The following is a 144,179-nucleotide window of genomic DNA, read 5'->3' as shown; positions in this document are numbered from 1 at the left end:
CGAAATGGACCGGAAAGTTCCAAGCCTCTTTACAAGGGCGTTATCATTAAAAAAAAGAAAGCAAAGTTAATGTTGAGCCACAGAAGGAGATATCACATGGATCAGAACAACTGCATCCTCCTCCTCCCATTCCAGGTTCCTCTCCAGCCTTAAAACGGGCATTTTGCGGGCAGCAGGACTTTCAGCTCTTAGCTCATGCTGCAAAGATTAGTATCTATACGCCTGACTATGCTGTCCTCTTCTACAGCTCATTTCAATTCTTTACTTTGCCTATTGAATGAGACCCTTTAGGACTGCGTTCATTCACGGTGTAGTCACTGCTCTCTTTTATGTAAGCTGCAAGCAATTAATTCCTGTTGGAATTAAGGACTGAGGCTCGTCCATTGCTACTTGCTGGGTCCAGTTACTTGCCTCACTGGTAGTCACACCCTCCTGTCTTTGACCGCACACCAATTCTGAAGTACACACGGTTATCATCCTTAATGTTGTAATCCTGTCACATGAAGCGCATGCCCTAGTTATAAGTGAGAGGTTCTGTTATTAGTTGGGGAAATGGTGGTGCATTATTATTAAGCATATAAAAGAATTGGGGTCCACCCATGTGGATGGAAGGAAAATTAAGTTTGTGCCTGTGTTCTCTGGGTTTTGTGACTAAACCAATGTTAAGAAAGACTGTCTCCATATTCCTCCTTTACTCAGGGAATGATTATCAGATTGTACAATGATTCCAGAGAATGAACGTCGAGCTGTAGTGGCTGTAAGCTGAATAAGCATTCTTTGTATCTATTTCTGACAGAAGTATTGCTCCAGGAAATCTCTGGTGAAAAATGGCTGAATTTTCAAGCTTTGATTGCAACTGTTTTTTGGGTAATTTGAACCGTATAAAAGCAGCGGAAAATGAGGTGGAAATGTGAACTCGAGTTACCTCGTTTTCCAAGAGGAAGAAGCGCACCGCTTTCAATTCGGCAGCACCAGGAAACAATAAGATTAGGAGTCAATTATTTTTGGAGCTGGTTTGGACACTGAGGAGGGACTAACTCTTCTATGGCAATTGGTGGATAGGTTTTATATTGAAGGTGATTTGTTAGAAGTCTACGTAGCGTGGTCAACGTTTGATAAATTTGCGATGACAGACCATCAATCCATGGAAGAGTATATTCTGGAGTTTAATAGGTGTTATGAGAGATTGACAAAGTTTGCCCTGGATGTTTCGAGTCTGTGTTTCTATTTAAGTTAGAAGATTGTACCCAAATTTCACATATTTCTAGCACAGACGGGGTTTCCATTTCATGGAGGAGACTCTTTTAGAACAAATGACTACTTTCCTAACAAAAAGGCGGGAATTCATTCATTTCCGACCATTTTCAGTTCAATTGCAGATATTTCTGCATTGATTAAAAGTATGGAGGCCTCCATGATTGCTGAATTTCGGGATCGACTGAACACAGGTGCTGGCATCAGTGCAACTACAGAGTTGCTAATAGGCAGACTGAAGATGGTTGCACTTTTAGCCAATTTTGGAATTCTGAGCAAAGGTGGGCCTGGAGTGGCAGTGGAGACGCTTTAACCCTATAAATTCATGGGGAATGATCAACAGTTGTTTGTTGTGACTCCCAATATATTGTCCAAAGCACAACAATCGAGTCTTTTAGGCAACGTGTGAAATGGAGAAGACCGACGTTGAGTATGATGATGACTGGCCTGAGAATTTGTATTGGTTGATGGAAGCTTGAGACAGAGATGAGCAGTTTGGTAGATGTGCGGTGCTGCAGGGCGATACCTGATTCTGCCTCGCATATTCATATGTTTTGCGGTGTAGAGACAGAATCACAGAATTGTTACAGTGCAAGAATTAAGCCAATCGGCTCGTCGTGTCTGCAGCGGCTCTGTGAATGAGCATCTTATCTAATGCCATTCTCCTGCCTTCTCCTCGTAACAGTGAAATTGTTTATTTTCGAAGAAAGCACCCAATTCCCTCTTGAATGCCTCGATTGAACCTGCCTCCTCCACACCTTCAGGCAGTGCATTCCAGACCCATCCACTCATTGGTTAAAAAAGTTATTTCCTCATATTACTTTTGTTTTGTTTTACCAATTATCATAAATCTGTGGTCTCTTTTTTTTTTCCTTCCACCAATGGGAACACTTTATCCCTAACCTCCCTCTCCAGTCTCCTCAGGGTTTTGGATACTTCTATCAAAGCTCCTCCCAGCTTCTTTTATCCAAAGAAAAGTGTTTCAATTTCTCCTACCTCTCTTCGTAACTAATGAACCCTACACCTTATTCCCGTAAACCTCTACTGCTCTCTCTCTCTCCAATGACCTAAATCCTTCCTAAAATGTGAGGCGCAGAACTGACTGCAGAACTCTAGTTGAGGTCTAACTAGAGCTCAACATAACCTCATAGCTTTTGTACTCTATGTTCTTATTAATAATGGCGAAGAAACTTTATACTTTATTAACTGCCCTCTCAACCTGTCCTGCCACGTTTAACTATATTTACACATACACACCTATATCCCTCTGCTCCAGAATCTCCCTTGCACTTGTATGCTTTACTTTATATGCTCTTTTTACCAAAATGTACCGGCTCACATTTCTCTACTTTGAATTCTTCTGCCACTTATACACCGATTCCAACAACTTGTATATATCCTTTTGCAGCTCTAAACTGTACTCCACACAGTGTACAATGCTTTCAAGTTTTGCATCGTCCGATAATTTTGAAATTGTTCCCCGTACACCAAGGTGTAGATCATTAATATTTTTCAGGCGAAAGCAAGGATGCCATGCGGACGTCTGGGGAATTCCAACACAAGCCATCCTCCAGCCTGAAAAACATGCATAAACCATTACTATCTGCTTCCTGTCACTCAGCCAATTTTGTAAACATGTTGCTACTGTCCCAATTATTCCATTAGCTACATTTTTTCTCACATGACTGTTGTGTGGCACTGTATCAAATGCGTTTGGGAGTCCATGTACATCAACAGCTTTGCCTTTATCGACCCTGTCTGTTATTTAAAAAAAAACTTCAGTAAGTTAGTTCAATATGATTTCCCCTTCAGAAGTCTATGCTGGTTTCCTTAATTAACTCGCATTTGTCCACCTCTATTAATTCTGTCGCTAATTGTACTTTCTAGAAGTTTCTGATCAGCGAATTTAAACTGACAAATCTGTAGCTTAATCCCTTGACGCTTCTTTGAACAAGGGTGCATTGTTTGCAACTTTCCAGTCATCTAGGACGACCCTTGAATCTATATAAGACTGAAACATTATTGCCAGTGCCCCTACAATTTTTACTCTCCTTCCCTCAGTGTCCTTAGATGCACCTCAAACTGTCACTGTGCCTTGACGACTTTCAGTGCAGCTAACTTATCCAATACTTCCTCCTTATCAATTTTAAGCCTTTTAGTGACTTTATTCCCTCCTGTTTCACTATGGCCCAGCCAGCATATTCTTCCTTCGTAAAAACAGGTACAAAGCATTCATTTATTATCTCAGATGCCCTCTCCTCCCCGCAACCCTTGGCCCCCGCGTGTAAATCCTCTTTCTGGTCCCTAATCAGCCCTGCTCTCCTTCTACAGAGGAACAAGTTATGATGGATCAGGGGTGAGTTGTCGTTAGAAAATGTTGTCAAAAACGTGTCAGGGCGTCCGCGCAGTTTGGGATGTGTAACAGCAACTTAAATTCACTGCAGTGGACATTGGAGGTTTTGGGATCTTAGCTGTTTACTAAACTGGCGCTTCTTATTGCAGTTCCTGCCGTGCAGCGGAGTTAAGGCCAACACAGAGAGGTTTTACTCCACTGTTGTAACATGTTAATGATTGTTCTACCCCTTACCCTGAGTGGAAAGCGCGCTGCAATAGGAAGAAACAATTCTAATCCCCGTGGGAAATCAGCAAACATGAAACTCATGACACAAAGTGGGACAATGTTTTCTGATATTATTTAAATAAAACAACATATTGTCCTGGCAGCAGAAAGGGCACATTCAAACCTGGAATACTGGCGAAAATTTAACTATGGTCAGAATAGGAAGAATTGGTTTCATTTTGCATTTTTTTTATCAGTATCAGAATAATTGTCCAACAAGATTTCACTACCTTCTTCAGCTCTTCCCTGAATTTAGTTTGTGTAGCTGCATAAATAAACGTGTTTGTGCAGGAACTCAAATACATGAGTATGTGTCCGGTTTGAGTGGCGATGTATGCAGGAGCTGCATAATCGGGTCGTACATGAATGACGATACCACTGACTAACGAACAAACGACTGTTGTCAGCCACAATAATATAAAAGTACCCGATACAGTGAACAGTAATATAATCGATTTCCTTCGGTTTTGTATTTCTGGATCACTCTGATTCTCGCTGCTGTGACCCCGGAGCTCCTTACGGGCTCGACTGGCTATTAAAATCCGTCTGACTGTCAAACAATTCAACAGTAATATCAAAGTGAAAGGAAACCAAGTCAATAAAATACTTTGTAGCCAAGTGAATGTTACACCAAAAGGAGATGTATAAAATTCCAGGCTGGGTTGGAAACCCCAGGGAACATTGTTAATTATTCGCTTAGGTTCAAATGCAAACCAAAAGGGGATGTTCTGTAAACATGAGAGGACAGAGATTGCTGTTAGAACTGTAGCCGCAGTTCTCATTGTGCAATACCTTATCTTAAACTTGTGACTACAGATAGATACAAATCGGTCAAATGTGAAGGAGACTGTAAACCAAACCGATAAATACAGATTGACGTTATTTGCGTACATTATGAACTTGCAAATGGGTGTATAGGACAGGATTATATGTGGAAAATGCTTACTCAGGATTTTATGCACGAGAACATTGTTGAGCATGACCAGTAAATCGGTGGTTGCCATGGACACCATATAGAAAGAAATACATTTTGAAAGGCCGCAATTTCCTCTGGAGAGAATCACGATTGTCATCACGTTCGCTGTGGGAAAAAGGGAGAGAAAATAGTTAACAAGGACACTCACAAACATTCCACAGAATATTACAGGAAATAGTACTGTGCATTTCTGCCTAGCGTTATATGCACGTATCCGATTTATAATACTGGATAGTGTTCAAGAAATTCCTAAAATAAATAAACGAATATGCACTGTATTGTGCTTATTTTCAAAAGCAGTATTTTTGAGACGGCCCCTAGCTGAAGCAGAGACCGGAACCAGGTTTCTGGCGGTGGGATCTACAAATTGGACACCAGACTCCTGTGAAATGAACCTGTGCATGTAATTGGTAAGGAAATGGAAACTAATTAGGAAGTATAAACAAATTGGGAGATAGGATTTCAGTCTGTGGTCAAAACAATCAGGAGTCTAAAAAATCAATTTCTTTTCAGCAGAAGCGATGCAGGCCCAAGGGCTCTCGCTGAATATGTGAATGGGAGCAATCTTAAAAGACTGAAACCTGAGAAAATCTGTGAGCCAACCAGGCAAGCTGAAGAGCTTGGAGTTATTTTTTTTAACCAGGGCTGATCATACTGTGTACCAGGGAGCCATTGAATGGTGGGGTAACAGTGCCTCTGGGAAAACTCCGCCATCAGGAGTGTTGTGACCCGAGTGAAAGATGCTACACAGAAGTAGGCCTTGTTGATGATTATCATATCCGTGGAGCTTGGATGGAGTAAAGTGGCTGTTGGAGGCCACTTGAGAATCAGACCCTGCTGGAAGAAGAGTAGTTGAGCACTGCTGGAGCAAGGTGGAGTTGTGAGAGACATTGGGACTGAACACAGAGCCAAATATGTGCTGAGGACTAGCCGAGAACTCCGTCAGACTTACCATTGTTGTATCAGCTACTTCAACTATAATAAACGCTTTCTACTGAATACAATTATCAATTAATTATATATGTTTGTCTATGGTTTGATGTTTTACAGTAAATGTTAAAAGAAGTGAAATCTTGTCCATTGTTTCCTTCCATCGGAGTCCTTTGAGAAGTTCGGTTCCATCAGGTAATTGATCCTCAAGTGGACTGTAACACTATGTACAGGGACTGGGACTCTGCCGTCCACCCGGTAACTTTCAGTCTGATGTTATCATGGTGCTGAGAGAAGGGTCACTCGAATTCAGTCTAGAGGATGGTAACGGAGAGTCGCCCCAAGCTGCTCCTACTCCCACCGACACTTATGCATTGATGCTTCAACTGGAGCTAATGTTGACTTCGGTTAATAGTGTAAAACTGGCAAAATCTGATCAACCGTCCGTCATACATATCCCCCGATTCCCTTCCAAAGACCATCGCCACTGGCATTGGATTGAGGCTCAATTTACATTTAAACTGTACAGTGCAAGTCACCCGTGAGTGCCTCACAGAGACAGTCCAGTTACCGATAAAAAGTTTCGTAAAGGGAAAATAGGATATTTCTATAACTTGTTGTATTTAAACGGCCAAATAATAAACAGATTTCCTGACATATAACCTACCTGTCATCGGGCCGTTCCCGTGTGATGCACCGAGTGAATTTGATAAATTGCCACTGAGGCTCCATGTTACACTAAATAGAATTTTACAACCGGCTCCTCCTGATTATTTGGAGATGGGAATCTCGGGAAGAACATCAGATGCCAGCGGTGTTCAATATAATTTCCAATCCATTACAGGAAGCATTAACTTCAAATAAAATATTCAGCTGAAGAAAATTAACTATCCAATTTAATTCAATACATTGCTCTTTGCCTTTTTCTAATCACTCTGAAGGACCCGGTCATGAAGTAAACAGGAACCAATGGATCCCCAAAGATTCTTTGCGAGGGAGGAATGAGGAGCAGCTTCCTCAAAATATCTTCCCGTCCCCTGAATGGAGGACGCTGCAGTACTTGGAATTATCACTGTAATGGCGACAATGGGCAACATGACATATGAGATTGTTAACATGGACACTAAGCAACACATTCTTTAATAATCTATGAACTGTTGGAGTGGCGGCAATTCAAACCCCCTCTCCTTCAGGGTGAGGAGGAAAATTAAACTCCAGGTGCCCACAATCTGCCGAGCAGAACCACGGCTCACGGGACCTGTGAACAGCTATATTTCCCGTTGATATTCAGCAATTCATCCCGGTAGAAATACGACTCGGCAGTGAGACATTCCCACAATCAGCCACATAATCACTAGCAGTGAAATACTCAGCAGTTACCAGGCAAAAATGACTTACCGGGAATACCAAAGGCTGCGAGAATTGGGTAGTAAATTTTCGTTACTTGTAGAATCGTTGGCCGGATCATTTTGCAGAAGAATGCGATAGGTCACTCAGTTTTCTGAATTGCGTTAAAGATCCGTAAATGTTTCCCCATTTATAGGCCAATTCGTGTCGCGGTGAGGAAATCAGCTTACACAATAATTCGTGTTAGTTATAGTCACTTAACAAACAAGTGGTTAAATTATCTCTTCAGAGACCCCGGTCGGCCAATGGGGAAATTGACTAGCTCAGTTCCAGAAACTTCGTTATTTAAATTAATGACCGGAAAGCAACCCCAGGCGGAATGTGTTCTGCGTATGCCCCTCTTGAATGTGGAAAGGGATAGCCCTCTGTACAGTGTTGGATTCCTGGGGCTTCATATTATTCTTTTGCGATCTTGACTCATCCATTGCAGAATGTAAACGTGTTATAGACTGTAATTCATAAACTTAAACTTCCTGTCTTCTGTGGGGAAACCTCGTGATGACTCGGCGTATTATTACTGACGATGATATTGCTCTGACATTAAGAATACTGGAGATCTCCGTATATTTATGCTATTGTTATCAGTCAGCTACTAGTCATTATAAACTCTAACATTAATAGAGGGAAACATAGTGGAAAATAATCCGTGCTGATTTTAATCTATCATTATCAATGCAAACTCTACTCAAACATAGGGATGCTTTGCTCCAACATTATTAGTAGGGAAATACAAGCAGAAAATGCTGGGAATGTTCAGCAGATCCTGCAGCATCAGTGGAGAGTCAATCAGAGTTAATGTTTCAGGTAATGGTCAGCATTGACTTCTTCCATTTCAGGTTTCCAGCATCGCCGTATTTTGTTTTTGGATTATTGTTTTTGATCTTATTCCAGAATTTTCACGGTGACTCTATTCTAGTGTTGATGGTGATATTGGCATTACATCACTGGTGTTAACCCAATTGTCGGGTTACAGGACAGGCTCCTACTCAACTCCTACTCGTGATTCCCTTTCACTGACATTACTATTGGTGAGGTCACAGTAACTTTTCTTACGGTGAATTTAATGTTACTGAGGAAGCCCCAGCACGAGCATTAATAGTTGTGTCCGTGCAGAGAATCATTACAATATTTCGAGCTGTAACCCTACTTCAACGTTATCTTTGAGGCCCCGACGCTAAGTTATTCCTGATTAAATCACTCAAACATTGCTGGAGGTGCTCCAGTGCCTCCAAGTCTTTTTCTTGTTTTGTTTTATTTCCTTCCTAAACCAGATCGCCCGATTATAAGGTAAAATTCCGCATTGCCGTAATTAATGCAGTTACATTTTAATCAATACTCTGGGTAAAATGGGAAAGCCCCTATTATATGAAAGCGATGCTTCTCGTAATCCTCTATTTCACATTTGGAGTATTTCTAATGCTTTGGTTAAGTATCATCACTCACGTACTCTTGGGCATAACTAAAACAGGAATAAGGAAAATTCTCAGATACATTTAGCTTGTAACTGGGCTTGGAGAATGAAAGGGTGGCGTAACATGTCACTGAAAAAATGTTGATAGATCAGAGCAATATATTATTCGCTCAAATTTAATGCAAGAGGAAATTTTTTATCCTTGAATATGTACAGTTGATATTGACGTTTACACCGTACACACAAAGCGGAGTCACAAAATGAAACGGCACGTCAACCTATGGAGAATATCACTGCTTCCAATTGGCGAGACACCGATTGTGTTCACACCAATCGACAGCGAAGAAAACAGTAATAATTCACTTATGCACAATGGATTTACGAACGACAATATTCGCTTTCAAGAGATGGGCTAAATGTAGCTATTAAACTAAGAGCAGATGCAAGGGACAGCTGCACCTATCTGCCAATAGCAATCAGTTATCCAATATTTAGCGGGTAGGAGAACAAAATCCACCTGTTTCTCAATCAAGCAGCAATCACTTAACATGTGTTTAGTTTGTTGTGAAGCAGCCATTTGTGGCATGTGACAGCGCTTAATTCAAGGACTCTGCTCTCTACATCTTGCAACCAGGTGAAAAGGTTCCTTGTGTTTAAGAAACGAGCGGTCACTAATTCTTTCATTTAACTGTTGTTTCTTCATTCCACCTGCTATAAATCAAAGCCATTGTGAGTGGCGACTGTCATCCGAATTTAAGTTGTGTTTGCAGCACTTGTTAGCGGCTTTACAGGATCGGAGGCGACGCTTGTATCAATTTCTGCTTCAATATCATTTTCATTGTCAACCCTGCAGTGACGCATGGAGCTCGTAAATAGAAAGCCCGTCTTACACAATTATCATTTCCCGCAAAACAGGCCACAGCAAAGTAAGAAAATTGGTATTTCACTCCTCCCAGGGTTTGTTCTGTAAACCGACCAAGAAAAGAGAGGGGGATGGTGGGGTGCGGTGTGGCGGGGGAGCGGGAGAATTTTTCATCCCTCAGAAACATACAGGAAAAGACTGGCCGCAGCTGTCCTTACAGATTAAAACAACAGAGAATCCTGGGAATACTCGGCGGGTCTGGCAGCTTCTGTGAAGAGAGGCAACAAAGTTAACGGTTTCAGGTCGATGACTTGGTCAGAACTGACTGATTTATTTCGTGTTTGTGGGTAATGTGCCGCAAGTTTGATTGTCCAAAAATCACGCTGAGGAATTATTACCATCGCGATCAGGTTTCTAGGTTGCTGGGGGCGGGTGACAGGGGTACGTGGGGAAGGTGGTGGGGCGGGGAACTTCTAGTCATGTCTAAAATTGTGTGGATCTATAAAGCAAATTATTCCCTATTGGCTGTGCATAAATAATCTGAAGTAAATGTTTTGGATGCACTTTATACATCAAATGTGTGCTAATCCCTCGGAGTTCGCCTGTCTTCCATTGTCCTGATTCTTATGTGTGGTGCAATAAGTTAGTTTTTCCCCAGGTATTGTGTAGTTTGGGTAGCAGTGCATTAAAGCAAGGTTACCCATAGAGTTATAGAATGGTCATAGCACAGAAGGAGGCCATTCAGCACATTGTCTCCCTGCCGGTTCTCTGCAACAGCAACTGAGCCAATCCCACTCCTCCGCCTTTTCGATGTAGCCCTGAAAATATTGTGTTTTCAGATAATTATCTACTGCAATTGAATCTGCCTCCACCACACACTCAGCCAGTAGCTTCCAGATCCAAACCACTTGTTGCATAAAGAAATTTATCCTCATGTCGCCTCTGGTAATTATTAAAATCAGTTTAGGTTTCTCGACCTCCCGCCGATGGGAGCAACTTCACCATTTTCACTCTCTAGATCCCTCATCATTTTGAGCACATCTAAAAAATCTTCCCTCAAACTTCTCTTCTCCAAGAAGAACAGCCCCAGCTTCACCCAATCTCTCCACATATCTGAAGTCTCCCATCCTCGGAATCATTCTCGTAAATCTTTTCTGAACCCTTTGCAAAACCTTCGTTTAAGTTGAACCAGTATTTTATGAAGGTTCACAACTTAGTTCCTTTGGTACTCTATGCCCTGATTAATAAAACCCAGGATTCGGGGCCCAGAGCTGCTTTCTCAAACTGCCCTGACAGCTTCAATGATTTATGCAAATACACACCCAGGTCCTTCTGCTCCTGCATCCATTTAGAATTACGCCCTTCAGTTTAAGTCACCCCTCCTCGTTCATTTGACCAAAATGTATCACTTCACACTCCTGAACATTAAAGTTCACCTGCCCCGAGTCTTCCCATTCCACCAGCCTATCCATATCCTCTTGAAGTCCATCATTATCTCCACAAAGTTCACAATACTTCCAAGTCAAGCATCATCCTCAAATTCTGAAACTCTGCCCTGCACACCCAGGCCTAGGTTGTTGACATCAATCAAAAAATGCAGTAGCCCAGCTACATCCCGCCACCACGGCACAGCACCCGCAGCACACCCGCACCTACCACCCCCCCGCCCCTCCCACTCCCCGCCCCTCCCACTCCCCGCACCTCCCACTCCCCGCACCTCACACTCCCCGCCCCTCCCACCTCCCCCGCCCCGCCCACTCCCCGCACCTCCCACTCCCCGCCCCTCCCACCCCGCCCCTCCCACCCCCCGCCCCGCCCACTCCCCGCACCTCCCACTCCCCACCCCTCCCACCCCGCCCCTCCCACTCCCCGCCCCTCCCACTCCCGCCCCACCCACTCCCCGGCCCTCCCACTCCCCGCCCCTCCCACCCTTAGCACCTCCCACTCCCCGCCCCTCCCACCCCTATCCCCTCCCACTCCCGCCCCTCCCACTCCCCGCCCCCCACCCACCAGCGCCTCCCACCCCCCCGCCCCTCCCACCCCCAGCCCCTCCCACTCCTCGCCACTCTCACCCCTCGCCCTCCGCCACCACAGTCAGAAGTAAATAACATTTTCTGTAATTCATGCTTTAATAATCCTGAATTCAAACATTGAGCTGTGGCATAACGAAATTCTAGCTATTCTAAAGACTAACGGTTCACAACACCACATGGTTCGAAATGAACTGTTTCAGGGAACTGATGGTGTTCACTAAAAAGCATAGTTTTATTGAAATTTCGGTGCTCAAATGATTAACACAGAGGGAAAGCACGTAAGAGTCGATTTAGAAATGATATGGCCAACTCGTTTGATTAGAGCTCTTGCACCTCAAAATCTCCCATTTCATCACTGCATTTGTATCAGTCATAGTGTTATTAATAACTACATCAAGCCGCGTGTATATAGCACCTCTAAAATAACTGATAAGAAGGACTTGTGAACTCAGCCAGAAATACCAGTTTCAAGTGCCACTCCTGGGTGTGGTGACCAATAATTATTTTTATTCATTTACAGGATATTGTCTGCGCTGGATCGGCCAGCATTAATTGCCCATCCTTAATTGCCCTTGATAAGCTGGTGGTGAGCTGCTTTCTTGAACCACCGCAGTCCTTGTGGTGTAGATACACCATCAGTGCTGTTAGGAATAGAGTTCCAGGAGTTTGACCCAGCGACAGTGAAGGAAGGGCGATATATTTCCAAGTCAGGATGGTGAGCGGCTTGGAGGGGAACATCCAGGTAGAGCTGTTCTCATGTATCTGCTGCATTTGTCCTCCTAGATGGTAGCGGTCCTTTGTTTGGACGGTGGTGGTTAAGGAGCATTTGTGAATTCCTGCATTACATCTTATAGATGGTACCCACTGCAGCTACTCTGCTTCGATAGTGCAGTGTATTAATATTTGTGGATGGGGTTCCAATCAAGCGGGCTACTTTGTATTGGATAGTGCAAATCTTATTGAGTGTTATTGGAGCTGCACTCATCCAGGAAAGCGGAGAGTATTTCATCACACCCCTGGCATAAGCATTGTTGATGTGGGCAGGCTTTGGGGAGAAAGGAAGTGAGTTACTCGCCGCAGGATTCCTAGCCTCTGACCTGCTCTCGTAGCCACAGTAATTGTATGGCTAGTCCAATTCGGTTTCTGTTCGTTATTAATTCCCAGGATGCTGGTAGAGGGAAATTCATTATCGTTTTGCCATTAAACGCCAAGGTGCAATGGTTAGATTCTCTCTTGCTGCAGATGGTCATTGCCTGGCACTTGTGTGGCGCGACTACTACTTGCCACTTGTTAGCTCAAGCCTGGAAATTGCCCAGGTCTTGCTGCATTTGGATATGGGCTGCTTCAATGTCTGAGGAGTCACGAATAGTGCTGAACATTGTGCAATCATCAGCAAACATCCACTTCTGACGTCCTGATTGAAGGAAAGCCATTGATGAAGCAGCTGAAGATAGTTGGGCCGACAACACTGCCCTGAGGAATGTCTGCAGTGATGCCCTGGAACTGAAATGGTTGACCTCCAACAACCATAACCATCTTCATTTGTGCGAGGTATGACTCCAATCAGCAGAGTTTTCCCCCTGGTTCCCATTGACTCCAATTTTGCAAGGGATCCTTTATGCCACACTCGGTCAAATGCTGCCTTGATATAAAGGGCAGTCATTCCCACCTCACCCAGGGAACATCTGCTGGCTGTGGTGCTGGAGCTTTTTGAGGAAGGCCTTGGGATTTTTATGATTCTCAGAATTTAGAACGTTATTCCCAATGAGCTTTCTTGCTTTAATAGGGTTAACATCACAATTTCCCACAACAAACACCATATGGAATTTGTTACCCATTCACAAAATCCAACTTTATGGGTTTGGAGATTTCCTCACCAATTTCGTCAACTTAATTTCTCGCCAAAAGAAACACAATCTTCAAAACGTTGAAGGTTCAGTGCAGACAGCTGTGTAACAACAGTTGTCACATCTCAAGACTCGAGAATGGAGAGAGTAGGTGATGTAAATTAGAATTTTTTTTGAAATGAAGCCAAAGGGAGTCTGCCGGTCTTCCTGTGAGGGAAACGCACTGTAGAGGGTGGATTAGAAAACAAGGAAATGCAAGGAAAAAATGGTTGTAGTGCCTCATGAAGATTGTCAAGGCATCTATGGGAAGCATGTGTGGTCGAGCTGGATATTTCAATCAGTGAAACATAAAAGGTTTAATCTGCGGGTCTGTGGTTGGATGCCCGGACTAGATGCTGCCTTTTGACTTCATATGTTCCCCCTCCACCCCCCACCCCCCCCACCCCCACCCCCCCCCCCCCACACCACCCCTGCGGCCCCCCCCCCCCCCCACACCACCCCTGCGCCCCCCCCCCCCCCCCCCCACACCACCCCAGCGCCCCCCACCCCCCGCCGTGAAGCTACTGGGAGGAAAAAGGAAAGGGATGCTGAACTTTTCAAGAGCGCAGAAGAGACAGATGTTTCTTCATTTGCAAATCCACACAGCCTTCTAGAAATTATTGTAGATTCGATCAACTTCTAAGAATTTTTTCTAGATTTCCAGCTGCCCTAAATGTGAAAAGAGCATCTTGATTTTTCTCTTGTTTTGCCGAGACACCATCGCTGTGAATCAGTGGCAAAAGTAGGACCTGATTCCACCCCACGCCACCGTCGGGGAAAGCAGTTTCTCTCCTTTTAACCTAACTTGTGGTTTAAACGGAATGGAAACTTCGATCAGATCACCCTTCATTCTTCTTTTCTCAAGAGAAAGTAAACAGGAAGAAGCCCTGAAAAGGAAAAAAAAAAATATGTGGGACAAGGTGGCCGATTGACAATAGGTGAATTTCTCCTTCAGAGAGCCAGCACAGACAGGATGGAACAAACGGTTTGTGCTGTATCCATTCTATGATTAAATCTTTCTATAATTATCAAACCTGAACTCCTGAAGTAACCGACTGAACTCCGAAATCCCACTGGTGAATCAGCACTGTTTCCACTCCAAGGCCAACATACACCTGGTTGTTCCTCTGAGTAGTGCCTGTAAGAACATGAGAAACAGGAGCAGGTGTATCATGGATTTCACGGCTTCTCAACAAATTCCCGATCTTTCTGGCTGATCTTCTGCCCCAACTGCACCTTCCTGAGAATTCTCAATTTCCCCTGTCGTACAGCGCCATCCCAGATAAAGAATTCCTGATGAATTTCAAGCCAAAGAAGAGGTGAACAATGATGTCTACTGCACAATAATAGGCTACAATTCAAAACATTGTATGAGAAAACTTGTTTGCAAGTTGTTTTGCCTCCTTTAGTTGCATGAATTTTATTCTAATTGCAGCAGCAAATTTAGGACAGTTGTCTGATTATCGATTGTAATGAGTGTTAACTCGGATATGACAGCCTGAAAATTGTGCTCTTCAAATGATTTTTTTGTGTACATGTGCACTGACGGTTTGTGAGCCCTGTACCTGGAGGCTTCAATCCTTTTGCTTTTCTACAGCCCCTTGTTTCTCACCACATAGAAAAGACTCTCATTGCTCAATTGGTCCATGAAAGATATGTTCCTTGTGTGTTCTCCATACCCTTACTGACTGGCTCTGAATCTACTGTCCATTGTATTCCCATTCCATCTCCTGTGTTCCGAATACACACACACACAGCCTGAGGAAGCAGATTCTTTCGATCCATTGTATCGATTCCACAAGCACTTTTCTTGGTACTTTCCCAAATCTAAACTGCCGAATGAATACGAAAATACAAAATGATAGTCGAATATAAATGGATTGTCTTTGTGTTTCTGTCAACAAAATCTGTATTTCCTGTTGTTGATTGGGTGACAGCAAGTTCTCAATGTACAAATATTTGTAATTAACATTGTGATGTTTGAAAATTGATTTTGTGTTTCTTGGTGTGCCGGTTCTGAATTAATATGTGTGTAACTGTGTTATCTCTCAATGCACTTGTGTGTACCTGCGTTGTGTGTAAGTATATTTAGGAGTGATTGGGAAAAGAAAAGAAACAGGCAGAAAAAACATATTTCCGCATCAAACCAGATTCAGACCGAATGAGGAAAATACAGATCTCTGTAACCAGCAGAATGATAAAGTACACTTATATTCAGCACAAGAAGTCAAAATCACACCAAAGAGGGACACTTTCTGAGCTTTGTTTTGGGCAGAGATCAGTGTGGTTTATTGATTACCAAGTTATGTAGTTGTGGCCAAGTGGTTAACGCGATGAACTAGAAATCCATTCGGGTATCTTTGCGCAGATACGAATCCTGCCCACTGCACAGCTTATTTTCCTTGCTCAGTTTCAAAATTTGACCAAGTTCCTTTTACATGAATCATACCTTACGTGGGATGATACCCGAAACCTTTCAACAACAGAAGTCGGTTTCCTTATTCTTATTCATCTGCGTGTATTCACGAAATTCCTGTCATGATTACAGCAAATATCAGCTAAATTAACGACACCCACCTTTTCGTCCCTCTCTCACACTGTCTAAATGACTTTATGTCTAATTATATGTGTCCTACTGTGTGCGCGGGCATGTTTGTGTCTCCATTTGTACTGTACCTTTGTGCGTTGTTTTGTTTATTGCTCCTGCCTTGTTCTTGTTTATTGAGATTTTGTAAGACACTCGCCTTCAAAAGCCTTTCCAATTTCCTTCTAAAATTATTCACGAAAATATCTTCTACCACCTTTTCAGGTGGGACGTTGCAGATCCCACCGACTGAGTGGAAATGTCTCTGCTAACATCCTCTGTATATCTTTTGGTCAATGACTTTGTATCCACGGCCCTTATGTATTGACCTACAAGCAGAGGGACTGTTTTCCTGTTTACTCTCCCCAAACCTCAAGTGATCTGGAAAACCACCATTAGGTGATTTTGTAATCTTCCATGTCCGAAGTGCAACAGCCCGAATTTCCCCAGCAACACCTCATGACTGAACTATTTCATCCTTGAAAACCTCCCTGCGAGCGTCCTCTGCCCCCTTTCACATGCCTTACTGAAGGTCGGTGACCATCCTTAACCACAGGGCTCCTTACTAATGTCGAACTGTAGTTGCTAACATTCTAGCGTGATCCCGATGCTTGAATAGACTATTTCTCGATGTATAAACCCAAATAACCAATATGCATTTCGAACTACATTGCAAACTTTGTGGTTTGGAGACAAATGTCCCTCTGCCCATCCACAATTTACAAAAATCTCGCACTTCCAGTGTAGCGACTTTCCATAATAGTCTTCCCAAAGTTCATAATTTCATTGCTTACACACTCGTATTGAAATTTGTATACTTTTTAAATGTGTTAATATTATATGTACGTCTTACCTTCTGAACTCCTTTCTGGGCGGGTCTTTATTTCCCTGGAAGCCTTTCTCTTCGCCACTTTCAACTAATGAAGCGATAGAATTGCGACGCGTATCTCTGTCCTTCATTCTCTACCCCATACTCTTTGAATGTCTGTCCGTTTGTCTCTGTTTCCCTCTCCTTGACCTCTCTATTTAATAAAAAAAAGCTTCCAATCGGATGGATGAATAGGCACAGGACCATTCTCATATCCCGTGATCTCCTCAGTATTCAATAATCGATGGATCTCAGTTTTGAATATATTGAGCTCTCCCAATCCTCTAGGGTAGGGAGCTTCAAAGGTTCACAAACATTTGAATGAAGAAATCTCTGCTCATCACTAATTATACTAAACTCCAAAGAGAATAACCTCATTTTACTCAGTCTCACCTCTGAATCCAGGAATGAATCTAGGGATCAAGCTATAATTTTAACATGTGTAGTTCGACCTTTAGAAAATGCTGGCTTTATTCAGCAGGTCAGGCAGCACCTTTGGCTTTCCGACCTGAAAGATTAAAATTGTTTTTCTCCAAGGAAGCTGTCATGTTTGCAGAGTATAACAGGAATTTTCTATTTTTACTTCAGGTTTCCAATATCTGCAGTTGCTACGAACATAGGAAAGAGGAGCAGAAGTTGGCCAATTGGCTCCTGGAGGCGGCTCCTCCATTCACCAAGATCATGGTTGATTTGTTTGTATTTCTAGTTCCACATTCCCATTCCCAAAACCTTTGAATCCCTTGCTTCACAATAATCTATCTATCTCTGTCTTTAAAATATTAAATGACACCGTCTCCACTGCTTTCTGAGGCAGGGAGGTCCAACATCGCATAACCGTCTGACAGAGAAAGAAATCCTCATTTCTGCCCTACAAGGAACACAACTAATGTTGAGAGAGTACACCCTAGTCTTGGGCTCACCCACAAGAGGAAACATTCTTTCCACGTCCTCAAGGTCAGTTAGGATTTTATATACTTCAATCAAGACACCCCTCACTCTTCTAAACTACAATGGAGACAAACCCAGCCTGTCCAAACTATCCTCATAAGAGTACCCGCTCATTCCAGGTATCAATGTAGTGAACCCCTTCTGAACAACCCACAACTCACTTACATCACACCTTTAGTAAACTGCAACACAGTATTAGAGATGTGGCGTCATCAATGCCCTATAGAATTGAAGGATAGCGTCCTTACTTTGGTGATTCATTCCTCTAGTAATAAAGGATAGCATTATACTATGCTTCTGCATTACTTGCTGTACCTGCATGCTAACTTTTTTTCACTCATGAACTAGGACACCTAGAACCCCCTGCACCTTGGAACTCTGCAGTCGTTCTCTGTGTAATTAATGATTTTATTTAAATTCTCCGTGGCAAAGTGAACAACTTCACGTTTTCCAACATTATAATCCATCTGCCGGATTTTTGCCCATTCCCTCAACCTGTCTTTTTTCCATCTGTAATTACTTCGGTCTTCTTCACAACTTTCCTACCTATTGTTGTGCCATTCGCAAATTTAGCTTCCAGGCCTTCACTCCCCTCATCTAAGCCATTGATGTAAATTGTAAAAAGTTGAGGCCCCAGCATATATCCCTGCGGTAGCCCACTCGTCACATCCTGCCAATCAGACAAAGGCCCGTTTATACTTACACTCTGGTTCTGACAGACAGCCAGCCTCCTATCCATGCCAATGTGTTAGCCCCTATACCATGAGCATTTATTTCCTGAAATAACTTTTGATGTGGCACCTTCTCAAATGCCTTTTCTAAATACAAGTACAACACATCTACAGGTTCCCCTTCATTAAGAAAACATCTCCTTCAAAAAAACTCTAATAAATTGTTCAAACGTGACTTCCCTTACACAAAACCATGCTGAGCATGGCTTTTGCGAGAGTCTGGTGAACCACCGTTATATCATATCTACCAGAAGTATTTCTTCCTTCAGGGAGGGACTCCATACTAACATTTATTCATTTATTTCAAGTCCTCTACAGCAAAGGCTGCCCAGAGAAAGAGAAAGAGGCCGATGTCAACATCCTGGGACTCCCTCCCTCACAAGACTCTTAGTGTACCCACTCCACATGGATTGTTGCGGTTCAAGAAGGCAGCACGCGACCTGTTTCTCTTGGAGAATTAGGGATAGGCAATGAATGATGGCTTAGCCAACGACGCCCACGCCCCATCAATGAATTAACAATCACACCGGCCTTCAGTATAGAATGAGCAATATGATTGTGGTGATTTTTTCCATGCCTTCGGTGCCGGGTGTGTGTAATGAAGCAGCAAACGAGACAGTGGGATCTGATTTTTGCGCAAATTTCTGGAGAGGTGTTTAAGTCGTTAATAGCAGCAATGGACAATACCTTGGGTTTGACTGCCTCAAAACTGGGAGTTTAAGAGTATTTTTCGTACACATCTACAAGTACAGAATGAATTTTGTACTGGGAGACCAATTCCACTTTGCTTCTTTGCTCCATGGTTCCTAGTTTCTCATCGCTGAGAAAATATTACACCGATTTATCACCTGGTGCCTGCAATATCTGCTCTTTGTGTAACTCCCACATTCTTACTGACAGGCTCTGCTTCTAATGTTCACTATTCTTCCCTTTCGCCCCCCTGTGTCCTGTACACACAGTTCGAGGAGGGAATTATTTCCATTCATCCTATCGAAACCTGTAGCCATTTCAGTTGGTAGCCTTTCAAATAAAATGATACATGGAATACGGTTTTATTTTGATTATGTAAATGGGTTCTCTATGCATTTCTAGAAACAAAAACTGGCATCTTTATAGCTCTTTTAACACAGCTGCTGTGGCGTCTCCAGTTTGGGTTATATCCGCTTCGAGTTATGTCTATTTATGAATAATATTGTGATATTTGCAAACGGATTGTTGGTGTTTATTATTCGGGATATGTGTTTTGAGGGGTATTGCAACGTAAATAAATCCGAATGAAGTCAGATCAGGTGAATTAATGAACAGAAAATAGAGATACATCTCAGTAGAGCTGTAAACAGCTGAGTCATAAAATACATCATACAAAGTCAAAAGGATATCAAACTGAGCTCTGGTCTGTTCAATTATATTTGCAATGATCGCTGAAGGATCAGAACCATTTCCTGGTGAACTAGTACTTAGGTTCGGATGCTTTTGCCACCTCCACCCGTTCAGGAAAGTACATTTTACAGAAAAACTAAACTCTTAGATAATTCTTGTCGGTGAAGGCCAATTCCGTTCACACCATAAAGAGCCACTGCACGTGGAACCAAACGTTTGTCAAGTGAGAAAGGATCTTTCGCGTGTCATTAACATTCAAAATATTCACACGATGCAAACACTTAATTTTTGACTCACGGGTGATAGAAAGTCTTCAGGAAGACAGTAAAATTCAGAATTCCACAGATGAGCGCAGACCTGGGAGAGAAAAAACCGTCATCTCCTCTTAAAATGGAGACCGCTCATTTTTCAACTGTGCCCCCAATTCTAACCTCAACCCGATCAAATCCCCTCGGGATCACCTATGAGTCAATAAGATCACCTCGCTTTCTTCTAAACTCCAATGGGTGCAGGCCCAAACTGTCACCATAAGATAAACCCTTCATCCTAGGAATGAATTGAGTGAACTTTCTCTGAAATGCTTTTATGCATTTGTTATGATATGGCTGATGATATGTGCCAGTTGGGCCAAACACAGAAGGAAAACTTGGCCACTCTATGACAACGGTTTTGGCAATTTGTATGTATTACGAGAAGGCAATGAACTCAGAGGAATTGATTCCAATAACACCTTTAGATATTTGAAATTAAGTTAAAACATTCATTAACAAAAGGAAAAAAAGAAACAATAAACGCACAAAAGATTAAAGTTACACGGATAGTTAGTATTAACATTTCTCAAAATTCTTAATTAAACAATTTGCCAACTCCAGTCCCCCTATAAGGCAAGAGTCCAAGATAGGTTTGCAACTACAAAATCAACTGAGCACACGAACCACTGGACAGTGGATTCCCAAAGTCTTGTAACCCAACATTTTTGTTACTGGACACAGCAGACGTCTGCTAAAGCGGCTAGATGCTTTTCCCCAGGGACTGATTCACACGGTGCACCTTTCAATCTCCCACGGCTACACCCCCTATCCAGTCTTTCATCCGTCTTTATATATGTTTTTCTCTCTTTAATCTCTAAACTCCATTGTTCTACAGGTCGTTGGAAGTTTAATTTTCCCGGTATATAAAAATCTTTCATAAAGTCAATATGGCCTCTCTCCTTTTGGGAAAACTAAACATAATAACCTTGCCCTATTTAGCTTGTCAGTTGCAAACATCCTACTATTCATTTCAACCCCAACCACCTTTCCACTTAATTTAAAATGCAAATTTATTTCACACCCTACATGCTGCTCTCATCCATGTTTACTCATTAGCATTTCAAAGGTCTTTTTGCACCTAACATATTTTGATAAGTTCAACCTTACAGTCTATCTGACTCTAATTCAATTAATTCCGTCACGTAGGCAGAACCAACCACACACACAGATATAAGCCTACAATAATATTATGAAACATATTATCGTTTCATGAGGAATTCATACCTTTTTTGTCAAATAGGGAGACCTGAACTGTACACAGTATTCCAGATGTATTCTCACCAAGCTCCTGTACAGCTGCAGTAAAAGTTCACTACTTTTATATTCCATTCTTCCTCAATAAACGTCAACATTTCCTTTGTCTTCCTAACACTTGTTGAACCGGCATACAAACTTTTTTAGTGATTCATGTACTAGGGCACCACTATCCTTGTACAGATATGGTCAGTTGAAGAAACTCTTTCCGCTCGCTTGGAATCTGGGACTAAGGGCGACAGTTAAAAAAAAGATAGATTTCAACATTGAAATTAGGAAACAATCCCACACACCAAGGGCGCTGTAAGTTCATAGCTCCCTTCTGTACACGGTAACTGGTGGTTTTAATATAAATTTGTGATCGATAGCGTTTTATTGCAAAAAGTCATTAATGTGCAAAAGCGACTTGGTTCTCAATTGGCCAGGATATCTCTGAACAACCAAACAGAATCTAGTGACTAAATCGCCTCACCAAAAGCAAGGTCGGTGAAAAGCGGATCATCTTTCGGCTCAGCACTCTGCAGCCTCCTGAACTCAAAACTGAGTTCATCCATTTTAGATCATAATATTCGCCTCCATCTTGTTTACTATTTTTTTTTCCTTTGCCGACTTGGTTTGGCCCCGTTTATTTAATTATTCCTTCATGTTGTCTTCGGGCGGCTGCTATGCAGCCATTCATAACCTCACTTAGACAAATTGCATTTTACCCTGTACTATAAGGGGATTGGAGTACAAGCAGAAATAAGTCTTGCAAAAATAGCACAGGGCTTTGGTGACACCATAACTTTAATATTGTTTGCAGTTGTGGTCTCCGTATTTAAGGAAGGATACAATTTCATTGGAGGCGGCACAGCGAATGTTCACTGATAGGTCCCAGGGGTGAGGGGACTCTCCTGTGATGAGAGGCTGAGTAAAATGGGTCAGCATTCCGGCTCTCCCGCACGGTGGTTAAATATGTTACTATCCTGATCCACCAAAGCAGGCGGCCACCACGCTCCTGACTTACGTTCCATTGCCATCGCCCCTGACATGATGTTCAATCTCTCCTCACACCATAACTGTGCAGATGAGGCCATCCAGAGTAGCTGGCAGGGACGGCATAGTTTTATATGTAAAAGCCCGTTCAAGGAAACATTGGATTGTTCTATAAATTGAACATTTTCGGCAGTCAATAAAATAATGGAGTCACTTTCATAAGTCAACATAGATAATTCATTGCACTGTTCAGCACTAAAACCATCCCACAACGGCGCTTGTGCCATGTGAAGTCATGTTATAGGTTACCCCGGGGCCTCAGGATCAATAGATGGATGGCTTCATTTAGTTCCTAGTTTTATGTGGAGGGAGCGAATCGCGGGAGCAGCATCAGAAGTCATCAGTATCCTATATAATTTCCAAATCTTTATTGGAAAGATAGGAATTTTTTGAAAAGCCCTGCACAGGAATCGTACTCGCGTGCACAACCTGTGCACCATCCACGCCAAGCGAGTCACCATCTTTCCCAAAGACATCCAGTTGGCCGCCGCATCCGCGAGGAGCGAGTTTAAAACACGGCTTCAGTACCACGTGTAACAGGGGCTCTTTTCGGATCTACCAAATGTACAAAGGGAACAGCCGTGATCTGTCACTGCTGAGAGCAGCATTTCCCCGCCCGCTAAATGTCCTTTACAACTGAGTGATTTTAATAATACCCAGTGCTTTGCTGGGCCATGTCAGGGGGACAGTTAAGAGCTCTGTGTCTGGAGTCACATGTTGACCAATCCATGGTCATGATGACAGATCTGTAACCTGTGATCTGTGTCTGATTCCGGTAATGCGGCTGGTCTTTAATTAATGGAGTGTGGGTCTGATATCTGACCTAGAATTCAGAAGCAGCATCTCCCGCACCTGCCAGAACCTCACTTTCCCACAACAAACAGAACATTAAATTGTTTCCCCATTCGCAAATTCAATCCCTGTCCCTTTGTCCCTCTCACTGGAATTTCAGCAACGTAATATCTCACCGAAATAAATGCAATCGTCAAAGCTTTGAAAGCCTGGTGCAGATCAACGTTCTCATTTCGCACAGGGGAACAACAATGTTTACAGCAAAGCAGTGGGATACAATTCACAACTTTACATTGCAAAGCTCGGGTTAGAGTAGGCGTTGTGAATTAGTTGGTTAAAACGCCTGTTGAATTACACAAAAGATTCTGCGTTCAAATCTTAGAGGTTCCTTTATCCGTTTTGTCGATTCATGGCTTCAAATTAAACCAATGACGTTCAGGAACAGCATTGAGAATTAGCCCCGTATATAATGAAGCCGAATCGGACCATCGTTTCCTCTGGAGGTTCATGTTGAAGGATCATTTCGATATATTGCCGGCGATAACGGTGAGCGAGGATTGAATGATTTATGCAACTGCGGGTTAGGCGGGAAGGAGCGGGAGGGATAATTGTTGGAGTTTCCTCGATGAAGCCTTTGGGCTGACAGATCTACTTCCGTCCCTACACTTTGTGATTCGCTCAGTTTAGAACGTTACTCCGAATGAGCTTTGATGTTTTCCGTGCGATGGTATTGCACGTTCCCCCAACAAACACCGTATGAAATTGTTTATCCACCTGCGAAATCATCTCCGCGTCTTTTTTAGCTTCCCACTACAATTATACCTTCCAGGAATCAATGCAATATTCAAAACTTTAAAGCCCCAGTGTAGATACCTGGGTAACAACAGCTGTCACATCATACGCCACTGGTCAGGAGCGAGTAGTTGATGCCATTTAGAAGGTTTGTGCAATGAAGCCAAAGGGAGGCTTCCGGTCTGCCTGTGAAGGAAATGCGCTGCATCGGGTCAATCAACAAATAAGGAAATGCACAAAAAGTTTGACTTGACTCTTGTTAAACAATGAAGATGGATATCGGAAAAGGCGGAGTGAATCCTGGGTAGCTCAGTCGGTAGAGCATCTGAGGGTCCAGGGTTCAAGTTCCTGTCTGGGCGCTGCCGATTGGCAAAAGGTGCTCGCTCCCCGTGAAACGGCAAAAAACCAACAATGGTCGCTGAATTTTTCAAAGAGAGCTGAAGAAACGGAGACGTTTCCTTGATGTCCAAGAAAAGATCCATCCCTTCAAAATTGTGGCAGCCTCGGTCAATTTTAAGGATTGTTTCTGGATTTCCGGATACTCCAAGTGTGGAAAGTGCTCCTTGGCTTTCCTCTTGTTTGGCACTATCGCTGTAGACCTGTGGCAGGAATAAATGTTAAAATTCAGCCCGGTTCCTGCCGCCGGGGGAAACGGCTTCTCCGTGGTTAACCTAACAATTCATTTTAACAGGTTAGAAACCTCGATCAGATCACAAAGATAAAAGAAAAAATATTGCGGATGCGGGAAATCTGACACAAAAACAGAAAATGCTGGATCAGATCACACTTCATTCTTTCATAATCAAGAGAATAGAAAAAACTGAATCCCTGGAAATAAAAACAACGCGCAAAGAGCGGGGAGAAGGTGGGGGATTGATCGTGGGCCAGCACAGAAAGGATGGGCCAAATGACCTCCTCTTCTGCTGTACCCATTCTATGATTATTCCAATCTAGGATTATGAAACTTGACCTCCAAATGTAAACTACTGAACTCTGCAGTCCCACTGGTGAATCAACGCCACTTCCATTCCAAGGTCAATATATTCCTGGTGTTTCCTGTGTGTGGAGTCTGTAAGAAAATGACAACAGGGGCAGGTGTATCATGGATTTCCAGTATTCTCAAACATTCAAGAATTTCCTGATTGAATATCCGCCTCAAGTCCCCATTCCTGAAAATTCTCAGTTCACACTACCTTACAGCCACGTAACAGGTGAAGAATTTCCAATGATTTTGCAGCAAAATAGTGGAATACGCTTCAAAACATCGCTGCCTGGTGTTGTTTGGAATTTTTCGCCGTGGTTTAGCGGGTGCTATCATAGATCTAGTAATGGAGGCGATCCTGAGTTCGAATCTCAAAGGTGCTTTTACTTATTTCAAATTCATCAAGCAAAGCGCTGAGCATTTTCGAGTCGGTGGAAAGCCTTTGGAATGACGTGTGAATATAAAGCAGCGCAACAGGATCGACATTTCATCTGAAGCAAACGTGCACAGTTGTCCTTAAGTATCTCTCCCTCTTCAGTTCAACCGAATGAGCCAGTGGGTTTGGCGGGTTACGCGAATGAAAACTGCTTTTCGGTCAGTGCAGAAGTTTTGTAGGAAATCCTATTTTCTTTTCATCTTTGATCTGGATCCGCCGCACACACTTTCACAAAGAGAATCATTACGGATCAATCTTCGAAAACCTCGTGGGATTTGAGAATTAATTCTGGCAAAAAACTGAGGCTTTAAAGACATCTCGATCAACCACAATGCATTTCAATGAATTTTGTTCTCCGCTTCCATTCCACCTGGAAACTGTTATTGACATGAATCTCAGTGAAACAGAGGGTGACCGTGTGGTATCTGTCAACGTGTAGGTGACGCGGTTTGGTCCATTGCAGGACTCTCAACTGGGACTGACACAGGACCCCAGGGTAGGATTGCTGCAACGCTTGGGACACATTGACAGCTTTTTCTTTTATTGCTTTGTGGATGTGAGAATCGCTGGTAAGGCCATCATTAATTGTGGAGCCTCTTTCTCCAGTCAGTGTTAAATTGACCACTACCATTCAGGACTGGATATGACAGGATTACAGAGCTTAAACCTGACCCGTGGGGTTATGGGGTTAAATCGAAAGCGATTGTCTGTGAGACAGGAGACAAATTTCATGGCACAAAAACCAAAGGGCGCTGTCATTGTAATAAGATAAACAAGATTTGTAGAAGGCACTAGTTCAGCCTCAGCTCGTGTATCCCGCCTGATTCTGGGCGCTGCTGTTGAGGAAGGATGGGAAGATATGAAGGGTGTTGGAAAGAGGGCAGAAAAGGTTCACGAGAATGTTTCCTGAGATGGGGAACTTCAGTTATGAAGGTAGATTGGAAAATTAGGACTATTTTCCTGAGAGAAAAGAAGCCTGAGAGGAGACTTGATGGAGGGATTGAAAATCACGAGGGATCTGGACAGATTGGATGTGAAGAAAATGTTCCCGTTGGTGAAAGGATCAAGTTCCGGTTGGTGCAGATTTAAAGTAGCAGTTAAAAAAATGCAATAGTGGCACGAGACAAAAAAAACGATTCTTTCTCGCAGAAAGTGGTTAAGGTCTGGAATGCAGCGCCTGAGAGTATGGCGGAGGCAGGTTCAAGGGAAACATTCAAACGGGAGTTAGACTGTTATCTGGAAAGGAAGAACGTTCATGCGGGAAGAAGGTGGGGAATGGCACAAAGTGAATTACTCATTCGGAGAGACGGTGCAGACAAAATGGGTCGAATGACCCCCTCCTGCTCTGTAACATTTCTGAGTTTCTGTGATTTTGTGAGTATAATAAGGAAAGAAAAGATGTGCCCAGATGAGGTTGTGACTGGCCGCACAGCAACCGCCCGAATGTAACATGGCGAAGAAAGTTAGAAACGTGACAAACCAAACCGGCCAGGAGAAAAAAAATACACGCTGGAAACAACATGGAGGCAGATGCTAGGGTCTAAATTCGCTGAACTCAGTGTTGAGTACAGAAGGCTGCAGTTGGAAGATGAGGTGTTCTCCTTGGAAGTTTGCTGTTGTTGTCGCCATTTAGTCCCATTAGTTCCATTTAATGGAAGAAAGATGTGAATATAACAGGGTTTAAACCGGTGGAGTGCGGGAGTAGGTGGGGTGTACATAAGAGAATGTCAATGAGGATGGAGGGCAGGGGGAAAGGTTTCATGGTTACAAAAAATATATAATGGCTGTAGGAAAGAAAAGAAAAAGATGTGTCCATATGATATTGTGAATGGCCATTAGCAACGGTCCGAATGTAACTTGAAAGAATAAAGAAAGAAACGTGACCAAACAATGTTGAAACAGACGTTCTGATCTAAAATTTTTGAACTCAGTGTTGAGTCCAGAAGGTTCTATCCTACCCAATTGAGTGACCAGGGGCTGTACCTCGAGCTTTGCTCTTGTTGAGATCGTTTATTCGCTGGAGCATGTTCTGTTATTCTGAGATCCTGGTTGTTTGGTGACTACCTCTATATGTTCATTATTTTCTCATATTCCTTTAAAACCTCTTTTAAGGAAACTCTTTGAATCTCAGATTTAAAATAAAGCAATGGGTTAAACATTAATTTCCGTAATCAGAAGCTCCAGCGTCATTTGTGTGTAGAATTATTTTCTAATTCCCCTGTTAAAATCTCTGGCTTTAATTCTTTGACTGTGACCTGGGTCCTACATTCCCAGTCAGCGGCAGTAGTTTATGGGCCGATCTTATCCGTTCAACACTACAAACAAAAGCATCAAATCCCCCCCTGCAATCATGAGGAAGGACTTCGGTAAAGGGACAGTCAATGGATTAAATGTAGGGACTGAGCTGTTGTTTAGTGTCGGGAATTGCAGAGAGTTAGGAGGGAGTTCGACAGACAGAGTTACAGAGGAAGAAAACTGAAAGATTGGCGAGGAGGAAGAGCGAGGGATATGAATGACGTTCAACATCTTTCAAATGTTGCTCAATGAAAGACCGAAAGATAAATTAATCTCTGAGCCAAGGAGCTGCTGATCCCCGTGCAGTGACCAGAAAATAGAACTGAAATTTGCAGAATCTTGGTTTTTACTGAGGGAGAGGTAATGGGACAAGCAAAGAAATAAAAGATGGAGGATAATTGGCAGGAAACAAAACAGCTGCCGTCCGGAAACAAAAATAGAAGGGTGAAAGTAAATTTTAAAATCCGGAAAAAATGGTGGCAGAGATTACAATGTAAGTCACTCTGTCACGTTACTGTCACCCTTTTCAAGATGCAATTTTGCCGTCAGATTGTTAATGAATTCTGGCTCGTTACTCATTACTAAATACAGCATGGCCGGTTCCTTTCGGTTTCATAGTGCCTTGTTTCAGCAAACTGTTCCGGATTGAAGCTACCGATTCATCGATTTTCCGGATATTCCGATTCAAGCCTGTTTAGGTGAAAAAAAGAGTTCTTGTGCTAAAACACACACAGAAATGTCGTCCAAATATTGTTGTGAATGACCCTTCCTTTCAGGTTACTATCACACACCTCTGAAAACAACCGCTGTTCCTTTATTTGCATGAAATGTCTACTTTATATCAAACAATTTCCAATTCCAATTCCAAGTGCTTCCTTTTTGTTAATTTGTAATAAAATGCCTCCCCGTCGGGGAATTAAACCCCGGTCTCCCGCGTGACAGGCGGGGATACTGACAACTATACAAACGAGGAATATACATAAATAGTTCGAAGTAAAGGAAGCTGAGGTTAGCTTCACACATAAACAAATGAAATTGAAGAGGTGGTCTAATGTGGGGCTGCAGGAGGTGCAGGATTCCTTCAGTGATCCCAGAGACAAGGATAACTTCTCTAAGTAAAGTCACAGTGTCTCAATCTGGGTTTTAAGAAACAAAAACAAAACATGCTGAAAAAACTCAGCCGCTCTGACAGTATCTGTAGTGAGAAAGGCAGATTTAACGTTTCGAGTCTATAGAGTCATACCGTCTTGAAACGTTAACTCTGATTTGTCTCCACAGATGCTGTCAGAGCTGCTGTGTTTTTCTAGCATTTTTTGTTTTTGTTTCAGATTTCCAGCATCCGCAGTAGTATGGACTTAATGTTGCATAATAACCCACAGATTGACAGAATTATTGAATAAGACAAATTGAGTTGCCCCATGCTCAGCACAGTTATACCGTGAAAAATTCCTTGTGAGTATAGTGGTTCCATTTCTCAATGAGACAATGCGGCCGACAGTGAGACCTGCGCATGTAATACTCACATCAAATTTCCAGGAAAGTTGGCAATTTCGGCGATCGCCAGACTTCCGATTTTAATTATTAATTTCAATTTATTTATTTCAGGATTTTTGTTTGTCAAAGCTTCCCCGCCATTGACTGATCTGTAATAGGCAGCTTGATTTTCTCCCCTTTTTTGAATATGGATGGAACATTTTTAATCCTCCAGTCCTCTGACACCAATGGATGACTCTCTCTCTCTCTCTCCCTCCCTCACCACATCGCGCTCGCTACTTCCCCTTCTCCTTTACATTTTCACAATTGCAATTTGCGGTTTTATATATACTTGATTATCTTTACACAAAACGACAATTAGTCTCGTTTGGGTGAGTCAGAATTATGAGAGCACACTCTACAATATGAATACGATCAATAATTATTTATTAAAGTTATGTAGATGAATATTGGTTACAGTATTCCAAATGTGATTAAATCTGAGGACGATATCTGTGGCACGAGTGTACAGAACACATTTGTATGTTGGGCTGTTGGTGAGCTCCAGTCCATTGTTTGTGGTAGAGACTGTTTGTTGGAATTTCAGTCTGGCTAGAATTGATTAGATGACTAGTTTACGAATGATTGATTAGATTCCTAATCCATTGGTATTGCAAGAGAGAGAAACAGAGAAGCCATCCAATTGGCATAAGGCCTGGTGTCTCTGATCCACTGCTTCTGAGCATGTTCACGGGATAGTCGAGGGCGAGGACATGTTGTGACTTCTCAGTGAGACCTGAGTTCACATAATGGAGAGAGGGTTCCACAAGTACTCACCAACTTTTCACCTTCAGGCCTGCTGTCAGTGCCACCATTACCCTCCAAGAGAGCAACAATGTCCCGCATGAACTGCAGCTTTCCAGGAATCGCAGCTTCAATGGAGAGAGGAAAGTCACAGGTTACTTTCTCCGGCTACCCAGAGAAATCCAAAGGCTACAAATGCAGCAGGCACTGGATCGGGTTGGATAGAGTTGGTGGGGATGATCCACATACATTGCATGAAATGCAATTGCAGAACCTCTACCAGGTTTAGGGGTGGCCAATTCCAAGCTCACAAAACACCGTTTTTAGGTGTCTCAGACAACACATCATAATGTGCAGGGGCACAACAATCACACACTGTAGTGTCGTGTCCTTGTCCAAATGTTCAATTGGAGCCGCAATCTCTCGTTCTCTGCATGCAGGACACCATTTTCCTGCGTCAAGGCTTCCATTTCACCCAAACTCTTTCGTAGGCCCTATTGTGCTTGTCCACCTAAAGCACCTCGGTGTCTGACGCCTTGTGTTTAAGGAGATGGGCAAAGTGGTGTTGGATCAGTGATGCTGGCCCGCCCATGTCTATTTCCCACCCATGTAGGTTCAGCTGCTGCCAAATGAAGCTCAGCCCGATGTGGCTGTGAATGCAGTTGCTGAGGGGCTCAGTGTCTCATTGGCCTCATGTGTAACTGTTTTCATTCTGACTGGCGGCGCAACATTAAACCTCATCCTCACGTTCCCTTGACCCCATCTCTCTGGATGGCTCACTTGGCTCCTTTCAGCTGCCACTGTGCGGAATGTCCCTTTTCACCAATGCTGACCGCTGCTCGGTCCCACTGCTGGAGGTTGACAAAATCCTGATGGGAGTTAGTTCCACCTCCTCCTCCTCATCCTCCAGCTTGTCCACTATCCCTGCACACTGCAGCCGGCTAGTCTCCAAACTAGGCCCGGGTGAATGACAGTATTTGACTTTCTTTCTGTGGAAAGCCAAATCCATTGCCATGGAGTCAAGCGGCAGGAGGCTGCACACTGCCCTTGGTCTAGACTTCATTCATCTTCTGTGCGCTCGCTCAGCTGCAGATCAACAGTGTGCTGGGCGATCTTCAGCTCCTTCCTTAACTCTGCAAAAGTAATACTGGAATGTCTCAGAAATCAGCCAATTCACAATGAATAGGATTAACTAGAAGGATTCTTTGTTCATCGCTTATCGCAGCTTTTAATACCTGCCTCAGTAACAGAGCAATGATCATTGCTTGTGCTGCGCTCTGCAGACAAGAACATAAATCAGGCATCCGAGTTCACTATTGCAGGCGGACAAGTCCATCCTTTGAGCGGACGTGGCTCGTACCAAACAGGTCGCCCGTAAATCTACCGGCGGCAAAGTGCCCAGGAAGCAGCTGGCCACCAAGGCAGCCCGGAAATGTGCCACCTGCACTGGCGAAGTGAAGAAACCTCATCGCTACAGGCCGGGTACAGTCGCGCTGTGAGAAATCCGCCGATGCCAGAATTCCACAGAGTTGCTTATCCGCAAACTGTCCTTCCAGCGCCTGGTGAGGGAAATTGCCCAGGGCTTCGAAACTGACCTGAGGTTTCAGAGTGCGGCAATTGGAGCTTTGCGGGAAGCCAGTGAGGCCTACTTGGCTGGCCTGTTTGAGGATACCAACCTGCCATTCATGTCAAAAAAGTGACCGTAATGCCCAAAGACACCCAACTGGCACGACTGATCCCGGGGGAGCCGTGCTTAAACTCTTTGCTTCATTATATTTTCTCCAGACGATTTTGAAGTGACATTTAAGCAATTTCTAAAGCATTATTGGACTGTAATCTTGGCTTCTTGTGGAGGCTGAGCCTTTATTTTATATCTTTGTTAGCGTTGAATATGATCATGTCTTAATGAGGAAGTACCAAAATATTTTGCAAACATTCCTTCGAACCCTTGGCTCAGTTTGAAAAATAAAACATTTTATCTTTACAAAAATAATAAAAGAAAATTGCCGAAATAGTTTGACCTATGCATGCACGTCTAAACGGACACATCGAAGAAACGATTGTGCAGAGTGATTTTTTTTAAGCAGTTTTCTGACTAGTTTTACACTCTACATTGTTTGCCATGACCCCAGGCCTATTCAATAATCTAGCTTTTCCCTGCCACTGCGGCCTTCCCTATGTTACAATAGGAGAAAATAAAGAACAAATCTTCCAACTTAGTCTCAAAAGTTTTCCAAAGAACTTCCCTTGCCCCTTCTATTTTACGGGCATGTCCCCCCTTCCTCTCGATCCTTCTTGTCGCTCACGGCAGACAGCGGCTCAATCCTGGTCAGCAGCTCCGCGATCCAGAAAACCAGACACAACTTTCGGGTCACTGCGGCTGGATCTGCCGGGGGCGCCGAGTGTTCGGCAGCAATAAGGTCACTGATGTCCAGATGGCCGAAAGGGATGGTAATAAAGTGGACAAAGCCTGATAAGAACCTGCTGAGGGAGCGAGATGGTCAATATTCAGAATGGCAGCAATGGTCAGAAAAGACTGAAAATTAGTGGCGGGAAGCAAAATGACCTGGGAACACTTTATGACAAGAATTGGAGTGATTATACCACTTTGTGTGATCTCTATTGGAATGCAGATGTTTCTAGACCATTTTCAACTGTGTGTGATTATTAAACCTCAGGCGGGTGGAAACACTCTGTCCTCTTTAAACTAAGCTGAAGAAAACATCTCTCTATATCCGGCTATGGGACTGAGAAAGGCTGCAAAGCAAATAATGCTTGAATAAAACACGAACAGCAGATGAAGAGACTGCCACAGTTGATATAAAAACATGCGGATCATTTTTTAGCGAAAAATCAAGGTAGATGTTTCAAGCCAGTTCCTCCCACCTCTCACCCTCACCCCCACTAAAAACAGCTCCATGCTGGCCTTGCTTCCCTCCTCCAATCCTCTATCACCATGCCGTCCTAGCTCCCACTATCCCGTCTCCATGCCGCCCTGACTCTCCCCTCCCCTTCCCCAATATCACAATAATTGTTTCCATTTGCCACTCCTCCCTCTCTCGGGATCCACATGGTTCCGGCCTCGCCCTTCACCCGCGCCCGATTTAAAACGTTGCGGCCTCTCCCAGCTCGGGCCTGAGGCTCCAACCTCTCGCATTCTCCGTCCCGCTCACTCCCAATACACATGGAACTGCTACACTTACCGATCACAAGCAGGGTCACCGACCAGCTCAGGTTGTGGAAATGCCCCTGGGAGCAGCAGGTATTGGGGGAATGGCCTCTGGACCACACAAAGGGTTTTCAATGTGACCACCTTTGTGTCTCTGGGGGGAGCAGAGGCCAATCCTCTAATACCCACCGTCCCAGGTACAGGCTGCATTTCCACTTCCTGTCCCGGAGCAAGAGGGGATTAGACGATGGTTGAAAACAAACAATGTGCAGGGTTATTGGGGGAAGGCAGCAGAATGACACCAGGTGAAATGTTCATGTTTTAAAATCCTGTATAAATTGCAGTTCGTTCTGCTATCGCTTTCAAACTTAACCGGACGGGAACAACTCCACATTCACAACATTCGAAAAGTGACAAATGAGACTTGAACATCCGGAAAGGTGGGTAGGAAAGTGAATATGACACAAATGTAGGTCGGAAAGTAAGTTGTGACGGGGATGTAATGATATAGATGGGTTACGTGATTGGACAAAGACCCGGCAAATGTGGTATAAAGTAGTAAAACGTGAGGTTGCCCATTTCGGCAGGATGAACAAAAAAAGAGGCACATAATCCAAACAGTGAGAGATTGCAGAACCATGAGATGCAGAGGGATCAGGATGTCCTAGTGCATGAATCATTTTGTTTATTTCTGCTGCGAAACTCTCCAATACCATTGAAATCCCAATGTTCCAGAGTCCCAAGTCAAATCCTTCCAGTCTCTTAGGCCAGAATGGTTGCGTTTGAAAAGGCCTCATTCGCTAAAAAAAAAGCCTCAGTTTCGAATGAAACCTTTTTTTAAATTGCTGCACCGGTCGCGCTGTCTCGCCCATTTGCTGACATGTTCTCTACTTTTCTACTGAAATCTTAAAATCAGCTCAATCTTTCCGTTTAATTCTCACTTCAAAGCTGAGTAAGGCAGCAGGGTGATCTATGACAGGGAAATCATTTTGTTTTACGCAAGAGGGATTCAGAAATCTGGCGATGAGGGGGACACAGAAACACAGGGACATTATTCTAACCCGCCAGCCCCTTTCACACACTCTCTCTGACACAATGTTGAGGTCTGCACATTCACAGGACAAACTGTTCCCAAATTGACAGATTCCGTGATAGGCTTCCCCCTCCACACGGCCTGTTCTGCGGATTCTCGGGGGTTAGTTGTTGTTTCCCAGCTCTGCTCACAGTGCCTGTTCCCCAGATTCAGACCTGAAACCAATCACAGCTCTGGTTGGATTAACACAGAGCTAATTTTATGTTATTAAATTGTTCACAGGCAGAAATCTATTTGATTTAAGGTGAAAAAACAAATTGTACGCTCTGGCCCTCCCTTAAGCGTATCCCACTTTGTTTTACAGTACAAGAGATAAAGGAGAGAGGGCGGAGTGATAGACTGAAACAGGGTGAGTTCAGGCAATGAGACACAGACGGTCAGACAAAGTAACTGCTCCAGGAAACCTTGTACAGTCTAGTTTAACATAGAACGCTTCAACTGGAGAGGTAGAAGATGCAGTCTCATCTGTCACGGATATTATACCAGAGACAAAGACAGTATTAATCTCACACTCAGGGGCAGTGCCAGCGAGTGATCCAAATTCGTATATTTAACCCTCGCTTCCCTGCTGAAATCTCTGCCGTCTTACAGCTCAGGGTCGTTGGGTATTGCTCTCAGTAACCGAGTGTTTCACTTCGATTAAACGAATCTGGGAATCCCCCTGACAGATATTAACTATTGCACGATTCCAGCAAACTGATCAACTCCCTCACTCCTCCCATGTTTCTGCAGGATGGGTTTGTGAAGATGAGCTCGTGAACAGCAAATCCCTGCAGGGAATGATCCCAAATTGAGCTTCTTAAGGGACAAGCCCCCACTTTTGATTGTTCTCTGACCTTTTCCATATCTCCACTTCTTTTGATCAGATATTGGTCAAAGTGAATTGTAAAAAATGTTGATTTTAGTTGCTGATTTAATGCGGAAATCCGCGCATGAGGTATTTCGTCCCAAACCGAATGTTGATTGTTCGTCAGTCAGAGACTGATAAATACAGAATTAATCCCACATTCACGGATAGTGCCAGAGATTGATATTGATAAAATCAATCCCACAATCATAGACAGTACCAGAGACTGATATTTACAGCATCAATTCCAAAATGACAGATAATACCTTGACCGTTATTGATAGAATCAATCCGCACTCACATGAATAGTAAAACATTGCAGGGTTACGGAAAGTGGCATTGGGTGAATTGTTCATTTAGAGGGCCAGTACAGATTGTACAGCCCGAATAGCCCCTTTCTGTGATGTAACCATTCCATGATTCTAATGGAAAATTCTGGAAGAACTGAGTAACTCTGGCAGTTTCGAAGCTCGATAGCGGGTCTATTCGTTAAATCTTCTGTCAACCACACTTCCTGTCTCCACAGATGCTGCCGGACCTGCTGAGTGTTTCCAGCATCTTCTGTTATTATTTCAGATTCCCAGAGGGAGCAGTATCTCACTTTTTGTACAATAAAACAATCCCTGTGCGGGAATCGATATTCAATGAAGAAATGGGAAGCAGCAAAGGGAAAAGAGGATCGGTGAATTTTACCAAACACGAGTAATTCTATCCCGGCTCCACACTACAGCTCAGGGACAACCGTCATTATCAACAAGAAGGGAGAAACCTGAGTTACATATTAAAACGAAGATAAATGGAGGTTGGAAATAATTTTCTTTGCATTAAACCCGCCCGTGTTTTCAGAGAAAAATCTCACCGCAGCTAATCAAACTCAGCACCGAGCTTGGGATTTCAATTTGATAGGTTTAGAAACCAAGAAACTGAGATGGCTGGGAATCGAACGCGATTCAACTGCTTGGAACGCAGCTATACTCACCACCAGACCACCTTCGCTTTGCACCACAATGTCACTATAGCAAAATACCTCAAGGCTCTTCACAAGAGCGTTACCATTATAAGTAAAAGAAAGTTGATGCTGAGCCACAGAAGGAGATATTCGGTCAGATGACAAAAGCTTGGTGAAAGAGGCAGCTTTTAAACAATATCTGAAGGAGGAGAGGGAGCTAGAGACGTGGAGATGTTTAGGGAGGAGATACAGAATTTTAGACAAGGTCAGATGAAAGCATGGTTGACAATGCTGTAGATATTAAAATCCCATCACTAGTTGCCCTTGAGAAGGTGGTGGCGCGCTGCCTTGTTCATTCCACATGGTGTAGGTACACCCAAAGTGCTGTTAGTGATGGGGTGGAGGGTTATTTAGGGTGTTGATCGAGGGGAAGTGAAAGAACGGCGAAATATTTCCAAGTCAAAATGGTGTGAGGGTTGGAGGGGTACTTCCAAGTAGCGGTGGTCCCGTGCATCTGCTGCTCTTGTCCTTCTAGATGGTTGCTTTCGTGGGTTTGGAATTTGCTGTCCAAGGAGCCTTGGTGAGTTCCTACAGTGCATCTTCTGGATGATGCACACTGCTGCTACTGTATGCTCGTGTTGGAAGGATGTTGGGTGCATGGGGTGCCAGCCAAGTGGGTTAACTTGCCCTGGATGGTGTGAAGCCTCTGGAGGGTTGTTGCTGCACTCATCCAGGCCAGTGCAGAGTATCGCATCACAATATTGACTTGCGCCATGTAGGTGATGGACAGTCTTTGGGGAGTCATCAGGTGATTTACTCGCCTCAGGGTTCCTCGCCTCTGACCTGCTCTGGCAGCCATTGCATTTGTATGTCCAGCCCAGTTCAGTTTCTGGTCAATGGTACCCCAGGATTTTGATAGTGAGAGATTCAGTAATGACAATGCCATTGGGCTCAATGAGCAATGGCTAGATTCTCTCTTGTTGGAGATGGTCATTGCCTGGCGCTTATGTGGCATGACTGTAACTTGCCACTTGTCAACCCAAGCCTGGATATTGTCCAGGTTTTGATGCATTTGGACGTGGACTACTTAAGTATGTGAGGATTCGCGAATGGTGCTTAACTTTGTGCCATCATCACTGAACATCCGCACTTCTGACCTTATGATGGAGGGAAAGTCAGTTGATGAAGCAGCTGAAGATGCTTAGGCCGAGGACACTACCCTGAGGAACTCCAGCGTCATGTGGTCAGGGCTGATGGAGCGATGCACTGTCAGGGGGTAAGGAACGGGGGAGCGCTGCACTGTCCGAGGGTGCAACTGATCGAGCGCTGCACTGTCGGAGGTTTAGGCATGAGGGAGCGCTGTTTTGTCAGAGTGTCAGGACTGAGGGGACATTGCGCTGTCACAGGGTCAGGGCTCAGGGAGCGCTGCATTGTTGGAGGGTCAGGACTGAGGGGACACTGCACTGTCACAGGGTCAGGGCTGAGGGAGCGCTGCATTGACAGGGGTCATGGCTGAGGGAGCGCTGTACTGTCGGAGGGTCGGGACTGAGGGAACATTTCCTTGTCAGAGGGTGCGGATTGTGGGAGCGCTGAACTGTCAGATGGTGGTAGCTCTGCAGTGTCAGAGTGGCAGGCTGAAAGAACACTGCACTGCCAAGCGTCAGGACTGAGGGAGCACTTCAGTGTCAAAGCTTCAGTGCTGAGAGTGCGTTACACTGTCAGACGGTTTGGGCTGAGGGAACGCTGCACAGATAGATGGTCACGATTGAGCGAGCGCTGCACTGTCAGAGGGTCAGCGCTGAGGGAGAGCTGTACTGTCGCAGGATCAGGGCTGAGGCCGATGCACTATCAGAGTCAAACGAATGAAGGAGCGCTGCTCAGTCAGTGGGTGAGGACTCAGGGAGCACTGCACTGTCAGAGGGTCAGGACTGTTCGAGCGCTGCACTGTCAGAGGGTCAGGACTGATCGAGCGCTGCACTGTCAGAGGGTCAGGAATGTTCGAGCGCTGCACTGTCAGAGGGTCAGGACTGATCGAGCGCTGCACTGTCAGAGGGTCAGGACTGATCGAGCGCTGCACTGTCAGAGGGTCAGGACTGATCGAGCGCTGTACTGTCAGAGGGTCAGGACTGTTCGAGCACTGTACTGTCAGAGGGTCAGGAATGTTCGAGCGCTGCACTGTCAGAGGGTCAGGACTGTTCGAGCGCTGCACTGTCAGAGGGGAAGGAATGTTCGAGCACTGTACTGTCAGAGAGTCAGGACTGATCGAGCGCTGTACTGTCAGAGGGTCAGGACTGTTCGAGCGCTGCACTGTCAGAGGGTCAGGACTGATCGAGCACTGTACTGTCAGAGGGTCAGGACTGATCGAGCGCTGCACTGTCAGAGGGTCAGGACTGATCGAGCGCTGTACTGTCAGAGGGTCAGGAATGTTCGAGCACTGTACTGTCAGAGGGTCAGGACTGTTCGAGCGCTGCACTGTCAGAGGGTCAGGACTGAACGAGCGCTGCAGTGTCAGAGGTTCAGGACTGATCGAGCGCTGCAGTGTCAGAGGGTCAGGACTGATCGAGCGCTGCACTGTCAGATGGTCAGGTCTGATCGAGCGCTGCACTGTCAGAGGGTCAGGACTGATCGAGCACTGTACTGTCAGAGGCTCAGGACTGTTCGAGCGCTGTACTGTCAGAGGGTCAGGACTGATCGAGCGCTGCACTGTCAGAGAGTCAGGACTGATCGAGTGCTGTACTATCAGAGAGTCCGGACTGATCGAGCGCTGCACTGTCAGAGGGTCAGGACTGAGGGAGCGCTGTACTGTCAGAGGGTCAGGACTGAGGGAGTTCTGCACTGTCAGAGGGTCAGGACTGTTCGAGCGCTGCACTGTCAGAAGGTCAGGACTGAGGGAGCGCTGCACTGTCAGAGGGTCAGGACTGATCGAGCGCTGCGCTGTCAGAGGGTTAGGCATGACGGAACGCTGCACTGTCAGAGGGTTAGGCATGAGGGAACGCTGCACTGTCAGAGGGTCAGGAATAAGGGAGCGAAATGCTTTCAGATGGTCAAAACAGAGGGAGAGCTGCACTCACAGACGGCCAGAAATGAGGGACCGCTGCACTTTCAAAGCGTCAGGAAAACAAAAGCGCCGCACAGTCAGTGGGTCAGGAATGAGGGAGCGCTTCACTGTCAGAGTTTTGGGAATGAGGGAGCGCTGCACAGTCAGTGGGTTAGCACTGTCAGAGGGGAGATGAGCCCTGGACAGAGCTCTCTAACTGACCCTATTCCGCTCTTTAATAATCCCACTCTGAACTGGAACACTGCCGGCAATTTTTGATAATAAGAGGATTAGCCAGTGAACATTTCAGAATCTAAATTCAGACAGAGAGAGAGAAGGAGCGAGAGAGAGAGAAGGGCCTAAATAGAGCAACTGGAAAGAAGCTGAACGCCTTGCTGAAGTGCAAGTAGACAACGTCAAATGCATTGCTCTCATCTACAGACCTCAACAGGAGGGATACTCACGAAGAGTGAGCCAGTGAAAGGAAATCATTACACGGTCAATTGATAGCGGAACTGTTCTGTGTAAGCGGATGAGCAAGGAACTAGGCTTTGCTGTAATGAATTTGCTACTTTCGGTGATAGAACCCTACCTCTCCTACAAATGCGGCAGAGTGTATTCTCTCAATTCGACCTTGTGATGGGATATGTGTTTTCAAAGCTTGCTTTATTTTTTGAGGCAGATCCAACCTGAAAATGGAAACAGGGGAAGGAAATTACCCCTCCCAGTTTCTAAGGGGGCAAAAGCCGAATCTAAATTTGTAAACGAAACCTTCTGTGCAGACCGAAACTTGTTGCGCTGATGTACCTTTACATCAGATGCAGAGCCATCCAGGTTCGAGAGTAGAAGTGGATGAGTCACGTGGTGCAACCAGGGCAAGCTGAAGGAGACAGAGGCCAAACCCATAAGCTGAGAATAAGATGCTACAGCTGTTTATTTACACACACATAGCGCAGAAGCGAAACGGAACAAACTTCGAGACACCACCTCCAATGCCGCACTCTGAACATATGTGAAGCAATAGCAGGAAAGCGCTGATTGGTTCGAGGCTAGCATCACTGTGGCCGATCCTGCCATTGAAGCAAAGCAGTCCACTCATTATTTACAAGAAAGATCCGAATAACAAAACTCTGAATGCTGTAGGAGCCATTTGAGGTAAAGTCCAACATACTACGAGGTGGTGCATCAATGACTACTGGCTACAAAACTGCAAGAACATTGAGATATCTTTCCACACAGGGGTGTCGAGGTTGGGGAGTGTGCGGGGGTGGGTGGGGGTGCGGGTGGATTAAGGGATCAAATAGGCAACAGATTCATCGGCAAAACAAAAATAACACAAATGAAATCAACGCCAGGGGAAGTCATCACTGGCTGCAATAAGTAGCTGGACAGATGATGGAACTCCTCCTTGAGGGGCATGTTAGCGATAACATTGTCACCCAGGAAGATGTAGGGACCATAGAAAGCCTGCCTGCCTTAGCAGAGCTGGATGTTGAAGCCACAGTGAAAGAGATTAGCAAAGATATCCACTCGCTTGCCATGGGCAAAGCTCCAGATGTTGATACTATCCCGCCTGAACTCAACAACCACAGGAAATTGACATTCCTGCTGCAGCTGCACGAAGTTCACTGTCTCTGCTGGAGGGAGGGGGCAGTGGCCAAGGAAATGCACAATGCCAATATTGTGACGTTGCACAATAACAAGGGCGGCCACAGTGATTGCAACAACTATCCAGGAATCGCCCTGCTGAGCATCAGGGGAAAGGTATTTGCACATGTTGCGCTTGTCAGGCTGCTGATCTTGGTTGAACGCATTTCGTCAGAATCCAAGTGTGGTTTCATAACCGAAAGATCTACAATTGACTTCACCTTCTCAGCCCGGGAGCTGCAAGTAAATTGACGTGAACGAAGGAGACCACTATACCTTGCCTTCAGCGAACTCATCAAAACATTCGACCATGTGAGTGAAACAGACTATTTGTTTGTTTACTAGATCCAACACAACTCTCATTGGCCTTTTTACAATGAACCATTTGTGTCCTGCCCACCATCCTCACGGACCGGTGCCTTTGTAATTCCCACTTGTTACATTTATTTCTGTCTTCAGTTTTGATGAATAGTGATCGGCTGAGCAGTTGGCTCTGTTTATCTCCACAGATGGTCCTGACATTATGAGAAATTCCAGCATTTTCAGTCCCATTCAGATTCCCAGCGTGCACCCTATTTTGTTTTTCTATGTGGCAGGATGGAGGAATCAGATTCAGGTGGAATTAAAGAGAACTGATTCACTGGGTGATGCGGAAAAGCTGAATTGTGGGACAAAACTGACAACCCTTTCCAAGACTCGACACAGGCTCGAGGGGCAGAAATGCCTCCTTCAGAACGGTAGGGTTTTATTATTCCAAGAGTTTAATTTCCACATGAACTGGGGGATTGAGAAACGGCCGAAGTCGTGAAGACGATGGAACAATGATTTCAGACAATGACCTGATGTTCTGTACCAACCCGTTTATGGACACAACAAGGCTGCATTTTTCCAGTTGTTGTGACCGAAATCTGGAAGATTTGTTTGGCTGGAGGAGGTTCCAGAGATTCCAGAGGTTCCACCGGGTGATTGATGAACTGAACTTGGTTCAGGTGAAGTTTCGGGCAGCAGAATTTTGGATGAACACAGGCATATGTAGGGTGGAAGATGGGAGGCCGGCCGGGGGAACACTGGTATAGTCAAGTCTAGATTGAGCAAAGGGGGTTTGATGGGGGTTTCAGCAGCAAATGAGCTGAAGGAGGGTCGGAGTTGAGCAATGTTTAGGATGTGGAAGAACAGTGTCTTCATCTGATAATATCCTGGCATCTTGTCCAATATCATGTAGTTTAGTCAGAGATATTGGGGGTGAAATGAATTCAGTGTCAGTCATCATTGTCTAATGTATCTTTGGAACAGGACTCTATCCGATTTAGTTATGTTGAAGAGTCATATTCTACTCAAAACATGAACTCTGTTTTTTCTTTCCACAGATACTGCCAGAAGAGATTGCAGCATTTGCTGGATTTCAGCAGAATCAGCAGTGTATTTTTTAATTACTACTTTCAATTTTGTGGCTCATTTAATTATAGCAAATCTTCCCCCTTTGGGGAATTGAACCTCCGTTTTCGGTGTGATAGGTGGGGGATACTAACCACTATACCATTGAGGAAGATCTTGACGACGTGACCCGACTGATTGTGGGACAATTCAATTCCTACAGTTCAACAAATCTGTCAATACGTGCATTAATAAACATAAATTCCAGAAAAAAAAGTCAGTCCACTTAGAGGAAGGATCCTGCCATCTCCTAGTGGTTAATTCCTGATAGGATTTGGCTATCCTCTCATTTTCATATGGATCATTTACTGCCTGAAGTGAAATCTGCATTTATCGACTCCGTTTGGTAGTTCAAACATTCCTCATTAATATAGTGGTTAGTTTCCTTGTTTATTATGCGTGTCACCGGGGTTCAATTCCCTGATGGGCAACGACTTCATTCAAATTAAAAAACAGAATACATGGAATTGGATATGGAGTTTAGAATTGGACATTGTTTGATATGTAGGAGACAGTGAGTACAGATAAAGATTATATGTCAGAAACAGCAGTTTTGTTTCCGAGATCCTGGGAGATAAGAGTCCCCTGGTGCCCTTTGCACCAGCAACCAGGCAACATTTCCATGCGCTGGCGCAATTTTACATCGGAGGGATTTTACGCTCCCGCTGAAGTCAATGGACTTTTGGATGGTTCGCCGCATTTTACAGTTTAACACAGAAACTGGCTCTTTCACCTAAATTGGGATGAATTGGAATTTCTGTAAAATCAGTGAATTAGTTGCTTGAATCCAGGACAGTTTGCTGAAACAAGACACTTTAAAACCAAAAGGAACCGGCTATACTCGATATAGTAATGAGTAACAAGGCAGAATCCATTAATAATCTGAGAGTAAACATGCATCTTGTAAACAGTGACGGTAACATGACAGAGTAACTTGCATTGTAATCTCTTCATTGTTTTCTCTCCTCTTATTTCCTTTTCTTTCTTTTAGGATGGCAGCTATTCAGGATCCTGTCATTCATCCCCCTGCCCCCATCTTTTGTTTCTTTACTTATCCCATTACCGCTCCCTCTGGCCTTGCACCACTTTTGTCATTTTTGTCAATTTTGTCAGTTCATCTCTCCTGCCCTCCATCCATCACAGATTTTCCTTTTTCATCTTCTTCCCATCTTCACCTGGAAAGGAACAATGCAGGCAGCTCCTTCTCACGCACAGTAGGCACATTCTCACTCAGAGAGACACTGAGACACAGGCAGGTCATCAGTTCTACAGGCTCAGACAGCAGAAGTATTCATTTCCACTCTGATGCCATGTTCCAGGGACATATTTTTAACCCAACTTTCAAACAGAGCAAGAGAGAAAGAAGTTTCAATTTCACGCCAACTCAGTCCCACTGACGGGTATATACGTAAATTACACTCCCCAAATCACACCTACTATAAGATTTAAATGAACTGTTTAAATCTGATAATAGTAACACATAGCAACTAATCGAATAGCAGATCGAAAATTGAATCCCAATTGCCAGAATATCCAATTTAATTATGCAAAGTTATTCACAATCCTGTTCACATTTATGTAGATTCACTAATCGAAAAGCAGAATACGGTGGATGCTGGAAATCTGAAATAAAAACGGAAGATGCTGGAAATACGCAGCAGAGCAGGCAGCATCCGTGGAAATAGGAACAGGATTAATGTTTCCTTTCATCAGAAGAAACGACCTGAAATGTTAACTCTGTTTCTCTCTTCACAGATGCTTCCTGACCTGCAGAGCGTTTCCAGCATTTTCTGTTTTTTAATTCATGTAGATTTAGCGCTTGATCATAAGTCACACACGCTGTTTGTTTAAAACGCACAGTCTCAAGTGTTCAATTTATATACAAGGTGGGAAACTGCTTGTATATTACAATAATAAAGATAACATGGCAAACAGCATCATGTAAAGGGAGGTACAAATTAAATAAAGGTAAGGAACTGATCAAACATACAAATAAAACCAGAGACCCAGGTACAGAATGAATCCCACACTTATACACAGTACCAGAGACTGACAGATACAGAATGAATCCAACACTCATACACAGTACCAGAGAGTGACAGATACAGAATGAATCCCACACTCATATACAGTACCAGAGACTGACAGATAAAGAATGAATCCCACACTCATACACATTACCAGAGACTGACAGATACAGAATGAATCCCACACTCATACACATTACCAGAGACTGACAGATACAGAATGAATCCAACACTCATACACAGTACCAGAGAGTGACAGATACAGAATGAATCCCACACTCATACACAGTACCAGAGACTGACAGATACAGAATGAATCCAACACTCATACACATTACCAGAGACTGACAGATACAGAATGAATCCCACAATCATACACATTACCAGAGACTGACAGATAGAGAATGAATCCCACATTCATACACAGTACCAGCGACTGACAAATAAATACTGCAACCTACGCTTACAAGCAGTAGAGAGTCTGTCAGGTGCAGAATGAATCCAACAGTCACCAAAACGCCAGATTCAGAAAGAAACAGAGTGAATTTCCACAGCAGGAAAGATACCACTCACCACCACCCTCTCCAAACTCCGAATGATTTGGAATATAGCTGGTAAGCTCCGGGACAATTTATTATTTGTAAGGTCAGAAGCAGCAGGATGTAGTGAAGAGGGTGACGGTCATAACCAGGCAGACTGCCTCACCACAAAAGCTGCTCCAGAGGAGATTCCATGGGATCCACCCAAACCACAATCACTGGCACTGGTATGAGAGATTCCAGATAAATCTCATTTTTTAAAAATTGTCAGGGCCCTGACCCAGATGTTACTATTGTCAAGTAGGCTGAACACTATATCAATCATCTCTTGCAGCAACTAAGGACTCAGTCGTTATACAAGATGAAGTTTTCCAGAACAAGGATGGCTCTAATTTGATCTTGATGTCTTAGAATAGAATTAATTTTGTTCTTGGATTAGGGCAGGTTTCCCTTTTTTGAGTCCTCGATATATTACATAATTATTGTTGATTTCTGAAGATGCTGCATGTTAAAAAAAGAGTTATCAAAGTGAATGTTGGTCCTATAGAAAGTGAGTCTGGGGAATTATTAATAGGAAATAAGGATTTGGCAGATGAATTGAACATGTATTTTACATCAGTCTTCACGATAGAGCATACAAGTAACATCCCAGAAATAGCTTTAAATCAGAAAATGGAACATAAGAATATAAGAACTAGGAGCAGGAGTAGGCAATTCAGCCCCTCAAGCCTGCCCCGCCATTAAATACGATCATGATTGATCTCATTTCGGCCTCAACTCCATTTCCCGCACTCTCCCCATATCCTTTAAAGCCATTACTAATTAAAAATCTGCCTATCTCCTCCTTAAATGTATTCAGCGTCCTAGCATCCACTGCACTCTGAGGTAGTGAACTGCCCGATCTCTCAGCAATTTAATGCTGGGGTGGACGAGGTCTCAGATGGGCTGCCCACACCTGCCCCAATTGAGAAACATAGGAAATGGGAGCAGGACTCGGTCATTCGGCCCTTCGAGCCTGCTCCGCCATTCAGAATGATCATGGCTGATCCTCTATCTCAACGCAATCCTCCCGCTCACTCCCCAGAACACTTGACGCCTGCAGAGCCAAGAAACCTATCAATTTCCTTCTTAAATATATTCCCTTAACGGCCTTTTCCTGCCCAGCCTCAATTTTTAATCTGGCGGGAGGACTTTCCAAGTCTGGAGGAAGCCCGACAATGATCCAGTTCAGGCCCTGGGCGAGGGATGGGGGCGGAGTGAAGGTTCCTCCATCAGGGGTGGGTATGGTGCTGTAGTGTTACTGTCGCTGGAATAGTAATCCTTATTCCTAGGCTACTGCTCTGGGGATACGGGTTCAAATCCCACCACTACAGCTGGTGAAGTTTGAATTTACTTAAACAAATTCTGGAATAGAAATTAGTCTCAGTGTTGGTGACTATGAAACCATTGTCAATTGTTGTGAAGACCCACCTGGTGACATTTTACTTTGTTAAAGGCGCCCTATAAATGAAAGTTATTGTTGTTGCTGTAGTAATCTATATTTTATGTTTTATTTATGGTCGTTAATGATGAAGTGACGAGAGTGTCTGAACCGCCCTTGTGGATAACCATTAGGAAACGGCTGTTACTGGTCAGGGTCACTGATTCCTTCCTAACCTGGTTAATAATCTTAGAGACAATGGGAAAGAGAGCAACAGTTCAGACCCTGTGAGTGTGACAATAAAACAGGATTAACAGGAAGAGTCCCAATCAGACAGCTCACAGGTAAGAAAGAAGCAGAGAGTTCCTATTTACTGCCTAGTGTCATCCCCAAGAAACCGGGGAAGAACAACCCAGGAGGTGGAAACAGGAAAAACCTGTTCAGCTCCCTTGACCCATCGAATAAGGAAAGTCCCCGAGTCAGGACTTCCGCAAGATCCTAACGCACATCTTCTCACAGACACCCCGTTTCTGGCCATCCGGAGACAGGAAGATTTGGGCCCATGAAATTTACAAAAGAATATTTCAATACCAAATAAGCAACTCTGAAATCAAAATAAAACATGACTAAAGGAGGGGAAACTTCAAATCTCTCTGTGGAGAAGCTGGGTTATCTTTTCAGGTCTAGAGAAGGTTCAGGGCCCTGAACTGTTAACCCGAACTTCTCCACAGATGTTTCAGGATCAGCCTGTCCAGCATTTTCAGATTTATTTCATTTTATTCTGTTTGTATTTCACCTCCATCTCTTTGGCTTTTATTTCCTGTGATGCTATCAGCTTAGTTTTTATTGATATTTGTGTTCGTTTTTTTCAGTCATGTAAACCTAAGGAATCAGACAGAAATGGTGCTTAATGTCTAGTAAAGGATAACATGGTAAATTTACAATAATCCAATGAGTGAAGCAATAGCGTTATTATTTCTCGATTCAACTCATTTCTCACTATAAAATGTGGGACTAGACAACATAATTAACAGACATAAACTATTTGCTTACATTGCACAGTGTGGCTGTTTTTGTAACACTGACTGTAAATGTGAATCTGAGCCGCTCTGTTATAGTTCTCAGTTCCGGCCAGTAGATGTTCCCACACTCCGGAACAATGAATTTTACAGATTAGAGAAGAACACAACACAATAATTGTTCACATTGTATTGGACAGGGGAAATTTGGGAATAATAGGGAAGAAGATTAGCTCTAGGTCCATTAAACAGGAGATGCAACACACAATAATTGGTCAGATCTGACAAAGAGAAAGCGCGGGTGTAGCACATGTTTCTTACTGATCAAGTGCAATTTTCTTGTGGTCTCAGCTCTTTTAAGAGAGATGTGGTGATGCTGAGAAGAGCCTCCAAGCTCTGAATTTAATAAGTTACATATTTTTATTTGCATCTTTTTGAGCATTGCCTTCTGTGGCATTGCCGATTTCGGCGTGGCCTTCACTCACCATGGGGGTTGGGGGGAGGTGGTTGGTCTGGCAACAACTCATCCAAGACTCATGTCTGCAGCCACAGAAAGGCCGGCGATCTCTCTGAACTACAGAATCCCTAATTATTGCACCTCCTCACCCCCGGTCAGCTGAACAATCCATGGTACCATGGGTTTGGCTCTGGCTGCACTCTCCAGTTGACATGTCATTCTCACCAGTATTCAGGGCTGAATAAATGTTGTAGTGCGAGATGCGCTGAGGGGATTAGTCCACAACTCGCCTTGTCCTCCTTGACAACCTGGCACTCACCCATTTCCTATGAGGAAAGACTGGATAGGCTGGGGTTGTTTTCTTTGGAACAGAGGAGACTAAGTGACCATTTATTTGAGGTGTTGACAATTATGAGGGTAGAGCTGGAGTGGATCGGGAGGAACTATTCTGTATAGTTGCAGACAGGGTCACCCAGGAACATTAATTAGACAATTAATAGGCAGGTAAGTAGCACAATGAATGAGAGGCTGCTAACTCAGTCTATCACCATCAAAAAGTGTTCATTAGATCACTGATTATAAAATTATAGTTTAGATCAGATTGGGGAGACTCATTTATGAACCATTCAGGAATCTAATTCATCCATTCCGTAGTCTGTCTCTGTAATACTGTTGATTGGAGAAGAGGTTTGTCTTGGGATTTTGCCCATAACAGGGTATATAGTAAATCGGCCGGGCTTTTTGGATTCGGCCCGATTCTCTTTTCCATTGTTTGTTGCTTTCCCCGATGAGGTGTTAATCCCTGGCGCTCTCTGTCTGTTCCAGTGGATACAACACATCCCAGCCGCTCTAGTACAAGAAGATATGGGGAGCTCCCCGGTGTCTGCATGAACATTTATCCCCCAACTTGCTCCTCTGGTGAGAAACTGGCATTAGAAATCAGCGGCCTCACAGAAACCTTTCAATTTCCATTTCAAGGATCTGAAACACCAGTTTTACACCCGAGTGACAAGTTCCACCCACTTCCCAGCTGTGGCTGTTGCTGGTGGGTTCACTATAATTGTCGACTCAAATTATCCTGTGATGTCGCTGTTGGGGCATCTCCTTGAATGATCGATGTGACTGTTTGATACAACTAAGCGGAATACTCGGGCACTTCAGAAGCCGAGAACATGACAGTCAATCACATTGGAGAGTCTGGAGTCAGAGACAGAACAGGCCCGATAAGGACGGCACATTTCCTTTACAGACACTCGGGCAGATTAATGATCAATGACAACAGTTTCTATTTAAAATCCAGCTTCTGTTAAACTGAATTAAAATTCTCAAACTGTCATCTGAACTGATGTTCTCTGGGTTATCAGCAAAACCCCTGGATTGTTTGTCCAGCAACATGACGCAGTGCACAATCCTCCCCTGGTAGTTGAAATCGACTCTATTCAATGGGCCACTTATCTTATTGCAATTTGTGGGTTATTGGGTGTCAGTGACAACATTATAAAAGCGTGTAAAAGCTTTTACAAAGAGTGTTTTTTGTTGTCCCTGTTACCTGTTCTTTCCACTGTATCAGTATTAATCTCTCATTACTGTATGGTGATTATGTTGACATTTCTGAGTTGATTCCTACATTAAACCATGGAGTCTTATCTCTCTGTCCCTTGATCTGTCAGTCTGTGGCCCCAGGAGATATCTAATACCAGATCATCTTTCTTGTGTGAGCCTGTTGTTCGAATCTGGTCATTACTGATTTCAAATTATTGGTTCCCATTCCTTGATTTTTTGAAGCCTGAGAACACAGTGAAACTTCACCATTTATTGTACCAGAGTGAGGGGAGAATAAACAAACTGTATATTATGGGGAATGTAAAATAAATCAGGAAATAATGTAATGTACAACAGGTCCATCAGTATCTGGAAAATAATATCAATTCAACAAAGTTACATCTTAAGGAACCTGACCCAGAACATCAAACTATCTTCTCTCTGTTTAAATGCTGGCGATCCTGCTCTGTTTTTAGACAACTACCCATGCATTCGGCCCGCAGAGGTTCAGGCTGTGGGTCCCTACATGGATCCTGTCCATTTACTGCAGTGGAGTTTCCACTGGGTCACTTAACTTCCACAACTTGTTACTCTTTGAGCGGTTGGGTGAATTTACCAGGTAAACTTCTTTATTTCACACACTCCAGTCCTCTTTGTCATTCCAGCTGTTTAGAAACTCACCCTTCAGTGTGTAAATTACAGCAATATCAATAGGGCAGAGTCTAAATTCAACACATTGTTTCAACAGCTGATGCTTTCTTTCTTAGGGACGACAGAAAAGCATTGATACTTTCAGTCCAATCCCTCGGTTACAGAGTCAGCTGGAACCTCCCCAATAGGATAGTCTCTCTGGGACAACCCATGCAGTGGGTGTTTGTCTCTATTGGACAGTGGGATCTATCCCAGCTGGACAGACCCTGTACCCACCCTGAACCCACACAGGTTCACTTCCCAGCAGGGTTACTGGGCAGTGATACTGAGAGGGAGCCCTAGGGGCTTTACCCCCAAACCCAGGAATTCTGAGTGTAATTGTCAATGTCCCACTGCAGCCCAGACTGATCCACACCCTGGGCCCTCCCTGTCTGTACATTTCCCCAGTGACCCATTGGGGAACATTCAGCCCCGGATATCCTGCAGAAGCAGCGCCTGTGGGGCCGAGCGGCTGAGTCTCGTGACCCTGTGGCTGGGCCTCTGACGTCACAATGGGAGATGACGCTCACTCAGCTCGAGCATGAAACTGGGAAACGGCCAATAGGATTTAAACCTGGAGCGCGGCCGGTTAAAGGGGAGGGAGAGAAACTTGGTTAAAAATGTTTCTATAATGAGAACAGGAATGTTTATCAATCCCAACGTTCACATTTCCACACTCAGTCCAGGTCTGTATCCCTGCAGCGACTCCAGCTGATTTTCTCCATTTCGACTGAACTGATTGCCCCGCAGCCTGAAACAGATTAAAGATTAAAGGTGAATAAACAGATTGAACAACAGTGTCAATAGCAGGGAGACTGGAGTTAATGGGCCAAATCTTCTGCTCACTGGGTCATCAGAGACCAGACATATGGCTGAAGATGGGCAGCGGACCCCTGTGATGTCCTGACTCACGGGCCTACGTGGGAATTGCCCCAGAGGTTTAAATTTCCACTGGGCAATACCCCTGCTGCCCGGGACCCTGTGTGAATGTCTCTGACTCTGGGTTAGAATCGGAGACTTGGGGCAAATCCACAGGACTTACCCGGGTAGTTACCCAGGAAATGTTAGACTGTAAAACCTGGTCTAATACCCGGGTAACTCCACAACCGAGTCCCCCAATCACCCACCCCACCCCCTACTGACCATCATACTACACCCACACTACCCGATTAACCCCGCCAACCACCCCCACCAACCCGACTACCTCCTGACCCTCCCAACTCTGTCCTTGACCAAATCTGACTAAACCCCCGGCTTTACAGCCCGACTCAACAACGCCGCTGACCCAGCCCCATTAGCCGTCAACCTGACCGTATTAACCCCCCCAACCCCGCCGACCCCACCACTCTCCCCTGACCCGACTAGACTCTGCTCGGATGGAGCTCCCCGGGGAGCGTGGGGTCACTGCTGAAGGTCCCGGGAGGAAAATGAAGCAGTTTCAGTTTGGGAGAATCTTGTCGAGCAGCGGCAGTCCGCTTTTCATTGCTGCTGTTTGATAGATTCAGGACCATTTATGTTTTAAAATCCCATTTATATTTTAATTATTGCACTAAAAATTAACACAAACACTCACTTGATCAGATTCAGAGTCCTGCAGGTCAGGATGAGGCGGCGGAGAGCGGGGACAGATTGGTCTGAGAAGGAGTTAAATCCCAGGTCCAGATCCGTCAGTGACTGGTTTGTACTGAGAGCGGAGGCGAGATCCTCGGCACAAGAATCAGTGAGACGGTTATCCCATAGACTAAGGAACAGGGGGAGAAAAATAACAGGAATCAGGGTAAATGCACAGTGTCCTAACGAATACTATTAATTATAATATACAGTAAGCGACATTCCAAAAGCACAACATCCATTTATAAAGGAAAAAGAAAACACTATTAATGCTGCAAATTAAATATAAATATAATAAACTGGAAACACTCAGCAGATCAGGCAAGTATTTGCAAAGAGAGAAACACAGTTAAACATAGAAATCTAGAAACTAGGAGCAGGAGTTGGCCATTCGGCCCTTCGAGCCTGCTCTGCCATTCATTATGATCATGGCTGATCATCCAACTCAATAGCCTGCTCCCGCTTTCTCCCCAGATCCTTAGATCCCTTTCGACCCAAGAGCTATATCTAACTCCTTCTTCAACACATGCAATGCTTTGGCCTCTTCCACTTTCTGTGTTCGAGAATTCCACAGGCTCACCAATTTCTGGGTGAAGAAATTTCTCAACTCAGTCCTAGATAGTCTATCCCGTATCCTCAGTGTGTGACACCTGGTGCTGGACTCCGCCACCATCGGGAACATCCTTCCTGCATCTACCCTGTCTAGTCCTGTTACAATTTTATAGCTTTCTATGTGATCCCCCCTCATTCTTCTGAACTCCATCGAATATAATCCTAACCGACTCAATCTCTCCTCATGTGTCAGACCCGCCATCCCAGGAATCAGTCTGGTAAGCCTTCGCTGCACTCCCTCTACAGCAAGAACATCCTTCCTCAGGTCAGGAGAGGCCTGAAGTCAGGGCGGATAGTTGGTGGAGCTGAGAGATCGAGTGGCCTAATGAACGGGCACAGGAGAGCCTCTGGGGTCCACAAAACATAATGCTTCATTATCCATCACTGGTCACAGATTGTAGTCTGAAGAACGTGTTAGAATAAGAACAGAATAACTAGGAGCAGGATTAGGCCATTCAGCCCTGAAGCCTTCTCTGTCATTTGATAAGATGATGGCTGATCTGATTCTGGCCTGAACTCTGCTTTCCTGTCGGTCTGCCGTAACCCTCGATTCTCTTGTCAATCAAAAATCCACCTTAACCCAGCCTTGAATATATTCAATGACACAGCCTCCATTCGCCTCTTGGGAAGAGAATTCCACAGACTAACTAAATTTCTTCTCTTCTCAGTCTTAAATGGGAGACCGCTATTTTTTAAAACAGTTTCACTAAGTTCTCCTCCCACAAGAGGAAAAATCCTCTCAGCATACACCCTGTCAAGTCCCCTCAGGATCTTATGTGTTCAATAAGATCACCTCTCAGCCTCCTGAACACCAACGGGTATAGGCCCAATCTGCTTAACTTTTCATCATAAAATAAACCCCTTCATCCCAGAAATCAGTCGAGTGAACCTTCTCTGAACTGGTTCTCATGCAATTATACCTTTCTTAAGTAACACCAAAACTGTATAGTGTACTCCAGATGCTGTCTGACTAAGGCCCTGTATAGCTGCAGCAAAACTTCCCTACATTTACAATGCATTCCCCTTGCAATAAAAACATATCAAATAGGAGCAGGAGCCAGCCATTCTGCCCTTCGAGCCCACTCCGCCATTCACTGAGATCATGGTTCATCTTCCACTTCAACAACATTTCCTTCTATTAACCCCATGTTCCATGATGCTTTCAATGTGTAGAAATCTATAAATCTCAGTCTTGAACATACTAAATGACTGAGCCTCCTCTGGGGCAGTCAATTCCAAAGATTCACCACCCTCTGAGTGAAGAAATTCCTTCACATCTCAGTCCTACAAGGCCTGCCCCTTATTCTGAGACTGTGTCCCCTGGTTCTAGACACGCCCAGCCTGGGGCAACCTCCTACCTGCATCTACACTGTCAATCCCTGTAAGAATTTTGTATGCCTGAATGAGAACACCTCTCATTCATCTAAACTCCAGAGAATAAAGGCCCAGTCTATTTAATTTTTCCTCAGCACGCATTGCTCCAGGAATTATTTTAGTGGAACCTTCATTGCACTTAGTCTAAGACAAGTATATCTTTCCTTAGGTAAGAAGACAAAAACTACATAGAATGCTACTGTTGCCATCTCATCAAAGCAGTGAGACATCTTTATTCCGAAACTCAAATCCACTTGTAATAAAAGCCAACATACCATTTACCTTTTTAACTGTTTGCTGTACCTGCAAGTTAGCTTTAAGTGAGTCATGAACAAGGACATTGAATTACCTTTGAAGATCAACGCTTCCAAGTCTCTCACCATTTAACAAATGGTCTGTATTTCTTATTTCCTGCCAATGTGCATAACCTCACATTTCTCTATATTGTCTTCCAGCTGCCAAATTTTGGCCACTCTCTTATCCTCTGCAGATCCCCTTGAAGCATATTTGCATCCTCCTCACAACTAAAACTTCCACCTAATTTCCTGTCACCTGCAAACTTCTAAATATTACATTTAATCCCCACATCCAAATCATTGATATAGATTGTGAATAGCTGCGGCTGTGATCCTTGCACTACCTCACTGTACCACATCCACGGGTCTCCTCTTATCTATTCTACTGACTGCATCCTCAAAATACCCCAACAGGTATGTTAAACATGATTTCCCTTTCATAAATCCATGTTGAATCTGCCCAATGCTACCATTATTTTCTAAGTGTTCTATTATCCATCCTTTATTGCAGAATCTAGCATTTTCCATACTACTTATGTCAGGGTAACAGATCTCTAGTTCCCAGTTTACTCTCTCCCTCCTTTCTTAAACAACAGGGTTATATTTTCCACCTTCCGATCTGCAGGAACCATTCCAGAGGCTGCAGAATTTTGAAACATAATCACCAACGCATCTCCTATCTCCGCAGCCACTTCCCTCAGCACTCTGGGATGTAGATCATCAGGTTCAGGGGATTTATAATACATGAATAGGATGGGAATAGAGGGATACGGACCCCGGAAGTGCAAAATGTTTTGGTTGACGGGCAATATGATCGGCGCAGGCTTGGAGGGCCGAAGTGTCTATTCTTGTGCTGTACTTATCTTTGTTCTTTTCTTTCTTTGTTCTTATCTACTTTAAGTCCCATTAATTTCTCAAATACTTTCTTTAACAAATATTAATATCTTGCAGTTCCTGGTTTACACTAGTCCCTTGATTCTCCTTTATTTGTGAGCGATTTTTAGTATTTTTCTCTGTGAAGACAGACAGAAAGTATTTGTTTAATTTCTCTACCATTTCCTTATTCCACATTGTAAATTTTCCTGACTTTGCTTGAAATGGACCCACATTTATTTTTACTAATATTTTCCTTTTTTCATACCTACAGAAACATTTACAATCAGTCTTTGTGTTTCTTGCTAGTTTACTCTCATATTCTATCTTTTCTTTCTTCATCCATTTCTATGTCATCTGCCGATTTCTAAAATGCTCCCAATTCAAAGGCTTTCCTTTTTCTGGCAACTTTATACATTTCTTCCCTTGATCTAATACAATTCTTGATTTCTTTCTTTGGGACACTTTTAGTTGCTGGGTTTTTGTGCATCAAAGGAATGTATTTTTGTTGTAAACACGTCACATTTCAAAGCCTTGAATGGAAATTGGGGTAAAGACACCACTGAGATTCACACTCAGAATCTTCGGTTTACTAGACAGTCATTGGAACTGCTTTATCCACAGCATCCACATAAACGCCAGCATACCAATTGTCTTCCTAATCACTTGCTCCACTCCATGCCTAGTGATTCATGGACAGGGTCTCCCAGATCCCTCAGTACCGTACAGTCTGCAGTCTTTCTCCATTCAGGTAAGTTACTGCTTTTCTATTCTTACAGCCAAAGAGAACAAATTCACATTGTCCCACATTAAACTCCACCTGCCAATTTTTTGCCCATTCACTTCACCTCTATATCCCTTAATAGACTCTTTATGTCCACTTGACAAGTTACTTTCCTACCTTTGCGCCATCGGCAAATTTAGCTACCATGCATTCAGTTCCTTCACCCAAGCAATTTACACAGGTATTTGAGGCCCCAACACTGACCTCTGTGTCACTCCACTAGTAGCAGTTTGCCAAACCGAAAATGGCCCTTTACCCCAACTCTCTGTTTGCTGTTAGCTAATCAATCGTCTATACATACTAATATGCTACCACCTGTATAACAAATTCTTATCTTGTTATCTTTTTTATCTTTAATGTCACACCTTATCAAATTGCTTTTGGAAATCCAAGTGCACCAAATCTGCAGATTCTCCTTCATCAATTTCCATGTTACTTCCTCAAAGAAATCTAATCCATTCGCCCCATGTGATTTTCAATCCGCTGGACCTTCCATGAATCTAGGGAATTTTGGAAGATCACAACCAATGCATCTACTATGTCTGCAGCCACTTCCTTTAAGACCCTATGATGAAATTCATCAAGTCAGGGGACTTGTCAACCTTCGGATCTAATAGTTTCCCTAATCCCTTTTCCCCAGTAACCCTGATTGTTTTAAGTTCCTACTTTCTTTTTACCTCTTGATTTTCAAGTATTCTTGGGATGTTTCTTGTGTCTTCTACAGTGAAGAGAGACACAAAATGCCTGTTCAACGCTTCTGCCATTTCCTCATTGTTAGTTTCCCGGCCTCATTTTCTAAGGGACCTATGCACACTTTAGTATTCATTTCCGATGTAAATATTTGGGGAACCTCTATCAGCTTTTATACTTCTAACTAGCTTTCTCTCATTCTCTGCTGATAAAAGGCACTTTTACTATGATGTCATTAATTAATCCAGTCTCATTGAACATTCCCAGGTCTAAAATAGCCGTTCTGTGCTGTCACTGGAACATACTCACTAGGAAACTGTCTTGAATACACTCTATGAACTCATCTTCCAGGCAACCTTTGCCATTCTGCTTCATCCAATATGTATGAAGATTAAAAAAACACGCAATTATTGCAGCACCATTCTTACAGGCACCCAATATTTTTTCTTGTATATTTTGTACGAAAGTGTGAAGGTATTAGGGGCTTATAAGCTATTCCCAAATGGACTGCTGCGGTTCAAGAAGTCAGCTCACCACAACTTTCCCAAGGACAATTAGTGATGGGCAATTAATGTTGGCCTAGGCAGTGATGCCTGGATCCCATGATTGAATTAAAAAGTGACATGTTACCTTGGCTAATTCATATTTTTACTCAAACTAATTCTGCATCTTTATCTTCTGAACTAAGGTCATCTCTGACTACTGTACTCATGTCATCAGTTATTAACAGAGCAACCCCACCACCTTTTCCTCGCTTTTGCCATCTAATCACTTTACTCTTTTTTGCAAATTAATGGCCACAGTGACCGGGGACAGACACTCAACTCGGAGGAGGAGGGGAGACCTCGCAACATTCCCCTACACCCGAGACACAAAGATCTTTGGGACTGGCATCCCATAGCCTAGGGTTCAGAGAGAGAGAGAAATAACATGAATCAAACTAAATGTTTCTTTTTATTCATAGCTAACACTAATAATAATGGACAGTGTTTTTCAATACTAGTAACAGTGCTCAAAATATATTGTTAAATATTCAGTTATTCTAAGCACAATCTCACACTGACTAGTACTTACTGCAGTTTCTGCATTTTACAGTCCGATCCCCTCAGAGCTACAGACAGTCGTTTCACTCCTGAATCTCCCAGTTTGTTATAGCCCAGGTTCAGATCTGTCAGTGAGCGATTAAAAACAGAGGCAAGATCCTCAGCACAAGAATCAGTCAGTTTGGTGTCCCATAGACTGGGGGGTGGGGGGAGGGTTCGAGAGAGAAAAAATAACAGGAATCAGAATAAATTTCCAGTTTTTTTCAAAGAACGTAACTAATTAAAATAATAATATACAGTGTGAAACATTCAAGAAACACAACTTCAAAACATAAAAGCAATCTATAATTGATGCTATGGGTGTGAAATATAAAGGAATGTTCTGTAAATAGTCAGCCTGGGAGACAGGATCTGTGAAGGGAGAAACAGAGCCCAGAGTCCCGCAGGCGGGCGCGTGCCTGACCCAAGCAGGTGGGGAATTCGCGCGTGATGATGTCGGATGAGCGTCCTGATGTCATCGCGCACTCGTGCGATATTTGGCTTGGCGGGCACGCGCAAATGTTGAAGAGCTCCCGCGGACAATGAAGTGGGAAATTAAACCCATTAACATCCCAATTGTCAGCGGGTTTTCGTGGCCCCTCCAACCTGAGGTTGGCGGAACAGCCAATCGACCAGGCGACCTTTACATTCTTGATGAAACCTCATCCAAGGGAGGGATGAAATCTCCGTTAGGATTTATAATAAAAATAAATATCTGGGGCCTGTTTTTTTTGTAAGGCCTGTTTTCAGGTGCTTGATTTTGCTGCATGGACAGTTCTGCAGCACGTTTGCGCTTTATTTTATTATTTGGAGGACTGCAGCTCTCTGAGGCATCTGTCTGCCTTCAGGGAGCTCACTGGAAGCGCTCCCCAGCACTTACAGTGAGGTCAGTGCCGCCCTCTTCCCTCCCCCAGCGGCAGTGCTGAGCCTTTCCCCGGGTACGCTTCACACTGGCTGCCTCTCAATTGGCCAAGCAGCGTAAGATCATGGTCGCGGGGCTGATCGGGCAGAAGCACATTTCACATCCGCTCCCAGGCTCCCCGATCGTGCACCCGACAAGGGAAAAATTCAGGCCGGGTTAATGCTTCAGTTTGATGAGCTTACATTAGAACTGGGAAAAGCAGCGTCTTGACAGGTGTTAATTGACAGTAAATTGGGGGAAGGGGGGTATTGTAAAATGGAAGTGCACCGATTATTAACGTGACAAAACTGGTGAGGGTAGAAAACAAATCACGGGACTCCACACCTTAAACACGTGTCACTCGTGTGTGGACATGGAGGGAGGATGGTAAAGGAATGGAGTTTGTGACAGGGAGAAAGATAATGGCTGTGAGGTCAGTACACAGTGTTAGCCTTACAGCCTTATATGTGACTAAGGATACAAGTGAACTTGGTCAAAAGGTCTTGCCCTCCCAGCCACTGGCAATGCCCAGGCAGCAGCATTGGCTGTCAGAAGCTAATACTAGTAACAGTGCTCAAAATACATTGTTCAATATTAAGTTATTCTAAACACAATCTCACACTGTCTGGTACTTACTTCAGTTTCTGTATTTTACAGTCCGGTCTCCTCAGAGCTACAGACAGTCGTTTCACTCCTGAATCTCCCAGGTTGTTATAACCCAGGTCCAGATCTGTCAGTGAGCGATTAAAAACAGTGGCAAGATCCTCAGCACAAGAATCTGTCAGATCGGTGCCCCATAGACTGGGGGGTGGGGGGAGGGTTCGAGAGAGAACAAATAACAGGAATGAGGATAAATTTCCAGTTTTTTTCAAAGAATGTAACTAATTAAAATAATAATATACAGTGTGAAACATTCAAGAAACACAACTTCAAAACATAAAAGCAATCTATAATTGATGCTGTCGATGTGAAATATAAAGGAATATTCTGTAAATAGTCAGCCTGGGAGACAGTATCTGTGAAGGGAGAAACAGAGCCCAGAGTCCCGCAGGCGGGCGCGTGCCTGACCCAAGCAGGTGGGGAATTCGCGCGAGATGATGTCGGACGAGTGTCCTGACGTCATCGCGCACTCGTGCGATATTTGGCTTGGCGGGCACGCGCAAACGCTGAAGAGCTCCCGCGGACAATGAAGCGGGAAATTAAACCCATTAACGTCCCAATTGTCAGCGGGTTTTCGTGGCCCCTCCAACCTGAGGTTGGGGGACCAGCCAATCGACCAGGCGGCCTTTACATTCTTGATGAAACCTCATCCAAGGGAGGGATGAAATTTCTGTTAGGATTTATAATAAAAATAAATATCTGGGGCCTGTTTTTTTTTGTGAGGCCTGTTTTCAGGTGCTTGATTTTGCTGCATGGACATTTTTGCAGCACATTTGTGTTTTATATTATTATTTGGGGGTCTGGAGCTCTCTGAGGCATCTGTCTGCCTTCAGGGAGCTCACTGGAAGCGCTCCCCAGCACTTACAGTGAGGTTGGTGCCGCCCTCTTCCCTCCCCCAGCGGCAGTGCTGAGCCTTTCCCGGGTACGCTTCACACTGGCTGCCTCTCAATTGGCCAAGCAGAGTAAGATCATGGTCGCGGGGCTGATCGGGCAGAAGCACATTTCACATCCGCTCCCAGGCTCCCCGATCATGCACCCGACAAGGGGAAAATTCAGGCCAGGTTAATGTTTCAGTTTGATGAGTTTACATTAGAACTGGGAAAAGCAGCGTCTTGACTGGTTTTAAGTGACAGCAAAATGGGGGGAGAGGGGGTTGCAAAATGGAAGTGCACCGATTATTAACGTGACAAAACTGGTGAGGGTACAAAAGAAATCACGAGGCTCCACACCTTAAACCCGTGTCACTCATGTGTGGACATGGAGGGAGGAGGGTAAAGGAATGGAGTTTGTGGTGGGGAGAAAGATAATGGCTGTGAGGTCAGTACACAGTGTTAGCCTTACAGCCTTATATGTGACTAAGGATAAAAGTGAACTTGGTCAAAAGGTCTTACCCACCCAGCCACAGGCAATGCCCAGCCAGCAGCATTGGCTGTCAGAAGCCTGTCAGCCTCTCTGTGGAGAGCCCCTGTCATTCAGAGTTGACTCCTGTGCTGCCGTGACTCAGTGGGTGCAAGCAGGAAGCATCCCTGTGTCTCCATGATGGGCAGTCAGGCTGACACCAGCGTAGGCTCGTGTATGTCTTTGATGGGTGAGTAACAATGGACAGTTACGTGCTTGTAGAAGAGAGCACACAATGTCCTGGAACGATCCAAGAATAGTGCCTACATCCAGATCTTGTCATCCTTAAACCAATGGACGATGAAATGCTGGAGCTGGGAGATTGGAAGTAGGGCGGGCAATCACTGACGGTGAGATGGTTGTGGAGCTGAGAGAGTGAATGGCCTAATGGATGGACACAGGAGAGCCTATGGAGACCATAAAACATAGTGATCATGTATCAGTCCCTAGTCACATGGAGTAGCACGAAGGAAATATTGGAATGTGCATTGCCCTATAATCACTCTTCTCAGTCTCACAAATCAAGGGCTGTGATTGGGGGCCGGCCGTCCACCTCTGAGGAGGAGGAGGGGACCTCTGGCTGCACCGTCACGTTATTCCCCGACACCCTCAGCACAAAAATCTGTTGGACTGACATCCCATAGACTGGGGGTTAGAGAGAGAGAAATAACAGGAGGCAGAGAAAACGCAGTTTCATTCTCATGAATAACATTATCACTGACATTAATAATAATGGACAGTGTTTATTTATTTATCTAATAACACTTTTGAAAATGTACTGTTAGACATTCAGTTATTATCAACATAATCGCACACAGTTTGGTACTTACCCCAGTCTCTGTATTTTACAGTCCAAGTTCCTCAGACCCACAGACAGTAGTTTCACACCTGAGTCTCCCAGTCGATTACGCCCCAGGTCCAGATCTGTCAGTGACTGGTTTGTACTGACAGCAGAGGAAAGATCCTCGGCACAAGAGTCTGTGAGATTGTTATTCCTCAGACTGGAGATAAGGGAGAGAAAACGAAAAGGAATCAGGGTAAATCTCTGGTGTCCAAGGGAACACTATTAATGACAATAGTAATGTAGTGTGAGACACTCCATTATATAGAGGGAAAATACTATTGATGATGAAAATCCAAAATATAAATAAAAAATGTTGGAAATACTCAGCAAGTCAGACACTATATGTGAAGAAAGAATTAGAGATAACAGTTTAAATTTTAAGCTTACCCGCCAGGGGGGTTTTAAGCAATGGGTGAGAGTAAAATTTTTGGGCTCAGTTTCCCACCAGCCGAGACCTCTCAGCGATTGACGCTGGGGTGGGCGGGGTCTCAGACGGGCCACCTGCCCTCGCCCCAGTTGAGGCCCTTAAGTGACCAATTATTGATCACCTGAGGGCCCTTTCCCACCCAGCCTCAATTTTTAGGTTGGCGGGAGGAGTTCCTGGATCTGGTGGAAGCCCAAAAATAACCGGATTCAGGCCTTTGGCGGAAGGGGCCGGGGGCGGGGAGGTGTCTTCATCAGAAGCCCCCGTTTAACTTCGGGAATCCCCCATCCTGTCCGCCTCCAGCTGCCCCTCCAAGGTCTTGTGGCCGCAGGACCTCCCTCCAACCCTCAGTCCGCCTCTTCCCTAACATCCCATTCGCCTACTGTCCAGCCCCCAGGCCTCCCCTATCCTCCCCATCCTGAGACCCTCAAAACTTACCTTTTCCTGGACTCCCAGGACTTAGGCTGTGGGGAGTGCATGCAGTCTCAGTCCTGTCCACAGCAGCTTCTGGCACTGCATGAACTAGAGAACTGCCGGCAAATCTGATAGTCTGACAGGTCTCAGAGACAGGACTTCCTCCCAAGTGAGGGGTGGAAGTCCTGCCTGCAGCCAATTAACACTCATTGGAGCGTGAAATCTCCATGGGACAGACAGTGTTGGAGGAGATGTGTTCCCCACCGAATCTTTGGATGGCGGGATGGGAAACACCACCATCCTAAAAATCCTGGCCCAGGTTTCAGTTTGTTGAGTCTTCATCAGAACTGGGAAAAAAAACAAGGACTTGACAGGTTTTAACCGACAGGGAAATGGGGGAGAGGGAGGTAAGAAAGGAACAAAATGGAAGTGCAGGAGTGATTAAATGACAATTGGATGATGGTGCATGAAGGACAGCAATCATTAACTCCGGGTGTGAGACTTTGCTTTTTGAGAGCCAAGTTGCAGCATGAAACTTGGTCAAACATCTGTTCCAGGTGACTATTAACACCTGAGTAGAAAACTGGTTTGGCGTCTGCTAACATTATAATCAGACAATGGGACAGATAAGCCTGTATGGGTCAACCATCAGCAGATGGCCTTTGAGTGTCTTGATTAAAGATCAAAAACTGTTTAAAGTGAGTGAGAACATAAGCTAACAAGATCAGCCAAGTTGGCCGCCAGACAAAGAGCAATCTCCATTTTGTGCAGAGGGCTGTATAAGTATGAACTGAGATCTGCAGTATAATACACACACCTGCAGCCAGAAACAATCACCGGAAGCAGGATCTACATCCACATCATAAGACCAGCCGAGGGGTGAGTGTAAGTGTTATATTAGCAGCTTTGGGAATAGCTAGCTCAGAGAGGGGTAGTCTAGGGACATGATGTCTCATATATATCACATGTGCGACTAAGTGTAAGCTTACTGTAAACGGAAGTAAAGTGGGAACAGTTCAGTGCAGATTGAGAGTTGATTCTGAATCACACACTTGTGTTGTTCTGTTGGGGGTTGAACCACGTCATACTCGCTGTAATTCTAGGGTCACGACCTCAAAGGGATAATTTCCCTGCTTGCAAGACACATCCACAGTATCCCCAAGTCCTTGCCCGGGATTGCTAGAGGACATGGGACATCAGTGATCAGGGGATGGAGTTTGTGGTGGGGATGAGGATAATGGCCGTGAGTGCTGCACACAGGGTGAAGCTTACAACTTCACTTATGGCTTATGATGAAAGTGAAATTGGAAAAAAAGATCATTCCCACCCAGCCACTGGCAATGCCCAGGCAGCAGCATTGCCTGTTAGAGACATCTCAGCCTCTCTGGAGGGCCCAGTTGATTTGTGACGACCGAATGGCTCCATGCTGGAGACATATCTGTGGTGTCATGATGGACAGTCAGGCTACATCAGCTTAGGCTCATTCCGGACTTTGATGGAAGGTGAAGTGCTGGAGCTGGGAAGCCTGGAGGCTGGGCGGCAATCACTGATGGTGAGATGGGTTGTGGAGCTGAGAGAGTGAGTGTTCAAATAGATGGACACAGGAGAGCCTCCGGTGACCACAACACATAGTGTTCATGTGTGCATCACTGTTCACACACAATAATCTGAAGGGTGTGTTGTAATGTGCATTGCCCTCGAGTCACTCTTCTCGCTCTCACAAATCAAGGACTCCTGTGACCGGGGGACAGTCCACCTTTGAGGAGGAGGAGATGTCCTCAGATGGTGCACCATCCCTTCATTCTCCTGCACTCTCAGCACAAACATCTGTGCGACTGACATCCAATAAATGGGATTAGAGACAGAAATTACGTGAATCAGAGTAAATGGAGATTTGTTTACATTAATAACTTTATCACCGGCACTAATAAAATTTGACAGCATTTATTTATTATACCAGTAACAGTGCTGACATTGTTTTGTTTTCTATCCTGCTATTATAAACACAATCGCACACAGACTGTACTTACCACAGTTTCTGTATTTTACAGTCCGGATCCCTCAGAACCTCAGACAATAGATTCACCCCTGAAACTCCCAGTTTATTATAATCAAGGTTCAGATCCGTCAGTGACCGGTTTGTACTGAGAGCAGAGGCGAGATCCTTGGCAGCAGAACCTCTGAGATCGTTATAACACAGGCTGAAGATCAGAGGGAGAAAGATAACAGGGATCAGTGTAAAGTCAGTGTTTTAAAGACCATTAATGACAATAATAATATATAGTGTGAGAAATTCAAGAAACAACTTCCATTAATCTAGAAGGCAAAATACTATCGTTGGTGTAAATCTGAAATCTAAATAGAATATGCTGGAAATAATCAGCAGGTCAGGCAATATCTGTTCAGAGAGAAAAAGAGTTTCATGTTTCTGTCAATGCGCTATCATTAGAATTGAACAAAAAAATCAGCAAATCAACAAGTTTTAAGCAACAGGGAAATGGGGTTGGGAGGGTGGCAAGGAAAGGACATTATGAAAAAGGATGATGACACAAAACAAAAGCACAGGATTCCCACGTCCTTATCCGGGTTGCTAGGGAGGGACTTGGGATGGTCAATGGCTCGGGAATGGAGTTTGTGATGGGACTGAAGATAATGATTGGAATTTTACCGGAGGCGGTGAAGGCCTGATCGGATTGTAAGTGGGTGTTTGGACGTAGGGTCAGGGTAGTCAGAGTTACGACTGCGATATTATCAGAGCTGACAGGTGGGAGGAGCCCTCGTCCACTTCGGTGGTGCAGACAGGGGACGTCCTGGTTCAGACAATGCTGGCGCCATCTGTAAAGGCAGGCAGCAGTACTTTCAAACACAGCAGCTCTGGAGGGACTAGCGAGGGAGCCCTGGTTACTGAATGAAGAGCTGAAATGGCAGAAGACAGATCAAGGGCTGCACGCTGATGAGTGCTGCATGCAGGAGACATGCATGTGGTGCCATGCGGGACAGTCAGGCTGCCACCAGTATAGGCTAGTTGTGTCTTTGATGGGTGAGTTACATGAAGATTTCTATGCTTGCAGATTAAAACAGCTGATGAGAGGGCCTGAGCCAAGATGGGTCACTGGACCCCAGATCTCCTCATCCTTACACCCATGGAAATTCAGACACATGAACTGGGAGATCTGGAGGCAGGGCGGGCAATCACTGATGTTGAGGTGGGTTGTGGAGCTGAGAGAATGAGTGTCCTAATGGATTGACACAGGAGGCCCTCTGGCGAGCAGAAAACAAACATTTCCCTAGAAACACTATTTTTTCTTTCACAAATCGAGGGCTGTGACCGGGTGACAGCCATCTGCCTCTGAGGACGAGAAGGGGACCTCAGAGGGTGCACCGTCACATTATTCCCCTCGCACCCTCCACAGGTGCAGGTACTATCACGTCGGGAGATAGTCACATTCCATTAATAAAGGAGTCACAGTCTGGTGAACAGCACAGACACGCCCAAGCAGCTGATGGAGACAGTAATGGCCAAGGTCACTCACACTCGGAGGGCTATGGGAGGGAAAGGCAATGTCAAGCTTCAGGCTGATGACATGTAACCAGCGTCTTCAACTAGGCAGCAGATGTTGGAACTGCAGCATGAGGTATGTTAACATAAAATAGCTGTGTGTAACCAGACACAAAGGATGCAGACGTCAATCCTAGCTATGAGTATTGCTGTGTCCCGGGCATCCAGTACTGAGAGATTGGTGACCTTGATCGACAGTCAATCCAGCAGTCCAACGATTGGAGATACACACTGACCTGCATGTCATCACCACCTCCATGAGCAATGGCTGGGTGAGAGGGGGTGAGGTGACTGGAGTCACCACCAAGTCCTTGGACACCCCAGGTGAGCAGGGAGTGTCCGGTGTGCCCTGAAAGTGTATAGGAGAGACTGCCTGCACCATCTGGGAGCTCCTCTCAGGGTGCTCCTGGATTTGGCAGTGGGTCCTCCACTGCTCTGACTGGAACACCAGCACCTCACAAATCTACGATAACAGAGCCGATTCCAGTATCTGTGCAGGAGGCCCTCAGTATGCTGGGGCCCTCCAGACCTCAGGGAACCAGAGGACAACCACCATGGTCATAGAAATCCTCGGAGGAGAAAGGCCAGCACCCTGCCTCCACCATAGATGACAGCGCAGGGGGAGCACAAGGCAGGAGCCCCCATCATCACTTTGAAATGTTCATCTCATTGCACTTGGGTTTTACAGGGTTATATTTTGTTGTGACATATCACCTTGCTGTTTATGTGTCTTCAATAAATTTTAAGATGTTGCATCACAAAATTAATCTTTCACCAGTATTTTAAAGAACACTACTGGGCCTTTAACAGTTCACTGGCTCCTGCAAAGGGTGACAATGGAAGGACAACACAGAATGAGTTCAATTCATTTCCAACATTTTTGCCTCATGTGCTAACGGTTCCATGGAAATGTTAAGGACATTCAAAGAAACAGCAACAGAGCTGCACAAGGTGGAAGATTAATTATATTAGATGGGTGTCTAAGTAAAGACTCTTCGGGAACACGTCTGAATATTGAATCACAAGCTTCACTTGCACATTTTGTCCAGGTGACAGTGCAGGGACAGGGATATAGTTCCAAGTCAGGATGGTGTGTGACTTCAAAGGGCACTTGCAGTTTCTGTTGCAGCTGCTGACCTTGTCCTTCCAGGTGGTAGAGGCCACGGTTTTGGAAGTTGCTGTTGAAGGAGTGTTGGTGTGATGCTGCCCCCAATGTGGGTCGGTGTTGGAGGGAATTTATGTTAAGTTGGTCAATGGGATTCTGTTCAAGCAAGCTCAATTGCCCTGGATGGTGTCGAGCTTCTTGATTGTTGTTAGAGCTGCACTGATCCAGGCAAGGGGAGAGCATTCCTTCATATTCCTGACTTGTGGCCTTCTAGAGAGTTAAGAGATTTTGGGGTGTCAGGAGGTGAGTTACTCACTGCATTATTCCCAGCATCTATGGGGTGGGAGGTGGGTGGAGATGGTGGTGGACCGGTGGTGAGGTTAGATTCTCTGTTGTTGGAGATGGTAATTGCCTGGCTCTTGTGTGGTGCATTTGTTATTTGCCACTTATCAGGCCAAGCCTACAAATTCTCCAAGTCTTGCTGCACAAGAACAAAGAAATAGGAGCCGGAGTAGCCTGCTCAGACAATATGATCATGGATGACCGAGGGTTTCAACTCCACTTTCCCACCCACTCCCCATGTTGCTCAATCCCATGAGGGACAAAAAACCTGTCCCTCTCAGCCTTAGAATAATTTATTCAACGATGGGGATCCACAACCCTCTGGGATAGAGAATTCCAAAGATTCATAACCCCTTAAGTGAAGCATCAGTCCTTAAAGATCAGTAGCCTATACTGAGACTGTTTCCCTGCAGACAGAAGTTAGGGAGCTAGGTAAGAAATTAGCAAGCGCGGCCTGAAAAGCAGTAATCTCTGGATAACTCCTCGTATCCCACACAAGTGAACACAGAAATAGGAGGGTAAGCAGATGAATTAGTGGCTGGAAAGATGGTGCAGGGGAAAGGGATTTAGAATTACTGGGACTTTGTAACCAGTTCTGAGGGAGGTGGGACCTCTACAGGTCAGATGGATTGCACCCAAGCAGAGCTGGAACTGAGTTCCTGGTGATTTGCTCCTGGTATTGAGGAGGGTTAAACTAACTTGGCAGGAGTGTGGGAACCAGGAGATAATATCAGAGAGGAATACCAAGGAATGCTGGGAGAAATTTTAGCGCTAGAATAGGAAATAGTAAGTTATTAAGTCTGTACAAAGTAAGGGAGAAGATAATAAAGTATAAATCAGGGTTACAGAGCATGTTTGTGAATGCATGGAGTGTGGTAAATAAGATTACGGAGTTCCAGGTACACGTGTCATGTGGAAATATGGTGTGTGGCAGTAACAGAGGCCTCACTCAGCCAATGGCAGGGCTGGGTATTATCTATTCCTGAATATAGGGTATTCAGGAAAGATAGGAAAAGGAGAAAATGGAATGGGGTGGTGGGAATGATTAAGCAGAATATTTCAGTGCTGGAGAAAGGGGATGATCCAAAGAGATCAAGGACAGAATTTATATGGCTAGATCTATGGAACAAAAAAAGGTGCAATTACAGCGCTAGTCTATAGGCTACCAACTAGGGGAAAGATGGAGAAGAACAAATTTGCAAGGAAATTCCAGAGAGGTGCAAGAATTATAGAGTAGTTATAATGGGGAACTTTAATTATCCAAATATAGACTGGTATAGTATTAATGTGACAGGCAGAGAGGGGCAAGAATTCCTAGAGTGACCAGGAAATTGTTCTACAGCAGCGTGTTTCCAGTGTGAGAAAGGATGCACAGCTTGACATGATTCTTTGGAATGAGATGGGTCAAGTGGATCAAGTATAAAGGAGTGATCACTGTATCGTAAGGTTTAAGCTGACTATGGGATAAAACAAAGAACAGTCCGGCTAAGAATAATTAACATGGGGAAAGCCAATTTTAATGGTCTATTAATGGGTCTGACTCAGTTAAATTGGACTGTTTGAGCCAATAATCTTCAGACATGGCTGGCCTCCCCCATTGAGGATGGGAATATTGGTCGAGCCTTTTCCTCCAGTGAGCTGTTTAATCGCCCGTCACCATTCACAACTGAATGCGACAGGTGTACAAAACTTTGATCTTATCGGTTGGTTTTGCGATCACGTGCATATCCCATTAGTTGGCATGCAAGTTGTCCTGGGTTGTAGCTTCACCAGTTTGGCACCTCATTTTTCGGTGCACCCAAGTCTAAGTCATTAACACATATCAGAAAATGTAACACTGCTCGTCCTGAAGCAACCGGTGGAGAGCTCCACTGTCTGCTTCCTCGAACTGAAAAACAACCATTAACAACGATATTCTGTTTCCTGTCATTCAGGCAACTTTATATCCATGCTGTCACAGTCCCTTTTATTACTTGGGCTTTAACTTCGCTGCCAAGCTAATTATGTGCCTATTAATAAGTTTTATTTTAAATAACACTATTCCCATTAATAATAACATACAGTGTTTATGATTCAGATTATTAAATATGGAAATTATTGTCATTGGCAGCTGCTCCTTGAGCTCTTGCTGCCCAAGTCTGTTCGATAACACTCCTGTGAACTGTCCTGGGACAATCAACCATATTAAAGCTGCTATATGAATGAAAGTTTATGTTGTTGTTGATGACACCATGACTGATACTAATGATACCGTACAGTGTTCGACATCCCGTTATCAGAAACAACATCTCACACAGTTTCTGAATTTTACTGTTGGGTTATTGGGAGCCACAGACTGTGATAGCTTATTCATTTTGATAGTTTATTAACTGCCTTACCAATATATTTATGGAAGTTTTACACTTCTTATTACAAACTGAGAAGCTTTCAAGTTTAAAGATCTATAAACTGAAGGTCTAATTAACCTAAGCTAAAAATGTAAGAATACAATATGGGGGGGAATTTTACTGCACGGGAGGGACTGTAAAATAGGATGGGCCGTTCACAATCCATTGACTTCGGGGGGGTCTGGAAAATCCCGCTGGCGAGAGGGGCCATAAAATCCCACCATGGTAATTGTAGAAGCCATAATCGTTTTGTCCATTTTTAAATTCTGATTCGTATCTTTGAGAATGACTTTAAACTATTTTTAAAGGTATTATTCCAGAATCATGAAGTTTGTTGTACCTCAGGTCCAGACTCATCAGTGCCCAATTTGTACTGAGAGGGGAGCTATGAATATGTGAGGCTGTTACTATCCGGCAGGAGATCAGAGACAGAAACGTTTCATGAATCAGAGTAAATCCGTGGTGTTTATTAATAACACTAATACTTGTAGTAATGATAATGTGCAGTGTTTATTAGTGACACTATTACTGATACTCATAATAATTTACAGCATCAGACATACAGTTATTATAAACACAATCTCACAGTCTGGTAACTTGCTGGGAGTGGGAGCGGAGCGGCGTGAGACAGTTAGGATCTGAGGAGCGCCTGTAAATAAAGACCAGAGATTGCAGAGTGGCCTACTTTAAAGGCAGTCATAGCAGAGCTGCGGGAGGCAGTCGGGAGCTGAGGAGTACCTACAAATAAAGACCAGGGATTGCAGAGCGGCCGACCTTGCTGGGAGTGGGAGCGGAGCTGCAGCGGACAGTCGGGAGCTGAGGAATGCACCGTTTGAGCTACTGTCAGGCAGCAGTGTGGGGTAAAGGCAATTGTGACGTCACAGGAAGCCAGTGCGTTGATAGGCTGGTAAGTGCCCAGTGGAAGGGACAGTGTGCGCGCTTAGACTGGTGTGGGAGTGAAGGCCGATCTATAAATAGAAATAACTAAGACATTGAAATTGAATCATCCAAAACTTTAAAATCTTAAAATTAAAATTTAAACACGCATTAAAAAAATAATTAAAACAAACACCTGAAACACATACCTGTGTCTTCAAGAAGCATATAACTTTTAGTTGTCAGTGGTACTCACATTCAATAAGCACAGTAAATTGTAGCACACATAGTGATAAAGTCATTCAGTTTAGTTAACTAAATAAGATAAGATAGAATGGCAGGACAGGAGTTACGTTGCAGCTATGGGATGTGAGATCACTTGGGTGTCAAGGCGATCCATGACGAACATGCCTGCAGAAACTATAAGCAGCTAGAGGAATTCCAGACCAGGCTTATTGACTTGGAAGCCGAACTGCAGGCTCTGCTCAACACAAGGGAGGGGGAGAAATGACTGGGCACTTTGCTCCAAAAGATAGGCACACCTCTTAGAATAGGGTCACCTGTTTTGGTCAACAGTGAGGGACAGGATGACCTGGCTGTGGGCAAAACAGGTAAAGGGACCAAGCATACAGCAGAGTAGGGGCCTCAGACTTTGCAATTATTAAACAGGTTTGAGGTGCTCACAACCTGTGTGGACGAAAGCGAGGCCTGTAAGGTGGATGAGCAGGCTGGCCATAGTATCATGGTACAGGAAGCCATTCATGTGTTGGGGAGCAAACAGAAATGTAATTATAATAGGACATAGTATAGTGAGGGGAATTGACACTCTTCTCTGTAGCAAGGAGTGAGGGTCCTGACAGCTGTGCTCCCTGCCCAGTGCCAGGGGTCAGGACATCTGTTCAGAGCTAGAGAGGAACTTGCAGTGGGAGGGGGAGGATCCAATTGTCGTAGACCATGTAAGTACCAACGACATAGGCAGGAAAAGGAAAGAGGTTCTGCAAAGTCATTGTGAATGTCTAGGTAGCGAATTAAGAAGCAGAGCCTCAAAGGTACTACTTTCGGCGATATTACCTGAGCCACGTGTAAATTGGCAGAGGGCAAATGAAATTAGAGAGACGGATGCGTGGCTCAAAGACTGGTGTGGGGAGGAATAGGTTCCGGGCTGTGGGGCACCAGCACCAGTACTGTGTAAAGTGGGTGCTGTACCATGGAATGGTCCACACCTGTACCATGCTGGGATGAGTGTTTTTTTGAATTGCATAACTAGGGAAGTAGAGAGGGCTCTGAACCAAGTGGAGTGCACGGGGGTGGGGGTGGGGGTGGGGGTGGTGAGTGAGAGATCAAACTTGGCCAGATGTAGCAAATCAAGGGGTAGAGTCAAGACAGGAAAACAACATAGTAATATGAGAAGTTAGGGACAGAGAATGGCAGGAAAGGCCAAAAGGAAAGGACAGAGAATACACCAACAGTCAAGACTAGATGTTACAAAGATAACAAAGGCAAAATTATTGGCTTTGTATCTGAATGCATGGAGCATTCATAACAAAGTAAATGAATTGATAGAGCACACTGAAGTAAGTAATTATGACCTGATAGACATTATGGAGACATGGCTGTAGGATGACAAGGATTCAGTCCTGAATACTGAGGGGTGCATGACATTGAAGAAGAATAGGAAGCTAGGTAAAGGTGGAGGGGGTAGCACTGGTAATCAAATATAGCATTGGTGCAACAGTTAGAAATGACCTTGCTTCAGGAGATTAGGATATCGAATCGGTTTGACTGGGGATGAGAAATAGAAGGGGAAAAAGTCACTTTTGGGAGTGGTCTACAGTCCCCCTAACAGTAACCACAATGGAGGACAAAGTATGCAAGAAGAAATATTGGATGGTTGTGTTAAAGGGGCGGCAATAATCATGGGTGATTTTAATCTACATATAATCTGGAAAAATCAGATTGGCAGTGTAGCCTGGATGAGGAGTCCTTAGAATGCTTTCAAGATAATTTCTTAGAGCAGCATGTTCTGGAACCAACCAGGGAGCACGTTATATTAGACTTCGTACTGTGTAACTTGACAAGATTAATTAGCGACCTGAAAGTGAAGGCACAACTAAGTAGCAGCAACCAGAATATGATAGAATTTTACATCCAGTTTGAAAGGGAGGAAAATGGGTCTGAGACTAGTACCTTAAATATAAATAAGGGCAACTATGTGGACATGAAAGCTGAGCAAGCAGAAGGGAACTGGGATACTTAGCTTTAGGATATGTCAATAGAGAAACATTTAAGGGGATATTTCAGGATATTCGGAATAAGTATATTCCTACGATAAAGAAAAAAATCCTTAGCTTATTTAGTTAACCATCCGTGGTTAACAAAGGAGTTAAGCTAAGCATCAAATGTAAGGAAAATGCACACAACAGGGCAAAGATGAGTGGCAGGACAGATGATTGGTCAGAATATAACGAATGGCAAAGAATGACTAAAAGGTTAATCAGGAGAAATAAATTAGTGCATGAGAGGAAGCTAGCTAGCAATGTAAAAATGGACAAGAGATTCTACAGGCACTTAAAAAGGCTAAGACTAAGTAAAGTGAGTGTTGTTCCTCTAGAGAGTGACAATGGGGAGTTATTAGTAGATAATAAGGAAATGGCAAATGAAATGAACAAATATTTTATTTCTGTGTTCACTCTAGAGGATAAAAAAAAAACATTCCAGTAATAGCTGCAAATCAGAAGGTGAAAGGGAGAGAGGAACTTGGTCAAAATTCAATCACTAAGGAAGTGGTACAGAGCAAACTGATTGAGCTGTGGGCTGACAAGTCTCCGCGCCCTGATGGACGACACCCCTGTGTCTTAAAAGAGGTGGCTAATGAGGTAGATGGTGTGTTGGTGCCAATTTTCCAAAATTCAAAAGATTCTGGAAATGTTCCATCAGACTGGAAAGTTGTAAATATAACCTGTCTATTCAAGAAGGGAGTGAGGCAGAAAACAGGAAATTATAGGTATTTGTGGTGGGGAAGTTGTTAAAATTGATCATTAAGGGGGTTGTAGCCAAACACTGAGAAAAATTCGGGTAATCAGGTAGAGTCAGCATGGTTTTGTGAAAGGGAAAACATGGGCAGAAAGGGAGGGGGGTTGGGTGGGGTCAGGTGCGATCCCGATGGGCGCCCCAGATCGAGGCCGTGCTGCCATTTTACGTGGGCGGGGCAATTAAAATTCATTTAATTAATAAACCCTTCATGAAACCTCATCCCGCCCATGGATGGGGTTTTATGAAAAATGGAAAGGCCGCATAGACTCTTTGCCTGCCTGCCAACCTTAAGGTTGGACAGGCAGCATTCTGAACTACTTTAATTACTTTCTTAATGGCCTCAATAGGCCTTTGACAGTTTGGCTGCTCACCCGCCAAGCTGAAAATTTAAATAGTGCGCGGTGACCCCGAGACTCCCGTCCGATGTCACCGTGCGTCATTTTATGCGTCGGCGAGCAGGCCCTACCCACGCTCGCCAACCCGAAAATTCTGCCCATATGTAACCAGTTTATTGGGAATTATTTGAAGGAGTAATATGAGCTGTGGATAAAGGGAGCTTGTAGACATACTGTACTTGAATTTCCAGAAGGCGTTTGATAAGGTGCCATGCCAAAGGTTACTGTGGACAATAAATGCTGGTGGTGTAGGGGGTAACATATTAGCATGGATAGGAGATTGGTTGGCTGGCAGAAAGCAGAGTTTCAGAGAAAGTTCTGTTGAACAGTCATACGGACTCGAAACGTTAACTGTGTTCCTCTCCGCAGATGCTGCCAGGCCTGCTGTGTTTTTCCAGGTATTTTTATTTTTGTTTTGGATTTCCAGCATCCGCAGTTTTTTTGCTTTTATCTTAATGTATAGATGGGTCTTTTTTCAGAAAAGCAGGACATGTCGAGTGGAGTCCCGCAGGGATCTGTGCTGGGGTCTGAAACCTTTACAATTTACATCAATGATTTACATGAAGGGTGTGATGGCATTGTCGCTAAATTTCCATATGACACAAAGAATAGGTTGGAAAGTATGTTGTGAAGAGGATGAAAGGAGGTTTCAGGTGGATATAGATAAGTTGAATGAGTGAGCAAAAATCTGGCAAACGGATTATAACGTGGGAAACTGTGAAGTTGTTCGCATTGGTAGGAATAATAAGTAAGTAGAGTATTATTTAAACAAAGAACGACTGCAGAATTCTGAGGTGTAGGTGTAACTAGGTGTTCTAGTACGAGTCATAAAAAGTTAGTATGCAGGTACAGCAAGTAATTCAGAAGGCTAATGGAATGTAGTCCTTTATTAAAGGGAATTGAACAGAGAAGTAAGGATGTTATGCTTCAGTTATATGGGGCATTGGTAAGACCGTATCTTGAATAGTGTGTAGTTTTGGTCTCCTTATTTAAGGAAGGATGTAAATGCGTTGGAGACAGTTCATAAGAGGTTTCCCAGATTGATACCTCGAATGAGTGGGTTGTCTTATGAGGAAAGGTTGGACAGACTGTGCTTGTTTCCAGTGGAGTTTAAAAACGTGAGGGGTGATTTGATTTAAGTATAAGAAGATGCAGAATGGTCTTGATGAGGTGGACATGGAAAAGATTTTTCCTCCTGTGGGTGAGTCCAGAACTCGGGGTCACTGTTTTCAAAATGAGGGTTTTTCATTTAAGGACAGATATGAGGTTTTATTTTCTCGCAGACAGTTGTGAGACTGTGGAACTCTCTGCCTCAGAAGCTGGTGGAGGCGGGATTATTGAATACTTTGAAGTGGGGGCTGGATCGATTCTTGTTAAGCAAGGGAATCAAAGATTATCAGCAGTAGATAAGTTAGTGAAATTCGAAACACAAGCAGGTCAGCCATGATCCTATTGAATAGCAGAGCAGGATCGAAGGGCCAAATGACCTATTCCTATTTCTTATGTTCTTATGTACTTAACTCAGTTTCTGTATTTTACTACCTAGATTCCTCAGAGCTGCAGACAGTAGTTTCACTCCAGAATCTTTCAGTTTATTATTACTTAGGTCCAGGTTCATCAGTGACTGGTTTGTACTGACAGCAGAGGCAAGATCCTTTGCACAAGAATCTGTGAGAGAGTTGTTACACAGCCTGGAGATCAAAGGGAGGAAAAACAGTGGAAATCTGGACAAAATACAGGCAGGGGTAAAATTGAACATGTATGGAGTTGCAGAATAGCACTGCATCAGTCATCTACCATATGGGTCGACTTCAATAGACCTCCATATCAGGTGTTCCTATAGACGCCAGAGAATGTGATTTTACCTGTTTTACATCCCTGCCATTTCCATGTCCATTTTCACCCCACTGATTAATATTAATCCTATTACTGATGCCCATAACATACATAGTGCTATTAATAACCTAATTCCTGATACTACTACTAATAATATACAGTGTCAGACATCCAGTTATTATAAACACAAACTCAGAGTCTGGTACTTACTCCAGTTCCTGTATTTTACAGCCTGGATTCCTCAGGGCCGCAGACAGTAGTTTCACTCCTGAATCTCCCAGATTATTTTCAGTCAGTCTAAACAGAGAAGTGAGAAACACATTAAAACTGGCTGAATTTTCACAATGGAGGCAAGGAACAGGAGCTGGGATTATTTTGGGTCAGAAACCCACAACCGGTGGGAAAGTGATTAAAGTTATGATTTTTGCATGGGGACATCATTATTTGTCATGGAGACAGATTTCCTGTTCACTTGGCAGCCATCACTGAGGCTGTTGGTTGTCCTGAGGGAGAGATCAGGAGTTTGTACCAAAGCCTCCCACAGCACCAGAGGGAAGTGAGATGTCACAGGGAAGCCCGAGGCTTGGTACCCAGGGCAGGGAATCCCCCTCACTTTATCGCTGCCAAACTGGAGGCCATGAGGGAGGGGGCGGGGGCGAGTTCCTCTTTCCCGAGGGGGGCAGGAGGAAGCCACCTCATCATGCAGCAGGGGCTCCACTTTGTTCAGTGTCCTCTCCCTTCACCTCCTCTCTCATAGCCTGCTAATCCCTCGATGAGCTGTGTCATCCCAGTGCCTCATTCTCCTCAAGGTCCACACCTCTCTGGAGAGCCATGTTATGGAGAATGCAGCAGATTTCCACACTGACAGAGACACTTGCAAGAGGTTATTGGAGGTCACCACTCGACTGGCCCAGGCACTGGAATAACATTTTCAGAAGCCTGATGTCCTGTTCAATGATTGTCCAACCATTGTGCCTCTTTCTGGGACTCCCACAGAGAGTTCAGTAACATCACTCCGAGGAATATCCGTTATCCGTTAGGACACACACTTTGGAGGATGAAGTATCATGGCAGCTGCCATGTAGGTGAGTGCACACATGGAGGAAGTTTTTGTTGTGGCCACAGACGAGCCATTGAGGGAGTGGAAGCCCTTCCTGTATGGATCTCCCTGACCAGGCACTGGGTGCCTTGATGGCCAATGGGTACAATCAGTGATACCCTGCTCCTGGGGGAATCCCTGTGTGCCTGCAAGGCCTCTCTGTTATTTAATGAATGCACTGTCCAGCTCTGGCAAAAAGTGAATCCATGACCTGTGAGATGGCCTGGTGAGCAGCCACATGTGACATGTCTCTAAGGTCCACACCTGATCCTTGGAAGGAGCCAGAAGTGAAGGAGTTCAATGCCACAATAACTGTGACCAGCGCTGTGAGGTATTCAGCATTGAGGACACAGATGTATGTGGCCACTGCCTGAAGGGTCACAATATCCACCATCACTGGGCCTTGATTGCTCCGTCCTCAGCAAGAGTTCCTGCATTGAATGTTTGGCCTCTGTTGCCTTCCTGCCCATCTTTCCTCTCCCGTGCCCTTCTGATGCCTGGGGTTCTGCCCTCCCTGCAGAGGGTGTTGCCTCTCATCCAACAACTGACAGCTGCAGCCTTCCTTCTGTGAAGGTGGCCTCTCAATTGTTCTTGGCATCCTTTCTCCCTCTTTTACCCCCGCACTGCTGGGAGTGCCAACCCCATTCAAATCCTGAGTTTCCCTCCGCACTGCTGGGAGTGCCAACCCCATTCAAATCCTGAGTTTCCCTCCGCACTGCTGGGAGTGTCAACCCCATTAAAATCCTGAGTTTCCCTCCGCACTGCTGGGAGTCCCAACCCCATTCAAATCCTGAGTTTACCTCCACACTGCTGGGAGTGCCAACCCCATTCAAATCCTGAGTCTCCCTCCGCACTGCTGGGAGTGCCAACCCCATTCAAATCCTTAGTCTCCCTCCGCACTGATGGGAGTCCCAACCCCATTCAAATCCTGAGTTTCCATTCTCCCTGCCACCTCCACAGCACCAGGGAACCCCCTTACTAAGTGCCTGCCCCACTGACCTTCTTATCGGGCTGTGGCAGCCATGGCTGGTTCCCACTCTGTGCCCACTTTACTTCAGATGAACAGGTAAACTGTCCGCCCCTTTAGAAGTTTAAATCTCAAACCTTATTATGTGCTTAACAAAGTTCTCAATGGTCTTAATTGAGATTCCTGTCCCAACCCGCCTACTCTTGGTGATTCATGATGAAACGAGCATCAGCATCTTGAAATTTACACACTGCCGGTGCCAGTATTCTTGGCACTTTCGCCTCCTCCCTCCATTGTCTCTGTTTCCCTCCTTCGGGGAGCCCCGAAATGTAATTACATTGAATAAAAACTCACATCAGATTCAATTGTTTTTCCCAATATCACAAGAAACATGGAAGCAACATCAGAAATCAATGCAGAGATTTTACTGTTACTGAAAATTAAATCAATTGGGGGTAAGTTGATCTTTTGTCGATAGTGTATGATGGGTGATATTGGATCACCCGCCCATACTACAGCTCACCCGATTTTCCTTTCAATTGAAGGGAAAAGGAAACAGTGAGCAGTGTAAACTGGTGAACAATTCACTATCACTAATTTGGCCACTGGTGAATATCACTTTCACCCCTCTCAATGTTTTTTGGATAGAGAGTTGTCTAGGTGCAGCCTCTAAATGTCCCCCAGTTTGGCCAAAATCCCAGATTATCAGAATTACTCTCCTGAATCTCAGTGACTGGCCCGCCAAGTTTGAGGAAACTTGTCTCATTTCTGTTCTTCGTTAATTCTGGGCTTTGATGAGAATGGCCCAGTTTTCCAAGAATGATTCCATGTCCATGCCAAGCAGTGATTCCATGTCCATCACAACTCTGTGCATGACATTACTCTGTATAACACCTCGGAGTGAATTATATTGTGAAACTCTGCTAATTGTTGCTTTAAAATCCATCTCCCTGGATTTTATGCAAGGACATTTTATTCTCTCCCCTTAACAAAGTTGAAATGTCCCTGTTCTCCTTGTTGACAGGGAAGGGGTGTCCCCCACTTTATTTAGCCTTAAACAGGCTCTAGCTTTACTGCAGGTGAGACTATTGCTATAGTTCAGAGAAATTTCCGGGGGTTTCCTAATCCTACCAAATCCCCACACATGGGACTGAATAATCCACTCCTGTACGGAGGGGGAGGGGGAACTTAAGCCGAATATGGGCAGATCTCCGAACCCACCATTCAAACTTGGCATATGATCCATTAATTGACCCAATTGCGAACGGAGGGCGGGTTTCAGGCCAACAGGGGGCGAGCATCTGCCCAATCAGTATTGGAGGGCGGCATGTCCGGCCTTTGAGTTCATTGGCCTTGAACCAAAACAAAGTCACAGTCAGTAATTTAATGGACCCTCTGGAATGGGGCAGTGTCAGGGAACGCAAAAAATGCTGGCATTGTTCACAGGTTGGAGGGTCACTTGGACTTCAGCTATTTCCAGGCTGTTAAGCTGAGTGTTTATTTATGAGTTCTACTGTCTCCAAACTTTTCCACTGAGCAGAGCTGGCATTCTTTTTGAACCGTTGCATGGAGGAGTTGTCTAGTTGTTGCATGTTTTACTTCAGAGATGTCTGCGCCATTGGAGCAAGGGGAGAGACAGGGGAGAAGGGCGAAACCAGCCCCGCGATTTAATGAGAACTCACTCAGAGCCCTCCTACATGCAGTGTCCAACCAACATGAGCAGCTGATGACATCCGGTGGGAAGAGGAAGAAGCCAAGCCTAGCACGTGCTGTCTGGGAGCTGGAGCTGAAGAGGTCAGCAATGTTGGGCTTGTCAGGAGAACCCGGCCTCAATGCCAGAAGGGCCTAATTGACCTCATGAAGGTGGCCAGAGTGAGTAAAGCCTCAGTATGTGCAATCTTGTGCCAGTGTACTACAGGGCACAGTCAAGAAGGCAGGAGGAAAGAGAGATTGGCTGGGCCTCCAAGACAACATGATGAACAAAGGCTTCACTGCCAGTGACAATGTCTGATTGTCTTTAAAGCTTTGGTCCATTTGGAGGGTGGGAATTTGGTAGAATGTGAAAGTGAGATACTTGCACATTATCCAGGCTGCCTTACACTTTACTAATAGAGGGTCCAGCATGGTATTCAGTAATCTGAAATTGTTAACAAGTGTGTATTACAAATCCAGGAGGTGTGAGCCCACAATGCCAATTTTATAACCCTATATGATGGACAACAAATAAATACAACACTCAGCAGAACACTAAGCAAACAAAAAAAATGATCCTAATTTATATGGGTTTGAAATGGAACCTGTGCTCCTTAAATTTCGCACTCCCGACAGTTACTCGTCACATCCTGCCAATCAGAAAAAACACCCAATTGTGCATAGCCTCTGTTTTCTGAAAGCCAGCCAATCTTCTATCCATGCTAATATGTTAATCCCTACACCATGGTCTTTATTTTATGCAATAACCTTTGATGTGGCACTTTATCAAATGCCTAAGGAAGTCCAAGCACAGTATGTCTACAGGCTCCCCTCTATCCATTGCACATGTCACTCCTTCAAAGAACTTCATTAAATTAGTTATACATGATTGCCCTTTCACAAAACCATGTTTACTCTTCCCGATTACCTTGAGTTTCTCGAAGTTCCCACCGATAACCCCCTTAATGAACAATTCTAACACTTTCCCCACTTCAGACGTCACGCTAACTGGCTTATAGCTTCCTGCTTTCTGCCTCACTCCTTTCTTGAATAGTGGGGTTATATTTGCTACTTTCCAATCTGATGGAACCTTTCCAGAATCTAGCAAATATTGGAAAATTAACACCAGCGCAACCATTACCTCATTAGCCACTTCTTTTAAGACCCTAAGATGAAGCCCATCAGGACGCGGAGTCTTGTCAGCCTGCAGCTCCATCAGTTCATTCAGCACTGCTTCCTTAGTGATTCTAATTTCACCAGGTTCCTCTCTCCCTTCCACGTCTTGATTTCCAGCTATTAATGGATATTGTCAAAGTGTGCTAACTTCTGCTGTAAAATCAATCCGCTGGCGTTTATGCAACAAGGAAAGTTTATTCTGTCCTGTTACAAAGTTGACATGTGCCTGTTCCCGTAGTTGATATGGGAGGGGTGTTTCCCACATTACTCCCTATTAAATAACCTATACATTTACTGCAGGTGCAGCTTTTATTATATTTCAAGGGAATTTCTGGGAGTTTCCTGCTCCCGGCAGTTTCACAGGTATGGGGTGGATTATCAGAAAATCCTGTTCTATACCAACTGTCAGTTCTACCAGAGTCTGTGCCCTCTGTGTAAGAACCAGTCAATGGTACAGATTCCTGAAAATTCCTTCCAGTTGTCCAGTGTGTGTCTGCATTCTGGGTATAAACGTGCAATGGGCGAATTCGAACTTTTAGATCGGCAGCAGGTTTCTACATTAAATGAACAGAATTGGGAGCAAATTTAAATAATTAGAATTCGAAAGGTCTTATTTCATAATTATCTAAGTTGAAGATATTTCACTCTCCCACCAGAAACAATTTGATTAATTATGATGATTATATAGGACGTAATTTCCCTTGTGATCCGTGCAGCTTACAGTTGATATGGTTTGTAATAATTATTATTATTTGTTATTTTTATCTCCACTGGTGTTTATTATCCTCACACTGTCTATATTCTGTTCCCTTTGTAAATAATTAGCACTATTTCTTATCATCAAAATCCCACGCTTAAAATAAAAGATTAACCATTAAGTATACCAACAATTTGTTCAAAAAGGCATTATTCTTATTTTGTAATTAAGAATTTTACACTCATCTTGCTTTGTAAAGTTTTTTTCTGACTCTGCCTCTTTTTTCTTGAACTGTAAGTTATTTATTTTTTTAAATTTGTAAAATAGAAAATTTTACTTCAATAATGCAAATATGAGCACAGGACGAAACAAGCAATTACCTCAACTTCTGACATTTGTACAGAACGTATTCCAGCCGCTGGAGTCCTTCACACTGAATGTAGCATTCGTATAGATCGAGGTGTTTTATTGTATCACAGAGTCCAAGGACATGAGACAGGACAGCACAGTCAATCGGGGTCAGTCTCAATCCACTAAATGCAAGTGTTTCCACAGATCCCACTGTGGCCTGAGCCAGTGCTTTATTTTGAGACTCAAACAGGTAGTGGAATGTATTCAGGGGGTTCCTTTTACCAATTTCAGTCGCTGTGTTTCCAATCTGACCTTCAACCTTCTCTTTCACCCAGTCAATCACTCGACAGGTTGTTTGGTGAAGAAATGGACTCAGAAACTCCTCCAAGGGCCGAGCTGACTGTGGGGAGGAAAGACCAGCAACAAAACGGAGAAATATCTCAAATCTCCCATCTTTTTCACTGTACGCTTCACTGAGGAGTTTCTGGATGTCCTTGGGACCTGGAGTCAGGAATTGTGCGAGTGCAGCTACAAACTCTTGGATGGTGAGGTGTGGGAACGTGTAAACCACACTCTGGACAGAATCATCTTTCTCCAAAAGTTCCATCAGGAACCCAGACAGGAACAGGGAAGGTTGCAGATTGTACTTGATCAAATCTCCATTTCTAAACACAATCTTCTTCTCAGAGACTCCTGTGAAGGCCATCTCACCAAGCTTCAGGAACACATCACGGGGGCTTTCAATCTCTCGGCCATGGTTTTTCAGAATGTTGTAAATATAGTAGGAATATAGTTGGGTGATGGTCTTGGGAACTTGCTGCTGTTTCCTGTCTCTTTGTGTAAAGGGGCCCAGTGCCAGACCGAGGATCCAGCAGTAGGAAGGGTTGTAGCACATGGTGTACAGGATCTCGTTCTCCTCCACGTGTTTGAAAACAGCTGCTGCCACTGCCTGATCTTCAAAAAACTTGTTGAAATATTCCTTCCGCTCATCACCAACAAATCCCAGGATTTCAGCCCAGACACTGATCTCAGCCTTTTCCAATAAATGCAATGCAGTGGGGCGGCTGGTCACTAGCACTGAACATCCTGGGAGCAGCTTGTGCTGTATTAAACTGTACACAATGTCAGACACTTCACACCAGCATTCAGGATCTGTGCACATGAACTGTGGTTCTGTGTTTCTCCGATTGTCAGCAAAATCAATCCTGTCCTTGAATTCATCCAAACCATCGAATATAAACAGCAATCCCTCTGGGTTCTTCCAAACCTCTCCCAGAACATTCCCAAAGTAGGGATACTGATCCAGTATCAAATTCCTCAAATTTATTCTACTGTTAAAATTGTTCAAGTCCCGGAATTTAAAACTGAAAACAAATTGAAAGTGTGGAAATATTTTCCCAGTGGCCCAATCGTAAACCATCTTTTGTACCATTGTTGTTTTTCCGATCCCTGGGACTCCACTCACTGCCGCTGAATTCCCAGATTCGGATTTTCTCTGGGAAAAACTGCTCCAAAACAATTGATCGGTTCGGATTTTTTCCAGTTCTCTCCGGAGATGTTTCTTTCTCCACTCTTCATGGTCTCGGCCTCTTGCCAGCAGTTCATGTTCTACAAGTGTCCGATCTCGAACATTAGAAATGATCGTTAGCTCAGCGTATCGATCAATCAGCTGGAAAATCTTAACCTTCTGCTTTATTAGGATAGTGTTGACTCTCAATGTTTCAGTTTGTAGCCGAAGTGTTTCCGTGTGTTTCTGTTGAACACCTTAAATTAGAACAGACAGAAAGTGGTCCTCAATGTTCACTATATTGAATCAAAAACAACTTTCTAAGATTATTTCTGTATTCAGTAAAATGGTTTAATTCACAGCTTCAGTAGAAATACGAATAAAAGTTAATTGGAATTGTTGCCTGAAAGGTAACAATGAGGATTTGAAATGAGCTGTTTATAGATCAGGACAGCGTTAACCATGAGAGAAAATATCACATTCACAAAAATCTCCATGTTTAGTAAACATCAGACCATATTTTCTCTCCGATGGTTAATACTGTCCTGATCTATAAACAACTCATTACAAATTCTCACGTGATTCTGGTTAGAAGGCAATAGAGGTTCGGGTGCAGGTGTCCCAAACTGTAGGTCCCGACCCCGACAGAGTCAGAGAAATCATGTTTGAGGTCAGGAGCTTCCTTTCCTCCAAGGCAGCAATAGTGACAGTGGAAAGGAGACGCCCAGTCCAGATGCACTGGCAGGACCGTCCCGGACTCATTGCATTGATGCTGTCAAGAGCTAGGTGCCGATTCTGAGCTCAGAATGCTCTCAAATCTTAGGAGACACGTTTATCAATGAGTTCGAGCAGGCTTGGAATGTTTATGAGCCAACTTGTCTCAGGCGCATACAGGTAAATGTAATTCACTGACTGACTGACAGGTTTGGAGTTGCAGAAAAGACTGGGAAGTCATGCGGTTCAGAAGGTGAGTGGTGACTTTGAAATTCTCTGCGTTCCTGTTCCAATCCGCCTGTTGCACAGGCTCCTTCCCGCAGGATAATTATTCTGCGGAACCAGAAGCAGCGGAAAAGGTCTGATTGCAGTTTGCCCTGGGGGGGGTGTGGGGGGGGGGGGGGGGGTGGGGGTGATGGGGGAAGGGGATTGCAGAGCGTGTAAGGCCGGAAGGGATAGGGGCCGATTATGGTGTGTATGAGGGGAGAGGGGAGAAGGACTGATTACATTGCTTGGGGTTGGGGAGGAAGGGGAGAGTGGCTTGTTACAGTGCGTGCAGAGTGGGTGGTGATGCATGAGGAGAGTTTGGCTGATTAGAGTGTGTGGGAAGAGTGGTTCATTACAGTCTCTGCAGAGGGGCTGGTGAAGGATGGAGAAAAGGACTTCATTGAGTCTCTGTCACCAGGGAATATGGTGTTTGGCTGAAACCTCAGTGGTCGGTAACTGTCCCAAATTGTGTTCTATCCCTATTCTAAAATGCTCCACTTTCCACATAAAACCCGGCTCTGAGTTGGGAGGAGCACGGTTCCACACTCAGGTAGGTTACTTATCTTGTGAATTAAACCCATTTTATTTTACAGCTGCATTTTGTTCTGCAGAATCCCTAATGAAACTGCAGCCTCTGGGATTATGATTTTTTTTAGTGTGTCATTTGATATCCTCATTTGAAAATTGAAAGTTAATTTGACTTAACTCACATTGAAATTAAAGATTTCAAGATGACCCATATGGAACCTCGGAGTGATGTTTCTAGATCACTAATGCTGAATGTAAATGTGAACCTCTATATTATCCACTGCTCCCTGGCTAAGGTACATGAACTGGAATGGACTGAGAGTAAATAAAATAGTAACATCCTTACAAGTATTTTAAAAACATAGATTTTCAGATTTAAATGATGTAGTGCTTGTTCACCTGTAATCCAAAACTTTAATTATATGCTGAATGTAACTATATTGCTTCTATTTTTCACTGGTTTCAAATGTTAAAATAGGGTCACATTGGGAAATGGTTTCAGAAGCACTGTCCTATTGTGCCAATCTGTGAAAGAGCCAGTGATATTAATCTTCTGCAGAATTTTAAAACAGGATATTGGACATTACCAATGACTGATGTGAACGTGCTATGAATGGTCAGGAAGTTCATAGTTACCATATCTGATATTGGGCATCTTATCTGGGAATTTTCCATGCCGACAGAGTGACAGAATACGCCTGGACAGGAGTTCACCTCTTACTGTGTCAGGCTAAGACAGTTCCTTTGGGATATTGTCTCACTGGGTGAAGGGTTGACTTCCAACCCCATATCCCCGCCATTATTTTCTGTTCATGACATTTCAATGATTTATGTACCCGGATCCCCAAATGTATTTTAACCTCCATTGTTTCTAGCTTTTCATCATTCAGAAAATACCCTGTTTTAGCATTTAAAAAAAAAACAGCCTTAATATTTCAGCGATAATATGTTTATTTGAACTCCAGTACATTTCACCACATGGTGTCCTTTAGGTCAGAATACATTTACACAGATCAGTTGTAATTTGGAACTTCCTGACCATTCATAGCACATTCACGTCATTGATTGGTAATGTCCAATATCCTGCTTTAAAATTCTGCAGAAGATTAATATCACTGGCTCTTTCACAGATTGGCACAATAGGATGGTGCTTCTGAAACCATTTCCCAATGTGACCCTATTTTAACATTTGAAACCAGTGAAAAATAGCAGCAATATAGTAATATTCAGCATATAATTAATGTTTAGGATTACAGGTCAACAAGCACTACATCATTTAAATCTGAAAATCTATGTTTTTAAAATACTTGTAAGGATGTTACTATTTTATTTACTCTCAGTCCATTCCAGTTCACGTACCTTAGCCAGGGAGCAGTGGATAATATAGAGGTTCACATTTGCATTCAGCATTAGTAATCTAGAAACATCATTCCGAGGTTCCATAAGGGTCATCTTGAAATCTTTAATTTCAATGTGAGTTAAGTCAAATCAATTTAATGCAAATTCCAACTGATCTACTAATAAATATACTCATTGTTCATTTTGGTTTGAACTTCTGGGTGTCAGAAAGCTATTAATATATATCATATTTTGGACACTATTTTCTTTTAAAATAAAGGTTTGTTCTGCAGGTATGTCTTAATTGGATCAAAGCCAGCTAGTCTGGAAATGTACTAGTTTTGATATGTAAGAGAGATAGTGTGTGTTTGCATTTTTAGAATCGAGCATTCAAGAAGTGCAGTGAAAATTGATGCCTTTCTAGCAGCTACCAAGCAACATGTTTATATTATGAATAAAATTGATATTTTGAAAATGGTTTCATTGTTAAAAGGTGAAGTTCAAAGAGGCTGCTGATACAATGAGGATTAACATCCAATGGGGCTGATAGGTATAACTTCAGTAATTTTCGGGTGTGCAGAGCAGAGGCAATTTAAGATCAAAAGGCAGCTGCAAACCTCCAACTGGCTCCACAGTGAAAAGAACCTCATTCTGAATTCGTGAGGTGAAAATACTTTGCCCGGTGTTTGGTTAAATCTATGGGTTGCTGTTGTCTTAATGGAGATTAGTTTGGGAATTTGTCAAAAGTTATGATCGTAATTTGTGGGCATGTGTACAAATATTTTAATCTGTTTAACTTAATGAAATGTTTTATTTAGTTAATGTAAATCCTTGAGAACTGGTAGCCTGATTCCTGAATTTAGAGTCACATCTCAAACATAAAGGTTAAAATTATAGGTTATGACAGTTGTTTAAAATTTCCCTATGGGATTTTTAAATAACTCAACTTTACCACTGCAACGGTCATAACACTTCTGTAATGAAGGTTTGGGAAAGTACCAATTATATCGAATTGACACTGACTTCGCCAAAAGACGTAATGAATAAAATAATTATTCTTTGATTAGAACAAGGTGCTCTATCTGTCTCATTGCAATGGTGAAGCAAATCAATAACTTCCTAGTCACTCTGAACATTGTCTTTTCCTCACATTTTGCCACAGATGAATATTCTATTGATGAACATTGAGACCATGTACCAAATTCCATACAACGTTATCTGACTACTCATTTTTTGATGTAGAAGGATTACATTAATCATAACACTTCCCTAACAGCTTATGGTGGGTCAGCATTCTAGGAAATCAGTTCACACTTAACACCTAGCTCAACACCCTGTGCTTTACTTATCGCCAGACTGAATGTGCCACATAGAGTACGTTTGTAATAGGATTCACAGTGTATCAGTATCCTGCCATGTCTGTACAGGATTTCACGGAGTATCAGGATCCCACCAAGTGTGTATAACACTTCACAAATGATAGCGACCTGCATATTCAGAGAAAACATTAAACACCGTTTGAATTGTAACTTTATGCTGAAAAGTTGAGGATTGATCACAAATCCAAACCACATTCAATCCTGCATTCCAGGCCACTGAAGTTCTGACTCCCAGATTCTGACCATCTTGAAACAAAGTGCTACAGTTAAACATTCAGTTCCTCAAACGTGGAATAATTTTTTTGAGAATTCTGATTAATCACTTACCTTCCAGGTGACTCGGTAATTCGGATGCCTCTCGGTTGACATTTATATAAACAGATGGATCAGGACCTGTTTAAATTAATCAGCTTTCATGAAATCAGCTCAATAATGGTATAGTAAAATTTGCAGTGTTTGAAACTGAAATTGAATTCAATTTGATTTTACCATACCGCGTTCCTGTGTTTCTTTCAGTATTTTATCCAACTTTGGTAACCCATGGCGCATTTTCTCCAAGGATTCCCACATGACTCTTCGTGCCTGAGAGCCCTTCTCCATCACCAGGCTTAGAAGAAGTTTGGAAGAGTCCATCCGGTTTCCCTTCTCCATGAGTTCAGTGATTTTCTGTAAAGAATAATAAGTAATGAATGTTTTGAGGAGCAGAGTTAAAGGTAAACACTGATAATAAGGAGGAAAGTGATTAGTGGTGAGAATTCCAAGCTGTTTTGAGCACAGAAACCAGTCACTGGGGAGGGTCATGATCCATGGTCAACATGGGTAGATAATCCATAAATATCATAATTCAATCATAAACAGGAAATAAATCTGATGGCACTAAAATGGAAATCAGAATTATATTTAGGGTAGAGTGAGGAATCACTGAGACTCAGCAGTAATTTTAACGTAGTTAGTGTTCTTTTTCCATTAGTATCCGGCATGATGTCAGATTACTGACTGATAATATGATCCACTTGTTTCTCACACTGACTTCCTGTTGCCACACTTTGTGATTTATTCAGAAATAAAATAACAGCGAATCAGAGCCTAATTTGCAGCAAAGGGACTTTTTGAGATGAGGGAAACAGCTAGAAATCTGTCTGAGAAATTACCAGTGACTAATCAAAACAACCACTGTTGATTTTTCAGTCAGGAGAATTAGCAACAACAGTGGTAGAAATCCAACCAATTCAATCACTGTTCCCCTCGGCCTCTAAAATATCTGAAAACAATATTTTGCACATCCACAGCCGGTGCGAAATGTCAGCAACCAGGAACACGTGCCATCAGTGGGGCTTGTGTAGTCAGCACTTCCATCAGCAGCGTACATTGAACCAGGAAACTAAATGTCCCACAGTGTTTTCACATAGAGGAGCAATCAAAATATGAATCTGGTATGAAGCAGGATATATTAGCGGCTTTAAACAAAATAGAAATGTTATGTAAGGGGGAGAGGTTTGTTGAGAGGTGGACAATAAGACAACTAAACGCTTGGTCATGAGTCATGGTGTGAAGAGGAACTGCACAGGAGGGAATCTTCAGAGGAACTAATAATTTCAGTGGCAGAGGATGGTTTGTAGAGCTGGAGGAGTTTACAGAGATAGAGAGGGTCAAGACATTGAAGGATATTGAAACAGGAGGATGGTAATTGCAACAGGAGACTTTAAAAGACTGGAGGCCGTTACAGGTGAACATACAATCTGAAGAGGACTTGTGGAAGATAAGAGGACAAACAGCAGACTTTGTCTCCAGCCCTGCATTAGCTCATCATCTGCTGAACCTTCATAAAAAGCTTTTATTCGCTGCTGGCCAGCCTTCTATCTTCTCTAATCCTGAGGAACTCAATGTATTGAGGATAGAAGCAGGCGATCTTTGATGGAGTGTATCTGGATTCGTGAGTTCATCTCGCAGAAGGACCGTGAGATGATGGACAGTCTGGATCAGCCTTAGACATTCAGCTATGAATTGGTAAATTAATATGCATAACTTAATACTGTAAATGTGATTATATAATCCTTGAAAAATCATTCCAAATCAGGGTTCGAGTTATAAGCAGGACAAAGGAGAGAAATCATATGCCTTGGTGGTCCTTCTGCACAACTTATCTCCATCACATCCACCCCCCCCCCCCCCCCCCCACCCCCAACTCCTACCCACACCAGCTTTATCCCACTCCCTCACATTTTTGGGTTTTCAGCATTGAGAACAACAGTCACAGTGTGGTCAACTTTTTCATATAAATTTAGCAAAACTTCTTAGCTTTTGTAATCAATGCCTCTATTTGTAAAGCCCATCAAAAGTTCAGGTTTCAGTAAGATACACTTTACAACGACAGCTTTATCAGGCAATTACAGACAACTTTGTTTCATATTATGTAACCATCTCTGCTTCTTTGAACCTAGCCCTATGCAATACCTGCTCAGTAACATCCAAAAGGCTTGAAGCTCAAGCAACAATCCCATATACAAATTAAAATATCTGTATTAACATGAAGAGTATAGCTGGAGGGGGTCGGCAGGACCAGACTGGTGAGGGACTATGCACTTTGCCACGTACCTTGCGCTCCAGCAGCCTCCACTCAGGTCTGAAGACAGAGTGAAGATTACAGAAGCTGCACTCAAAGACAAGGTGCTTCAAAACAACAGCAACAATTGGCCGATTCCAGAAGGTTTAGGCACCATATTGGCTGCTTTGGACATTGGCCAAACAGCCTGTCGATCTTGATATTCAATGAGCTGGGGCGCCCCGATCGGAACAGGGCCCAGTGATTAGCACCATCTGCAACCCCCACTCCCAAGCACTGCTTATAAGCAGAGTATAAAATGTGAACAGCTGGTGTGGGTTTTATTGAAACGTGAAAAAAAATAAGTAATTTACATTAAACTAAGGTAGCACAGTTTATTAAATGAATTAATTGCACAAAGATACTTTTAACCACAATCACAGCATTTTTAAGCCATTGTCGGCATCCGAGCAAAGAGCCCCAATAGTCATCCTGGCTATGGGATCATTGTAAGGATCCCAATCCGGGTCATATTTGGTGCTTTCCCTTTAGGAATCATCCCGCCACAATAAATCATCTTCCTCTCTTGTTCAATGAATTAGATATTCCGCATTTTTGAACAATCTGATAGCACTTTGTGCAATAACAGAATCGAACAATTTGATGATAAAACCACATGAAACCTCAAGGGGCAGCACGCATATTTCCACTCTTTGTGAAGGTTTATTTCCATCAAACATCCAACTATTCCATTCAACTCGAACATGATTCTTCAATGGTTTATTGAGGCACACAGCCAAAGATTGAAATCCCGCCAGTCCCCACCAACCCACACCCTTTCCCGGTTTCCCCAGTATAACTGCAATGTGGGTGTAATTTCTGTGTAGGTGCCTCTTGATCTCATACGTTACATGGGATCTGAAACTGTCGTACATTTTTAAAATTATTGTTCCACAGGATTTGGGCATCACTGGATACGGCACCCTACATTGTCCACCCCTAGGTGCCCTTGAGAAGGTGCTGATGACCCGCCTTCTTTAACCGCTGCAGTCCATGCGGTGTAGAACATTGCTAGTAGAGAGTTCCAGAGGTTTGTTCCCGCGACAGTGAAGGAACTGTGATAGTGTTCCAAGTGAGGATGGTGTGTGGCCTATAGAAGAATTTGTAGGTGTTGTTCCCATGCATTTGCTGACCTTGTGCTTCTTGATGTTCCAGGTCATGGGATTGGAAGGTGCTGTCAAAGGAGGCTTTGTTGTTGCTGTGGTGCATCTTATAGATAGCGCTGTTGCAAGTGTGTATCACTGGTGGAGGGAGTGGGTGTTGAAGGTGATGGATGGGCTGCCAATCAAGCAGGGATGCTTTGTCTTGGATTGTGTCGAGCTTCTTGAGTTTTGTGGAAGCTGTACTCATCCAGGGAAGCAGAGAGAATGCCATCATACTCCTATGATGTAAATTCAATTCTAACCTTAGGAAACACCGGAAGAAGTTTTATCTCCTATTAAACCCATTCACTTCCATTAATATTTCAGTGAGTATGTGGTCAATCCATGGAACAGGCTTCCTGGGGAGATGGTGGTGTATGACATGTGTAACATGCTTAGGAGGAACATGACTTTTATTTTTGTGGTTCTGAAAGCTCGGTACCGCTGGGGTTTTCTTCACTTCATGGATGGGTCCCTTCCAGAGTAACTAATTACTAAGATTAGTTAATAAGTCCAAAATTAACTCATACTAATTGCCACGCCATGCGACTCCAAGGGCGTTAGAAGTTAACCCAGGCAAGATACTGATCATTTTCTTCATCTTGCATTTCCTTTGTCATTATTCTGTCAGCTTTGTGATATTTAAATAATTGAAACTCACCCTGTGCCTCGCCCACTTACCCGATGCTCTTGTCTACTGAAAATCCACTCGTTTGTTAACAATGAGCTGACTCCATCCACCCCTTCTTCAATCGCCTGTTGTAGCCTGTCCCGGTAGAATTTTGTCAACTGGAACAGTTGATAATCATCATATTTCGTCAAGAGCTCTGTGACTGTGGAGTTTGGAGCTGTGAACACAATGAAGATGAAACATGTTATCAAATTTCTACGCAGTGGGCTATAATTCCTCTTATATTAAATAGCTGAATCCCCCTGCGAACCAAATTATCAAGCACCATCTTCAAACGTGTACAAACTGCCTGTCCATCTTCTCAAAAATCGGGCAAATTTGTCATACATGACTATCAGGCTCACTTTCCTATGAGTCTCTTGAAATTTTAAACATTGTCTTATAACTAACACATTGCACCATTCAGATGGCCACATGCAGAAGCTGGATGGGAATGTCATTGGCAACAGTTTCCCCTCCAAGTCACATACCTTTCTGACTTTGACTTATATTGTTATTTCTTCACCATCACAGGGTCAAAATCATGGAACTTCCTATTTAACAGTTTCAGCTCTAACAGTTTTATGAATTCCATTCTCTATTTTCAGATACAAATACTTCCAACCCTCCAGTCAGTTCAGCTGATACCCTTCCCACTGCTTAATTCACTTACTCTGCAAAGCCATTATTATTGGTGGCTTGGGGGCAGACAGTGGCATAGTGGCAATGTTATTGGTCCAGTAATCCGGGGTCCAAGGCTAATGCTATGGTGTCTTGGGTTGAAATCCCTCCATAGCAAATGGTGGAATTTAAATTCAATTGAATGAGTAAAAACTAGATTGAAAGCTGGTCTTAATATTAGCAGCCATAAGACTATCAATGATCTTTGTAAAAAAAATCCATCTGGTTCAGTGTTGTCCTTTTTCGAAGGATAACTGCTGTCCTTACCTGGTGTGGCCACATGTGACTCACAGCAATGTAGTTGTCTCCTAACTGCCATCTGAGATGGCCTAGCAAACCACTCAGTTCAGGGGCAATTAGATAACGGGCAACAACTGCTGGACTTGGCAGCAACGCTCACATCCCAAGATAGAATATTTTTTTAAAAATCAGAGCACGGCTATCCTTTCCCTTACCTTGAACGCACTCCAATGGTCCAAGAGCATGGACCCGTCCCTCCTGCTCCAATTCTGCAACCACACTTTGATGTGTCTCATAATCTGCTCCTTAAGTGGCCCAGTGCAAAATGACCCATATATAATAATCCTGAAGCCTTGGCTATTAAGTTGCCTAAGTTGTAATATTCCTTCTAACTTACTATTTGGGACCTGCTCAAAGCTGTTGAAGAGTCTGTCTATTCCCCTGACTATATAATCTCCCACCAGTATCACTCTCCTATTCCTATGTCCCACCTACCTCTCACCCTCATCTCACTCAGGGTGAGACCCTGCTCCCTGGTGTCACATTGTTGTTCAGGAAGACCCTGCTTTGAGTTTCTGTCTCTATCCACCTTACAGCCCCCAATGCCAGTTATGTACTGGACAGTTCCAGTACTCAGGATCTCCATCCACCTGTGACTGTGATGTCCCTCTAGATGGTCACTCACTTCCCTCTTTCTATTCATCCCGTCATGCTGCCTCTTCCTGCCTGAGCTGCAGGTTCTTGCTCGAGTTTCAGAGTATTTTTCTGAACAGAAATTATATTTTAAAGCATCTTGTGAACCTACCTGGATTCATTCTCATTCTTCTGGAGGATGTTGGATCTTCTCCCATATTTGATCTTTCAGCCATGGTAATGACTAGCGTTCCCAGTTGCTCTGTAATAAGTATAATATTAATAGGAGGTTAGACGAGAATATTCAAATGAGAAAGAGAACATTGCCTTGTTAACCATGATATCAGTTCCTCCTCCCCCATCATTACAATAGCTGTTAGTTCTGGGATTGGGCATTTCCTAGTGTTATGATAAACTTTCCACATCAGGTGTGACATAGACCAGCTGCTCAGTGAAATCCACTGAGTCCCACTGATCTCCAAAACACAGTTCAAGTGGCTTAGCGTTGGTTAAGACTCCACAGTGGAAGCACCCATTAGTAAGATTTATTCACACAGTGCAGGGTAAAACCATACTAATTCCAAAGGCAGGGAACATTTTGTGGTCAATTGTGGTAAAGAATATCATTGATGAATTAAATAATCCTTTATTTTTTATACATTCGTGCAGAATTGAATATTTTATTTATTTACAAATGTTTGTTTAATATTTTGATTTCTTGAGATTAGATATTAAATTATGGTATTTTATAAATATGATATCTATCCACACCTACAATGTATTAGTGGGTGCGATTCCCCTGGTCTCCATGGGCAGTGACATTGTCCGTGTTTTCATGGAGATCTATCCTGGGGTTGGTGCTTCAATTTCAACATGTTTACCCTGTCTCTTGTCATACCAGAACCTGACTAATGAACAGAGTTTCAGGAAAGCATGTGTGAAAAAGAGAGGAAGAAAGAGAGAGAGACTAAGAGAAAGGAAAAGGAGAAGAAAAGAGAGCGAGAAGGGGGAGAGAGAATTCCAGCTCCGAAAATTGGAAATGGAGTTAGCAGCTCAAAGGCTGAAGCTGCGAAGGAAAAACTCTCTCTACTGGGTAACTGCCTCTATCTCCCTACCCCAAACCAATCTCTGATCTCCTTAAGTATGTTAGATTCATTCCCAAATTTGAAGAGTTTGATGTGGAATAGTTTTTTTGCCACTTTTCAAATAGTAACTGTGGAAGAATAAAATACATCTACAGGACAACTAAGGGTTAAACAGTTAAAACCATAGTGGAATACTACAGCACAGTTCCCTCTTTTGTTCTAGCAGGCGCACCTGCAGCTGCCAGCTAATTGAGCAGGAAAGGAGAAAAGGAGTATCATAAACAGGCTTCCTAGGATCCATGAGACAAGGCTAGGACGTCTGCCCCCAACACAAAGAGACAGGATCAAGCAATGGTCATCTGTTCTCTAAGAGTGTACACCCCCTACCACTAAAGATAAGGTCAAGCATGGTTATCTATTCTCTGTCTCACTTTTTATTACTACGTGGGCTTCCCCCAATATCCTGTATAGTCATAACTTAGAATAGACTAATTGTGTGTTGCATGCCAAAGACAATGATTCTCAATGTAATTGATTATTGAAAGTTAGACAGTCTTATCACCTTCAAGCTCTTTGATATGTACGACTTCTACTATAAATATGTGTGTACTCTGATGCTTCCTCAGAGTGTCAGCTAGCTCCATTGGATGCTGCTGGGCTCTCCGTGATATCACGATTTAATAAAGGCTTCCGAGACAAACCTCCTGGGTCTGAATGTTCACTCCGTTTTCCACGACAAATTGGCGACGAGGATGGGATCCGCCTGAAGTCCAGCAGCCTCTTAAGTTGGAGAGGTGATTGAAATCCTGGGCCGTCGGATCTCTAAAAAAAAAGAACCCTCGCGGAGAAAGGGAGGAATAACTCTCCTAAGTTAGGGTGAGTACGAATTGCATCCTAGCTGAAAGGGGATTGCAGTGAATTAGCGTCCCAGCTGAGAAGGGGACTGCCAGTAAAAGGGTAGCTACCGACCAAAGAGACTTAAGTTACCCAAAGAATCGGAGGACTTGTTAAGGAACTCTTAAACACCGGTGAGCGCATAGGGTAGGAAATGCGCCGCGCTGTAAATTGTGTTTTCTTTTCAGAAAAATGGGAGGTCGCAACAGCAGAGCGGGCTCTGCCACTCCCCCCGCTTCACAAAGTACTAAGAACAATCCGAAACCGGCGAAACCGGAGCTTAAATCAGGAACTTTGAAGATGGGCAAGAAAACGGAATGAAAAATGGATGGAGGAAAAAAAAAGTAGTAGTAGAATACCCAGGGGTTCGAGTCCCATGGAGGTGAAAAGTAAGTAATTTCTGTGTTTTCTTTTGTGTATATTATTAAGTAAAATGGGAAATATGATATCAAAGAAACCCCATGTTCCCCCTTTGAAGGGAACCCCAAATGCTTATATGTATGTCCATTACGGTCCTGAAATTGTCCAATATGTTTCTGATTGTGTTAAATGGACTCAAAGTAAAGGAGAGAGCTTCCCACCAGCTGGAACCTTTAATCGCGACAGATTTGTGCGCTTATAATATGTTTTAGTCCGCTACTGAATTTTCTGTAACTTAAAAAAAAAATGAATTGATCTAAGTTACAAGAGCTGTTTGTGCTGAAGAGAGAGAGAGAGAGGGAGAGATAGAGGGAACCGCTAGGGGGTTAATGAGCAATTTACAAGCAGCAGCGGAAAAAATGTGAGCTTTCGTCAGTTTGAAGGTCCCTATAGGTGGAGCCTTCAAGATCCCTTTATTCCCCACTGCTTCTCGAAGCTTCGTTTAGAGTTAAGTTCAATATTATAGGAGTATCGATACATACCTTTATATATGTGTTTTTTTGTGTGCAATGAAGCATTTGTATGTGAGCTTTAAGGTGTTTTCTTCCCTGAATTGTCTTTTGTGTGTGTAGTTGAGCACTTTAGAGTCGAAAGCCCCATCTTAGATTAAAGGAAAAGTTTATTCAAATATTCCAAAGTTTTGAGTATAAGGTTTGCGTTGAGATTTCTGGCAAAAATCGTAATTTGAAGGTAGTGTAAAAATAAAACAGGGCTTGACTTTGTTTGAGATGAACCAACCCTTGTACCACCCCCTTGAAGACTAGTAGGGAATAACCCTCATCATCAGCTTCCAAGCTTATTGGGATTAATACATACGAGTTCGTATTCTAAAATTCTGAGAAAAAGAAATTGCTTGAAATTCAGAAGGATCCTAGGAAACGAAAAGACATAAACACAAGATCTAGATGGTTCCAATGGATAAAAAGGGGTTTCTTAAGAAGAGGCGAATTAAATATTAAAGGAAATCTGCTTTCCAAAAGCACTGGAATTTGAATTTGGGACAATCTTGAGATGTAAAGTACAGTGTAATTTAACAGGTTACTTTTAAATCATTAGGATGCTATCTAAGATAAAGAATGTGTCGATAAACATACTTAAATTATAACTTGGATACAAATCATTACACATGAAAAAGAGGTTGTTTTAATTTTGATAGTGTAAATTACAGTTCTTACAAAGTTTAAAAATTTGAGGTTTGGTTCTTGATAAAGTTCTCAAAAGGGAATTTTCATTTTAAAAGGTCTGACAACAATTGGCACTAATTCAAATGCTGCAAGCTTTTGTGTTTGTAAGTCTGTTCCCAAAATATGAAGCTAAGCTCAAGACCTTGGCAAAGTTTGGCAGAAATCCAAGTTTTGGCCGAGTTAATGAATCTGGGATAATTCTAAAAGAAAAGGGTCAGCCACAATTTAGTGGGTTTCTTTTAAGACAATAAAATCTTTGAGAAGAAGAAAAGGAAGCAAAACATGTCAATACCTGATTTCTGTTTTTAAAACTGTTATGAGAATATTTTAAAGTCTCTCCAGGCAACATGAATAAGATAAGATGGTAGCTGTTGCAAGTGTAATATGGTATGAGGCAAGTAGGAGAATGAGTTAGGGAAAGAGGACTTAATGTACAAACTGTTTTAAGGGAAATTAATTTGATAATCTGGCCATCAACTGAGGCATTAGAACTGCATAGGGGAAGATAAGCAAAGATCTAGAGACAGAGATCCCCGTTGAAATGGAATAGTTAATATGGCCAAAAGAGTAAGGAAACATTTTAAACAATCAAGACAATAGAGAAACTGAACTCCAGAGAACCTTAGGATGATCATGGTCGGGAAAGAAAATTTAGAGGTAAAGGGAAAGCTGGAAAAAGGCTAAATAGATGTATTACTGACTATATTAACGTGCCTGCAAGCTACAAAAAGTAAAACCACAGGATTAACACCTTGATGACAGGCAGAGTTAAGCGGTTCCCAGAGAGAACCATCAATGGAAGTGAAAATACTGAGCCATTGAAAGATAGGATAAGAAGGTGCATTGTAGAGTTGTTTAAGGAATTGAGGTCTGACATGAGACAGCAGTAGGAGGGAGTAAACTGGAAGGAGTTTACCCAAATGGATTCAGATCAGGGAAATCATTTCACAGGGAGAGTCATTAAAGAAGTGTGTAATCTTATGGAGATTAAACAGAAATTCCATATTCCTTACCACCCCCAGAGTCCAGGGATGGTGGAAAGGATGAACTGAACTTTAAAAAAAAATCAATCAAGAGACAGGGAACAGCCCAATATTCTAATGCACTGCGGGCTACCCCAAGCAGGACCGCCAGGTTCACCCCATTTGAAATGATAACAGGAAGGGCCATGCAATTACCTGAAGATATTATAGTAGGAGATGTAGGGCCTCAGAAAGGAAAAATACAGGACAATGTAAGGGAATTAAGTAGGCAATTACATGAGTGGAGAGAGGAAGTCAGAGACCGACAGGTGATTAAGGATATGGAAACAGGCAAATCCAAAGAGCAACAACGGACCATACCAGGTAATTATGGAGGTGATACATGCGCACTTGTAGATATGAGAACGGTAAGTTAAAGATACATGACAATTGACCAAGCGGTAACCCAGAGAATGTTAATGTCTCCACAGATCTACGATCCTGGTCGTGGGCCTATCAGTACTGGCAACAAGGTCGGGGAACATCACTGCTCATCCTGCACAGCAGGGGGAACTTTGGTACAGCATGGACAGTGCCGATTGACTCGCAACAGGGAATGATAAATGATAAACTGTGAGGAGGACAGTGTAGAACTTCAAATGGACATTGACACATTAATGGGGTGGGCAGATAGGTGGCAGATCAAGTTCAGTGCGGAGAAGTGTGAGGTGATACACGTTGGTACAAAGAACATGAAGGGACAGTACAAAACAAAGCATACTATTCTAACGGGCGTGCAGGAGCAGAGAGACCTGGGTGTATATGAACATATGTCATTAAAGGTGGCAGGACAGGTAGAGCGAGCTTTTTCTAAAGCGTACAGTATTCTAGGTTTCACTAATTGGGGCATAGAGCTCGATGGGAAGGGCCCTTCCAAGTCCTGCTCACCACCCATTTGGCCGTAAAGGTTGAAGGATGCCCTTGTGGATCAACGCATCGCACGTCAAGCGAACGCTGACCTCGGACGGAAGTGCTTGTGCAAGAACTTTAACTGAGCCGTTGGAATGCTGACTCTGATTTGGATCCTGTCCTGCGTGGTCCTTGCAGGGGCATGGAATACCAATTCTGCCGTGCAACGAATGCAGGCCGTAGCCTCGCAAGTTAATCAGACTAAATGTTGGATTTGTACTCATTTTCCTCTATGCAAAACAGCAGCTGAATTGCATGAGAGGGTGGAAAGGACCCTATCTTGTGCTGCTAACAACTCGAACGGCCCTGAAGATAAAAGGGAAGGAAGACTAGGTCCACGCCACTCGCTGTAAAAGACATTGTCCGGCAACAATATAGCAGCTGTTACCAAGTGAGCTAATTTGTATTATGTATTGAAACGGAAAGTTTGAGTAATTTTTATAAAAAAGAATCATGGTGGTCTGTAATACTAGGTTGGTTCTCCGGTTGGGGAAGTTGGTTGCTATACGTTTTAATTGGGTTGGTCGTAGCATGTGTTATAGGGTGTTGTGCATGTATTGCTTTGCGAATTTGCTGTTTCCAGGTTATTAACAGTGTCTCTACTGGATTAGGAGGAGCTCCAGTTTCCCTCAATTGATACGCACTGGCCCCCAGCGAAACCCACTGGTGGGGAGAAAAGGTTTACCCTGCCAGGGATCGGCCTTTCCCTTATGGATATGAGCCCCCCTATGATGATGAAGATACTATTCCTCATTGGTATTAATCTGAAAGATTAACAAGGAGGGATTGTGGAAGAATAAAATACATCTATAGGACAACTAAGGGTTAAACAGTTAGCACCATAGTGGAATACTACAGCACAGTTCCCTCTTTTGTTCTAGCAGGTGCACCTGCAGCTGCCAGCTAATTGAGCAGGAAAGGAGAAAAGGAGTATCATAAACAAGCTTCCTAGAATCCTTGAGACAAGGCTAGGATGTCTGCCCCCAACACAAAGAGACAGGATCAAGCAATGGCCATCTGTTCTCTAAGAGTGTACACCCCCTACCACTAAAGATAAGGTCAAGCATGGTTATCTATTCTCTGTCTCACTTTTTATTACTACGTGGGCTTCCCCCAATATCCTGTATAGTCATAAATAAGAATAGACTAATTGTGTGTTGCATGCCAAAGACAACGATTCTTAATGTAATTGATTATTGAAAGTTAGACAGTCTTATCACCTTCAAGCTCTTTGATATGTACGACTTCTACTATAAATATGTATGTACTCTGATGCTTCCTCAGAGTGTCAGCTAGCTCCATTGGATGCTGCTGGGCTCTCCGTGATATCACAATTTAATAAAGGCTTCTGAGACAAACCTCCTGGGTCTGAGTGTTCACTCCGTTTTCCGCGACAGTAACAGAACCACTATAATGGCCAGCAGATATCTGGATGTTTTTAATTCAATGGCAGCTGTCAGGGAGAGTTCAAAATGTCTTCTCCGTGCTGACTCCTGTCATGCCCACTAATTATGAAGAGACCAAGGCTGCCATCCTTAGTGCCTATGATTTCATTCCGGAGACATACCGCCAGCAATTTCAGAACACTCATATGAAGCGCACACAGACCTACATCGAATTCGAGTGGCTGAAGCAAATTGTGTTCGATAGTGGGTCCACTCTTTAATAATTCAGTGCACCTCCGAGGGATTGCACGAATTGATATTGCTGGAGGAATTTAAAAACTGCATACCCTTCAACTGACAGATGCTTTTGATGGAACAGAGAATCCTCACAGCCAATGATGCAGCTAAAACAGCGGACAACTGCGACTCCACCCAGAGGCCTGGAAAGTCAGGCAGCATTTCCAAACCATTTTCATGATCATTGGAACATAAATAAGGCGAAGCAGACAGGAAAGGCCCTCCATCCAGAAAGGAAAGTACAAATGAGGGTGCGAGAAATTCCCAAGCTCGAAAATAGAACACCTGTCAACTGCTGTGCTCCCATTGTAGTAATACGGGACATTCCAGACCTGAAAGCTGGAGATTGAGAGGGAAACCTATGGGTCTGATAGGGCTACATAACAGTAATCACCAGAAGGACATGCCAATGGGTAGTCCAGCAGAGCAGGTAGAGATACTTGTTTCAGGGACTTGCCCCTTGGAGGGTGTGGCCTTATGCGTGGCTGAGCCAGACAAACGCCCAGAAAGTTTTTAGAGCGTTGTTTTTCCGGGAACAGGGTTCCAGTGCCCATCCCATGACCTGAGCAAAGCCATTATACTGCTCCAGGATATCGGGGCCACTCAGTCCTTAATTTATTGGTGGGGAATGGGGAGAGGTAAGCCTGCTTCCGAGTCCTCCCTGGAAGCCAAGGGAGTGATCAGTCAAGTGAAATGAGGATACATGTCTGTCCACCTCCATCGGGACCACATACTGTGTGACCTAGTCCCGGGCCGAATAAAGGCAGGAGTTCTCCCCAAACTACTGGTATCAGGGATCGCTTCCCTCCACAGACACAATTAGGCAGGTAATAAAGTTTTAGGTAGGAAAAGAAAAGAGGCCAACAACAGCCTGCGGGATTCTGCAGGAGCACAGGGAGCTGGAGAATGTTCAGAGTCCCTAAAGGATGAAATAGAAACTGTAACAAGTGAGAGAGCTAAGAGAGAGTTGATGAATTTAACAAGGCCGAAGTTAGGCCAGTGGAGTTAAAAAAGGTCCAGGAAGGGCCAGTAGAACTTAAAACAGACTCACAGAATGAGCCCGAAATTGGGTTGGCCAATGCACCCATCCCAGAATCAAAAACGGACTGGAGAAGTCCCAGGGCAGGAAAAGGGACTGCGAGGGAGATGCTCGATCTACATGAGAGCGTGAGGAAAAGAAAATTGTTAACACAGGAAAGGTAAGAGTTGAAGAATATAACCCAAAGGAGGGCTGGTGGAAACCTTCTTTCGAGCGTTAAATAGGGACGAAGGGAGATCCCAAGCGGACATTGAGTGAGACGCCTCACCCAGTTGAAGAGCAAAATTCGAGGTTAGCTGGAGGTGAAGATCCACTTGAGGGAGGAAGTATCCCAGAGGACATTAAACAAGTTAGAGTAATGCCGATTCCAAACCAAAGGAATGATCTCATGCGCCAATGATCTGTTCAGCCCATATTTTATTGCAGAATTGAATGAGGACCAGGGAAGTTCCGAAATAGGCAAAGAAAGAGTGAGGGTGATACCTCGCTTGATTGAAGAGCCACAGGGAATTACAGCAGGAGCTGAACATTGATCTGAGGGCAGGGGTATTCCACCAGACATTGAACGCCTGAGAGGAAAACCCATTCCCAAAATAGAAGATAGGAAGAGTAAGGATGAATTTCAGGGTGAAGCCCACATTGAACCCCCAACTACCTGACAAGCCAAGAGAGAAATTGGACTCCATATTTGCCCACCTAAACGGAGAACTGTGAGACAACATAACAGGGCCGCTAACTGAATTTAAAGCAATCTGTAAAGACACACCGGACTGCACCACTATCACTCTAACGGATATGCATGCGGGAGAGACCCCTTTCATCAGGTTAGTTGCAGAAAAGCTGGTCCAGGTTCGGGAGGAGATTACCCACATGTTGCAGTACCAACAAATAGAGCCTAGCAGCAGTAACCGGAACACTCCAATTCTGCTCGCACTCAAGCCAAACGCTGAAGCAGAATCCCTGCAGGGGGCGAAAATCACATTGCAGTCCACCAATCTCCTGCACGCAGTGTAACAGCAGTGTCAGAGTTTGAGCAGCTGAATTCACAGGTTACGAAAGCGGACAGGGAAGAGTTACTCTTGACAGGAGCAGATCAGCCCTAAAGTCAGAAGAATTGGCACTTACAGTGAGAAACCTAGATTACCCGTCCAGGTAACCCAGAGCAGTTTAACTGTTACTAACAACCTGGGTGCTAACCACCATGTAAAACCCCAAAAGATCTTAGGCAATATGCTATCAGGAATTGAACAGGCACTGTGTTCTGAAGTAAATATATTTGCTTACGCCTCCCCCACAAAAAAAAGAAAACAGAACTATATTGCCCAAATATTCTTCCCAAAAGAGACAGTTTTTTTAAAAAAAAAACGATGTACCACATTGCCATTGCCAGAAGGATTGACACTGGTTGTGTTCAGTTTCACTTATTTCCAAAGGAAATAAGTCCTTAAAGGAAAAAGAATGCAGGACTACAGGATGGGATAGAGCGTCCATCCGATTTCTCTTGCAAAGAGCTAGCATGGATTCGCTAACCTTCTTCAGTGCTGTCATCATTTTATTAATCAATCAGCGATGACGTAAAAAGCTGGTTCAGCGCTGTGCTTCCATAGTAAAACTCTATAACAGTAGTCAGTATATTCTGGATTCTTACCTTGTGCTGCGGTATCTGATTCTGCTTCCAGAGAGTCTGGATAAATTAGTGAAGTAGGTTCTGCAGTTTCCTGAATACTCCCTAGGTAAAGATCAATTACACATCACAGTCAAAAACAAGACCTTCAGCCTGATCAGTACAATCCCTCCCCACCCTGTTCTCTCAGTTGGAGCTGGATCTGAATTACACACTGTCTTATTTAGATTGAATTGTGACAATATTGATCATTTTTGACTGTTATTAATTGTGTGTGTGGTGACAATAACTACACATTCCCTGCTCTTTCACCTGAGGTTCAGAAGACCCGACAAAGACCCGAAAAAGCTGTAGCTGGAAGCGATATTGTGTCATTATTTTATTGCCCACAGTATAACTTCTTTATAATTTGACTATAAGAGGCTGGAAGAGAGCAAGGTGCAAAGGCCATTGCTCACTTATTGCATTTGTAGAGAGGAGGGAAGGCTACACAGAGCTTTCTTAAGCTGAAATATCTTTGCTTTCGATCTCTCACTGTGTTTCTGTCCCAATTCTAATTGTGTAATATCTTTGGGTTTTAGTTGCATTAATCTCGGTATCCAGCCTCCTTTCATGCTAACCAGATTCTACTGTCCTGAATTTGTACAATGTCTGTCATAGGCTGGTTTATCATTAGGAACAGAGGAATGGTTATTATCTCCTGTAAATAGTTCCTAGTTAACAAGCAGTAGTTTCTCCTTAGTAAATAACAGACTAAGCTCTGATAAGAAAAATTACAATTACTTAGCTGCAATATTTTGCGACTGTGCTTATGTGCTTGTTTCACTTACTGGAAATGAATTAATAAATGTCTGTCCCGTAAAGAGGACTGATTGACCAGATGTGGCAGCCCAGTGATCGGAAAGGAGTGGCTCTGAGAGTCCTCGATATCGATTCCGGACCCCATAAAGTCTCATGGCATCAGGGAAAACGTGGGCAAACAAACCTCCTGCTGGTTACCATCAACTGACACCCACCACACCCAACCCCACCCCCCGCCCTCCCCTGTTCCCTCCGCCCAAAACCACCCCCCTCCCCACAATCCCCGCGATACCTGTTCGCCTTCAGCGAAATACTCAGCACTCTTACATATTGAAAAAAAAACACTTGGAATAGGAACTGAGGGCATCAAGGGCACAGAATACACTCTGGTGAGGAAACTCCAATCTCCATTGAATCCCAAGATTGGCTCGGTAGTAAGACTACTAACGGAGTCCAAAAAGACAAAGCTGCTAGACTTTGTGGCAGGTGGGGAGGAACTATCAAGAGTGAAAAACCATACTTGACCTCATCCTCTCAAATCTGCCTGCCTTCCCAGGACACTTTTGGTAGGAGTCACCACTGTACAGTCCTTGTGGAGCTGAAGTCCTATCTTCACATGGAGAATACCCTCCATTCGTAATAAATGGGATAGATTTCAAACATATCAAGCAACTCAACACTGGGCATCCATGAGTCACTCTGGGCCATCGGCAGCAGCGGAATGGTACTCAAACACAACATGTAAACTCATGGCCTGCATAATCTCAACTCTACCATTAAACCTGGGTTCAACCCTGGTTCAATGAAGAGTGCAGGAGGGCATGCCAGGAGCTGCAACAGTAGTAACTAAAAGTGATGTGTCATCCTGATGAAGTTAGAACACCTTCAGCCAGATGTGCCGAGTGGATGACCTAACTCACTCTCCTCTGGAGGCCCCCAGCATCACAGGTGCCAGTCTTGGGCCAGCCGATTCGATTCACTCCACGCGATATCAAGAAAGGGGAGAAGGCATGGCATACTGCAAAGGCTGTGGACCCTGACAATATTTCGGCAAAAGCACTGAAAATATAGAGTACAAACTGAAGTAAGTGAGGACAGATCTTCAGTGTTCTTTGAAGAACACTGATTCAGCTTCAACTCCGAGTATTGTGTTGAATTCCGGACACAATTAAAAAAGGTTGTAACAGTTTGAGAGAGGGTGAAGAAAAGATTTTGCAGATTTATAGGGACTAGGGATTTCAGTTACATGGATAGATTTCGAACCTGGAATGGTATTCCTGGAAAGGTTGAGAGAAGATTTGAAGAAGTGCAAAACGATACAAATTCCCGCATTTGGCCACTATTTTCCGGCGTTGGGCATCATGGTGGACGTGAGGGGTAAATACATTGAGAATGGACAAAAACGTCTTTCAAGCTTTCGTGAAACCAGTTGTGGTTGTCCGCTCCACCTGTAAATGGCCGGCCGTGTTTCTCACTGCTGCACGTCATGTACCTAACTTCAATACTGTTAGATCTCAGTGTAAGCCCTGCCCACCAGAATCATCCCCACAAACTGGATCATCCGAGCATGTCTGCCTGATCACATTTCGATGTGTTTCACAACTCTGGAAAAGTGACATGTACCTGGCGGCCTGCAATTCGCTTGGGACTTTGAGGTTTGTTTGTCTACCTTGCTTTGGACAACACGCATGGCCATCAGTGCCAGACTTCACAGGAAGCACCACATCATTTTTAATGGGGCAGGTCTCCAACTACCAGACAAGCCATAAGGTGGTGGTGGATTTTCAATGGCTGCAGGGCCAGGGTTTGCTTCTGGAAGAGAAGCAAGGGAAGAGGCTGCAGGTCAGGGCTTGTCTGGTAAAGAGGGATTACCCTAGGATGTGTCTGGGTGCACATATTGATCTGTCCAAGTGGCCTCAAGATAGTGAGTACTGGGGAGGCATTCTCCAGAGGAGGTGAGGACAGATGAAGATGTGAGCACATGTGTGAGAGACTGAAATGCGATGTTCCTTCAGCTGGCAGTGGGTGAGATGCTACTGCATGCCTGGTAGGTGTGAGATTGAGAGTTTAGAGAAATGAGATGGCTATCTTACACTGTCGGCACCGATGAGAAAATTCATACATTTTATGCACTGGATGGCCGATGGCTCAAGGCAGGTCTCACTGGCTCCACCTTCCCCGTGTAACACACCGTCTGAAATCACTGGATCCATCCTACCCGGGCTCAAGAGTGTCCGATCACACTGGCTCCATTCTCCCCATGTTATATACCGCCTGAAATCACTGGTTCCATCCTCCCCGGTTACTCACTGTCCGATCGCACTGGCTCCCTCCTCCCCGGGTTACTCACTGTCCGATCTCACTGGCTACATCCTCCCCGGGTTACACACTGTCCGATCTCACTGGCTCCATCCTCCCCGGGTTACACACTGTCCGATCTCACTGACTCCATCCTCCTCGGGTTACTCACTGTCCGATCTCACTGACTCCATCCTCCCCGGGTCACTCACTGTCCCTTCTCACTGGCTCCATCCTCCCCGGGTTACTCACTGTCCGATCTCACTGGCTCCATCCTCCCCGGGTTACTCACTGTCTGATCTCACTGGCTCCATCCTCCCCGGGTTACTCACTGTCCGATCTCACTTGCTCCATCCTCCCCGGCTTACACACTGTCCGATCTCACTGGCTCCATCCTCCCCGGGTTATTCACTGTCCAATCTCACGGGCTCCATCCTCCCTGGTTACCCACTGTCCAATCTCACTGGCTCCATCCTCGCCGGGTTAGTCACTCTCTTATCTCACTGGCTCCATCCTCCCCGGGTTACTCACGGTCCAATCTCACTGGCTACATCCTCCCCGGGTTACACACTGTCCGATCTCACTGGCTGCATCCTCCCCGGGTTACACACTGTCCGATCTCACTGGCTCCATCCTCCCCGGGTTACACACTGTCCGATCTCACTGGCTCCATCCTCCCCGGGTTACTCACTGTCCGATGTCACTGGCTCCATCCTCTCCGGGTTACTCACTGTCCGATGTCACTGGCTCCATCCTCCCCCAGTTACTCACTGTCCGATCTCACTGGCTCCATCCTCCCCGGGTTACTCACTGTCCGATCTCACTGGCTCCATCCTCCCCGGGTTATTCACTGTCCAATCTCACGGGCTCCATCCTCTCTGGGTTACTCACTGTCCGATGTCACTGGCTCCATCCTCCCCCGGTTACTCACTGTCCGATCTCACTGGTTCCATCCTCCCCGGGTTACTCACTGTCCGATCTCACTGGCTCCATCCTCCCCGGTTTACCCACTCTCTGATCTCACTGGCTCCATCCTCCCCCGGTCATTCAGTGTCAAATCTGCCTGGATCCTGGAAAGTTTCCAGTGGATTGGAAATATAGTAATATAACGCCCTATTCAAAATGTTGGTGGGAGGGGGGAGGCAGAAAGTAGGAAACTATAGATGACTTAGTTTAACGCCTTTTGTTGGGAAATTGGTGGAAGCCACTATTCAGGAAGTAGTAATGGGGTATTTGGAAAGTCAAAATGCAATCCATCGGAGTCAGCATGATGTTATGAAGAGTAAATCGTGTTAGACTAATTTGCTAGAGTTCATTGAAGATGTGACAAGCAAAGTGGATAATGGTGATCCTGTAGATGTAGTATATCTGGGCTTCCAGGGGTCTTTGTTAAGTTGCTGCACCAAAGATTAAACACAAGATAAGATCGAATGGAGTGAGGGGTAATATATTAGCTTAGATAGAGGATTGGCCAACCAACAGAAAGCAGAGTGTCGGCATATATGTGTCTTTTTCTGGATGGCAAGCTGTAACTAGTGGGTTGTCACAGGGTTCGTTCCTTGGGCCCCAACAATTTACAACCTGTATTAATGACTTGTATTCAGGGATAGAAGGTACTATAGCTAAACTTGCAGACGATACCAAAATAGATGGGAGAGCAAGTTGCAATGAAGAACTAAGAAATTTACAAATGGATATAGACAGGTTAGGTGAATGGGCCAAAATTTGGCAGATGGGGTTTAACGTAGATAAGTGTGAGGTCATCCATTTTGGTCAGATGAATGAAAAGGCGACTTATTATTTAATTGGAGAGAAAATGCAGAATGCTTCAGTGCAGAGGGATCTGGGTGTACTCGCGAGAGTGTAGAAGAATGGGAGGAGATCTAATTGAGGTATATAAGATACGGAAGTAGATAGACAAAGTAGACGTGGAGCGGATGTTTCCCCTTTTGGGGCATTCTGGAACGAGAGGCCATAGCTTTAGGCTAAGGGGTGGTAGATTTAAAGCAAACATGAGGAGGGATTACTTTTCTCAAATGGTCCTGAATCTTTGGAATTCACTCTCTCAGATTGCAGAGGATGCTGAGTCGCTGAATAAATTTAAGGCAGAGATCGACATATTTTTAATTAGTAATGGGTTGAAAGGTTATGGGGAGAGGCCGAAATGAGATCAGCCATGATCGTAATGAATGGTGGGACAGGCTCGAGGGGCTAATTTCCTATTCCTGATCCTAGTTCTTATGTTCTTAGATCATTGAAGATAGCAGGACAGGTGGATTGAGCTGTTAATAACCCATATAATATCCTGGGCTTTATAAACAGGCGCATAGGGTACAAGGCCATAAATGCTAAATTTATATAAGGCACTCATTCGACCTCAGCTGGAATATTGTGTACTGTTCTGGGCACCATATTATAGGAAGGAAGTAAACACATTGGAGAGGGTGCTGAAGAGGTTTACAAGAATGGTGCCAGGGATGAGAAACTTCAGCTACGAGGACAGTTCGGACAGGTTGCGACCTTTACCCTTAGATAGAAGAAGGTTGAGAGGAGGTTTGATAGAGATGTTCAAAATCATGTAGGGGCTGGACAGTGTAGATAGGGGGAAGCTGTTCCCACTCGTAAAAGGATGAAGAACAAGAGGGCACAGATTTAAAGTGATTTGCAAAGGAAGCAAATGTGAGGTGAGAAAACTTTCAGACAACGAGCGTGGAATGCACTGCCTGAAAGTCTGGTGGGGGCAGGTTCAATCGAGGCATTCAAGAGGGCGCTCGATGATTATTTGAATAGAAACAATGTGCAGGGGTATGGTGAAATTGCAGGGCAACGGCACCAGGTCATAATGCTCATTTGGAAAGCTGGTGTAGACATGATGGACTGAATGCCTCCTTCTGTGCCGTTAAAATTCTGATCTGACTGGCTCCATCCTCCCTGGGTTACACACTGTCCAATGTCACTGGCTCCATCCTCCCGGGTTACACACTGTCCAATGTCACTGGCTCCATCCTCCCCTGGTTACACACTGTCCAATGTCACTGGCTCCATCCTCCCCGGGTTACACACTGTCCAATGTCACTGGCTCCATCCTCCCCGGGTTATTCACTGTCCGATCTCACTGGCTCCATCCTCCCTGGGTTACACACTGTCCAATGTCACTGGCTCCATCCTTCCCGGGTTACACACTGTCCGATCTCACTGGCTCCATCCTCCCCGGGTTACTCACTGTCCGCTCTCACTGGCTCCATCCTCCCCGGGTTACACACTGTCCGATCTCACTGGCTCCATCCTCCCCGGGTTACACACTGTCCAATGTCACTGGCTCCATCCTCCCCGGGTTACACACTGTCCGATCTCACTGGCTCCATCCTTCCTGGGTTACACACTGTCCAATGTCACTGGCTCCATCCTTCCCGGGTTACACACTGTCCGATCTCACTGGCTCCATCCTCCCCGGGTTACTCACTGTCCGCTCTCACTGGCTCCATCCTCCCCGGGTTACACACTGTCCGATCTCACTGGCTCCATCCTCCCCGGGTTACACACCGTCCAATGTCACTGGCTCCATCCTCCCCGGGTTACTCACTGTCCGCTCTCACTGGCTCCATCCTCCCCGGGTTACACACTGTCCAATGTCACTGGCTCCATCCTCCCCGGGTTACACACTGTCCAAAGTCACTGGCTCCATCCTCCCCGGGTTACACACTGTCCAATGTCACTGGCTCCATCCTCCCCGGGTTACACACTGTCCAATGTCACTGGCTCCATCCTCCCCGGGTTACTCACTGTCCGTTCTCACTGGCTCCATCCTCCCCGGGTTACACACCGTCCAATGTCACTGGCTCCATCCTCCCCGGGTTACACACTGTCCAATGTCACTGGCTCCATCCTCCCCGGGTTACTCACTGTCCGATCTCACAAAAGGTAAATCATGCTTGACAAATCTACTGGATTTGTTCGATAATGGAACTAGTAGAGTTGATGAGCGGGAGCCAGTGGATATGGTTTATTTGGAACTCCAGAAGGCTTTCGACAAAGTCCCACATAAGAAATTAGCATGTAAAATTAAAGCGCATAGGATTGTGGGTAGTGTATTGAGGTGGATAGAAACCTGGTTGGCAGACAGGAAACAAAGAGTAGGAATAAACGGGCATTCTTCCAAATGGCAGGCAGTGACGAGTGGGGTACCACAGGAATCGGTGCTGGGACCCCAGCTATTCACAATATATATTAATGATTTAGATGAGGGAGCTAAATGTAATAGCTCCAAATTTGCAGATGACACAAAGCTGGGTGGGAGGGTGAGCTGTGAGGAGGATGCAGAGCTGCTTCAGTGTGATTTGGACAAGCTGAGTGAGTGGGCAAATGAATGGCAGATGCAGTATAATGTGGATAAATGTGTGGTTATCCACTTTGGTAGCAAAAACAGGAAGGCAGATTATTATCTGAATGGCTATAAATTGAGAGAGGGGATTGTGATATGAGACCTGGGTGTCCTCGTACACCAGTCGCTGAAGGTAAGCATCCAGGTGCAGCAGGCGGTAAAGAAGACAAATGGTGTGTTGGCCTTCATAGCCAGAGGATTCGAGTACAGGAATAGGAATGTCTTGCTGCAATTGCACAGGGTATTGGTGAGACCACACTTGGAATAGTGTGTGCAGTTTTGGACTCCTTATCTGCGGAAGGATGTTCTTGCTATAGAGGGAGTGCAGCGAAGGTTTACCAGACTGATTCCTGGGATTGCTGGACTGACATATGAGGAGAGATTGGGTCGCTTAGGATTATGTCTCTGGAGTTCAGAAGAATGAGGGGGGGATCTCATAGATACCTATAAAATGCTAACAGGACTAGACAGGGTAGATTCAGGAAGGATGATCCCGATGGTGGGGGAGTCCAAGACTAGGGGTCAGAGTCTGAGGATAAGGAGTAGACCATTTAGGGTTGAGATGAGGAGAAATTTCTTCACCCAGAGAGTGGTGAGCCTGTGGCATTCATTACCACAGAAAGCAGTTGAGGCCAAAATATTGTATGTTTTGAAGGAATTAGATATAGCTCTTGGGGCAAAAGCGATCAAAGGATATGGGGAGAAAGCGGGAGCAGGTTATTGAGTTGGATGATCAGCCATGATCATAATGAATGGCCTACTCCTGCTTTTTTATATGTTTCAATGAAATCACCCCTCACTCTTCTGAGCTCCAGTTTTAACCCAGTCTGACCAACCTTTCCTCAAAAGACAGCCTGTACATTCCAGGTATCAATCGAGTAAACCCCCTCTGAACTGCCTCCAATCCATTTACATCCATCCTTAATATGGAGAACAAAACTGCACACAGTATTCAAGCTGCAGTCTCACCAATGCCCTGTACAACAGAAGCATAACGTCCTTACATTTGTGTTATATTCCTCTCCTAATAAAGGATAGCATTCCAGTAGCCTTCTTAATTACTTGCTTTGCCTGCATATTAACTTCTTGTGACTCACGGCTATGTGGGAAATTGCCCAGGCATATCCTGCACACAAAAAACAAGACAAATCCAACTCGGCCAATTACCTCCCCATCAGTCTACTCTCGATCAATAGTAAAGGAATGGAAGGGGTCAGCAACAGTGCTATCAAGCAGCACTTGCTTAGCAATAACCTGCACAGTGATGCCCAGTTTGAGTTCTGCCAGGGCCACTCAACTACTAACCACATTACAGCCTTGATTCAAACATGGACAAAAGAGCTGAACTCGAGGTAAGGTGAACGTGGCTCCCCTTGACATCAAGGCCACATTTGACAGTGTGTTACACCAAGGAGCCCTGGCAAAACAGGAGTCAAAGGGAAATGGGGGAAAATCTCCACTGGTTGGAGTCATACCGAGCACAAAAGAATATGGTTGTGGTTGCTGGAGATCAGTCATCTCAGCTCCAGGACATCACTGCAGGAGTTCCTCAGGATAGTGTCCTCGGCCTAACCACCTTCAGCTGCTTCATCAATGGCCTTCCTTCCATGATAAGGCCAGAAGTGGGGATGTTCGCTGATGATTGCACAATGTTCAGCACCATTCACGATAATGGAGCAGTCCACGTCCAAATGCAGGAAGAGCAGGACAATATCCAGACTTGGGCTGACAAGTGGCAAGTAACACTCACACCACACAAGTGCCAGGAAATGAACATCTCCAACAAGAGAGAATCTAACCACTTGATGTTCAATGGCATTACAATCACGTAACCCTCACTATCAACATACTTGGGGTGTGGGGGAAGGGGATTGGCGGGGTTACCATTGAACAGAAACTGAATTGGACTAGCCATATAAATACGATGGCTACAAGAGCAGGTCAGAGGCTTGGAATCCTGTGACTACTAACTCACCTTCTGATGCCTCAATGCCTATCCACCATCTACAAGGCACAAGTCAGGAGTGTGATGGAATACTCCCCACTTGCCTGGATGAGTGCAGCTCCCAGAATACCCAAGAAGCTTGACACCATCCAGGATAAAGCAGCCCACTTGATTGGCACCACATCCAAAAAATATTCACTCCCTCCACCACTGACACACAGTGGCAGCTGTGTGTACCATCTACAAGGTGCACTGCAGGAATTCACCAAGGCTCCTTCAACAGCACCTTCCAAGCGCACAGTCATTGCCATCTAGATGGACAATGGCAGCAGATAGATGGGAACACCACCACCTGGAAGTTCCCCTCCAAGTCACTCACCATCCTGACTTGGAAATATGCCACCGTTCCTTCACTGTCACTGGGTCAAAATCCTGGAACTCGCTTCTTAACAGCACTGTGGATGCACATATACCACATGGAATGCAGCAGTTCAAGAAGGCAGCTCATCAGCACCTTCTCAAGGGAAATTAGGGATGGGTAATAAATACTGGCCCAGCCACCGAAGCCCACCTCCCATGAATGAATGTTTTAAAATGCCAGTGCTAACAGGAAACTGAACATCACCCTGGATGGCCAGAGTCTGAACAATCGCCACCTTTTATATCTCGGCGTCATCCTCGACAGAAGTCTTACATACAAGCAGCACGTCATCAAGACAACAGAAAAATAACCTGCAACAGGCTCACAGTAAACTGACAAGATCCTCATGGGGATCACAGGCCAACATCCTAAGGATCTCTTCTCTTGCCATCATGTACTCAACTGCAGAATACTGCGGCCCAGTAAGATACCAATCTGACCACAACAAATGCACCAATGTACATCATGCAGGACTCTTTGATCAAATCACCTCCCCTGGTTCCCTGCTCTGAACAGCAGCACCCCCGTCCCCACCGCCCCACACCATCAGAAGGATAATTGCAACGGGCAAGCAATTGGCAAAAGTCTAGTCTAACCTAGAATGCTCTAATTCAACAACTTCCTCAACCCACCAGCAGTATACCTTCCATCACGCCACCCCATATGGTTCAACACACGACAGCGAGAAGTAACATCTGTGGACCCGGGGCAGGAGGATTAGCGGGAGAAACCATCCATCCGAAACCACTCTTGTTGTAGACTCCACTGGTCATCCACCCAGCTTTGAGCTCCGAGTGTGGGTCTCTTAAATCGTTTCTAGACTGACCAATGCTCTGTGCAGCACTCAATATTAGTGAGGTCGCCAAGACCATCCAGTATGCTGTGGTGTGGTCCAAACAATGACTCGTATTTTTGAGGAGTGTCCACTGACCAAACAAGAAGGCGGCTAAAAGAACTCCGTCTAGCCACTAACAAAGCTATTGCTTGGCTCTATGATTATACAAACATTAAATAAATCAATTTAAAATCTTAGATGAATGACAGGTGATCTCATTGAAACATAGAAGAATCTGAAAGGGCATGACCGTGTAGACACTGAAAAGCTGTTTCCCATGGCTGGGAATCTAGAAGATGGGATTACAGATTATTCACGACTGAGATAAGGAGGAACTGATTCACTCAGAATTGTGAATCTTTGGAATTCTCCACCCCAGAGATTGTGGATGCTTGTTTGATCTTGCATGGACTGCAGTGGTTCATGAAGGAACCTCACCACCACCTTCTCAATTGGGGATGGGCAATAAAAATGCCGCCTAGACAGTGACACCCACATCCAATGAAATAATAAAAGGAAGGATATAAGGAGCAGGCAGGAAAGCAGAGTTGAGGCAGAAGAGTCACTATGATCAGGCATAGTGCAGCAGACTCAAGAGGCCAAAGGGTCCACAGCTTATGTCCACAGCTACTTATGTTCCTGTGTTAAAATCATGGCATTGCCAGATCAGGAGGCAATGCAGTAACACACTAACAGAGACTTACAGTTCACTGCCCGGCAGACAGGAAGAAAAGACACTGATGTCTGTAGAGGAGCAGTCAGGGTCACAGCAGCAGTCGAGTTCACAGACTCTTCCAATCAGGCCACAGGTACAAATGGGAACAGCTGGAACAAGACAGAGAGAGAAATGTCTTACCACAGAGCACAGAAAGTATGAAAAACCATCTCCCTCCCATGTCTGAATCCACAATAATTTTCTTCTCCATTTCCCCATATCAATCTGCAAACTTATTCTCCCATTGCTTTCTACTTATTCAATTACTGGTGCCAGATATGCTCTCAAACCTTTGAATTAAAAATAATAAGGTGAATTTGTGGTCCAATTTTAATCGTGATGCAGGACCGAAGAGACTTCAAAGAAAACACACACAGATATTGAGACATTTTTTTTTCTACGTTATAAACAGAGTTATGGATTACAAAAATGAGGAAGTTATGTTCAATTTTTATCAATCATAGGTTGGGCCTGAGCGAGAGTTTCCAGGCACCACACTTAAAGAGCTGGAGCAGAATTAACAGAATGGTAGCAAGAATGAGAAACTTTACAAGATAAACTGCAGCGGTTCAAGAAGGTAATTAACCACCAGCTTGTCAACGGCATTTAGGAACATGTAACAGATGCTGGCCTTGTCAGTGACACCCAAATCCCATGAAAGAATTTTAAAAAAAACATCAGTTATGTGAAGCCCTGGGAAAACTGGTGCTGTTTCCCTTAGAGCGGAAAGGGAGATTGAACAGAGGAGTTCAAAATGAGGAAGGTTTTGATAGTGAGGGAGGAAGTGTTTCCATTGGCAGAGGGGTCGGAAGCAGAGGAGGACAGATTTATGGAATCTGTAATTGGCAAAGGAACCAGAAGGGAGATGAATTTTTATTTTAAACAATGAGTTATGATGATCTGGAAGGAGTGATATGAAAGAGCGGGCGCAGAAGTAACTCCCCATCCTGCACCACCCCTTCTCCCCACACCACCCTCCCCCGCCCCCTGCCAACTACGTGCTCTGATTGAGGATCTTAGGAATGTGAAAAGAATTGCTCAGTTGAAAGAAACTTTAATGACTGGTGTGGGAGGCCAGGGCAAGGGGACAACTGTCCTAATATCAGAGTCACGATTTTCAGGAGAGCAAGTTAAGAAACATTTCCTGACACAAAGGGTGAGGGAAGTGGAGAACTCTGTCCCAGAAAATTTGTGCTCGAGAACATTCCACACCATATCCAAGCTGTTCCAGTAAAGCTACAACAGCTACAGCTACCTGGCTATGTGGAAAATTGCCCAGTTATGTCCTGCACACAAAGAGCAGGACAAGTCCAAGCCAGCTAATTACTGCCCCATCAGTCTACTCTCCATCATCAGTAAAGTAGCAGGAGTCACCAACTGTGCTATCATGCAGCACTTGTTTAGCAATAACCTGCTCACTGACACCCAGTTTGGGTTCAGCCAGGGCCACTCAGCTCCTAAACTTATGACAGTGAGATGAGAGTGACTGCCCTTGAGATCAATTCTCCATTTGACTGAGTGTAGCATGAAGGAGCCCGAGCAAAACTGGAGTCAACGGGAATCAGGGGGAAAACTCTCTGCTAGTTGGAGTCATGCCTAGCACGAAGGAAGATGGTTGTTGGAGGTCAATCATCTCAGCTCCAGGAGTTCCTCAGGGTAGTGTCCTCAGCCCAACCATCCTTGGCTGCTTCAATGACCTTCCTTCCACAAGATCAGAAGTGGGGATGTTCGATGATGATTGCACAATGTTCAGCACCATTAGTGACTCCTCAGATACCGATGCAGTCCATGTCCAAATGCAGCAAGACCTGGACAATATCCAGGCTAGAGCTGACAAGTGGAAGTAACACTCACACCACACAGGTGTCAGGCAATGACCATCCCCAACAAGAGGGAATCCAACCATCGCCACTTGATGTCCAATGGCATTCCCATCACTGAATCCCCCACTATCAACATCCTGGGGTTTACCATTGACCAGAAACTGAGCTGCACCGGCCAAATAAAAACTGTGGCTACAAGAGCAGGTCAGAGGCTGGGAATCCTGCAGCGGGTAACTCGCCTCCCGACCCCCCCAAAGCCTGTCCATGAATGGGAACAAATCCAAACATCACCAGGGCTGAGTGAGGAAATCGCTGCCATGTCGGCAATGCCGCCTTTCCAAGGTCCCAGGAAGATGAGGGGATCCTCCCAGTCCCGGGACTCACATTGAAAACCCGCAAACTATTTACAGGCGATTTAAACTCTTCCCGCCTTTTCTCCCAGGCTCCGCTTTATTGCAATATCAGCCCGGCCCCGCCCCCAGCGCTAGCCCCGCCCCCAGGGCTAGCCCCGCCGGCCCGGCCCCGCCCCGCAGCCCTAGCCCCGCCGGCCCCGCCCCCGCCGGCCCCGCCCCCAGCGGCTCTCAGGTTCAACACACCCCGGCCAGCGGAGCAGGAAGTGGGTTGTAAACTGGGATCTCCGGCTGGAGCGGTTCCGGATGGAGTCTCTGCAGCTCCAGCCCCCATTCCCGCATTCACATTGGGCCCCAACTTCCAACTCCCGCCGGAAATTGCTGCCCCGCTGAATTTACACTGAAAATAAACGCCCGCTTACCGGGTCCGCAAAACTGCGACGCCGCTTCCGCTCCCCAGAGCCGCTCGGGGCGGAAAGGGAAAAGGCTCCTCGCGGGCCCAGCGCAGGCCCCGCCCCCGGTTACACAACACCCGCTGATTGGCTAACGGGCCAGGGAGATTGACAGGCCAGTGACAAGCTCAGTGGGCAGGAATTGGGGGGGGGGGCAGGAATTGGGGGGGGGGCGGCAGGAATTGGGGGGGGGGGGCAGGAATTGGGGGGGGGGGGGGGCAGGAATTTGGGGGGGGGGGGGGGCAGGAATTGGGGGGGGGGGGCAGGAATTGGGGGGGGGGGGGGCAGGAATTGGGGGGGGGGGGCAGGAATTGGGGGGGGGGGGGCAGGAATTGGGGGGGGGGGCAGGAATTGGGGGGGGGGCAGGAATGGGGGGGGGGGCAGGAATGGGGGGGGGGGGCAGGAATTGGGGGGGGGGGGGGCAGGAATTGGGGGGGGGGGGGCAGGAATTGGGGGGGGGGGCAGGAATTGGGGGGGGGGGGGGCAGGAATTGGGGGGGGGGGGCAGGAATTGGGGGGGGGGGGGCAGGAATTGGGGGGGGGGCAGGAATTGGGGGGGGGCAGGAATTGGGGGGGGGGGGGCAGGAATTGGGGGGGGGGGGCAGGAATTGGGGGGGGGGGGCAGGAATTTGGGGGGGGGGGCAGGAATTGGGGGGGGGGCAGGAATTTGGGGGGGGGGGGAGGAATTTGGGGGGGGGGTGTGGGCAGGAATTGGGGGGGGGGTGTGGGCAGGAATTGGGGGGGGTGGGGGCAGGAATTGGGGGGGGTGGGGGCAGGAATTGGGGGGGGGTGTGGGCAGGAATTGGGGGGGGTGTGGGCAGGAATTGGGGGGGGTGGGCAGGAATTGGGGGGGGTGTGGGCAGGAATTGGGGGGGGGTGGGCAGGAATTGGGGGGGGGTGGGCAGGAATTGGGGGGGGGGTGGACATGTCGGGGGGGGTGGACATGTCGGGGGGGGGTGGACATGTCGGGGGGGGGTGGACACGTGGGGGGGGGTGGACACGTGGGGGGGGGTGGACACGTGGGGGGGGGTGGACACGTGGGGGGGGGTGGACACGTCGGGGGGGGGTGGACACGTCTTGGGGGGGTGGACACGTCGGGGGGGGGTGGACACGTCTTGGGGGGGTGGACACGTCTGGGGGGGGTGGACACGTCTGGGGGGGGTGGACATGTCTGGAGTTTGGGGGTGGACATGTCTGGGGCGGGTGGACATGTCTGGGGGGGGGGGGTGGACATGTCTGGAGTTTGGGGGTGGGGGGGAAGCTCATGTCTGGAGTTTGGGGGTAAGGGGAATGCTCATGTCTGGAGTTTGGGGGTAAGGGGAATGCTCATGTCTGGAGTTTGGGGGTGGGGGGATATTCATGTCTGGAGTTTGGGTGTGGTGGGGGATGTTCATGTCTGGAGTTTGGGGGAGGGGAGATGGTCATGTCTGGAGTTTGGGTGGGATGGTCATGTTTGGGGGTGGGGGGGGATGTTCATGTCTGGAGTTTAGGGGTAAGGGGAATGCTCATGTCTGGTGTTTGGGAGGGGGGATGCTCATGTCTGGAGTTTGGGGAGGGTATGCTCATGTCTGGAGTTTGGGGGTAAGTGGAATGCTCATGTCTGGAGTTTGGGGGGGTGGTCATGTTTGGGGGTGGGGTGGATGTTCATGTCTGGAGTTAGGGGGTGGGGGGGGATGTTCATGTCTGGAGTTTGGAGTTGGGGGGTTGGTCATGTCTGGAGTTTGGGGATGAGTGGGATGGTCATGTCTGGAGTTTGGGGGTAGGGGGGATGGTCATGTCTGGAGTTTGGGGGTGGGGGGTGGATGTTCATGTCTGGAGTTTGTTGGGGGGATGGTCATATTTAGGGGTGGGAGGGATGTTCATGTCTGGAGTTTGAGGGTGGGCGGAATGCTCATGTCTGGATGTGGGGGTAGATGCTCATGTCTGGAGTTTGGGGGTAGATGCTCATGTCTGGAGTTTGGGGGTAGATGCTCATATCTGAAGGTTGGGGGTAGATGCTCATGTCTGGAGTTTGGATGTAGGTGCTCATGTCTGGAGTTTGTGGGTAGATGCTCATGTCTGGAGTTTGGGGGTAAGGGGAATGCTCATGTCTGGAGTTTGGGGGTAAGGGGAATGCTCATGTCTGGAGTTTGGGGGTGGGGGGATATTCATGTCTGGAGTTTGGGTGTGGTGGGGGATGTTCATGTCTGGAGTTTGGGGGAGGGGAGATGGTCATGTCTGGAGTTTGGGTGGGATGGTCATGTTTGGGGGTGGGGGGGGATGTTCATGTCTGGAGTTTAGGGGTAAGGGGAATGCTCATGTCTGGTGTTTGGGAGGGGGGATGCTCATGTCTGGAGTTTGGGGAGGGTATGCTCATGTCTGGAGTTTGGGGGTAAGTGGAATGCTCATGTCTGGAGTTTGGGGGGGTGGTCATGTTTGGGGGTGGGGTGGATGTTCATGTCTGGAGTTAGGGGGTGGGGGGGGATGTTCATGTCTGGAGTTTGGAGTTGGGGGGTTGGTCATGTCTGGAGTTTGGGGATGAGTGGGATGGTCATGTCTGGAGTTTGGGGGTAGGGGGGATGGTCATGTCTGGAGTTTGGGGGTGGGGGGTGGATGTTCATGTCTGGAGTTTGTTGGGGGGATGGTCATATTTAGGGGTGGGAGGGATGTTCATGTCTGGAGTTTGAGGGTGGGCGGAATGCTCATGTCTGGATGTGGGGGTAGATGCTCATGTCTGGAGTTTGGGGGTAGATGCTCATGTCTGGAGTTTGGGGGTAGATGCTCATATCTGAAGGTTGGGGGTAGATGCTCATGTCTGGAGTTTGGATGTAGGTGCTCATGTCTGGAGTTTGTGGGTAGATGCTCATGTCTGGAGTTTGGGGGTAGATGCTCATGTCTAGAGTTTGGGGGTAGATGCTCATGTCTGAAGTTTGGGGGTAGATGCTCATGTCTTGAGTTTGGGAGTTTGTGGGGTTGCTCATGTCTGGAGTTTGGGGGGGGTTGCTCATGTCTGGAGTTTGGGGGGGATTCTCATGTCTGGAGTTTGGGGGGTGATTTTCATGTCTGGAGTTTGTGGGGGACGGATGCTCATGTCTGGGGTTTAGGGGTGCGGGGCATGTTCATTTCTGGAGATTGGGGGCGGGGGGATGCTCATGTTTGGAGTTTGGAGGTGGGGGTGACGGGGTCTTTGTGAAGAAGGTCAGTGTTTCGGGGGAATTTACAGTATTTCTAGAGAGTGAAAGCTTTGTATTGAAGTCAGATTGTTGAATAGAGGGGGGGCCCGGGATTAACCTGCAGCTTTGGAGAGAAAAGGGAGCATTTGCGCCTCTCCTGAGGAAAATGGAGCAATGAGAGGCGGGGAGAATGGAGAAAGGCGAAAGGCTGCTTTTCCCTCCTAGACCCAGCTTCACTCTCGCTCTGAAGATCGTGTCCCCCAGCCCAAGGTGAAGAATGGGAACAAATCCAAACAACATCACCAGGGCTGAGTGAGGAAATCGCTGCCATGTCGGCAATGCCGCCTTTCCAAGGTCCCAGGAAGATGAGGGGATCCTCCCAGTCCCGGGACTCACATTGAAAACCCGCAAACTATTTACAGGCGATTTAAACTCTTCCCGCCTTTTCTCCCAGGCTCCGCTTTATTGCAATATCTGCCCCCCCCGCCCCCAACCCGGCCCCAGCCCCAGCCCCAGCCCCAGCCCCAGCCCCAGCCCCGGCCCCGGCCCCGGCCCCGGCCCCGGCCCCGGCCCCAGCCCCCGCCCCCCGCAGCCCCGCCCCACAACCCCGCCCCCGACCCGCTCCCCGCAGCCCCGCCCCCAGCGGCTCTCAGGTTAAACACACCCCGGAAGGCGGAGCAGGAAGTGGGTTGTAAACTGGGATCTCCGGCTGGAGCGGTTCCGGATGGAGTCTCTGCAGCTCCAGCCCCCATTCCCGCATTCACATTGGGCCCCAACTTCCAACTCCCGCCGGAAATTGCTGCCCCGCTGAATTTACACTGAAAATAACCACCCGCTTACCGGGTCCGCAAAACTGCGGCGCCGCTTCCGCTCCCCAGAGGGGAGGGGGAGGAGGGGAGGAGGGGAGGGAGGGAGGGAGGGAGGGGGGGGGGGGGACATATCGGGAGGGGGGGAGGGGGGTGGGTGGACATATCGGGAGGGAGGGAGGGAGGGAGGGAGGGGGGGGGGGGGACATATCGGGAGGGGGGTGGGTGGACATATCGGGAGGGGGGGAGGGGGGTGGGTGGACATATCGGGAGGGAGGGAGGGGGGTGGGTGGACATATCGGGAGGGGGGAGGGGGGTGGGTGGACATATCGGGAGGGGGGTGGGTGGACATATCGGGAGGGGGGTGGGTGGACATATCGGGAGGGGGGTGGGTGGACATATCGGGAGGGGGGGAGGGGGGTGGGTGGACATATCGGGAGGGGGGTGGGTGGACATATCGGGAGGGGGGTGGGTGGACATATCGGGAGGGGGGGAGGGGGGTGGGTGGACATATCGGGAGGGGGGGAGGGGGGTGGGTGGACATATCGGGAGGGGGGTGGGTGGACATATCGGGAGGGTGGGAGGGGGGGGGGGACATATCGGGAGGGGGGGAGGGGGGTGGGTGGACATATCGGGAGGGAGGGAGGGGGGTGGGTGGACATATCGGGAGGGGGGTGGGTGGACATATCGGGAGGGGGGTGGGTGGACATATCGGGAGGGGGGTGGGTGGACATATCGGGAGGGGGGTGGGTGGACATATCGGGAGGGGGGGAGGGGGGTGGGTGGACATATCGGGAGGGGGGTGGGTGGACATATCGGGAGGGGGGTGGGTGGACATATCGGGAGGGGGGGAGGGGGGTGGGTGGACATATCGGGAGGGGGGTGGGTGGACATATCGGGAGGGGGGAGGGGGGTGGGTGGACATATCGGGAGGGTGGGAGGGGGGTGGGTGGACATATCGGGAGGGGGGTGGGTGGACATATCGGGAGGGGGGTGGGTGGACATATCGGGAGGGGGGTGGGTGGACATATCTGGAGGGAGGGAGGGGGGGGTGGACATATCTGGAGGGAGGGGGGGGTGGACATATATGGAGGGAGGGGGGGGTGGACATATCTGGAGGGAGGGGGGGGTGGACATATCTGGAGGGAGGGGGGTGTGGACATATCTGGAGGGGGGGGCGTGGACATATCTGGAGGGGGGGGTGGACATATCTGGGGGGGGGGTGGACATATCTGGGGGGGGGGTGGACATATCTGGAGGGGGGGGTGGACATATCTGGAGGGGGGGGTGGACATATCTGGGGGGGGGTGGACATATCTGGGGGGGGGGGTGGACATGTCTGGAGGGGGGGTGGACATGTCTGGAGTTTTGAGGGGAGGGGGATGGACATGTCTGGAGTTTTGGGGGGGTGGTGGATGGACATGTCTGGAGTTTTGAGGGGGGGGGGATGGTCATGTCTGGAGTTTGGGGGAGGGGGGGATGGTCATGTCTGGAGTTTGGGGGAGGGGGGGATGGTCATGTCTGGAGTTTTGAGGGGGGGGTGGATATGTTTGGAGTTTGGGAGGGGGGATGGACATGTCTGGAGTTTGGGGGGGGGGGGATGGTCATGTCTGGAGTTTTGAGGGGGGGGTGGATATGTCTGCAGTTTGGGAGGGGGGATGGGCATGTCTGGAGTTTGGGGGAGGGGGGGATGGTCATGTCTGGAGTTTGGGGGAGGGGGGGATGGTCATGTCTGGAGTTTGGGGGAGGGGGGGATGGTCATGTCTGGAGTTTGGGGGAGGGAGGGATGGTCATGTCTGGAGTTTGGGGGAGGGGGGGGATGTTCATGTCTGGAGTTTGGGGGAGGGGGGATGCTCATGTCTGGAGTTTAGGGGTGCGGGGGATGCTCATTTCTGGAGTCTGGGGGCGGGGGGGATGCTCATGTCTGTGGTTTGAGGGGGTGATGCTCAAGTCTGGAGTTTGTTGGGGGATGCACATGTCTGGAGTTTGAGTGGGGGATTCTCATTTCTGGCGTTTGGGGGGGGGGATGCTCATGTCTGGAGTTTGGGGGATTGGGAGAAGGTCGTGCCTGGACTTTGGGGCTTAGGGGGATGCTCAGGTCCGGAGTTTGGGGGTGGGGGGAAAGGTCTTGTCTGGAGTTGGGGGTGGGGGAATGCTCATGTCTGGAGTTTGGGGGTTTGGGAGATGGTCATGTCTGGAGTTTGGGGTTGGGGTGGATGGTCATGTCTGGAGTTTGGGGCTTGGGGGGATGCTCATGTCTGGATATGGGGGTAGATGCTCATGTATGGAGTTTGGGCTAGATGCTCATGTTTGGAGTTTGGGGGTAGCTGCTCATGTCTGGAGTTTGGAGGTAGATGCTAATGTCTGGAGTTTGGGGTTTGATGCTCATGTCTGGAGTTTGGAGGTAGATGCTGATGTCTGGAGTTTGGGGTTAGATGCTCATGTGTGGAGTTTGGAGGTAGATGCTCATGTCTGGAGTTTGGGGTTAGATGCTCATGTCTGTAGTTTGGGGGTAGCTGCTCATTCTGGAGTTTGGGGGTAGCTGCTCATTCTGGAGTTTGGGGGTAGCTGCTCATTCTGGAGTTTGGGGTTAGATGCTCATGTCTGGAGTTTGGGGGTAGATGCTAATGTCTGGAGTTTAGGGGGTAGATGCTCATGTCTGGAGTTTAGGGGGTAGATGCTCATGTCTGGATTTTGGGGGTAGATTCTCATGTCTGGAGTTGGGGGTAGATGCTCATGTATGGAGTGTGGGGTTGGGGGGGATGCTCATATCTGGGGTTTTGGGGGGTTGCTCATGTCTGGAGTTTGGGGGGTTTGCTCATCTTGGAGTTTGGGGGGGATGCTCATGTCTGGAATTTGGGGAGGGGGGATGCTCATGTCTGGATTTTGGGGGTGTGGGGGAACGGTCATGTCAGGAGTTGGGGGTGGGAGGGATGCTCATGTCTGGAGTTTGGGCGTGTGGGAGATGGTCATGTCAGGTGTTTGGGGGTGGGGGGGATGGTCATGTCTGGAGTTTTGGAGTGGCGGGGGATGGTCATGTTTGGAGTTTGGGGGGTGGGGTGGTCATGTCAGGAGTTAGGGGTGGGGGGATGCTCATGTCTGGAGTTTGGGGGTGGGGGGTATGGTCATGTATGGAGTTTGGTGGTGGGGGATGGTCATGTTTGGAGTTTGGGGGTGGGTGGATGGTCATGTCTGGATTTTAGGGGTGGGGGGATGCTCATTTCTGGTGTTTGGGGGTGGGGGGATGGTCATGTCTGGAGTTTGGGGGTGTGGGGGATGGTCATGTCTGGAGTTTGGGGAGGGACGGATGCTCATGTCTGGAGTTTATGGGTGCGTGGGATGCTCATTTCTGGAGTCTGGGGGCGGGGGGGATGCTCATGTCTGTAGTTTGAGGGGGGATGCTCAAGTCTGGAGTTTGTTGGGGGATGCTCATGTCTGGAGTTTGAGTGGGGGATGCTCATTTCTGGAGTTTGGGTGGGGGGATGCTCATGTCTGGAGTTTGGGGGGTGGGGATGCTCATGTCTGGAGTTTGGGGGATTGGGAGAAGGTCGTGCCTGGACTTTGGGGTTTAGGGGGATGCTCAGGTCCGGAGTTTGGGGGTGGGGGGAAAGGTCTTGTCTGGAGTTGGGGGTGGGGGGGATGCTCATGTCTGGATATGGGGGTAGATGCTCATGTATGGAGTTTGGGCTAGATGCTCATGTCTGGAGTTTGGGAGTAGCTGCTCATGTCTGGAGTTTGGAGGTAGATGCTCATGTCTGGAGTTTGGGGTTAGATGCTCATGTCTGGAGTTTGGAGGTAGATGCTCATGTCTGGAGTTTGGGGTTAGATGCTCATGTCTGGAGTTTGGAGGTAGATGCTCATGTCTGGAGTTTGGGGTTAGATGCTCATGTCTGGAGTTTGGGGGTAGCTGCTCATTCTGGAGTTTGGGGTTAGATGCTCATGTCTGGAGTTTGGGGGTAGATGCTCATGTCTGGAGTTTGGGGGGTAGATGCTCATGTCTGGATTTTAGCGGTAGATTCTCATGTCTGGAGTTGGGGGTAGATGCTCATGTATGGAGTGTGGGGTTGGGGGGGATGCTCATGTCTGGGGTTTGGGGGGTTGCTCATGTCTGGAATTTGGGGGGTTTGCTCATCTTGGAGTTTGGGGGGGATGCTCATGTCTGGAATTTGGGGGCGAGGGGGATGCTCATGTCTGGATTTTGGGGGTGTGGGCGAAAGGTCATGCCAGGAGTTGGGGGTGGGGGGAATGCTCATGTCTGGAGTTTGGGGGTTTGGGAGATGGTCATGTCAGGAGTTTAGGGGGGGGGATGGTCATGTCTGGAGTTTGGGGGTGGGGGGGATGGTCATGTTTGGGGGGGGGGGGGGGTCATGCCAGGAGTTTGGGGGTGGGGGGATGGTCATGTCTGGAGTTTGCAGGTGTGGGGGAAAGGTCATGTCAGGAGTTGGGGGTGGGGGGATGGTCATGCCTGGAGTTTGGGGTGGGATGGTCATGTTTGGGCGTGTTGGGGATGTTCACGTCTGGAGTTTGGGGGTGGGGGGATGCTCATGTCTGGATGTGGGGGTAGATGCTCATGCCAGGATGTTGGGGGTAGATGCTCATGTCTGGATTTTGGGTGTTAAGGGAATGCTCATGTCTGGAGTTTGTGGGTGGGGGGGATGCTCATGTCTGGAGTTTGGGAGGTGGGGGATGCTCATGTCTGGAGTTTGGGGAGGGGATGCTCATGGCTGGAGATTGTGGTGGGGGATGGTTATGTTTGGGGGAGGGGGGGATGTTCATGTCTGGAGTTTGGGGGTGGGGGTGGATGTTAATGTCTGGAGTTTGAGGGTTGGGGGGGAATGTTCATGTCTGGAGTTAGGAGGTGGGGGGCGATGGTCATGTCTGGAGTTTGGGGATGAGGGGGATGGTCATATCTGGAGTTTGGTGGTGGGGGGGGCGATGTTCACGTCTGGAGTTTGGGGGTGGGTGGATGCTCAGGTCTGGTGTTTGGGGGTGGCGGGGATGCTCAGGTCTGGAGTTTGGGGGTGGTGGGGGGATTCTCAGGTCTGAAGTTTGGCAGTGGAGGGAATGGTCATGTCTGGAGTTTGTGGGGGATGCTCTGGTCTGGAGTTTGGGGTTGGGGGTGGATGCTCAGGTCTGGAGTTTGGGGGTGGGGGAATGGTCATGTCTGGAGTTTGGGGGAATGCTCAGGTCTGGAGTTTGCGTGTGGGGGTGATTCTCAGGTCTGGGGTTTGGGGGTGGGGGGGAATGCTCAGGTCTGGAGTTCGGGGGTGGCTGGAATGGTCATGTTTGGAGTTTGGGGGTGGGGGGGGATGGTCATGTCTGGAGTTTGTGGGTGAGGGGGATGCTCATGTCTGGAGTTTGGGGGATTGGGAGATTGTCATGCGTGGAGTTTGGGGGTTAGGGGGATGCTCAGGTCGGGAGATTGAGGGTGGGGGGAAAGGTCATGTCTGGAGTTGGGGGTGGGGGGGATGCTCATGTCTGGAGTTTTTGGGTTTGGCAGATGGTCATGTCTGGAGTTTGGGGGTGGGGTGGATGGTCATGTCTGGCGTTTGGGGCTTGGGGGGATATGGGGGTAGATGCACATGTATGGAGTTGGGGGTAGATGCTCATGTCTGGAGTTTGGGGTTAGATTCTCATGTCTGGTGTTTGGGGGTAGCTGCTCATTCTGGAGTTTGGGGGTAGATGCTCATGTCTGGAGTTTTGGGTGTAGGTGCTCATGTCTGGAGTTTGTGGGTAGATGCTCATGTCTGGAGTTTGGGGGTAGATGCTCATGTCTGGAGCTTGGGGGTAGATTCTCATGTCTGGAGTTGGGGGTTGATGCTCATGTCTGGAGTGTGTGGTTGGGGGGGATGCTCATGTCTGGGGTTTGGGGGGTTGCTCATGTCTGGAGATTGGGGGGTTTGCTCATCTTAGAGTTTGGGGCGGATGCTCATGTCTGGAATTTGGGGGCGAGGGGGATGCTCATGTCTGGAGTTTGGGGGTGTGGGGGAAATGTCATGTCAGGAGTTGGGGGTGGGGGGGATGGTCAGGTCTGGAGTTTGGGAGTGGGGGGGATGGTCATGTCTGGAGTTTGGGGGATAGTGTGGTCATGTGTGGAGTTAGGGGTGGGGGGGATGCTCATGTCTGGAGTTGGGGGTGGGGGGTATGGTCATGTATGGAGTTTGGGGGTGGGGGGATGGTCATGTTTGGAGTTTGGGGGTGGGTGGATGGTCATGTCTGGAGTTTAGGGGTGGGGGGATGCTCATTTCTGGAGTTTGGGGGTGGGGGGAATGGTCATGTCTGGAGTTTGGGGGTGTGGAGGATAGTCATTTCTGGAGTTTGGGGGGGGGACGGATGCTCTGGTCTGGAGTTTGGGGGTGGGTGAATGCTCAGGTCTGGTGTTTGGGGGTGGCGGGGATGCTCAGGTCTGGAGTTTGGGGGTGGGGGGGGGATGCTCAGGTCTGAAGTTTGGCAGTAGAGGGAATGGTCATGTCTGGAGTTTGTGGGGGATGCTCTGGTCTGGAGTTTGGGGTTGGGGGTGGATGCTCAGGTCTGGAGTTTGGGGGTGGGGGGATGCTCATTTCTGGAGTTTGGGGGTGGGGGGGAATGGTCATGTCTGGAGTTTGGGGGTGTGGGGGATAGTCATTTCTGGAGTTTGGTGGGGGACGGATGCTCATGTCTGGAGTTTAGGGGTGCGGGGGATGCTCATTTCTGGAGTCTGGGGGTTGGGGGGATGCTCATGTCGGTAGTTTGAGGGGGGGATGCTCATGTCTGGAGTTTGTGGGGGGATGCTCATGTCTGGAGTTTGAGTGGGGGATGCTTATTTCTGGAGTTTGGGGGGTGATGCTCATGTCTGGAGTTTGGGGGGTGGGGATGCTCATGTCTGGAGTTTGGGGGTTTGGGAGATGGTCATGTCTGGTGTTTGGGGCTGGGGTGGATGGTCATGTCTGGAGTTTGGGGCTTGGGGGGATGCTCATGTCTGGATATGGGGGTAGATGCTCATGTATGGAGTTTGGGCTAGATGCTCATGTCTGGAGTTTGGAGGTAGATGCTAATGTCTGGAGTTTGGGGTTAGATGCTCATGTCTGGAGTTTGGGGGTAGCTGCTCATTCTGGAGTTTGGCGGGTAGATGCTCATGTCTGGAGTTTGGGGGTAGATGCTCATGTCTGGAGTTTGGTGGTAGATGCTCATGTTTGGATTTTGGGGGTAGATTCTCATGTCTGGAGTTTGCGGGTTTGGGAGATGGTCATGTCAGGTGTTTGGTGGTCGGGTGGATGGTCATGTCTGGAGTTTGTGGGTGGGGGGGATGGCCATGTTTGGAGTGTGGGGCGGGATGGTCATGTCAGGACTTTGGGCGTGGGGGGGGATGACCATGTCTGGTGTTTGGGCGTGGGGTGTATGGTCATGTATGGAGTTTGGGAGTTGGTGGATGGTCATGTCTGGAGTTTGGGGGTGGGTGGATGGTCATGTCTGGAGTTTAGGGGTGGGGGGATGCTCATTTCTGGAGTTTGGGGGTTGGGGGGTTGGTCATGTCAGAAGTTTGGTGGTGTGGGGTATGGTCATGTCTTGAGTTTGGGGGGACGAATGCTCATGTCTGGAGTTTAGGGGTGCGGGGGATGCTCATTTCTGGAGTCTGGGGGCTGGGGGGATGCTCATGTCTGTAGTTTGAGGGGGGGATGCTCATGTCTGGAGTTTGGGGGGGGTGATCATGTCTGGCGTTTGAGGGGGGGATGCTAATTTCTGGAGTTTGGGTGGGGGGATGCTCATGTCTGGAATTTGGGGGGTGGGGATGCTCATGTCAGGAGTTTGAGAAGGGGATGCTCATGGCTGGAGTTTGGGGGTAAGGGGAATGCTCATGTCTGGAGTTTCTGGTGGGGGATGGTCATGTTTGGGGGAGGGGGGATTTTCATGTCTGGAGTTTGTGGGTGTGGGGGGGATGTTCATGTCTGGAGTTTGGGGGTTGGGGGGGAATGTTCATGTCTGGAGTTTGGAGGTGTGGGGGGATAGTCATGTCTGGAGTTTGGGGATGAGGGGGATGGTCATATCTGGAGTTTGGGGGTGGGAGGGCGATGTTCACGTCTGGTGGGGTGGATGCTCAGGTCTGTTGTTTGGGGGTGGTGGGGATGCCTAGGTCTGGAGTTTGGGGGTGGGGGGGGATGCTCAGGTCTGGAGTTTGGGGGTGGGGGAATGGTCATGTCTGGAGTTGGGGGTGAGGGATGCTCAGGTCTGAAGTTTGGGGGTGGGGGTGATGCTCAGGTCTGGAGTTTGGGGGTGGGGGGAAATGCTCAGGTCTGGAGTTCGGGGGTGAGTGGAATGGTCATGTTTGGAGTTTGGGGGTGGGGGGGATGGTCATTTCTGGAGTTTGGGGGTGAGGAGATGCTCATATCTGGAGTTTGGGGGTTTGTGAGATGGTCATGTCTGGAGTTTGGGGGTGGGGGGGATGCTCAGGTCCGAAGTTTGGGGGTGGGGGGAAAGGTCATGTCTGGAGTTAGGGGTAGATGCTCATGTCTGGAGTTTGGGGGTAGATGCTCATGTCTGGAGTTTGGGGGTAGATGCTGATGTCTGGAGTTTGGGGGTAGTTGCTCAGTCTGGAGTTTGGGGTTAGATGCTCATGTCTGGAGTTTGGGTGGTAGATGCTCATGTCTGGAGTTTGGGGGTTGATGCTCATGTCCGGAGTTTGGCGGTAGATGCTCACATCTGGAGTTTGGGGGTAGATGCTCATGTCTGGAGCGTGGGGTTGGCGGGAATGCTCATGTCTGGGGTTTGGGGGTTGCTCATGTCCGGAGTTTGGGGGATTTACTCATCTCTGGAGTGTGGGGGGGATACTGATGTCTGAAATTTGGGGGCGAGGGGGATGCTCATGTCAGGTGTTTGGGGGCGAGGGGGATGGTCATGTCTGGAGTTTGGGGGTGGGAGGGATGGTCATGTTTGGAGTTTGGGGGTGGGAGGGATGATCATGTTTGGAGTTTGGGGGGGGTGGTCATGTCAGGAGTTTGGGGGTGGGGGGGGATGATCATGTCTGGAGTTTGCAGGTGTGGGGGAAATGTCATGACAGGAGTTGGGGGTGGGGGGGATGCTCATGTCTGGAGTTTGGGGGTTTGGGAGATGGTCATGTCAGGACTTTGGGCGTGGGGGGGATGATCATGTCAGGACTTTGGGCGTGGGGGGTATGGTCATGTATGGAGTTTGGGGGTGGGGGGATGGTCATGTCTAGAGTTTGGGGGTGGGTGGATGGTCAGGCCTGGAGTTTAGGGGTGGGGGGATGCTCATTTCTGGAGTTTGGGAGTGGCGGGGCTGGTCATGTCTGGAGTTTGGGAGTGTGGGGTATGGTCATGTCTGGAGTTTGCGGGGGACGGATGCTCATGTCTGGAGTTTACGGGAGCGGGGGATGCTCATTTCTGGAGTCTGGGGGCTGGGGGGATGCTCATGTCTGTAGTTTGAGGGGGGGGTGCTCATGCCTGGAGTTTGAGGGGGGGTGATCATGTCTGGCGTTTGAGGGGGGGATGCTCATTTCTGGAGTTTGGGTGGGGGATGCTCATGTCTGGAGTTTGGGGGGTGGGGATGCTCATGTCAGGAGTTTGGGGAGGGCATGCTCATGGCTGGAGTTTGTGGTGGGGGATGGTCATGTTTGGGGGAGCGGGGATTTTCACATCTGGAGTTTTGGGGTGGGGGGGGATGTTCATGTCTGGAGTTTGGGGGTTGGGGGGAATGTTCATGTCTGGAGTGGGAGGTGGGGGGGATGGTCATGTCTGGAGTTTGGGGATGTGGGGGATGGTCATATCTGGAGTTTGGGGGTGGGGGGGGCGATGTTCACGTGTGGAGTTTGGGGGTGTGGTTGATGTTCAGTCTGGTGTTTGGGGATGGCGGGGATGCTCAGGTCTGGAGTTTGGGTGTGGTGGGGGGGGATGCTCAGGTCTGGAGTTTGGCGGTGGAGGGAATGGTCATGTCTGGAGTTTGGGGGTGTGGAGGATAGTCATTTCTGGAGTTTGGTGGGGGGACGGATGCTCTGGTCTGGAGTTTGGGGGTGGGTGAATGCTCAGGTCTGGTGTTTGGGGGTGGCGGGGATGCTCAGGTCTGGAGTTTGGGGGTGGGGGGGGGATGCTCAGGTCTGAAGTTTGGCAGTGGAGGGAATGGTCATGTCTGGAGTTTGTGAGGGATGCTCTGGTCTGGAGTTTGGGGTTGGGGGTGGATGCTCAGGTCTGGAGTTTGGGGGTGGGGGAATGGTCATGTCTGGAGTTTGGGGGAATGCTCAGGTCTGGAGTTTGCGCGTGGGGGTGATTCTCAGGTCTGGGGTTTGGGGGTGCGGGGGATTGCTCAGGTCTGGAGTTGGGGGTGGGGGATGCTCAGGTCTGAAGTTTGGGGGTGGGGGTGATGCTCAGGTCTGGAGTTTGGGGGTGGGGGGAAATGCTCAGGTCTGGAGTTCGGGGGTGAGTGGAATGGTCATGTTTGGAGTTTGGGGTGGGGGGGGATGTTCATGTCTGGAGTTTGGGGGTTGGGGGGAATGTTCATGTCTGGAGTGGGAGGTGGGGGGGATGGTCATGTCTGGAGTTTGGGGATGTGGGGGATGGTCATATCTGGAGTTTGGGGGTGGGGGGGGCGATGTTCACGTGTGGAGTTTGGGGGTGTGGTTGATGTTCAGTCTGGTGTTTGGGGATGGCGGGGATGCTCAGGTCTGGAGTTTGGGTGTGGTGGGGGGGGATGCTCAGGTCTGGAGTTTGGCGGTGGAGGGAATGGTCATGTCTGGAGTTTGGGGGTGTGGAGGATAGTCATTTCTGGAGTTTGGTGGGGGGACGGATGCTCTGGTCTGGAGTTTGGGGGTGGGTGAATGCTCAGGTCTGGTGTTTGGGGGTGGCGGGGATGCTCAGGTCTGGAGTTTGGGGGTGGGGGGGGGATGCTCAGGTCTGAAGTTTGGCAGTGGAGGGAATGGTCATGTCTGGAGTTTGTGAGGGATGCTCTGGTCTGGAGTTTGGGGTTGGGGGTGGATGCTCAGGTCTGGAGTTTGGGGGTGGGGGAATGGTCATGTCTGGAGTTTGGGGGAATGCTCAGGTCTGGAGTTTGCGCGTGGGGGGAAATGCTCAGGTCTGGAGTTCGGGGGTGAGTGGAATGGTCATGTTTGGAGTTTGGGGGTGGGGGGGATGGTCATTTCTGGAGTTTAGGGGTGAGGAGATGCTCATATCTGGAGTTTGGGGGTTTGTGAGATGGTCATGTCTGGAGTTTGGGGGTGGGGGGGATCATCATTTCTGGAGTTTGGGGGTGAGGAGATGCTCATATCTGGAGTTTGGGGGTTTGTGAGATGGTCATGTCTGGAGTTTGGGGGTGGGGGGGGATGATCATGTCTGGAGTTTGCAGGTGTGGGGGAAATGTCATGACAGGAGTTGGGGGTGGGGGGGATGCTCATGTCTGGAGTTTGGGGGTTTGGGAGATGGTCATGTCAGGTGTTTGGTGGTCGGGTGGATGGTCATGTCTGGAGTTTGGGGGTGGTGAGGATGGTCATTTTTGGAGTGTGGGGCGGGGTGGTCATGTCAGGACTTTGGGCGTGGGGGGGATGATCATGTCTGGAGTTTGGGGGTGGGGGGTATGGTCATGTATGGAGTTTGGGGGTGGGGGGATGGTCATGTCTAGAGTTTGGGGGTGGGTGGATGGTCAGTCCTGGAATTTAGGGGTGGGGGGATGCTCATTTCTGGAGTTTGGGAGTGGCGGGGCTGGTCATGTCTGGAGTTTGGGAGTGTGGGGTATGGTCATGTCTGGAGTTTGCGGGGGACGGATGCTCATGTCTGGAGTTTACGGGAGCGGGGGATGCTCATTTCTGGAGTCTGGGGGCTGGGGGGATGCTCATGTCTGTAGTTTGAGGGGGGGGTGCTCATGCCTGGAGTTTGAGGGGGGGTGATCATGTCTGGCGTTTGAGGGGGGGATGCTCTTTTCTGGAGTTTGGGTGGGGGATGCTCATGTCTGGAGTTTGGGGGGTGGGGATGCTCATGTCAGGAGTTTGGGGAGGGCATGCTCATGGCTGGAGTTTGTGGTGGGGGATGGTCATGTTTGGGGGAGTGGGGATTTTCACATCTGGAGTTTTGGGGTGGGGGGGGATGTTCATGTCTGGAGTTTGGGGGTTGGGGGGAATGTTCATGTCTGGAGTGGGAGGTGGGGGGGATGGTCATGTCTGGAGTTTGGGGATGTGGGGGATGGTCATATCTGGAGTTTGGGGGTGGGGGGGGCGATGTTCACGTGTGGAGTTTGGGGGTGTGGTTGATGTTCAGTCTGGTGTTTGGGGATGGCGGGGATGCTCAGGTCTGGAGTTTGGGTGTGGTGGGGGGGGATGCTCAGGTCTGGAGTTTGGCGGTGGAGGGAATGGTCATGTCTGGAGTTTGGGGGTGTGGAGGATAGTCATTTCTGGAGTTTGGGGGGGGGACGGATGCTCTGGTCTGGAGTTTGGGGGTGGGTGAATGCTCAGGTCTGGTGTTTGGGGGTGGCGGGGATGCTCAGGTCTGGAGTTTGGGGGTGGGGGGGGGATGCTCAGGTCTGAAGTTTGGCAGTGGAGGGAATGGTCATGTCTGGAGTTTGTGGGGGATGCTCTGGTCTGGAGTTTGGGGTTGGGGGTGGATGCTCAGGTCTGGAGTTTGGGGGTGGGCGGGATGCTCATGTCTTGAGTTTAGGTGTGGGGATGCTCATGCCCGGAGTTTATGGGGGGGGATGCTCATGCCTGGAGTTTGGGGGCGTGGGATGCTCATGTCTGGACTTTGGGGTGTGTTGAATGCTCATTTCTGGACTTTGGGCGGTACGGAGGCTCATGTCTGGGGTTTGGGGGTTGTGGAATGCTCATGTCTGGAGTTTGGGCGGTGCGGATGCTCATGTCTGGGGTTTGTGGGGTGTGCTCATGTCTGGAGTTTGGGGGTGGGGGGTGGATGGTCATGTCTGGAGTTTGGGGGGTGGTGGGAGGGATGGTCATGTCTGGAGTTTGGGGGGTGGGGGGGGATGGTCATGTCTGGAGTTTGGGGGTGGGGGGTGGATGGTCATGTCTGGAGTTTGGGGGGGGATGGTCATGTCTGGAGTTTGGGGGGGGATGGTCATGTCTGGAGTTTGGGAGGGGGGATGGTCATGTCTGGAGTTTGGGAGTGGGGGGGATGGTCATGTCTGGAGTTTTGGTGGGGGATGGTCATGTCTGGAGTTTGGGGGTGGGGTGGGATGGTCATGTCTGGATTTTGGGGGTGGGGTGGGATGGTCATGTCTGGAGTTTGGGAGTGGGGGGGATGCTCATGTCTGGAGTTTGCGGGTGCGGGTTGTGATCATGTCTGTAGTTTGCGGGTGGGGGGTGGTCATGTCTGGAGTTTGGGGGTGGTTATGTCTGGAGTTCGGGGGGGATGCTCATGTCTGGAGTTTGGGGGTGGGGGTGTGGTCATGTCTGGAGTTTGGTGGTGAGGGGCATGTTCATGTCTGGAGTTTGGGGGGGGAATGCTCATGTCTGGAGTTTGGGGTTGAGGGGATACTCATGTCTGGAGTTTGGGGGTAGGGGGATGCTCATGTCTAGAGTTTGGGGGGATGCTCATGTCTGGAGGTTGGGTGGATGCTCATGTCTGGAGTTTGGGGGGATGCTCATTTCTGGAGTTTGGGGGTGGGGGGGGGGATGCTCATGTCTGGAGTTTGGGGGTGGGGGGGATGCTCATGTCTGGAGTTTGGGGTGGGGGGGATGCTCATGTCTGGACTTTGGGGTTTGGGGGGATGCTCATGTCTGGAGTTTGGGTGGGATGCTCATGTCTGGATTTTCTGGGGGCTGGGGATGGTCATGTCTGGAGTTTCGGGGTGGGGGGGATGGTCATATCTGGAGTTTGAGGCTGGGGTGATGGTCATGTCTGGAGTTTGGGGGTAAGGGGAATGCTCATGTCTGAAGTTTGGGGGTGGGGGTAATGCTCATGTCTGGAGTTTGGGGGATGCTCATGTCGGGTGTTTCGGTGGGGGTGCTCATGTTTGGGGGGTTACTCAGGTCTGGAGTTTGGGGGTGGGGGGGATGCTCATGTCGGAAATTTGGGAATGGGGGGACTGGTCATATCTGGAGTTTGGGGGTCGGGGGCATGTTCATGTCTGGAGTTTGGAGGTTGGGATTGTATGGTCATGTCTGGAGTTTGGGGGTTGGGGAGATGATCATGTCTGGAGTTTGGGGGTTGGGGAGATGATCATGTCTGGAGTTTGGGGGTTGGGGAGATGATCATGTCTGGAGTTTGGGGGGATGCTCATGTCAGGTTTTTTGCGGGGGGCGGATGCTCATGTTTTGGGGGGATGCTTAAGTCAGGAGTTTGGGGGTGGGGGGGATGATCATGTTTGGGGGGAATCTCAAGTCAGGAGTTTGGAGGTGAGGGGGATGCTCATGTTTGGGGGGATGCTCCTGTCTGGTGTTTGGGGGATGCTGTCCAAGGGTGAGGGCGGGAAGCGTCCATGGTGCAAGGGGTTCGGAATGTCCCGTGGGGGTCCAGCAGGAGGGTTTTCAAGTGTCCAGGTGTAGGGACAGCGCTGGGGTTTTCAGCTGTTCAGCGAGTGTGGGAGAGTCCGGGGGTTGGGGGAGTGTCCGGGGATGGGGTTGCGGGAGAGTTCAGGGGACGTGGGAGAGTCCGGGGGGGTGGGGGTGGGGGTGGTGGAGAGTCCGTGGAGTGTGCGAGGGTCTGCGGGGGTGGGGCAGATTCCAGGGGGGCTGTGGGTAGGGGAGAGTCCGGGGGGGTGTGGGTGGGAGAGAGTCCTGGGATGGGGGTGGGGGAAAGTCCGGGGGGTGGGGGTGGAGAGATTCCGGATGGTGGGGGTGGGGGAAAGTCCGGGGGGGTGTGGGTGGGGGAGAGTCCGGGGGGTGGGGGTGGGGGAGAGTCCGGTGGGGGTGGGGGAAACTCCGGGTATTGGGGGTGGAAGAGAGTCCGGGGGTTGTGGGGGTGGGGGAGAGTCCGAGGGTGGGGTGGGGTGGTGGAGAGTCCGGGGGGTGGGGGAGAGTCCGGGGGTTGGGGTTTGGGGTGGGGGAGAGTCCGGGCGTGGGGATGGGAGTGAGCGGAGTTCATGGTTGGGGTGGGGGTTTAGTGGGTGACTGGAGTTTGTAGGAGGTGGAGGTTTAGGTTGGGGGCGCCCAGAGGTTGGGGGCGGGGTTGTGGGTGTCCTGGTCGGTGGGGGTTGAGGTGTCCCAGTGTGTAGGGGTTGGGGTGCCTGAAGGTCGGGGGGAGAGTGGGGATTTGGGGGGGTCTCGGCGTTGCGCAAGAGTGAGGAGTTGGGGGTATCTGCTTGGACATGGGGGGTGTCTGGAATTCGGGGGTGTGGGGGTTGGGTTGTCTGGAGCCCAGGGGGTGCGAATAGAGGGTTGGGGGTGTCCTGGAGGCTGGAGGGTGGGGTTGGCGGTGTCTGGAGGTCGAGGGGCAGGGGCGGTTGGTTTAGGGGTACCTGGAGTTCGGAACAATGGCAATTGGGTTTTCTGGTTGTTGGGGGCAAGGAGTTGGGGTGTCCAAAGGTCAGGGGGTAGGGGTTGATGGTGCCCAGAGGTCGGGGGGGTAGGGGTTGGTGGTGTTCAGAGGTTGGGGGGCAAGTAGTTGGGGTGCCCAGTGGTCGGGGGATAGGGGATGGTGGTGTCCGGAGGTCAGGGGGTAGGGGTTGGTGGTGCCCAGAGGTCGGGGGGTAGGGGTTGTTGGTGTCCGGAGGTCGGGGGGTGGGGGTTGGTGGTGTCTGGAGACAGGGAATGTGGATACCGGTTGGTCGGGGAATGTGGATAGCGGTTGGTCGGGGAATGTGGATACCGGTTGGTCGGGGAATGTGGATAGCGGTTGGTCGGGGAATGTGGATACCGGTTGGTCGGGGAATGTGGATACCGGTTGGTCGGGGAATGTGGATACCGGTTGGTCGGGGAATGTGGATACCGGTTGGACGGGGAATGTGGATACCGGTTGGTCGGGGAATGTGGATACCGGTTGGTCGGGGAATGTGGATACCGGTCGGTAGGGGAATGTGGATACCGGTTGGTCGGGGAATGTGGATACCGGTTGGTCGGGGAATGTGGATACCGGTTGGACGGGGAATGTGGATACCGGTTGGACGGGGAATGTGGATACCGGTTGGACGGGGAATGTGGATACCGGTTGGACGGGGAATGTGGATACCGGTCGGTCGGGGAATGTGGATAGCGGTTGGTCGGGGAATGTGGATAGCGGTTGGTCGGGGAATGTGGATACCGGTTGGTCGGGGAATGTGGATACCGGTTGGTCGGGGAATGTGGATACCGGTTGGTCGGGGAATGTGGATACCGGTTGGGGTAGCTGGAGATCCGGGATGGGGCTTAGTGGCCGGCATTGTCTGGAGAGGGGGTGGGGGGGCGCGGCTGGTGGTTGGAGCTATCCGGAGATAGTGAGGGAATTTTCAGGGGGTGTGGTTCTGGAGGTCTGGAAGGTGTTGTGAGATCCAGAGGTTGGGGGGGTAGGGTTTGGTGGTCGGCTGGTATGGGGTTTGGGTGTGTCCAGAGGTCAGGGGTTGTGGGTCTCGGGCGGTAGGGGGTGTTGGGGGCGTCTGGGTTGGTGTGGGGGTTGGGGTTGTTTGTGTGGGAGTCAGGGGTGTCTGGAGGGGGTGCTGGTGTTGGGGGTGTCCAGGGTGGGCGGCGGTTGGGGGGTCTGTGGGGGGGCGGGTGTTGGGGGTGTCGGGGCAGGGGATGTGGCTGGGTTTGAGGGTGTCTCGAGGGATGAGGGTTGGGCCCCAGGGGGCTGTTTCCATGTGGGGATCGTTGTCTGGGTTGGTGGCATTTGGGTGGAGGGGGTTGGAAGTGAAGGTGTCTGGTGGTTATTGGGGGTGTCTGGGGGATGGGGGGTATTGGGGGTGTCTGGGGGATAGGCGGTGTCTGGGGGTTTGGGGGGTATTGGGGGTGTCTGGGAGGTATGGGGGGTGTCTGGGTGATGGGGGTATTGGGGATGTTTGGGAGTTGGGGGTGTCTTGGGGGTATTGGGGGTGTCTGGGGGATGGAGGCTATTGGGGGTGTCTGGGGATGAGGGGTATTGGGGGTGTCTTGGGTTGGGGGGCTATTGGGGGTGTCTGGGGGATGGGAGTTTTGGGGGTGTCTGGCGGATTGGGTGGTTGGCATTGTTTGGAAGGGTGAGGGTTGGGCCCCAGGGGAGGATGTTTGGGGTTGTGTGTTTCCACGTGGGTCTTGTTGTCTGGGCTGGGAGTGTCCGGGGCTGGGATTTGGGTTTGCCCAGGGGTGGGGAGTGGGGGTTTCTGTGTGGGTGGGGGTTGCCCGTGGGGATTTGGGGGATTGGGGGTGTCTGGGTAGGTGCGGGGTTGCCTGAGGGGATTTGGGGGACTGGGGGTGTCTGAGTGGGTGGGGTTGCCTGTGGGGATCTGGTGGATTGGGGGTGTCTGGGTGGGTGGGGTTGCCTGAGGAGATTTGGGGGATTGGGGGTGGGTAGGTGGGGGTGTCGGAGGGGATTTGGGGGATTGGGGGTGTCTGTGTGGGTGGGGGGGCGCCTGTGGGGATTTGGGGTTTTGGGGGTCTCTGGGTGGGTGGGGTTACCTGTGGGGATTTGGGGGATTGGGGGTGTCTGGGTGGGTGGGTGGGGGGCGCCTGTGGGGATTTGGGGGGATTGGGGTGTCTGGGTGGGTGGGGGTTGCCTGTGGGAATTTGGGGGATTGGGGGTGTCTGGGTGGTTGGGGGGTGCCTGTGGGGATTTGGGGGATTGGGGGTGTCTGGGTGGGTGGGGTGTACCTGTGGGGATTTGGGGGATTGGGGGTTTCTGTGTGGTTGGGGGTTGCCTGTGGGGGTTTGGGGTATTGGGGGTGTCTGGGTGGGTCGGGGTTGCCTGTAGGGATTTGGGGGATTGGGGGTGTCTGGGTGGGGGTTGCCTGTGGGGATTTGGGGGATTGGGAGTGTCTGTGTGGGTGGGGGGTGCCTGTGGGGATTTGGGAGATTGGGGGTGTCTGGGTGGGTGGGTGTTGCCTGTGGGGATTAGGGGGTGTCTGGGTGGGTGGGGGTTGCCTGTGGGGATTTGGGGGATTGGGGGGTGTCTGGGTGGGTGGGGTTACCTGTGGGGATTTGGGGGATTGAGGGTGTCTGGGTGGGTGGGTGGGTGGGGGGCGCCTGTGGGGATTTGGGGGGATTGGGGTGTCTGGGTGGGTGGGGGTTGCCTGTGGGAATTTGGGGGATAGGGGATGTCTGGGTGGTTGGGGGGTGCCTGTGGGGATTTGGGGGATTGGGGGTGTCTGGGTGGGTCGGGGTTGCCTGTGGGGATTTGGGGGATTGGGGGTGTCTGGGTGGGGGTTGCCTGTGGGGATTTGGGGGATTGGGAGTGTCTGTGTGGGTGGGGGGTGCCTGTGGGGATTTGGGAGATTGGGGGTGTCTGGGTGGGTGGGTGTTGCCTGTGGGGATTAGGGGGTGTCTGGGTGGGTGGGGGCTGCCTGAGGGGATTTGGGGGATTGGGGGGTGTCTGGGTGGGTGGTGGGTGCCTGTGGGGATTTGGGAGATTGGGGTGTCTGGAGGTTGAGGGGTCGGGGTTGACTGTGTCCGAGGTGAGGTTAGGGTTTTGGGGTCTCCATGGAAGGCTGGGTGTTGGGGGTGTCCGGATTCTGGGGGTGGCGTTCGGCAGTGTCTGGGGTTGGGGGTTCAGGGTACTTGGGGGTGGTTGGGGTTGGGGTTGTCCGGAGGTTGGGTGGGGGGGCTGAGTCATTGTGGTGCTTGGTGGGGGTTTTGGTGGTGTCCGAGGGGGGTTTGAGGGTGTCTGAGGGGGGTGCATGTTGGCAGTGCCCGGGTGTAGTAGGGTTTGGGGTTGTCTGGGGGGTGGGGGATGGGGATACCCAGAGTTTGGGGGGTGGTGGTGAGGCTTGAGAATGCCAGGGGTGGGGGTGGGGGTGGGTGGAGGTGTCCGGTGTTGGTGCGGTGGGGAGCTTTGGGGTTCGGGGTGTCCAACGTCGTGTGGGGTGTGGAGAGGGGGGTTCTGGACGTCTGAGGGGCCTGAGTTTGGGGGAGGGTCCAGTGTCGTGGAGGCTAGAGAGCGTCCAAAGGCTGGATCTGGTTCTTCGGCGGTCAGAGGGGGTTTCGGAGGTTGGAGGGGATTCCGGGGGTGGGTCGGTCGGAGTTGTGATACGGAGGGGGGTGGGGGAGGAGGGGGAGGGGGGTGGGGGAGGAGGGGGAGGGTGGTGGGGGGTGGGGTTGTGGGGAGGGGAGTGGGCAGTGTTCCGTAGGTCGGCATGGGTGGGGGTGTCTGGAGATCAGGGGGTGGGGATTGACATTTGGGGCATCCGGAGATCCGGTGTGAAGTCCCAGGTTTGGGGTTATCCAAAGTTCCGAGGGTGGACCCGGGTAGTAACAGGACCGGAGATCTGGAGGGGGCGGGGCATTGGGGGTGGTGGGGTTTCATGAGGTCGAGGTTGGTCTGGGGCGGTTGGAGGGTCCTGAGGTCAAGGTGGGTCCCGGGCGGTGGGAGGGGGGGATCCTGAGGTCGAGGTGGGTCCGGGGCAGTGGGGGGGTCCTGAGGTCGAGGTGGGTCCGGGGCTGTAGGGGGGGTAGTCCTGAGGTCGAGGTGGGTCCTGTGGTCAAGGTGGGTCCGGGGCGGTGGGGAGGGTCCTGAGGTCGAGGTGGGTCCTGAGGTCGAGGTGGGTCCTGAGGTCGAGGTGGGTCCTGAGGTCGAGGTGGTCATCACTCTGGAGTTGGCGGAAATGGTGGAGGATGATCCTTTGAATGCGGAGGCTGGTGGGGTGATAAGTGTGGACAAGGGGGACCCTATCATGTTTCTGGGAGAGAGAGGAAGGTGTGAGGGTGGATGTGTGGGAGATGTGCCGGACACGGTTGAGGGCCCTGTCAACCACCGTGGGTGGAAAACCTCGGTTAAGTAAGAAGGAAGACATGTCAGAGGAACTGTTTTTGAAGGTAGCATCATCAGAACAGATGCGACGGAGGCGAAGGAACTGAGTGAATGGGATGGAGTCCTTACAGGTAGTGGGGTGTGAGGAGCTGTAGTCGAGGTAGCTGTGGGAGTGGATGGGTTTGTAAAGGATATTGGTGGACAGTGATGCCAGTGATTGTTGCCACTTTCAAAAACAGTTCCTTTGATCACTTATCACCCCACCAGCCTCTGCATTCAAAGGATCATCCTCCACCATTTCCACCAACTCCAGCATGATGCCACCACTAAACACATCTTCCCTTCACCCCCCCGGCGGCATTCCGCAGGGATCGTTCCCTCCGGGACACCCTGCTCCACTCCTCCATCATCCATACACCTCAACCCCCTCCCACGGCACCTTCCCATGCAACCGCAGAAGGTGCAACACCTGCCCCTTTACTTCCCCTCTCCTCACCGTCCAAGGGCCCAAACATTCCTTTCAAGTGAAGCAGCATTTCACTTGCACTTCCCTCAATTTAGTCTCCTGCATTCGCTGCTCCCAATGCGGTTTCCTCTACATTGAAGAGACCAAACGCAGACTGGGTGACCGCTTTGCAGAACACCTTTGGTCTGTCCGCAAGCATGACCCAGACCTCCCTGTCACTTGCCACTTCAACACTCCACCCTGCTCTCATGCCCACATGTCCGTCCTTGGCCTGCTGCATTGTTCCAGTGAAGCTCAACGCAAACTGGAGGAACAGCACCTCATCTTCCGACTAGGCACTTTACAGCCTTCCAGACTGAATATTGAGTTCAACAATTTTAGATCATGAACTCTCTCCTCCATCCCCACCCCTTTCCAATCCCCCTTTTTTCCAATAATTTATATAGATTTTTCTTTTCCCACCTATTTCAATTATTTTTAAGTTTATTTCCATCCAATGTTTTGTCTCTACCTTTTAGCCTATTTGGATCACTTCCCCCCACCCCACCCACACTAGAGCTATCTGTACCTTGCTCATCCTGCTTTCTACCCTTAATGTCACTTATTAACATATTTCTTAGATAATATCACCACCGTCAACACCTCTTTGTTCCTTTGTCTATGACATCTTTTGGCTATCTCCACCTATCACTGGCCCTCTATCCAGCTCTATTTGTCCCCGTCCCCCCCCCCCCCCCCCACCCACCCCCCAACCCAGCTTATATTTCACCTCTCTTCTATTTTTCCTTAGTTCTGTTGAAGAGTCATACGGACTCCAAATGTTAACTGTTTTCCTCTCCGCACATGCTGTCAGACCTGCTGAGTTTTTCCAGGTATTTTTATTTTTTTTTTTATTTTAGATTTCCAGTATCCACAGTTTTTTGCTTTTAGCTTATACCTTCTCTACCGCCTGCTGCACCTGGATGCTTACCTTCCGTGACTGGTGTATGAGGACACCCAGATCTCATTGCACATTCCCCTCCCCCAATTTGTAGCCATTCAGACAATAATTTGCCTTCCTGTTTTTGCTACCAAAGTGGATAACCTCATATTTATCCACATTGTACTGCATCTGCCATGCATTTTCCCACTCACTCAGCTTGTCCAAATCACACTGAAGCAGCTCTGCATCCTCCTCACAGCTCACCCTCCCACCCAGCTTTGTGTCATCTGCAAATTTGGAGATATTACATTTAGCTCCCTAATCTAAATCGTTAATATATATTGTGAATAGCTGTGGTCCCAGCACCGATCCCTGCGGTACCCCACTAGTCACTGCCTGCCATTCGAAAAAAAAACCTGTTTATTCCTACTCTTTGTTTTCTGTCTGTCAACCTGTTTTCTATCCATTTCAATACACTACCCCCAATCCCATGTGCATTCATTTTACACGCTAATTTCTTATGTGGGACTTTGTCGAAAGCCTTCTGGAAGTCCAAATAAACCACATCCACTGGGTCCTCCTCATCAACTCTACTAGTTACATTCTCGAAAAATTCCAGTAGATTTGTCAAGCATGATTTCCCTTTCGTAAATGCATGCTGACTCTGTCCGATTCTGCCACTGTTTTCCTAGTGCTCAGCTATTAAATCTTTTATAATGGACTCTAGAATTTTCCCCACTACCGATGTCAGGCTGACTGGTCTATAATTGCCTGTTTTCTCTCTACCTCCCTTTTTAAATAGTGGGGTTACATTAGCTAACCTCCAATCTGTAGGAACTGTTCCAGAGTCTATATAATCTCGGAAGATGACTACCAATGCATACACTATTTCTGGGGCCACTTCCTTAAGTACTTTGGGATGTATATTATCAGGCCCTAGGGATTAACTGGCCTTCAATCCCATCAATTTCTCCAACACCATTTCCCTACTCACACTGCTTTCTTTCAGTTCCTCCCTCTCGCTAAACCCTGTGTTCCCCAACATTTCTGGTATGTTATTTGTGTCCTCCTTTGTGAAGACAGAGCCAAAGTATGTATTTAGTTGGTCAGCCATTTCTTTGTTCCCTATTCTAAATTCCGCTGTTTTTGACTTTCGGGGACCTACATTTGTCTTCACCAATCTTTTTCTCTTCACATACCTATAGAAACTTTTACAGTCAGTTTTTATGTTCCCCGCAAGCTTACTCTCGTACTCTATTTTTCTCTTCTTAATCAATCCCTTGGTCCTCCTTTGCTGAATTCTAAACTGCTCCCAATCCTCAGGTCTATTGTTTTTTCTGGCCAATCTGTATGCCTGTTCCTTGGATCTAATACTATCTCTAATCTCCCTTGTAAGCCATGGATTGGCCAACTTTCCTATTTTACGTTTGCGCCAGACAGGAAAAAACTATTGTTGCAGTTCACCCATGTGCTCTTTGAACGTTTGCCATTGCCTATCCACCGTCATCCCTTTAAGTAACATTTCCCAATCCATCATAGCCAACTCGCGTCTCATACCATCGTAGTTTCCTTTATTAAGATTCAGGACCCTAATCTCGGAATCAACTATGTCACTCTCCATCTTGATGAAGAATTCTATCATATTATGATTGCTCGCACAACTTGAATGCCAATTATTCCTTTCTCATTACACAATACCAAGTCTAGGATGGTCTGTTCTCTGAAATTAGCATAGGACAAAAAAGATTAAAGAAACTAATGCGTGGATCAAAGACTGGTGTGGGAGAAGTGGGGTTTGTGGGGCACTGGCACCAGTATTTGGGAAAGTAGGAACAGTACCATTGGGATGGTCTACACCTGAACTGTGCTGGGGCAGGTGTCCTTGCGAGCTGCCTAACTAAGGAAGTAGAGAGGATTTTAAACTGAATAGTAGAGGCAAGGGATCAAATTTGGGAAGATGTAGTAAACTCAAGAGTAGAGACAAAACAAGGGAGACAGCTATTAATATTGGAAATAATAAACAGGCTGTGACAGGAAGGGACACAGAGTCCAATTCTCAAGGATAAATC

The 144,179-nt window shown here is 46.8% G+C and overlaps 1 protein-coding gene and 1 pseudogene across 4 annotated transcripts; one reads left to right on the top strand and one right to left on the bottom strand.

Annotated features, from left to right (window-relative positions):
* Window positions 1-29,723: 29,723 nt before the first annotated feature.
* LOC144673346 (histone H3.3A-like) lies at window positions 29,724-31,859 on the top strand (annotated as a pseudogene).
* An 18,641-nt stretch (window positions 31,860-50,500) lies between these two features.
* LOC144673347 (NACHT, LRR and PYD domains-containing protein 3-like) lies at window positions 50,501-117,047 on the bottom strand. Of its 4 annotated transcripts, none has more exons than XM_078535242.1 (13): window positions 116,964-117,036; window positions 93,286-93,375; window positions 91,571-91,737; window positions 87,640-87,811; window positions 87,473-87,538; window positions 81,442-83,176; window positions 75,641-75,727; window positions 63,928-64,098; window positions 61,046-61,216; window positions 58,794-58,958; window positions 57,249-57,413; window positions 51,508-51,675; window positions 50,501-50,685 (listed from the first exon to the last, which is right to left on the bottom strand). In XM_078535242.1, the coding sequence occupies exons 2-13, from the start codon at window positions 93,347-93,349 to the stop codon at window positions 50,598-50,600; spliced, it is 3,219 nt and encodes a 1,072-aa protein (XP_078391368.1). In that variant the 5' UTR covers window positions 93,350-93,375; window positions 116,964-117,036; the 3' UTR covers window positions 50,501-50,597. The 4 variants fall into 4 exon arrangements, with proteins under 4 accessions (XP_078391368.1, XP_078391365.1, XP_078391366.1 ...); XM_078535239.1 differs by lacking the exon at window positions 63,928-64,098 and adding an exon at window positions 114,358-114,478 and having other exon boundaries at window positions 50,502-50,685; window positions 116,964-117,047; XM_078535240.1 differs by lacking the exons at window positions 57,249-57,413; window positions 63,928-64,098 and adding an exon at window positions 114,358-114,478 and having other exon boundaries at window positions 50,503-50,685; window positions 116,964-117,047.
* Window positions 117,048-144,179: the final 27,132 nt, after the last annotated feature.

Source organism: Cetorhinus maximus, unplaced genomic scaffold (assembly GCF_964194155.1).
Source record: "Cetorhinus maximus unplaced genomic scaffold, sCetMax3.hap1.1 HAP1_SCAFFOLD_347, whole genome shotgun sequence".
Lineage (NCBI taxonomy): Eukaryota > Metazoa > Chordata > Chondrichthyes > Lamniformes > Cetorhinidae > Cetorhinus > Cetorhinus maximus.
This window is presented reverse-complemented; position numbering and strand designations above follow the sequence as displayed.

Bases quoted from the DNA above. Each gene is read 5' to 3' on its own strand.
- LOC144673347 (XM_078535242.1), bottom strand. From the start codon at position 93,349: ATGGCTGAAAGATCAAATATGGGAGAAGATCCAACATCCTCCAGAAGA. The intron at 91,738-93,285 runs GTAGGTTCACAA...TTGTGTTCACAG, and splicing joins AAGAATGAGAATGAATCCAG to CTCCAAACTCCACAGTCACA. The intron at 87,812-91,570 runs GTAAGTGGGCGA...TATTCTTTACAG, and splicing joins TCAGTAGACAAGAGCATCGG to AAAATCACTGAACTCATGGA.